The sequence below is a fragment of the Amphiura filiformis genome, chromosome 19 (genome assembly GCF_039555335.1).
Source record: "Amphiura filiformis chromosome 19, Afil_fr2py, whole genome shotgun sequence".
In the NCBI taxonomy this organism is placed as follows: domain Eukaryota; kingdom Metazoa; phylum Echinodermata; class Ophiuroidea; order Amphilepidida; family Amphiuridae; genus Amphiura; species Amphiura filiformis.
Window position 1 is genome coordinate 49,682,387 of NC_092646.1, and position 144,179 is coordinate 49,826,565.

General features: G+C 37.4%; 5 protein-coding genes and 1 long non-coding RNA gene across 13 annotated transcripts in view; 3 read left to right on the forward strand and 3 right to left on the reverse strand.

Moving 5' to 3' along the window:
* Window positions 1-2,796: 2,796 nt before the first annotated feature.
* LOC140140744 (uncharacterized) lies at window positions 2,797-5,698 on the reverse strand. Its single transcript, XR_011857277.1, has 2 exons — window positions 5,616-5,698; window positions 2,797-3,581 (listed from the first exon to the last, which is right to left on the reverse strand). It is a non-coding gene; the product is annotated as an uncharacterized lncRNA (long non-coding RNA).
* A 4,123-nt stretch (window positions 5,699-9,821) lies between these two features.
* Window positions 9,822-52,164, reverse strand: LOC140141428 (Fanconi anemia core complex-associated protein 100-like). The gene is given in 8 exon segments (XM_072163278.1): window positions 9,822-10,443; window positions 12,479-12,556; window positions 14,698-14,963; window positions 16,302-17,267; window positions 18,438-18,586; window positions 18,588-19,619; window positions 20,730-20,890; window positions 51,898-52,164. Coding segments are annotated over 8 exon segments (2,997 nt in total). The 5' UTR covers window positions 52,084-52,164; the 3' UTR covers window positions 9,822-10,284.
* Window positions 22,786-51,272, forward strand: LOC140141642 (E3 ubiquitin-protein ligase TRIM45-like). The gene is made up of 3 exons (XM_072163553.1): window positions 22,786-23,072; window positions 43,784-45,315; window positions 51,269-51,272. Exons 1-3 carry the CDS (start codon window positions 22,833-22,835, stop codon window positions 51,270-51,272), a joined length of 1,776 nt encoding a protein of 591 aa, XP_072019654.1. The 5' UTR covers window positions 22,786-22,832.
* Window positions 52,165-62,617: 10,453 nt separating the features above from the next.
* On the forward strand, window positions 62,618-86,869 carry LOC140141426 (uncharacterized). Of its 3 annotated transcripts, none has more exons than XR_011857409.1 (2): window positions 62,618-62,806; window positions 72,742-72,781. XR_011857409.1 is itself a non-coding variant. In XM_072163274.1 (2 exons), exon 2 carries the CDS (start codon window positions 85,350-85,352, stop codon window positions 86,757-86,759), a length of 1,410 nt encoding a protein of 469 aa, XP_072019375.1. In that variant the 5' UTR covers window positions 62,618-62,806; window positions 85,346-85,349; the 3' UTR covers window positions 86,760-86,869. The 3 variants fall into 3 exon arrangements, 2 of the variants coding, with proteins under 2 accessions (XP_072019375.1, XP_072019376.1); XM_072163274.1 differs by lacking the exon at window positions 72,742-72,781 and adding an exon at window positions 85,346-86,869; XM_072163275.1 differs by lacking the exons at window positions 62,618-62,806; window positions 72,742-72,781 and adding exons at window positions 78,536-78,728; window positions 85,346-86,869.
* Window positions 86,870-87,700: 831 nt separating this feature from the next.
* Window positions 87,701-101,104, forward strand: LOC140140626 (uncharacterized). The gene is given in 5 exon segments (XM_072162384.1): window positions 87,701-87,944; window positions 92,928-93,876; window positions 93,878-93,916; window positions 93,918-94,265; window positions 100,024-101,104. Coding segments are annotated over 5 exon segments (2,043 nt in total). The 5' UTR covers window positions 87,701-87,918; the 3' UTR covers window positions 100,705-101,104.
* Window positions 101,105-124,516: 23,412 nt separating this feature from the next.
* The window catches only part of LOC140141429 (ralBP1-associated Eps domain-containing protein 1-like), a 91,632-nt gene continuing 71,969 nt past the window's right edge, over window positions 124,517-144,179 (reverse strand). For 4 of the 6 annotated variants that reach the window (XM_072163281.1, XM_072163280.1, XM_072163283.1 and 1 more), the window contains 7 exons: window positions 140,514-140,583; window positions 136,555-137,297; window positions 135,312-135,376; window positions 134,423-134,644; window positions 132,004-132,096; window positions 130,792-130,919; window positions 124,517-129,711 (listed from right to left, as the gene is read on the reverse strand). In XM_072163281.1, coding sequence (XP_072019382.1) covers window positions 129,534-129,711; window positions 130,792-130,919; window positions 132,004-132,096; window positions 134,423-134,644; window positions 135,312-135,376; window positions 136,555-137,297; window positions 140,514-140,583 — 1,499 coding nt within the window. In that variant the 3' untranslated portion in view covers window positions 124,517-129,533. The remainder of the gene's footprint in view (window positions 129,712-130,791; window positions 130,920-132,003; window positions 132,097-134,422; window positions 134,645-135,311; window positions 135,377-136,554; window positions 137,298-140,513; window positions 140,584-144,179) is intronic. The other 2 variants (XM_072163282.1, XM_072163284.1) reach the window with 2 other exon arrangements.

The window sequence follows — 144,179 nt, forward strand, 5'->3', positions numbered from 1 at the left end:
TCTTACTCCGCGCCATAGCGTGATGCGATGCTATATAAACTGAAATCTGAGCCAGGTTTTTACGAGCTCAGCGGGAAAAATTCTCATTGTGCGGTGGAAATTTCGGTCCGCGATGGAGTTGGATTTTGTTCAACTTTATAGCATCGCGTTACGATATCGCAGCCGTGCACGGTTGCGATTGGCTACTGGAAAATCACGGTTGGCAGAATGACCATAAAAGGAGATGCAGAAGTGAGTGAGCAGAACCCATATGCTTTTAAAACCTCACAGCATCGCGCGATAAAATTAATTTCATCGCGGGATGCTGCGAGGTTTTAAAAGCATCGCATCGCACTGCGATGTGGAATAAGAATCGGACTTAAGGGGACTCGATCTTTTGTGCGTAATTATAGAGGGCCAGGGGATTCACTCTATCATTAAAAAAATTATTTGAAGAAGTCAAAGAGCCCTAGGAATAAAAACTAGTGTAATTCACGCCAGATACAATTTCTTTATACGACAAAATTTAATTTTTGTAATCGATCAAAAACAAACGTTTTATATCAATTTTAAATTTAGCCTGAATCCGTAAATATGGTACCTCTCGCCTTTTTTTAGGTCGAAGGCTATTTTTACCATTATGCAGTGAACCATTGTTGAAGCTATTTCACATACATGTACAAAACATTCTAGAGAAAGAATGAGGACATATAGTGTTGAAATATCTTTTGTTGATTTCGAATGATAATGTCATGAAGTCGTAAATTTTAAGGTCAAATTCCTAAAACCAAAACAAAACATTGCGACGCAGATAATTCCCGACTTACGCAATTTCATCATCACATCAGTGTCTTTATTATTTGTTTGAAACCTTTCCCAAACGTTAAATGCTATTTATGCATAAAAGCGGCTAATCTATCTTTACAAAACGTGTCTTTTTTTAGTAAACAAAAGGCTAAAGATGGCATTATGAGATTTATGGCCAAGAAATTTGTTGGTCAGATTGTACTACAATGTAGATGGTTTCATTTGGAATCCGATCCACATCCAAAGTGCAACTTTTTGAAAATGCCTTTTTTGCAGTAAAATGGTCACCATGGCAATAACTGAAGTCTCTGTTTTGACACAAATAAGGTATCAAAATGTGCAGAACATAACTATGCTTCTTTTTTTCTGTTTCAGTTTAAAATGTAATGCATAGATTTTGAGTAAATTATTATCACCTTGTGATGTGTTTGATCCGAGATTACAAGAACTTCACTGGCTTTAATCATAGACCGTGAAGACAAGGACGGTCATCTCGGCATATCCTTTGAAGCGATGATCGCCTCGCCTGAACACAAAGGCAAGATAGTCTTCAAACCTGCCATCGAATCGATTTACCGTACAAAAGGTCAATAACCCAACTCTCGTCCACTCAATTGCATTATCAGTCGCAAACCAATGGAATTTTGTGCTCGGAGCATCCGTGTAAGTGTGACGTTGAGACCAAGGCTTATATAACGCAAATTGAAACTCATTCAATGCCAGAGTAACAGGTAGTGTTAGATAAATCGAAACGGTGAATATATGTATTAATTTAATTAACTTGAAACTGCAGCTAATAAGGTTTTTTTACCGTTTCATTTCTTGTAACTATAATTGTTTTGCGACAACAGAGTTTACATTGCAGTCGTAACTGTGTCAGAGACAATGTGTGTACTTCGACTGAATGCCGCTTCTTTCAAACACGCTAATCCAACAGGTGCGAGTGAGACGTACATGGTCTCAGCATAATGTGAAATTTCTATAGAATTACGATCCAGACGACTGTCCATCTCTTCACAGTCTATGCTTTAATTAATAATAATTATTACTCCTCATTTAGTGGCATAACCTGATATAGCATTAAATTAAGTCACTCAGTGTTCTGTCAAACATTTGCTAAGGCACCAGAACCAAATTTGTTCAATCTTTAAGGGGGTACTACACCCCTGGCTAATTTTGTGCCTATTTTTGCATTTTTCTCAACAATTATAGCGCATTGGTGACAAGTAAGATATGTATATTATAGGGGCAAGAACTACAACTACTGCACTGAAAATTCAGCAACTCAAGTCAAGTAGTTATTGATTTATTGATCAAATATTGGTTTTCCTCATTTTTACTGTAACTCCACAACTGTTGTCTGTGCTGAAATAAACTTTCCAGTGCAGTAGTTGCAGTCCTTGCCCCTATAATATACATATCTTACTTGTCACCAATACGCTATAATTTTTGAGAAAAATGCAAAAATAGGCACAAAATTTGGCAGGGGTGTAGTACCCCCTTAAGATCGACCGTCGATGCTGCTTCGATGTTTGTTATTAATGAACTAACAACTAATTAATCAGAATTAATGCTAAATTTATATTGAAAATTAATACAGGCAAAGATTCATATGTTATCACAATTAACAACTGTACAGTCAATTAATTGATTTCATAAATAAAAAGGATCTACCAAGCATCGATGGTCGATCGAAATATCAAACTAATTTGTTTATATTGCCTATAACAAAATTGGATTAGGATTGAACCAATCTTAGGAAGTCAAAATCTAAAATTTTACAGACTTTTACTCTCTTGCGAGCCACGGAACAATACTGAGCAGTCCACACTGTGATAACCATTATAAGCCCCTTTAAGAACCTCCTGTACATGCACACATAAAACCTACAAATAGCAGGAAACAAGCTCCTTCCTCCAGCTCTTCTCATCTCCATGGAAACCTTGCGATACTGAATTCTCCATCTTCTATTGTTCATAGCTGTATTTTATTTTATTTTATTTATTTATAACATTCGGCCGAAGCCAGGCTAATCCCAATAGTGCTCAGAGGCTACTAAATTTAAGGGACGCCATCCGGATATGATGGGACAGGGATATGGGAAGAGGTCCGATTTTAGATGCAGGAGGAAGACCGGAGCACCCGGAGAAAAACCTGCGAGGACGAGCATGGATCGGCAACCAAACTCACATGTGGCGCCGCGGGGAATTGAACCCCGGCCACAGTGTTATCAGAGTGATTGTTTAGTTTTAATGTTCAATGAAAAGCCTGCTTCTTCCTCTTGAAATTAACAGAAGTTACAGTTGAGTGGTTTTTGATAGCATTTATCTATGAATAAGGTGGATCTTACATTGCATTTTGATGAAGCAGTGTTTTTCATAATCACTGGAAACTAATGGATACCAACATGCCTATAGCTTTGATTTAATTACAGGGAGTGCTGGCTGGACTTACAAAATGTCGACTTTTTTTGATAAAAAATCAGCTGGAATGTAAAAGTGGACTTTCACCCTCCAAATTGGAATGGAATGATATGAACTTTCCTTCAAATCTGAACCTTTTGGGTATACGCTCACAGAAAAGTGGACCTATTAGAGGATGGGGTAGCACTCCCTGGCTATGGAGCTGGATACCCATCACTTTGATACAGCATGTAATGTCATGTTACTAGTCCTCATCAGTCTATACATCTCCAGTGTGTCTTGTCCCACCTGTATGATGCTCTTCTTGTCTCCATGGAAACCATGGGATGATACCAAACTATCATCTAGTGTTTCTAGTCTTCTTTGAAGTCCCTAGAAAAAAGAGGATTTAGAATTAAAGATGACCATTACAAATATATTGAACATTAAACTATGCTATACAATTTTTCATCTCAGTGATTGAGTCAGTGACATCTTTGCATATTTTACCCATCCAACCGTCATTTTACTCCTGAAACAGGCACGATTAATAATGCCTCTGGCAGATGCTAAATTCTAAACATAATGCTTGAATAAATTCTGTAAATTCAAAACAAGACCAGATTAATATAATCCCTTGAATTTTTGTTTTGTAGCAAAAGCTACTTGAACTGACTGATCTCCCAGAAGGTGCAGAGGTCTGGTGTATGATGATTTCAGGGTCATATTTTTGACAGGGAGTTTTGATGAAAATGGCACTTATCAAATCCTAATAAGACCCTGTTAAATGAAGACACTGTGATAGTGTCACAAGCGATGACAGCTCTCTATAGTCCGAAGGTTCCCTAGTCCGATGGCTCCTTAGTCTGAAGGTTCACTAGTCCGAACACGTAATTAACCATTTGCTAGTCCGAATTCTGAAAAAGGCTCAATAGTCCGAATAGCCAATATCGGGTTCTCTAGTCCAAGTTTCGCTGGTCCAAATAATAAATAACGTTCTCTAGTCCGAATATAGAATAAGGCTTGCTAACCCTAACCCTAACACTAACCCTAACCATAACCCTTGTACTATATTCGGACGAGAGAACCTTTGGATTAGAGAACTTATATTGGTGTTTGAACTAGAGAACCTTTGGACTAGCAGCCCTCGACTAGAGAGAAGTCACAGTCACAAGCTTTGTTGCTGCTCAAAGATGCTGAAAAGCGTCATTGTTAAGTAAGAGTCAAAATGGGCTATTCATTTCACAGAGGGAGTATGTCTTTTTAAATGGAATTGGCATGGGCTAATTATTTTAAAACTCATACTCCCACTGTCTGGAGAGAGTAATTCAAAGAGAAACAGATTGTCTATTCTAGTTGAAACCCATACTCCCTCTGTGGAAAAACTTTGGCTAAATCTTCCACAGGGGGAGTGTGGGTTTCTAATCGAATAGCTGGATGGCATGTTTAACCATTGGTAAAAAAACTAAGGTCAAAAAAGATCCTGGGAAAAGTTTTTGTTTTTCTTTCAGAAATGTTGCTTTTAAATTATGATTTAAAAGGAGTGTAAAAACAGTTAGTTTACATAAATAACAAATACATTTAGGATTTATATCTAGCGCCTTTTTCCAGATCTTGAAGGATTCAAAGCGCTGTAATTTCACTGCCATTTCACAATCAGATCGTATCAACTAGGCCAGTTGCAGCCTAACCTGGCGCAAACCTATCCGCACTTAGATTGTAACATCCCCACTTTTTCTATGCAGCTCCGCAAATTCCATTGGGTGAAGGAAGATTTTTGATAACCAAACAACTAATCACCGATTTTTGAGAGCAGGAGGAAACCGGAGATCCCAGGGGAAACCTGCGAGAGCAAGCATGGAATCGGGATAAACCAAATACACATAGAGTCCTTGGGCACGACCGGGGCTTGAACCCGCGACCTCAGTGGTGCAAGGCGAGGGAGCTACCACTGCGCCAACTTGCTCCCCACTTCTAAATTGGTTCAAAACATGAAAAAGTGAGATATCCTTATTCAGATTTCATTAGTCTTAATTGGCAAGTTCAAATTATAATATTAGTTTTAACTATGAAATCTGTAAAAATAAGTTTTTCAACATACTTGCTCCTACCCCAGAAAAGTTACGGAGGACAATTAAAACAATTTTCCTTGCCCTAAACTGAGCTAATATCCACTGTGACTAATCTGGTGCTATAATTGGTTCACCTCAGGTTTGGTAGTGACATAGGTGCGTATTTTGCTCGAAGCAGAATCAAATCGCATGTGTAAAGTTCAACGCACCGAGTCTCCACGCACATGTACAGGGGCGGCTTGTCGGCACGCTTGCGGCGCAACCGCGAAAAGGCATTGATGTCACTACCGAACTTGAGGTGAACCAAATTATATATATCTAATTACATAAATAGAAATCAATCAAAATCACTTACTTGTAAATGTCTAAGTTGTTTTTGAAGCTCAGTTCTTGGTATAGTCACGTTATCTTGGGCACACCTCTTCAACACATCCTGCAATTATTACAACAATAAACATTCATGCAATTTTATGATTTTTTTTTTCAGTTGTAAGCAATTCTTACACTCTTAGATAGCAAGAACCAATCAGAGCAAATGTTAGAAAAATGCAAACCATGCATTGATTGTGTATATTATATGCACAGGCACGCATTACTCCAGCATTACTACGCACAGTAGGGTGCATCTCTTGCCCCTTATGTTACACAAATTTCTTGTCCCTAGTCTCAAAATGTTCCATTGGGCAAAATATTACCCCACACCAAATTTAAAATTATTCCGAAATCGTTTAGGGGGGCCTCCGTGACGTTGAAATTGTTGGCCAATTGCCATACCATATGCATAAGGCAGCTATTTTGTTTTGTATGATTAACATTAGAAATGACTGCTGCCATATGTATTTTGTCCATGTAGTTAGGACTATTATAAATCAAGATGTTAAAAAAGCCCATGTCCCAAAATTAAACATAAGGGAGCTATCTACAAGGACCAAGTTTATGTAAACATAAATGGCTGCCCTTTGCTGTCTTTACTGTGTAATTGTGAAATTACTTAAATATTCATAACGTTCCTGTTTCCATGCCATCTTTGATCCGTTAGGCTGATAGCTACAGACTATAGTGATCAGATCACACACTTGCATCTAGACCTTGCTGCATTTGACAACACACACAGGACTGAGGTTCTTCAAATCTTGAGATTGGATATCTCTGACTGGTACTGGCATGACCATTTACCTCATTCGGCTTTATACATTGTCTTTGATGTGGCCGTTTAAGCCAGTGCTTCTCCTGTGTTGGTACTTTGTCAATTGTCACTGCAGAGTGCAACTGCAAAGTGTACCATTTTGTTTGGTTTTACATTGCAAATTTCTTTTATGTACTATGATTTAACTGGCACTTTTTGAAATTATATGATTCACATACTTAAGTAAGCTTTGTAGGCCTATGAATATTTCCATGAGGTACCGGTACATGTAGTTCTTGGATTAGAACCTCAATTCAAGTAAGCAGATCTTTATGGGGAACAAAAGTTTTGCCATTCATCTGGCCTAGCATCTACAATGCTCTGGAATCTTAAACTTAACTTCTGAGTTTGCTCACCGCTACCTACAATAATGCAATTCACAACTTCATGCGAAATCATCTCTGCTGAGAACTCCAATCTGAAGATTTGTAGAACCTCAGCCGTCCATTCTTGTAAACGTATAACATGATGCTGTCTCAAATTGAGCAAGGTCTAAAATGTGCAAGTGTGCGATCACTCTTCTGTAGTAGTATCAGCCCAATAGGTCAAAGTTGGCACGAAAACAGGAAAGATATGTATATCTAAGCAAATTCACAATTACACAGTAAAGACAGCAAAGGGCAGCCATTTATGTTTACATAAACTTGACCTCTGTAGATAGCTCCCTGATGTTTAATTTTTTTGAGTTAGACTATTTGAACATCTTGATTCATTAATAGTCCTAACAACATGAACAAAATACATAAGGCAGCAGTCATTTCTAATGTTAACCATGCAAAACAAAATAGCTGCCTTATGCATATGGTATGGCCATTGACCAACAATTTCAACGTCACGGAGGCCCCCCTAAACGACTTTGGAATAATTTTAAATTTGGTATGGGGTAATATTTTGACCAATGGCACATTTTGAGACTAGGGACAAGAAATTTGGGTAACATGAGGGGCAAGAGATGCACCCTAACGCACAGTGCTTTCGGACGTGTTCAGTTTTCTTGCGGGTTGATGCATTTGCTGGTATTTTCCAACATTTTTAGGGACAGTGAAGTGAACCATTGTTGAAGCTATTTCACATACATGTACAAAACATTCTAGAGAAAGAATGAGGACATATAGTGTTGAAATATCTTTTGTTGATTTCGAATGATAATGTCATGAAGTCGTAAATTTTAAGGTCAAATTCCTAAAACCAAAACAAAACATTGCGATTTAGATAATTCCCGACTTCACGCAATTTCATCATCACATCAGTGTCTTTATTATTTGTTTGAAACCTTTCCCAAACGTTAGGTGCTATTTATGCATAAAACGGCTAATCTATCTTTACAAAACGTGTCTTTTTTTAGTAAACAAAAGGCTAAAGATGGCATTATGAGATTTATGGCCAAGAAATTTGTTGGTCAGATTGTACTACAATGTAGATGGTTTCATTTGGAATCCGATCCACATCCAAAGTGCAACTTTTTGAAAATGCCTTTTTTGCAGTAAAATGGTCACCATGGCAATAACTGAAGTCTCTGTTTTGACACAAATAAGGTATCAAAATGTGCAGAACATAACTATGCTTCTTTTTTTCTGTTTCAGTTTAAAATGTAATGCATAGATTTTGAGTAAATTATTATCACCTTGTGATGTGTTTGATCCGAGATTACAAGAACTTCACTGGCTTTAATCATAGACCGTGAAGACAAGGACGGTCATCTGCGGCATATCCTTTGAAGCGATGATCGTCTCGTCTGAACACAAAGGCAAGATAGTCTTCAAACCTGCCATCGAATCGATTTACCGTACAAAAGGTCAATAACCCAACTCTCGTCCACTCAATTGCATTATCAGTCGCAAACCAATGGAATTTTGTGCTCGGAGCATTGAGACGTTGAGACCAAGGCTTATATAACGCAAATTGAAACTCATTCAATGCCAGAGTAACAGGTAGTGTTAGATAAATCGAAACGGTGAATATATGTATTAATTTAATTAACTTGAAACTGCAGCTAATAAGGTTTTTTTACCGTTTCATTTCTTGTAACTATAATTGTTTTGCGACAACAGAGTTTACATTGCAGTCGTAACTGTGTCAGAGACAATGTGTGTACTTGACTGAATGCCGCTTCTTTCAAACACGCTAATCCAACAGGTGCGAGTGAGGCGTACATGGTCTCAGCATAATGTGAAATTTCTATAGAATTACGATCCAGACGACTGTCCATCTCTTCACAGTCTATGCTTTAATTAATAATAATTATTACTCCTCATTTAGTGGCATAACCTGATATAGCATTAAATTAAGTCACTCAGTGTTCTGTCAAACATTTGCTAAGGCACCAGAACCAAATTTGTTCAATCTTTAAGGGGGTACTACACCCCTGGCTAATTTTGTGCCTATTTTTGCATTTTTCTCAACAATTATAGCGCATTGGTGACAAGTAAGATATGTATATTATAGGGGCAAGAACTACAACTACTGCACTGAAAATTCAGCAACTCAAGTCAAGTAGTTATTGATTTATTGATCAAATATTGGTTTTCCCTCATTTTTTACTGTAACTCCACAACTGTTGTCTGTGCTGAAATAAACTTTCCAGTGCAGTAGTTGCAGTCCTTGCCCCTATAATATACATATCTTACTTGTCACCAATACGCTATAATTTTTGAGAAAAATGCAAAAATAGGCACAAAATTTGGCAGGGGTGTAGTACCCCCTTAAGATCGACCGTCGATGCTGCTTCGATGTTTGTTATTAATGAACTAACAACTAATTAATCAGAATTAATGCTAAATTTATATTGAAAATTAATACAGGCAAAGATTCATATGTTATCACAATTAACAACTGTACAGACAATTAATTGATTTCATAAAGAAAAAGGATCTACCAAGCATCGATGGTCGATCGAAATATCAAACTAATTTGTTTATATTGCCTATAACAAAATTGGATTAGGATTGAACCAATCTTAGGGAAGTCAAAATCTAAAATTTTACAGACTTTTACTCTCTTGCGAGCCACGGAACAATACTGAGCAGTCCACACTGTGATAACCATTATAAGCCCCTTTAAGAACCTCCTGTACATGCACACATAAAACCTACAAATAGCAGGAAACAAGCTCCTTCCTCCAGCTCTTCTCATCTCCATGGAAACCTTGCGATACTGAATTCTCCATCTTCTATTGTTCATAGCTGTATTTTATTTTATTTTATTTATTTATAACATTCGGCCGAAGCCAGGCTAATCCCAATAGTGCTCAGAGGCTACTAAATTTAAGGGACGCCATCCGAATATGATGGGACAGGGATATGGGAAGAGGTCCAATTTTAGATCTAGGAGGAAAACCGGAGCACCCGGAGAAAAACCTGCGAGGGCGAGCATGGATCGGCAACCAAACTCACATGTGGCGCCGCGGGGAATTGAACCCCGGCCACAGTGTTATCAGAGTGATTGTTTAGTTTTAATGTTCAATGAAAAGCCTGCTTCTTCCTCTTGAAATTAACAGAAGTTACAGTTGAGTGGTTTTTGATAGCATTTATCTATGAATAAGGTGGATCTTACATTGCATTTTGATGAAGCAGTGTTTTCATAATCACTGGAAACTAATGGATACCAACATGCCTATAGCTTTGATTTAATTACAGGGAGTGCTGGCTGGACTTACAAAATGTCGACTTTTTTTGATAAAAAATCAGCTGGAATGTAAAAAGTGGACTTTCACCCTCCAAATTGGAATGGAATGATATGAACTTTCCTTCAAATCTGAACCTTTTGGGTATACGCTCACAGAAAAGTGGACCTATTAGAGGATGGGGTAGCACTCCCTGGCTATGGAGCTGGATACCCATCACTTTGATACAGCATGTAATGTCATGTTACTAGTCCTCATCAGTCTATACATCTCCAGTGTGTCTTGTCCCACCTGTATGATGCTCTTCTTGTCTCCATGGAAACCATGGGATGATACCAAACTATCATCTAGTGTTTCTAGTCTTCTTTGAAGTCCCTAGAAAAAAGAGGATTTAGAATTAAAGATGACCATTACAAATATATTGAACATTAAACTATGCTATACAATTTTTCATCTCAGTGATTGAGTCAGTGACATCTTTGCATATTTTACCCATCCAACCGTCATTTTACTCCTGAAACAGGCACGATTAATAATGCCTCTGGCAGATGCTAAATTCTAAACATAATGCTTGAATAAATTCTGTAAATTCAAAACAAGACCAGATTAATATAATCCCTTGAATTTTTGTTTTGTAGCAAAAGCTACTTGAACTGACTGATCTCCCAGAAGGTGCAGAGGTCTGGTGTATGATGATTTCAGGGTCATATTTTTGACAGGGAGTTTTGATGAAAATGGCACTTATCAAATCCTAATAAGACCCTGTTAAATGAAGACACTGTGATAGTGTCTGGCGATGACAGCTCTCTATAGTCCGAAGGTTCCCTAGTCCGATGGCTCCTTAGTCTGAAGGTTCACTAGTCCGAACACGTAATTAACCATTTGCTAGTCCGAATTCTGAAAAAGGCTCAATAGTCCGAATAGCCAATATCGGGTTCTCTAGTCCGAAGTTTCGCTGGTCCAAATAATAAATAACGTTCTCTAGTCCGAATATAGAATAAGGCTTGCTAACCCTAACCCTAACACTAACCCTAACCATAACCCTTGTACTATATTCGGACTAGAGAACCTTTGGATTAGAGAACTTATATTGGTGTTTGAACTAGAGAACCTTTGGACTAGCAGCCCTCGACTAGAGAGAAGTCACAGTCACAAGCTTTGTTGCTGCTCAAAGATGCTGAAAAGCGTCATTGTTAAGTAAGAGTCAAAATGGGCTATTCATTTCACAGAGGGGGTATGTCTTTTTATTGGAATTGGCATGGGCTAATTATTTTAAAACTCATACTCCCACTGTCTGGAGAGAGTAATTCAAAGAGAAACAGATTGTCTATTCTAGTTGAAACCCATACTCCCTCTGTGGAAAAACTTTGGCTAAATCTTCCACAGGGGGAGTGTGGGTTTCTAATCGAATAGCTGGATGGCATGTTTAACCATTGGTAAAAAAAACTAAGGTCAAAAAGATCCTGGGAAAAGTTTTTGTTTTTCTTTCAGAAATGTTGCTTTTAAATTATGATTTAAAAGGAGTGTAAAAACAGTTAGTTTACATAAATAACAAATACATTTAGGATTTATATCTAGCGCCTTTTTCCAGATCTTGAAGGATTCAAAGCGCTGTAATTTCACTGCCATTTCACAATCAGATCGTATCAACTAGGCCAGTTGCAGCCTAACCTGGCGCAAACCTATCCGCACTTAGATTGTAACATCCCCCACTTTTTCTATGCAGCTCCATAGCAAATTCCATTGGGTGAAGGAAGATTTTGATAACCAAACAACTAATCACCGATTTTTGAGAGCAGGAGGAAACCGGAGATCCCAGGGGAAACCTTCGAGAGCAAGCATGGAATCGGGATAAACCAAATACACATAGAGTCCTTGGGCACGACCGGGGCTTAAACCCGCGACCTCAGTGGTGCAAGGCGAGGGAGCTACCACTGCGCCAACTTGCTCCCCACTTCTAAATTGGTTCAAAACATGAAAAAGTGAGATATCCTTATTCAGATTTCATTAGTCTTAATTGGCAAGTTCAAATTATAATATTAGTTTTAACTATGAAATCTGTAAAAATAAGTTTTTCAACATACTTGCTCCTACCCCAGAAAAGTTACGGAGGACAATTAAAACAATTTTCCTTGCCCTAAACTGAGCTAATATCCACTGTGACTAATCTGGTGCTATAATTGGTTCACCTCAGGTTTGGTAGTGACATAGGTGCGTATTTTGCTCGAAGCAGAATCAAATCGCATGTGTAAAGTTCAACGCACCGAGTCTCCACGCACATGTACAGGGGCGGCTTGTCGGCACGCTTGCGGCGCAACCGCGAAAAGGCATTGATGTCACTACCGAACTTGAGGTGAACCAAATTATATATATCTAATTACATAAATAGAAATCAATCAAAATCACTTACTTGTAAATGTCTAAGTTGTTTTTGAAGCTCAGTTCTTGGTATAGTCACGTTATCTTGGGCACACCTCTTCAACACATCCTGCAATTATTACAACAATAAACATTCATGCAATTTTATGATTTTTTTTTTTCAGTTGTAAGCAATTCTTACACTCTTAGATAGCAAGAACCAATCAGAGCAAATGTTAGAAAAATGCAAACCATGCATTGATTGTGTATATTATATGCACAGGCACGTACTCCGCGTACTACGCACAGTAGGGTGCATCTCTTGCCCCTTATGTTACACAAATTTCTTGTCCCTAGTCTCAAAATGTTCCATTGGGCAAAATATTACCCCACACCAAATTTAAAATTATTCCGAAATCGTTTAGGGGGGCCTCCGTGACGTTGAAATTGTTGGCCAATTGCCATACCATATGCATAAGGCAGCTATTTTGTTTTGTATGATTAACATTAGAAATGACTGCTGCCATATGTATTTTGTCCATGTAGTTAGGACTATTATAAATCAAGATGTTAAAAGAGCCCATGTCCCAAAATTAAACATAAGGGAGCTATCTACAAGGACCAAGTTTATGTAAACATAAATGGCTGCCCTTTGCTGTCTTTACTGTGTAATTGTGAAATTACTTAAATATTCATAACGCTCCTGTTTCCATGCCATCTTTGATCCGTTAGGCTGATAGCTACAGACTATAGTGATCAGATCACACACTTGCATCTAGACCTTGCTGCATTTGACAACACACACAGGACTGAGGTTCTTCAAATCTTGAGATTGGATATCTCTGACTGGTACTGGCATGACCATTTACCTCATTCGGCTTTATACATTGTCTTTGATGTGGCCGTTTAAGCCAGTGCTTCTCCTGTGTTGGTACTTTGTCAATTGTCACTGCAGAGTGCAACTGCAAAGTGTACCATTTTGTTTGGTTTTACATTGCAAATTTCTTTTATGTACTATGATTTAACTGGCACTTTTTGAAATTATATGATTCACATACTTAAGTAAGCTTTGTAGGCCTATGAATATTTCCATGAGGTACCGGTACATGTAGTTCTTGGATTAGAACCTCAATTCAAGTAAGCAGATCTTTATGGGGAACAAAAGTTTTGCCATTCATCTGGCCTAGCATCTACAATGCTCTGGAATCTTAAACTTAACTTCTGAGTTTGCTCACCGCTACCTACAATAATGCAATTCACAACTTCGCGAAATCATCTCTGCTGAGAACTCCAATCTGAAGATTTGAAGAACCTCAGCCGTCCATTCTTTTAAACGTATAACATGATGCTGTCTCAAATTGAGCAAGGTCTAAAATGTGCAAGTGTGCGATCACTCTTCTGTAGTAGTATCAGCCCAATAGGTCAAAGTTGGCACGAAAACAGGAAAGATATGTATATCTAAGCAAATTCACAATTACACAGTAAAGACAGCAAAGGGCAGCCATTTATGTTTACATAAACTTGACCTCTGTAGATAGCTCCCTGATGTTTAATTTTTTTGAGTTAGACTATTTGAACATCTTGATTCATTAATAGTCCTAACAACATGAACAAAATACATAAGGCAGCAGTCATTTCTAATGTTAACCATGCAAAACAAAATAGCTGCCTTATGCATATGGTATGGCCATTGACCAACAATTTCAACGTCCCGGAGGCCCCCCTAAACAACGTTGGAATAATTTTAAATTTGGTATGGGGTAATATTTTGACCAATGGCACATTTTGAGACTAGGGACAAGAAATTTGGGTAACATGAGGGGCAAGAGATGCACCCTAACGCACAGTGCTTTCGGACGTGTTCAGTTTTCTTGCGGGTTGATGCATTTGCTGGTATTTTCCAACATTTTTAGGGACAACCCCTCCAAGGCTTGTGCATTAGACACATCAACATCTCAGTACGCTTACGTTATATTGCAGAGCTGCCAACATTGGAAAATGTAAATGCAGAAGATTTCTGCGAAGTGTAAAAAAAGCTTAGCATGTGGCGTTGGCCCCTTGTGTGGGATCAGCGCCCCGAAAACTCTTGCCCCCCTCAGTAAAAACCCAAAATTACAAAAAATTCACCTTTTTGCGGTAATTTTGCGCAAAATGTGTTGATTTTGCCCCCCCCAAATTCACTTTGCCCCTCAATGCCCCCCTGAAAAAATTTCTGGCGCTGCCACTGCTTAAGACTATTTTGACAATTTCCAAACCATTCTCAGTACATACCTTCATGCCTTTATGCACTGACTCTTGTAGCTGACACATGACCTCATAGTCAGGGGCCACCATAGTCAACTCAACACAACCTTCTTTCCTTCTGCTTGACCCTTTACCTCTACCAGTAGATCCTTGATCTTTGTGAACACACACAAATGAAATCTTCTTGCCATCAGGTGTGGATGACTCTAGCTGGTTCCCAGTCACAGCGGCTAGTATAGAAGGATTGTTTCTAAAGAGCCACCTAAGAACTAGTACCTCTTGGTTGCTTGGACCTGTCAGATAAAAAATAAGCATACTGCAAAATGAATTAAAAGAGATGACACACAGAGTGGTAGGCATTTTAAAAATTGAGCTGGGAGTTTATCAACAATTCTATTTCATATTTTAACAGGCAGTATAAACATCAAAGTTATTAATTTGTATTAAGCAATATTCATTGATATACTAACACTGGTGGCTGCCATTACTGCTTGTACACAGTAAGTCTGTGACCTTCAATGCTGTGGTCTTCCTGTGCCTTTGAATAGGACTGCAGTAAGTGTGACCATATTTTCAGGTCAAAATAGGTATTACTCACTGTTTCCAGTTTTAGGACATTCTTACCCCGACCTATTCAATCAGTAGGTTATACTTCATTGCAATACACAATGTAATTGTTTCAACAGACCAGTGTGGACTTAATGGGACCAACCCTCAAATGTACCTCTGACAACCTAAAATGAAGCCCCAGTTTTGATCCTTCTAAATCATAGTCTTAGCTAACTACCAATCTGTCCACCACTTTGAACAGGGAGTTTGATCCTGGGATGTGGTAAATTAATACCTTGACATATATGCTATATATTATAATTGCTGTTGAACATCTGATTTACAAAAACAAGGCCATAGCAACACATATATCTGAAATCTTTGAATCCCAGATAAGCTATAGAAAGGTCAAATTAAGTGGGGCAATGTTATTCACATGACAGCCAAACAATTACTAGCTGAGGCACTGCAACAGCATCTGGGGTCCATTTCACTCGACTTAACGAAGCTTCGTAAGTCTCGAAATTGTTCGTAACTCACCACAAGTTGTAAGTTCCATTTCAATAAACTTACATACAAACGGTACCCTTTGTAAGTAAAAGGGATTTACTACAGGGAGTCAGGGACCCTTCGTAAAGTTACGTCTAGTATTGGGTATCCGTAACTTTATACAAACAGTTACGAAGGGTTTTAAGTTTAGTGAAATGGATCCCAGGTGTGTGAACTTCAAGCACCCTCCAAAACCCTTCAGATATATTGGGCTATTCCAGTTGAAATCCATACACCCCAATAGAAAACATGACCTTAAACTCCTACCCAGAGGGTCTAGATTTCAAATAGAGTCACCCATTCAGGTAACCAAATTTGAAATTTACACTTCCTGTGTGGGAGATTAAAGGCCATGATTTCACTAGGGGGTGTGTGGATTTCAACAGGAATAGCCCATTTTGTATGCCTGTGGGCTATTCCAGTTGAAATCCATACACCCCCTATTGAAGACATGACCTTAATCTTCCACACAGGGAGTGTGAATTTCAAATGGGGTTACCTGAATGGGTAACTCCATTTGAAATCTTATTTACCTTTGATTTCTGTCATCTCTGTCTTAATACCCTCAATAATCTCTTCTTTAAACATCACTATTGTTGACACAGGTCCATCACTGGCTAACCCCTTGTTACAGCTCTTCCTATTGGACAAAGGTTGTGTACTTGATACTGCTTCCAGAGATCCATTCAACCAATCATAACCAGTGTTATAAGTTGTTTGAACTGATTCATCATGCCCACCATGCAGCTTATTGATACTTCTTTGAGTTGGTCTTAACAACATTAGAATGTCAACTGTGCTACTCGCAAATGTGAGTACAGCACCGGACTCGTTGAGTTCTATCTTACTCTTCGGAACATGACTCACTGCACATTTTCCTAACACATGATCTGTAAAGTCACTTATACTGAAGTAAAGCTGCCATCTTATTTCTAGTGGAAATTGAAGTGGAACTTGAGCAGAATCTAGTTGAAAAACAACCGTTACACTTTTCCCGTGTTCAAAGTCTTTTAATTGCACAGTTCTTGTAACTTGATTACAAGCATCCCTCCTGACGTCATCGACGGGCCAGTCGACATTCCCTGCCATGCACAAAACAAGCGACCAACCATGTGACAAGACAAAGCCGCTCCTATTGGTCACTTTGCAATGCAGATTCACATGACACCGACTCCCGTCATCTTGAAATACGCATTGGATTTCGGTTTGAAAGACAGTTGCATCCCTGGAATCAAGATGGCCGCCTAGCAACCGTCCTGCCAGATGGCAAGCCTTACTTAGCTCTTCTATTACCCTGTCCTGGTTGCTAGATAGGATGGAAAGCTGCTGCATCTTAATGGAGACATTGTTGATGGCATGAAGCAGTTCTTTCATTCTTTGTCCTGCTGCTGCAGCTGTGGTTGGCTGAGACTGGTTGCCGTGGGAATCCATTGTCAAAGGGAAATTGATGAGAACAATTTTACCATTTGCGAGTGCAGTCATTAATTGCTTGTGAATAGCTGTGAACATAACAAACAAACAAAAAACATTGTTTTATTTTTGACAGGTTATTACAGGTTATATACGAGGGGGTATCCAAAAGTTTTTGACATCACCCAGAAGTGAAAGAGCTATACCGATTAAATTTTGTCAGTGTAATCACTGGTCCTTATGTACATTATGGTCCAAAAATGGGCTCATAAGTATGTTTACTTTCTTCACAGGTGGCGCTAGATGGGAAGTAGGCGCATAACCTTTTCATGATAAGATCCTCCACTTTCTTGAGTTTTTTCACTGTGGCCGCATCATCCGTAAGTGATGGACGTCCACTTCTTGGCTCATGTGTGAGGGACATGTGGCCAGTATGGAAATTCCTTTTTCAAAAAGCAATAGTGCCATATGATGGGCAATCATCACCGTGAGATTGCTTTCATTTCATCATAGATTTTCTGAGCATTGTAGGCCTAACCCTTCAAATGCAGGAACTTAATCACGCCATGCGTGCCTCAGTTTTCACCATCTTGCAGGTTATGCGCCTACTTCCCATCTAGCGCCACCTGTAAAGAAAGTAAACATACTTATGAGCCCATTTTTGGACCATAATGTACATAAGGACCAGTGATTACACTGACAAAATTTCATCGGTATAGCTCTTTCACTTCTGGGCGATGTCAAAACTTTTGGATACCCCTCGTACATGCACCGCTGAATAAATTACCTTTCAACACTGTTCAAATCTATATTCCTCAAAAATGCTTTCAACAGTTAAAATAAACGTTGAAAAACAAAACAACAGATACCAGAACCAATACTATAGTATTTGGCAAGGTACTTTTGCACTGCCCAACCACTCTTCCTGAATTTCTTTATCTTGTAAAAAGGACTAGGTCACACAATGCTATACAGCTTGTTCAGAAGATGAGGTGCCAATGTGATTCAATTATTTAACCAGAACCACACTTCTGTCTCTGGAGTGATCCTCCTGTGTGGAAGATTAAGGTCATGTCTTCCATGGAGGGTGTATGGATTCAACTGAATCACATCTTTTTATAGAATGTTTTTAAAGATTCTTTTTAAACACCCTTACATTCTTGGTTGCAAAGTTAAGATTTTTTACAATGCAGTAGCCGTTTATTCAGTGGATCCAGATCATGTCACATAATATTACAGAATTTTAGCAAATAACTTACCACCATTTTGTAGTGTTGATTTCAGCACACCTAAAGCACACACACGTCCAACTCCAAGTGACGATGTAACTATTGCACACTGCTCTCTCCTATCAGCTTTATCTCTTGTCTCACTACTGCACTCAATTGTCAATGCAAACACCGCCCTCTTTGTGCTATACAAAACATGCGTTGCCAGTAGAACAAGGTGATATTACAGGCCCTGAGATGCAGTGTTCATCATATTGCACTTGGCTGGTTTCAAGCTGATTATGCTTTACAGTTACCACTTTTCCTTGATAACCAAGTAAAACTAGACACTGGGAACCAGATTTCTTATCCCGGTCATCATTACAATTCAATGAAAAGATATCAACAACAGCTTCCTGAAGGTGATACAGCACATTTCCAGTTAAGCCTGACAACTCACTGGTCTTTGTCACTGATGGTTGTCCATCAACTTCTGCTAGTTGGTTCCTTAAAGACTTCAGTGCCACCTGGTATATCCTTCCATCAGGCAAACCCAGCATAACCACAGGTGAGTCTAGAAGGTTGCTATTTGCACCAAACAGGTCATTATAAAGAACGTCTTCTAAAACCAGCAACTTGTTTGGTGTAGATCCACTCCCTGGTCTCAGTTGTGTTGAACTTGATATAACACATTTCATACAATGCTTCTGATTGGTCGATTGCTCTGATAGGTTTGTGTTAAGACTATTCAAACCGCCAATCAATGTAGTTCTTTGAGTTGTATCAGTCTTAGGAAAGTATGTTCTGTATACAGGAGTCCTCTCACACACATGAACACACATCTTGTCCCCACCTTCCTGAACAGTATCTAACGAAGACAAAGTTTTCATCAAATAAACTGATAACGTCCACCCAGTTTCCAACTCTGCACATGTAACTAAACAATTATTAATGACTAGAAAATCTCTCAGGTTTTCCTCTTTAAGAATGATACTCTCTTTGCCAACCACAGTGACTTGTACAACATGGCCACTTGTACAAGATGTTCCTGCACCTGCTTCAAGACCATCTCCAGATGGATGTCCTTGGTTGCTGTTGGTAATGGTGGTCTTCTGGTTTGGATCCGCTAGAAGATCAGCAAAGATGTCCATTTCTGCTGGTACCTTCGCAGACATTGAAGGTGCGAGTGACTCAGTTGGTAATTGCCTTTCTTGATCTCTTTCCTTATGTTTGCTGTAGTTTCAAAATAATAAGAAACCAAAATAGAGAGATTGATCAATGTTAATGCTCTGCATGATGGCCCATATAGGCTTCAACATAAACATTTTTCAAGAGATATTTTCTCAAAATATCAAGAGCTATCTCAAGAGCCGCTAAACCAATGCTGGGCTTGTTTATACTCATAAAAATAAGTTTGAATTTGTTTTAAAGAAAATTTGGAACTTGTCTTCTGCAGTCGACACCTCTCATTTGACATGGGAGAAAAATGGATGCAACTTTTAAAGTATTAGTTGTAGAACAGCAATGGAAGACAGGAAATATATGGAGGGCTATCACAGTTCGAGGACACCACTCAACATAGGCAGGTAGGCAGGCAGTGTAGAACATTTTTTTATTGATTTCTTACTTTTTTCTCCTTCATTTGACACCACTCGGGGTCATACGTTTATGGCATTTCGAGATAAGTAAGTAAACAAGAAAGAAAGATACACTTCTAGCGTGTACCTGCGATCCACCAAAACGGTTTACAGTGTGAAAACCTCTTGGTCTGACCAGTGGCCAGATCCTGTACTTGTGTTCATGTTCTTCATCACAAATTCCATCATGGTTTACTATATCAAATTTTCCCTTAGGCGATGAAAAAAGAAAACTCCAGTTCTACGGGCCACGGCTACGAGTTTGAACAAATTGGGGGAAAAAAAATTTCCTGTACAAATGAATGCTGACCCAAATTTCGGAAATTTCAGGAATACACGTACAATTTCTTTTTTTTGTATTTTCTCAAATTGCAAATTATTTACAGAATTTGGTGATTTTTTGGGTCATTTTCAAAAAAAAAAAGAAGAAAAAAAAAGGATGAACATCCGACCCAGCTTGAAAGGTAGAACAGGATTTCTTTTTTTCGTCGCTTTATGGGCCATTCCAGTTGAAATCCACACACTCCTTAGGGGAGACATGACCTTAATTTTCCACACAGTGTGAATTTCAAATGGGTTTACCTGAATAGGTGAATCCATTTGGGATCTACACCCCTTGTGTGGGGGGATTAAGGTCAGGTCAGGGGGTTTGTGGATTTTAACTGGAATAACCCAATATGGAGCATTAGACCCAAGCGTAACTCACCTTTTCTTTTTCTTCTTTTTCTTCTTCTTGTCCTGATCAATTGCCTCAGCAGCTTTGTACAATGCAATGGAGCCATCAGAGAGCCCAAACAAGAAATAGCTGCCTTCTGAGTTGTTATAGGAATTACAAGTAACACATGCATCTGGTAGCTGCAGGATTGTCTGTTGATGAAAGAATAAACACAATTATTATGTTGGGCCAGGGAAGTGAGACTAACAAGAAATAGCTGCCTTCTGAGTTGTTATAGGAATTACAAGTAACACATGCGTCAGGTAGCTGTAGGATTGTCTGTTGATGAAAGAATAAACACAATTATTATATTGGGCCAGCAAGGGAAGTGAGACTTAACAAGCAGGCCCAAGTTCAAAATTTAATTTGGAGGTGCAGGACTTCCAAAAAAGTAGACTTCTTTGGAATAAAAAAAGCACTTAAGTGCATTTTTTGTGTAAAAAGTGGACTTTCCCTTTTCTGGGATTTTAAATGCCTTATCACCCCCCAAAAAGTGGACCTTTTGTCATTTTTTCCCACTCGTGGATCTTTTTATTTGAAACTAGAATTATGCAGCTCGTAATTAAGGTGGCCCCCACACAAGGTGTGTAAATAACAAAGGTTTGTTAATAAAAATAATATTGCATTGAAAAAATTACCAAAAGTGGACCCTTTGTGGATCCGCACACCCCCTGCAAATAGCTACCCCTGTAACAAATAAGAATTGTTGACTGTGTTTACAAATACACTTGGGCTATTCCATTTAAAATCCGCACTACCCCTGTGGAAGATTTTGAAAATATCTTCCACAGGGGAGAATGAATTTCAAGTGGAATGAATACATAGGCAGCTCCAATTGAATTTCATACACCCTCTGAGAAAGATTCTACCTGAATCTTTCACTGAGGGAGGGTGGGTTTCAAATGGAGCTGCCTAATGTGTTCATTCCATTTGAAATCCATACTCCCCCAGCAAAAGTTATTTCCAAAATCTTCCACAGGGGTAGTATGGATTTTAAATAGCCCATCATAATGATCTCCACACAACTTCATTTATAGATATCGATAAATATATCAATTTGTAAACACAGCCAAGGTCAAATTCAAGTGCACCATATAGATAAGTGTATTAAGGTGGTATTAACTTGACTTTACACATTATTCCTCCAATTCCCTCTAGCAGTGAGAAAAGGAATACAGAAACTACACTTCAGCCTTTGCCATTTTAGGAGAGCTAGAGGATTGCTCCCCATCACTTCCCTCAAATAAAGCTGAGGAGAGAATAAAGCCTACCTTTGGTGTAAAAATAACAACCACTGAACCACATAATACAGTACAGTAAAAATGCTCTCCTAGTGCTCTCTCGTAGCATTCAAAGAGAGCGATTAAAAGCTCCCCTGCAAATTTCAAATGCCAAAGTTTTTTTTTTTTTTTTTTAATTCAAGTTTCTGTATTTTCAACTCTACATTATTTTTTGAGAAATTGAGAATATCATAGGCGTAGCTCCGCTCCGGGGGAGGGGGTGGTATAGACCTCCCCCAATATTTTTTATGGGGGGTGGTCCATACAATAACCACCCCATGTTGGCACCTGTATGTGGGGTTCTGACCAAATTAACCTCATATTTGGCCAGTTTAGCCCCAGGCCAAAAGTGCAAATTTGTGCATGCTCCACACAAATTTATTCCACTTTTGCACCATTTTTCATCAGTTCAGCTTCAATATGGCAACATTTTTTGCACGCATTTGTACGTACCATAAACTTATTCTGTCACCAAAAGGTGCTGGATTCACTATATACTTCAAGAATTTTTTCAAACTCCACCCCCATGTCAAAAAGAAATGTGTTCATATTTTATATTTAGGCCACTTATCCCAAGACCGACTGCACTGCTCTGTGCTGATGCTGATTAAGCTGCATTTTATCATGCAGTAATAACACAAACCTGTTACCAAAAAATAATATATTAACAAATCAATCACCTTAAGCTACATGTATGTTTAAAATGATAACAAACAAGAACAAATGATTATGAAATAACGGCACTTACGAATGCACCGAATTAGAATGGTGACTTCCACCTGTCTCGACTAGTAATATCTCCAAAGAGAGATCAATGGCACGCGCATTACAAGTCAGTAAAGTAGACAAGGATTTGCGTAAATGTGGTATTTGTCTTGGGTCTCTCCGAAACCCTCGCAGATTACTTTGTCAACATTGCTTTTGTGAGGACTGTTTGGATGACTGGATAGAGCACCAGGGAAATACCGGTATTATCTGCCCATACTGTAAGAAACCAACACCAAATCCTCTGGAGGGTGTCAAAGGAATTCCGGCAGCTATTGGAATGGCAGAGGTAGGTGAAGTATAACATATGTATATAATGTAGTTGTCCACATCCAACTTCAGTCCCAGAACAACGCCAAATATGGATTAAAAGACCTTTGACCTTGGATGTACAACAGCATGTTATGATCTAATGGGAAACTGTGCACATCAACAAACACCATTTCTATCAAAAAGGCAACGGCCGATATAATTTGAAACCACATAAATTACTAGAGTTGGTTCTTCTCTTGGATTTGGACCAAGCTTTAGAATATCGAATGTTGCGTTTTGAAATAAAACAAACCAGAAATTTATCACCCATTGTAAAAGATATGGCACATGTACCGAATACATGTACATACATTGGCTGACCTTGTGGATTTCCTGGCCCAGCGACGCTAACCACATAAGGAGATTATACGATTAACCTAGTGCAGCTATTGTCATAGCAGGGTATTATTATGTAATACTCCTGATCCATATTTGGCACTCTCTTGGACTGAACTTAGTTTCATCAGCACAGACATCGTTGGACAATAAATAGCCCTGAAACACATAGATGAAGATCGTGATGGTCCCCAGTAAGTTAATCCGCACAGCATGCTTGGTGATTGGGAGCCAACATGACACGGCAAACTGCGGGAAGGTTTTTACCCACAGTAATTGAATTTGTGTGGCTGTACTTGCTATCGGGGAAATGTACACAACAAATTCCCACCGTAGCGAGATAGACACCCATATGATAAAGGCACAGGGGTTGATGTACATAGACTGCTCGATCACTTGTTCAAAAAAGTTCAAAAAAAGATAACTAAGTCGAAGCCAACCAATTTGCATGTACTATATGAACGATAATTGTACAAGGATTACTTGGCGACTTAAAAAATTGAAGAAAAAATTCGCCTTCGGCTTAAAAATCTGGTAAAACTTTTAAAAAAAATTTATGAAAATTCAGCTCAAAATCCAAGATGGCGGCCGTAAACTGAAAATTGTCAGAAGAAGAAAACTAAATCGAAGCCAAGCCATTAACATGTCTCACATGATAGGTAATTGCATACAGATTAATTGGGGACTTTAAAAAATGAAGAAAAAATTTGTCTTTGGTTTCAAAATGCACAAAATGGCAAAAATCCAAAATGGCGGATATACGAATAAATGATCAGGGCCAACACCTGTGAAGGATGCAATGATGGGATGTTTCTCACTATATAAAATGAACACATTTTATGAGACCCCCTTTGTTCACCCTGTATCAAAAGCAAAGTTTTTGACAAATTTTCTTCATCAAATTGGAAAAATTCATTTATGTACTATGAAGAAATGCATGTATATACTGTTCAATTGTTCATGTATATAGTGCCTAAAGTGTTTTACATTTATTCCCCTGGAATATCAAAATCACATGACTGTCTATATGATAATGGCACTCGGTATGACTTTTTATTTTATTTTGAGAATAGACTGGCTAAAATAGGTTGATAATCAAGAAATAAAAATAATTTACAAGATCTGGATTTGCTCGGGGGCACTTCAATTTGAAATGGATATAGGTGTAGGGCTGACACTTTCGCACTAAGGGCAGGCATGAGTCTGCACTTTCCTAAAAAAAACTGAAAAAACTGAAAATGCTGCGTGAAATTGGGCAAAAAGTACCAAAAACAGGCTGAAATTAAATAAAGTTGCGGAAATTTTGACAATAAAAAAAACTGAATTCAGTTTTAAACTCAAAATTCTCATGCCTGACTAAGGGGCATTCGGTGAGAGCAAAATGTAAAAAAATATGGGGTCATTGGGTGAGAGCATTTGGCATTTGGTAAGAGCAAAATGCAAAAAAATATGGGGTCATTGGGTGAGAACATGACCTTTTTTTAAATGGAATCTTTGGGTGAGAGCCGAAACAGCGCAACAGATACCTCGAAAATTGAATTTCTAGTTCTAAATGGCTTCAAATTTCTTTGTTTTTTCAAAATAAGTGACAAAATCAGTGATAAATGAAAGTTGCTTTTGAAATTGAACAAGTAAGGGTTTTTGGGTGACAGATCAAATGAAAAAATAGGGGGTCTTCGGGTGACAGAACATGTGTTCGTAAAAAAATATGGGGTCTTTGGGTGACAGCAACGCTCAAAAAGGGGGTCTTAACAGCCCTACATATGCGTCACCTCCAAAGTTGGATTCCCCTCCTCCCCGGTTTGCTCTACTCATTGAGGTACATTTCACCACTCAACTCATCTTTCACTACAGAACACTGAAATGGGAGAAATGCATTATGGGAAGCATCATATAACATACCTTTTTTGCTGCTTGGTGAGGGGGGTGATAGAGTTATGCAATCTAATATTTGGATATCAGTAGGTCTATATTTTTAAGTTACGCAATCTAATATTCGGATATCGGTAGGTCTATATTTTTAGAGGCGACACTCTAAATAAATGAATAGAATCTATTCAAATTTGAATAGGTAGACATGTACGCCGGGCACTTAAGAGAATCTATTCAAAATGAATAGAAAATTCTATTCAAATAAATGATCCAAATTCCATTCAAAAATGAAGAGGTCACTTGTCAGAAAATGAATAGTTTACTAGTTACAGTTGATTAGAATTAATCCATCTAATCTAATTTATTTGAATCTATTTGACTAGAATCTGGTTAAAATTCTAGTCATGTTAATTTGGGGAAATGCGTCATCTCTTGTCCGCTTCACGCTAAGAGAGGAACACTGTACGAATCAACACTGTGGTGTTAAATAGCCATCGAGTGTATTTGATAGCATGGTGACACGTATTACAGAAATTATCTATAAAATTACGGTCTTAAAAGACGATGGCAGAAAATTATAATGTATTTGCTTGAAAATATAAATTCTATGGTGTTAAATAGCGTTTGCCCTGTGTTCTTCACCCGTGGTTTTGTTTCCTATTATTTCAACTGAGATTCCAACGTACTTTTAAAACATAATGAACACAAAAATACAGATGCTAGATTAATATATCAATAAAAGTGGATTTCTTACTAGTGCCTATGTCCCCACCGTACTGTACAAATGTGTAATGGCGGCCGACCAAGAAGCAAAAGACCCCGGATACAGCAGCGTCGTGCACTTTTGACCAATGAAATCCTCATTATCGTTGACGTCATTTTGATGAGTGTGTCGATTCAAAGTTTTCTGCGATGTTGATACTAAATCGCATCAAACGATATGATTCGATTTAAAAATGATAAGGATCTATTCAAATTGATGAGTTTCTATTTAAAAAAAAATGAATAGACTTTCTATTCAAAAAAATGAATAGGCTGTCATTAGGGTGTATATTGGCATTGGTTTACCTATATACAGTAAGCCAAAAAATTAAGGTACCAGTTATGTTTACCCCTGTATATCCTAAAAGAAGACAGATTATATCATAATTGGAACCAGCAGCCAATAGCTGCTCTTTTAGCTCGAATTTAAGACAAATTGTTCAAGAAATAAAGTAACGATGATCCAAAACCCCAAGGAAGGTGCCAATTTAAAAGTTGCAGTTTCCTCCATTGCATGCGCTATTGATTTGTACACAAAGCGTTCGCGAACAAGGGAACTAGCACTGTGCTTCCATTAATTAGCACATTAAAACTAGCATCATGCTTTCATTGATTAAAACACAAAAAGTGCAACTTTTGATTTTGTCTCTTTAGTAGTTTTTAGATCACCGTTTCTTTAATTCTCAACCAATTTCAACAAATACGGTCTTGAATTGGAGCTAAAGAGTTAAAGTATTAGCAGCTTGTTTTAATTTTGACATATTTGTCTTTATTTAGGATATACAGGGTGAACACAACTGGTACCTTAATTTTTGGCTTACTTTTACCTTCATGCAATTAATTGATAAGTTTCAGGTAAAAAGAAGCTTTTTTGGCAATGCTAAATATGCTTATAGAGATTGTAATATGGGTAGTTGTGAAGAAATTCCGACCCAATGGTCATTTATTCCGTATAGGAAAAAAGACGCATGAATTTTTCTATTTTTGAGAAACTATAAAAGCTATTGTAGGACATGTTTCGATATGTGTAAAAGAATATTTGAATATTAACTGTACATCATATATAGCGATTCGTGATACCCAATCATGCTTCAGTTTATGTGGTTTAGGAAGCAGAGAATTTATTTCAATTTTATATACGCCAAAATATTTTCTGAATAATAAAAATTAACACTGAATTGATGGCCGGGGGGGGGCACTCAACTTTAGAAGTGACGGGTATGTGCCTACCGGCGTCGCGAAGTAGGGGCCTATCGGTAACAAAGCGTTATTTAAAAAAAGGGGGTCATTGGGTACAAACAAAATAAAAAAGGAGATGATTGGGTATAATATTTTGAAAAAAGGGGGTCATTGAGTATAAGATTTCAAAAAAAGGGTCAGCGGGTAGAAAATTTTGAAAAAATGGAGCAAAATTTTGAAAGTTTCGGCATAATTTTGAAAAAATGGAGCAAAATTTGAAAGTTTCGGCATTATTTTGTTGCATTTTGATGATGCTATTCTAGAAAATCTAGAAAAAAGGGGGTCATTGGGTAGCCGCAACAAAAAAAAAAGGGGGTCATCGGGTATGACTTTAAAAAAAAGGGGGTCATCGGGTATAGTCGACTTCAAAAGAGGGGGCCTATTGACAGGCACATACCGTCACTTCCAAAGTTGAGTGCCCCGGGAAATTTTACGTAAAATTTACGTAGGTCCCCACTAAAGATTACTGTTTAGTCTTTATGGGAATTTAATCTTTTAATATCTGAAAGAACTTTGGGGACCTCGTGGACTACTTAATCCAGACCGTCTTACAAGAAAAATGGTAGGCTAGGCTCCCTACCTTGCAGGGCACGTGCATGCACAAAATGAATTGTGTATGTATCATAGGCCCCTCGTATTGTTTGTATGCGCCTGAGAATTCAACAATATTAATAGGCCTAATGGTAGCTCTACACATTAATGTTTTAAGCAGATAAAATTCCAAAATATGGTACATGATGCAGTCATGTCTACAGTGGAATTCACCACGACCTTTGCAGGACTTAAACCCCATTAAAAGCTATTAAACCAAGATAACACTCATTGAAAACAGCTCAACTGATTAAATCATATCTTCTCTGGTTAAATACACACAACATATGTTTCTGCTTTACATGTACAATGGAGCAATGAGCTGGTATTATAGTTTCAGTTGGGTGAACGATTATAAAGCTTAACGCTAGAGAACATTTCTGTGTGGGCTTTTGTTTACGAAATGAGACAATACTCTGCTTATTGTTAACCAGCGTTCTTGAAAATGAGAAGCATGGTGGTTTGCAGACTTAACACGGGTTGGAAATAATTTCTTCATATTTTTTGGTGTTATCTGTCGTTTACATATCCTTCCTAAAACACCAAAGTACGAATATTTCCAAACATCTAAATTAGCTAAAAATTTAGGACATGTTACAAAACTATATTTTCTAGAATTGGCGGTTATTTTTCACACACCGGCGTTAACTAGGCAATTACCCATACTTTTAACGTCGCTATTTGTAGAGGTTACGCGTCAATGGTAAGAGCACTGTGTATTGTGTATAGGAAAATGGACAGTAACTGCAGTATGACATTTTCTGTCTTTGCTTGTCACGTGGTATGTTGAAGTAATGAAGTAATTGAAGTTCAAATGTTCAAATTTTCAAGATGGCCCCAACAAGTCAGTTGGCCGAGCGGTAAACAGGGTACAGGCGCTGGTAATATGTCGATACTGTATACATGATAGCGGTGCAGCGTGGGTTCGAGCCCCACCTCTGCCGAACTAAATTTCCTTTTTTTAAATTTCATAGTGTGATAGGGGAATGTGGCTGGGTGAATTTATGTATGACGAAGAGTGGTGTGGGTCGATAGGTTCATCCCCTGCAATGGTGATCCCCAGCCCGACTTGGGTCTCCACTCTTCATTCTAGCTTGTGCGAAGATTTTGTTTTTATAGGCCTATTTGTTTAAAACAGCATCACACTAACTCCCACAGCCCACACCCCCACACACAACGCGTGGGCATCATAGTATAGACATATGATATCCCTATTATCATTGATTAAATATTTTGAGCTCAAAATAAAGTTTTCTAACGTGAAACGATAAGAAAACAAATTTGACCCCACGCGGAAGCAATTCCGGTTCATACCGATCGGGTCTGTGTGTTCCCGGCCGGGTGTTGCCATAGCAGCGTGACAGCATCGTGTGTTGACCAATGAGAGCTGCCCTCTCGTCTGCGCTGGTCACTGTCGTGGTGTTTTGTCTTCATTACATTATTGGTTTCCAGAATGGATAGACACAAAATTTTAATTCGGCGAGTGTCCACACCCGGTGTCCACAGTGATAGACTCAATTCCTTTCATCATTGGTTTCGTCAGTAAGCTTACCATAATTAGTTTATTTAAATGGAAAAAACCAGTCTAATGAAGGAAGCTACAATAAGGCATTTAATTTATGCCGTGGACATGATTGCTGAAAAACGAATTTTTAAATCATCGGCGCAATGCAACGTCATCAGATTCAGAGCAAGCCAAGTTGCACACGGCAGAATTAATATCAAAAAATACGGCTGCCGTACCAAACAATTATGCAAACGAAAGCCATACAGCAGTTGAACAGGCGCCGACTTGATAAAATGAATTCCAACCAATTCCATTTCAACGAAAGCCTATGGAAGTTGGTGATGCATAATACATTGTGTGCATAATTCGTCCGATAAAGAATTTGTTTACAAACCAGACCAAAATGACGTCCATGGTTTCTAGATGTACGCCACAGCGAAATGCCGGGTGAGAGATTTGCTAATATCATTTCAAATATATCCAAGAAATATAAGTCATCATGCATTTAATTTCATCAATAAATTCATAAATGTGCCGGAATTTATGATTAAAAGCCATCAGAATTATTGATTCCTTTCAATTTCAAGAAGTCAATAGACATAAACATGTTGAATTGGTAAATATACCCATTGATAAAGTACTTCATTAATTATTCATGAGTTTGTGGGTTTTTCCCGGAAGACAGAAAGGTGTTCTTTGCCATAGTTTCATTTAATGTTCAAAACTTTACAAAACATGCATACGAACATTTTAACAAAATAATAATATTATGGCACTATGTTATTGTTAACCCTAGCAAAATGATGTATTAGATTCAGTGAATTGCCCATAATTAAGAAGTTTATAATAAGTTTATGAATCATAATTTAGTTAAGATTATCTCCGCCAGTTGCGAATGCAAAAACTGATTTCATATATTTATATCTCATTGATAAAAAAGGTCCAAATGTTTATTAAATTAGAGGAGCTTAAATAAAGCTCTCGCTTCAAAATATCAAACAATGTGGTTTTTATGAACAATATCACTGATATATAAAACAAAATTTTGAGTGGTAGTAAAATAATGGATTGAAATTATATTCTGGAAGGTCGAACGTTACCGCAACGTTTAGTAAGAAAGTGGAAATACGCTTGAAATTGGGACAGAAAATTATCAGGCCTGATAGCATTTTAAATATTCATTGGGTTAGACTACTGAAAAATACAGTATTAACCAAGTTTTCTTATATGTTTTCTACTCATAATTTACATTCAATTTGCAATAAATAATTCCGCCCGGATGTAAATAACACGCAAAATCTTTAAACTGTCGACATCCAAATCGGGAGCAAAACAGTAAAATATCAATGACGTATCGCTGGAGGAAAAATGTGTTTACTAGGTCACTACAGAGGTCAAAATTCTTGCCACGTCATGTCAATAACCGCGGGCGATTGGTCGGATGTCATGAGTGATGTACGAAGTCATGAATATTGTCAAGGTTAAACAACAAATAAAGATAAACAAACAAGAGTGTTCATTGTCTTGCCGACGAAATCTGAGGGAAAGAAAATGTTTGAATGATGTTAATAAATAATATGCCTGCCGGTGGAATTGCAGAACGGTATAAAAAACGAGCAGTCATGCACAGGTATCGTCCGGTGCGGCGAGGCTAGCTCATAATATCGGGGGTTAAAGTAATAATTAAAATTTATATGAGCTTCATCATCTTCGATCTATCATCTTGTGAATTGTGATTGCGTTCATCAAGTTCACGATCGAATTTTCTCAGTCATTGAGTTGTACTACCCTTTTACTAGAATGGTTATCGGAAATACTTTTAATAAATAGAGTTCTACCTCTTCCAAAAAATTATAATAAAATAAAAAAAAAAAAAAAAAAAAAAAAAAAAAAAAAAAAAAAAAAAAAAAAAAAATTATAATAATGGGAAATCTTGGGTAGGTTTGTTTTAGGTTGGGATCAGTAGAGTCATATCATTCATAGTTGCATACGCTGGAAGTAGGGAGAATTGATGCGAGCGTCCATGCCTTTGGTTGGTGGTTGGCGTGAATACCTTTTACCAGCTGTTCCACTTGAATAATTTGATATTTTATATTCAAAATTCCATGTGGCAAAAACTCCAACATTTCAAAAGACCCCTGACGTCATACGTCATTTTAATAAGAATGCTGTCCTAGCAAACTAGCAGAAGGTAGTTCATTTTAAATTAATATTGTCTAGCTAGATTAGATTGTGTTAGCTGATTCGCTAATGGTTAAAAAATATACTTTTATATTGTGGTGGCAACTTTTATATTTGGTTGATAATTGTATATTTTGGTTGATACTTTATAATTTGGTTACATAGAAAATTCGGGCGATGTGAGATTAGAGCAAAAAAAAAAAAAAAAAAAAAAAAAAAAAAAAAATTAAAAACTTGCAATATCCAAATTAATAGTTCATGAAATTGGTGAAGAATAATGGACAAAAAATAAAACAACTCCCAACAACAAAATAAGGATACATCGAAAAAAGAAGTTTAACACAGTATCAGTGGTACTATGGGGCAAGCAGCTGCTAGCGAAAAATAATTGTGGTCAGGCAATAGGTTAATGCCAATATCATTAATAAGCAGACACCGAAAATTCTCTGCCCAGTCATAGGTCGATGTATTATGTGCAAGGTATGATGTGACAAGGTATGGCGTGCAAATCGTTTTGGGTTTTGAGAGCTGGAGAATCTGTAAGGTTATTAATTATTTTAAACTGTTGTGTTTTGGTAGTTTACAGCATCTTACGAATGGTAGTGAGCTTTGTCAAAAACTGCATTGCTCAATTCATAGCGAGTGTGTAGAAGAATTAAAATATCACAGATATACTTTGATAGGTGTTGGGGTTCTTTAGTTACGTTGTAAAGAGGGCTGAAACAACAACACCTTTGTATAACGTACATAACTCATTAACAACAATAAATTAAGCAAGTTTGCAATGTATACGATTGTAGAATGAACTTTTGCAAAACATCAAGGTGTTATTTTTCAATAACATATTGATCTAGATAATGAAAATCGAATTTTAGGTTGCTTCGACCAACAATACCTCGTCTACCCTTAAGGGCGTGCAATTAGGTCACACAAACACAAATTTTATAGCAATTGATGTTGAAATCTCAGGGTCAAGCATGTTAATTACAACTATATTCCATTCAATGGAGCAATAGGCTTACATCACGTCAGTTACCATGGTTACAATGTTAAAAGAAGTAAAATTGGGTTCTCTGCTACCTCTTTAGCACCCCTTAGCAAGTGATGTTGTTGAAATTCCAGGGTCAAGCAGGTTAATTACAGGTTTTTATATGAGTTCAGTGCAATGAATGAAGTTGATTGGTAGAAATTATGAGGTAGGCCTACCAAGGGTCAAGGGTTCGAATCACAGGTCCGGCTCTTTGTGTCCTTGAGCAAGACACTTCACTCTACTTGCTCATCTACTCTAGGTTCCAGAGTAGTACAGCTTGTCTGTATGCAGTGCGACAATACTCATACATATGAGGGAGGCACTTATAAGGAAGAAGAAGAAGAACTTGAGAAATTACCATTAGGTATCTATTTGTAGTAGGTCTGAGTAGGTCACTAGGACATGGAATTCTGATTGTTAAAAACCCATGGGGTCCGACGGACATATAATTAATAATTATGATGTTCCAGGTAATCTCTGAGAATGGCGTCCTTGGCAGTTTTAAGCCTTATTTTGACATTGGAGTTGTTTGGTTGATGTTGAATTAAATTTATTGCCAATAGAAAATTGAGAAATGTAAACTGCAGGTGAAGTGGAAGTCTCAGTTTAAGTGCTATCGTTATTATAATGATGAAACAACAATTATGGCGTTGTTGCGAATTGCAGATTCATCATTTAAAACCAACAACAACAAAATAATGTACATCAAAATTTAATGCAAACAGTATTAGGGCGTAAAAAAGCTAACTAATATTAAATCTATTTATATCATTAAACACTATAAAATCAATTTATAAACTCGGCAAGCTATGAAGTGAAATACAATATAATAATTACAGAATTAAGAGCACACTAGCACAGAATTACACGACAAGAAAATAAACATAACAAATAGCACAACATTTCTAACAATACAAATTTATAAGAGTGAAATAAGGTTAGCAACAACTTTAAACTGTTGCGATTTGGTAGTGTACGGCATTTTGCGAATGGTAATGAGCTTTGGCAAAAATTGCATTGGTTGCTCATTTCATAGCGAGCTCGTTGAAGAATCTATATTCACAGATATATATTTTGTAGGTCTGTGGTTCTTGAGTTATATGTTAAAAAGGGCTGAAACAACACTTTTGTAAACGTAGATAATCCATTTAGCAGCAATAAATTAAGGAAAATTTCAAAAATTGTAGAAGGAACCTTTGCAAAAGATCAAAGTGTTATTTTTCTATAATATATTGATTTTGATAATGGAAATCGTTTAATCGTTTGTACAGACAGCAAAAGTACCTTTCACACTCCAGGTGTGATAATTAAGAACTATATACTTGCCCTACTGTTTCCTTTTCATTTTGTTCTACTTGTTACAGAAAAGATGAGCATGTGGGTAATATGGGTGCGACAGAGTATCTCGTGGAATTGTTTACTGAGCAGACGATATGTGATTCAGAGGTTGAGGACAAGACTAAATGAAGTGTAGTCACGATGTTGGGCCACCCTGACCACAATTACCATATACATGAACAATGAAATTCGTCAGAGTTAAGACAGCCCAAATATTGGGAAATTACCATATCCATAAAACGAGTGGTATAACTTTTAATGAGAATAGATAAGTGACAAGACATTTGTTTGACCATATTCTACAAAGTAAACTGAATGAAGTGTTTATGCAGATGGAGTTTATATTTTGCAAAATTCACACAAAGGCCTGGTCAACTGAGCAGAACTTTATAAAGATAAATGCATGGTCAAATGGTGAAATGGACAGACCTGTGATGAAAATTAGTCAGAGTTGAGTTTGCTTTTCTTCAGAAGCATGATTGTTTCATATGCATTATTAAAAAGTATTTCAAATTATGCGACGCTTTGGTCAGCTATGTCTTATGTTACGTAGCGGGATGGAAGGAACCAGCACCAGGTTGGCATGGGATAGCTAGACAGGGGTCAAGTACTATGTCCTCAGTTTTCTTGTTCATCAAATTCTAAAAATTAAATGTGTTCAAGTTTTATGTTGAGGTTGCGCAGCCGGCTAGTTATCACGTTGATTCTGCATTCCCCCTTTGACATCCTACATGTTTATGTACAAATGTTCACAATTCTCAGAATTTCACTTCAATAACCAGCGAAATTCAATACATTACCCTTCAGGTGCACTGAGAAGCATGCCAAAAACGTATTAATCAGCATTCAGCTCTGATTTATGGGGGGGAGGGGGGGGTTTGGCAAGTTTCTCAGTCATTCCATTCCTAATAAACTTGTGTGGAGATGTTTGTTTTCTTTTATCTTGCATCTTCCACTTATATGCACCTGTATATCTATATTTCATATTAATATCAGTTAATACTGTATGCACTAATTATATAATGAAAAACTGATAGAGTGGAAAGTTTCGGCCATTATAAAATCCCTTTGTCGGGTTATTTGTGGGCTCCACGTTCCTCAGTAATGCTTACTGTAGAATAGAAATTGGGTTGAGCTGCTTTGCTCTTATTCTGGAGTTCCCTTTGAATTTGCGATTGGGATTCATTTCCTCAGTTGGTTTACTGTCGAACAAAATTGGGTTGAGTATTTTTACTTTTATCTTGGAATCCCATCCTTTTGATTCTTCTCTTTTTGAACTTGCTTGATTTGGGATTCATGATTCCTCAGTTGGTTTACTGTCGTACAGAAATTGGGTTGAGTATTTTTACTTTTATCTTGGAATCCCATCCTTTCTGATTTCATTCCAGGGTTGTGTACAAACCCTTTGCTTGTAATGATATAATGGCTGAAATCTTTGTTTATGAAAATAAAATTATTGTCTATCCTGATGGCCAATAAGTATTACCAAAATTTGCTGTTGCCTTGTGTGTCATTGTCTCCGTCTGGGGTTAATAAAGTTTTCTAACGTGAAACGATAAGAAAACAAATTTGACCCCACGCTGAAGCAATTCAGTTCATACCGATCGGGTCTGTGTGTTCCCGGCCGGGTGTTGCCATAGCAGCGTGACAGCATCGTGTGTTGACCAATGAGAGCTGCCCTCTCGTCTGCGCTGGTCACTGTCGTGGTGTTTTGTCTTCATTACATTATTGGTTTCCAGAATGGATAGACACAAAATTTTAATTCCCACCCACCTCTCCCAATTTTAGGGGAGCCTATGTGTTTGTCAAATATGTTAATGCAAGCACATAACGTTATTTCAAGCAGATCATAAGTTGTTTTTAAAAAAAGGCAGGTACTGCTTTCCTTACATAATTAAGGAAAACAAATTAAATAGTTGCACGATTATAAAGCATGCTTTAGGCATGCTATTGGAGCACAAATAAATATATGGGTAAAGAAAATTTTTTATGGGATTTGGATTCTTCAGTCGGGTATTCACTGTAGAACAGAAATTGGGTTGAGTATTTTTACTTTTATCTTGGAATTCCATGAGGATTTGTATTAATTTTCCCCTGGATTGCTTTGGGATTCAGATTCCTCAGTAGTGTTACTGTAGAACAGAAATTGGGTTGAGCATTTTGCTTTCATCTTGGAATCTCAAATATCTTTGTTGATATAAAATAGCAAATAAATGATAAGCTCCCGACATGCACGGTCAAAATTCATTATAATGCTAATTTTTATATATAATAGCAGCATAAAATTTAACTGCAGCTTATTGCATTATTACAACATCTGTTTTCAAAAAAAAATTCTAACATAGAAAGGAGTCCTCACAGATGACAGACTTATCGATCAAGAGTTAAACATGTCATGTTTAATTACATATAATACTTAGAGGACAAGCTATAAACATGTATTATACAAGGAGATGTTTGTTTTCTTTTATCTTGCATCTTCCACTTATATGCACCTGTATATCTATATTTCATATTAATATCAGTTAATACTGTATGCACTAATTATATAATGAAAAACTGATAGAGTGGAAAGTTTCGGCCATTATAAAAATCCCTTTGTCGGGTTATTTGTGGGCTCCACGTTCCTCAGTAATGCTTACTGTAGAATAGAAATTGGGTTGAGCTGCTTTGCTCTTATTCTGGAGTTCCCCTTTGAATTTGCGATTGGGATTCATTTCCTCAGTTGGTTTACTGTCGAACAAAATTGGGTTGAGTATTTTTACTTTTATCTTGGAATCCCATCCTTTTGATTCTTCCCTTTTTGTACTTGCTTGATTTGGGATTCATGATTCCTCAGTTGGTTTACTGTCGTACAGAAATTGGGTTGAGTATTTTTACTTTTATCTTGGAATCCCATCCTTTCTGATTTCATTCCAGGGTTGTGTACAAACCCTTTGCTTGTAATGATATAATGGCTGAAATCTTTGTTTATGAAAATAAAATTATTGTCTATCCTGATGGCCAATAAGTATTACCAAAATTTGCTGTTGCCTTGTGTGTCATTGTCTCCGTCTGGGGTTAATGTAGAAATATACACTTTGAGCTCATCTTATAATAATAGCTATAACAGGGCAAGGAAAGAACTAGGTCACTTTATTATTACTTGATTCATGTCGTATTTTATTCATAGGCTACATGTCGTATGTATATACGGACGTTGAAACTTTAAAAAGTAACAGTCTTCAACGAATTTAGATATGAGCTCTTTGATGTCCACTCCCCAATCAGGGAATTCCCTTTTAACAAAGGAGCACCTGCGTAGTACAAGGTACTGCAGCAAGGTTGCACTCGTTCTACTTGAAGTGGCTTCATGTATTTATCATGCAGCCTATTATAAATATATCTATTTCATTCAAATACAGGTATGTATTTAATATAAAAACAACATTTGAGGCTTTAGGTATTTTAGTCTCAGCTCAAACCAAAGTAAGAAAGTTTGAATTCTTATGTACCGTAAACGTTCGCCTAATGGCGCACATGGCTCCTTTGCCTTGGGGTAAATTTCATGTACAAAGAGAGAGCTACCTCCTCTAAAAATCACAACAAGAATTAAGGGTGTGTGCATGCCCTTATTTGCTGGTGGGAATTTTGTGGGAGGGCGCTTTAAGTTTGTGTCTAAAATACCAGTTATATCAAAGGGGCCCATAGCGCCATTAGGCGAACTTCCATTGACAATACAACAATATTCGTGTTGTAAAGTAGGGTAAAAAGATCTAGGCCTCAAGAAAGAAAGAACAGGAATAAATAAAGAATAATTAAGGGATCTAAAATGAGCGTTTATTGCGTTTCGACAGTATTTTTTGTGGGACATGAGAGCACCTCAGACCTATCGAATTGCATTCTGAATACGAAGCATGTCTTTCTGATATCAAATAATTTTCATTTTTGAAAATCACAATATAATACAAATTTTATGACAAATTATAAAAATTATAACATATATATAACAGTCCTCGAAGTAAATTATATAAATCTAATGATATATTCTTAAAGTGTATGTAGCAGGAGGAAAAGCCGACGGTCAATTGAAAATTTTGACCTTTCATATTGAAGATATGGATTTTTCCCCAAAAGACCAAATTTTTTTGGTGTTTTGGGAAAAAATCCATATCTTCAATACGAAAGGTTAAAATTTTCAATTGATCGTCGGCTTTTCATCCCACCTACATACACTTTAAGTATAAATCATCAGATTTATAAAGTTTACTTCAAGTACTGTTAACATATGGAAACCTTTTTGGTAAAAAGGACCCTATTGAAATTGGCCAAAACGCACAAGTCATGCTTAGTGAACACAGGATCGATTGTGTCAATATTGGTCAACGAAACTCTGTGTGTTACTTTGGACGAGTCCATTGCTGAATGGGTGTAATGCGCTGGCTGTATGAAGTGCCTTTCTTAATAGAGTTCTTTCATTGAAGTAATTATAATGATATAGAGTTTAATCTTGAACTAAAAACACAAAGAAGTTGGTCAGATATTCTAGAGTTTACAATTTTGTACTTATTTATTGTCGTAAAATACCAACACAACATCACAAAACGTCACGCTCACTCCCATCACTATATGGAAAGGCCCAGTGATCATGGAGATTTCTGTATCAGTCGTAGTTTTTGTATTTCAACATAGGGCCTATGACTCGTTTATCGTTATTTTAACCACTTTATATTGCGTTTTATTGGAAACAAATACACACCTTTATTCTGTATTACTTATTTCATCATAATGTGGTTACAGAATAATATAAAATTGAAAAACTTCATTACAATTTGGCTACAAATCCGGTAGAATCTACACAGCCTTTCCGGCGAAACTTGTCCACGCTATACAATAGCTCACCCATTACCTCCTCCGCAGTTGTTTGTTTACTTCCTGGATCGATAGGCTTTGCACATTCAGTGCGCCGAAATTCGTATTCTGTGTAAACGACTAGGATGCTACATGAAGTGCCGTAGTAAATTTTGCTCTGAGTCGAGTTCACGATTTCTTCTTTCTTTAACAATTTCCGGATCTAAATCTTAAGCCACCAAAATGAATATTATATCAATAGAAAGCCCTCATTCAGAGGAAAATTCACTCATGAGAAGTAATCGATTAGATGGCGCTGTTTATTTATATGGGAAATACAGGGTCTCTTTTTTTCAACAAACGTGCATTTTACACAGAAATCTCTGCGATTTTTGACTGAAAATACAAAGTTCATCCCAAGATATCCGGAAGTAAACAAGTTCGGAGGATATTTGTTTTGATAAAAATCAAAAGATCACAGTATTAGCTCCATTTAACTAGCGCATGTAAGTTATATCATTTCAAATTACGTTTCGGTGGCAATAGATGTAAAAAAAGACCCGATTTTAGGCCGTGTTTCCATAGGAGTTCAAGCGTGAAACAGCTCTGAAAATTTTAGTTCCCCAAAGGATTCAATATGATATCAATTTTTAATGATTTGCCATAAAATGTGTATTAAATTGCGAATTTCAAAAAATCAAAATTATTTGATATCAGAATGTCATTCTTCGTATTCAGAATGCAATTCGATATGTATCATGTGCTCTAATGTCCCAAAATAAATACTGTCCAAACGTTCATACCCCAGCCCTTAAGGACATAAAGAAAGAATTTTGCCCTAATGAATTTTTAGAAAGAGCTGAAGCAAGAAACTGAGTTTCACAATACAATCCTTTTATAGTTCGAAATGTGTGCTGCCGACAGAGTATGCGTCCCTTTGTGTGGTTCAGTTCATGGACCTAAAGACCCGGTTTAACAAGAATGTTAAAATTATGTTACGCCAATCAAACATTTTTTAGGCCTAATATAGAAACTAGTAGGCCTACATACCACATATTGTTATTGAAAACCTGTAAGGAGAACAGCAACCCTTCACAAAAGAGAAGCTTAATTTTAGTGGTTACCTAGGATACCAACACCAGTAGCGTGCGCCAAAGGGGACAGGGGATGTGCCCCCCTTTGTCAAAAAAGTTCGGGAAATAATGCACCCAATCGGGGAAACTGGGGAATTAGTTATTAAATTTTAAAACAGTCAGAGAATCGAGACCCTGAAATGAACCAGACTTTGAAAACCTGCGAACGTTACTGCCAGGCCCGTGCGCAGGATTTTTTTTAGGGGTGCTGATTTTGAAAAAGTGGACTTTTTTCCAAAGGGGGGGGGGGGGCGATTTTGTGAAATGTGGACTTTTCCCCCAAATTTGGACCTTTTGACCAAAAACCATAAAAACCTGATTTTTTGCTTCAATTTTGGGACTTTTGTATACTTTTGCAAATTTGGGAGGTGCAGTCGCACCCCACCCCCCTCTTGTCACGGGCCTGGTTACTGCCAAACACACGCCTATATTAGGCCTATACATGTAAAACATCATAGATGACTTGGAATAAATGCAGATAAAGCAAATATAATGTAACCTTTACAACAATAAACATATACACGCCTAAAATAACTCTAAAAACCCTAACATGGAATTCAAGACTTTTTGGTAGTCAATTGAAAAATTCCAACTTATTTGTGTAATTTTAGATACCCTCTATAGAGGCGATGGAATTCAGATTTTTTTTTGGTAAGTCAATTGAAAATTCCAACTTTTTTTTTTATAATTTTTAAAAACCCTCTATACCCCTCCATGGAATTCCAGACTTTTTTGTTAGTCAATTGAAAAATTCCAACATTTTATTTGGGTATCTTTAGAAACCCTCTATAGAGGGCAATGGAATTCCAGATTTTTTTTGGTAAGTCAATTGAAAATTCCAACTTTTTTTTGACAATTTTTAAAAACCCTCTATACACTCCATGGATTTCCAGATTTTACATGCACTAAACAGGGCCGGAAATCCAGGTTTCTTCCTCAAGTATGCTTTGGAATTCCAGACATTTTAGAAAAAAAAAAATTTGCCCTCTATAGGGGGGGTGCATGTTTTATCTGGAATAGCCCAATGGTGATCAAGACTAAGCCTTTTTATTAATCTCATCAGCTACATTTTGCTCAGCTTAATTTTAAGATCACCGAGTATTTTGGTGTATTTGTTCACAGTAGAAAAATAAATCTGCATAGCTATATAACTTAGGTCTAAAATGCCTAACTTTTTGACATTGGCAATTTGGTCCATTTTTAGTGACAGAGTTTTTTCTTCTAAAAATGGAACATACAATGTCTATTATGATGTTGTTATCATTTAGTGATAGAAATCATATTCTACTATGAAATGAAAATTAAGCATGGGTGGTTTTGCTTTCATTTAAAAAATGGATGTCTTTTCTTTATTAGAAAAGAATAGACCTATATCTTCTTTGTCTAAAATGCCTAACTTTTTGACATTGGCAATTTGGTCTATTTTTAGTGACAGAGTTTTAAGCATGGGTGGTTTTGCTTTCATTAAAACGGATGTCTTTTCTTTATTAGAAATTAATACACACCTATGACGTCGCGCTATTGTTTTACCGCTCCATTATTTTCCACGAATGGAGCGATGATTACAATAACACGCCATTCGTAAATGCCTCTATTTTTTCCTGAAAAGCAAACACTTTTCAGGGAAAAAGTACTAGCATTTACGAATGTAATGTTAATAACAATTGCACTTTCGAAAAGCAACTATTTGCGAAAAGTGCAGTATTGTTATCATCACTTCATTCATGTAAAATAATGATACGAAAAACAACAAGACAAAAATTTTCATTTAAATACAATAAATTAAGGAAGCGGATAGCAACATTTGCACATAATTGCTATGGGACCTGAGAGCACATCAGACATATCGAATCACATGCTGAATACGAGGATTCTTTCTGATATCAAAAAATAATAATAATTTTGATTTTGAAATTCGTGATTTTATGGCAAATTATTAAAATTTCATATTTTTGAAATTTAACAGTCCTCGAAGTAAACTTTATAAATGATATGTACTTAAACTATAGGCCTATGTAGCTGGGATGAAAAGCCGAATATCAATTGAAAATTTTGACCTTTCATATTGAACATAAACATTTTTTTCCAAAAAGACGTACAATTTTTAGTGTTTTGAGGATCTATATCTTTAATAATGAAGATCAAAATTTTCATATGATGGACAGCTGTTCATCCCAACTTCATAATCTTTAGGTGCATATCGTTAGATTTATACAATTTACTTCAATGTTTAATAATTTGCCATAAAATTTGTAATGTATCGCGAATTTAATAAAAATCAAAATTATTTGATATCAGAAGGACATTGCTCGTGCTCAAAATGCAATTCGATGTGTCTGATTTGGTCAGGTTCCACAAAAAAAATATATACAGGTGTAAACATCGCTATCCGAGCCCTTAAAACATAAATTTACAATGCAATCTGTGAAAAGTAAGGCAATATCAAAACGGGCAGGTTAATTTGTTGGCTAAGTTGTACTTATTATGCAAGATGTGTTTTTACCCTCACTTTTGGAAAATGCTTAGGTTTCACTTAGTAGGCCCGTACTTTAAATTATTTGGACCTTTCTTTCGACGCTAACTGTTTTTTATAACATTTTTTGCTTCTTTATATTTTTACACTTTTTCAGTGGATTAGGCCCTTTTTTAGGCCTATGCATCTGTTTATTTTTAAATAGTTTGCTTTGGGTATGTTTAATAATGATAAAAGCCACAGTAGGTCTATTTTTTGTATAATTTTTTATTTCACTTTAGTATATACATCGGATGTTTCATCTGATGGTATTTTGGCATGTTTGAATATTTACTTACATCGATCAGTAGGCCTATCCGATACTTAAATATTATAATGTTTGTGACGCTCCAATTGATTGGGGGGGGGGACTGGTAGCCCGTGACTGGAAGTCAGGGCTTTTATTTTGCGCCGAATGCGACCAAGTTTGTTTGTTTGTTTGTTTGTTTGTTTTTGCCGCTTGAAGTTCAGGGACATAATAGGCCTAGATAAATGGGTTGTAATACATGAATAGGGCCATCCAAATAACGCAAACCTCCCACATCTAAACTTTTCGCCCCTTCCTCCCTCTTAAAGTAGAATCATGCCTGATTTAGGTCCTTCCTTCAAAACATATTATACCATGTATGCTGCGAATCAACGATATATATCCTCGGAATGATTCCATCACAAAGTTACAAAGTTACTAGTAAATAAATAGTGTCCATAATTGCATGGTTGTTCCAAAATCCAACACTCGATTCACAGAAAAGAGTATCATTGCTCAGGTGCAGCGCAGGTCTAGCTTTCTTGAGGTAATGAGCTGCAATTGACTATTTCATATGAACCTATGACCATTTTGCCAATTTCCTTATTATGCAAAATAGAGTCCTAAACACAACTACTTCAATAGTTAACACATTAGAAGTGGGCATAAAGAACTATTGATTGTCTTTATAATTCAAGAAGGTGGTTACGGATGATTTGAACTAAACACCTGGATCGTGATATGATGGGTAATTCTATAGAAATTTTACATAAAGCTGAGTCCTTGTATTTTTCACTCGCACCTAGTACGGTCATTCTATTAGTGTATTTGATAGTGTATTGTCCGGCATCAATGATCAATTGATCAATTTGTAAAGAGCAACAAATTTCAATAACACTCCATTCGTGGAAAATAATGGAGCGGCAAAACAATAGCGCGACGTCATAGACCTGTGTGTATTAAGTCGGTTAATGGCATGATTAGAGCGTTAGTGGATAAGAATGGCTTCGCGCTCAGCTGCTCAGCCATTCTTATCCACTAACGTTCTAATCCTTGGCCATTATCCTATACAGAATAGACCTATATCTTCTTTGTTGTTTTGTTATGTAGGCAAAAGAAGACTACTGCAAGAAGCTGTGCAGCAAGTGTGAGAAACCAGACAACCAAGCCATAGTCTACTGCAAAGACTGTAAGCACTACTTATGTCAATCCTGTTTTGATGTACACAAAGCATGGGATGCCATGAAACACCATAGAATAGCTACCACAGAAGACTTGATATCAGGTAAAGTCACTCTCTCTGATGTCAACGACCAGTACTGCGCTAAACACGAAGGCGAGGAAAAGAAGTTCTACTGTGAGACTTGTAAAAAACCTGTATGCAGAGACTGTATTGTATTGAAACAATGCTGTCGTGATCATGATACCGTCCCTCTCAAACAAGCTGTTGATAAGCATCTTATTCACGTCAATAAAGCCATGAAAAAGTGTAGTAAAAAGAGGCAACAGTGTCAGAAGGTCATTGACAAAGCTGAAAATGTTCAAAGGGCTCTTTCCAGTTCTGCTGATAAGGCTAAAGATGATCTTAAAAGGAAGGAAACTGCTTATGTCAAAATAATACAAAATATCTTTGGGAATTTCATATGTGACATTAAGAGGTCAGAAAAAGAAAGTAGTGAGAAACTTTGCAAAGTAAAAGATAGTCTCTCAATGGATCAAACAAAGATAGAAAGTGCACTGGTACAGGGTGAAGGGATATCAAGACCAGGGTCCCCATATGAGGTAATGAGTAGGTGTAATTCAGTGTTGAATTCTTTAAAAGAGGCGAGTAAAGTGGAGTTGGATACGGTAGATGAAACATTGGCAAATGTACCAATCCCTGACACAGCTTGGATACTAGGTCATAATTGGAAACAAAAAGGTCAAATCAAAGTACCTTGTATGAATGGGAGCGGACCTACAGGGATTGCTGTAACATCAGATGGCATAGTTGCAGTGTGTGTTGATGACAGAGTCCTAGTGCTGTCAAAGTCTGGTGATCTCATGCATACAATTGATGATGGTATTAAGCTGGGTGGAAATGGTGATGTCGGTATCACATCCACCGATGGTTTTGTTATACCTAAAGCCAATAGACGTTGTAAGGCGTATGATAGCAAGTACAAATTACTTTCTAAATTCAAGACATATGATGCAAACAATAAGCCATCTGCTGCTAGAGCAGTAACTGTAGACAAGAATGGGTGTATAATACTAGGTATGGGTGATAAGGCAATATCAATACACAATGCTGATGGGTCATTGAAATCTAGTTTTGCTATACCCGATACACCATCTAGGATTGCTGTCACATCCCATGAAAAGATTGTTGTAACAACTTATAACAACCACACCCTTCAATTATTCAACTATTCAGGCGAATGTCTCCTGACCTTTGACCCTCCTCCTGAGGTTAACACCTGGGAGCCTGTATATGTGTGTTGTAGTAAAAGAGATGAGGTGTTTGTCGTGAATTGGGGTGAGCCTGTGGCTATCTACAGATATGCTGCAAGTGGGGCGTACATGGGGTGTGTTACTACTGATATCAATAGCCCAACTGGTATTGCACTCTCCGATGATGACCACGAGCTGTATGTAGCAGAGTATCCTGATGATGATGATGAAGAAGATGAAGATGAGGATGAGGATGAGGATGAGGAGGATGAGGATGAGGATGAGGATGAGGATGAAGATGAAGATGAAGATGAAGATGAAGATGAAGAAGAAGAAGATGAAGATGAAGATGAAGATGAAGATGAAGATGAAGATGATGATGATGAAGATGAAGATGAAGATGAAGATGAAGATGAAGATGAAGATGAAGATGAAGATGAAGATGAAGATGAAGATGAAGATGATGATGATGATGATGATGAAGAAGATGAAGATGAAGATGAAGATGAAGATGATGATGAAGAAGATGAAGATGAAAACAGAGATAGAGGTGATGGTCACAGCGTGGTCAAAATATTCAAAAGACCGAAGATGAAGTGAAACGATTGCCACTTAAAGCCATTTTTTTAATTCAGGTTTTTACACGATTGTAATCTACTTTAGTAAACAAAGATTCTCTGCAAAAAACAAGACTTTAGGTGCTGTAGTTTTGTCAAAATCCGAGATTTTGAATAAACTGCCGGAACCAACGTTTTATTATTACGATAGAAATATTAGTCGAACGCATATATGCGATGTCAACATAGAACTACGTACACGGCGTGCGGGGCACACACACACGCGCCAGAGGATCGTACCATATTACAATCGCCGGAGTAACATGCATTGGCACTAGTAGTAATTTCCAATTTCCTTTGCTTTACCTCACTTGTTCGGCTCAAAATTAAAAGGGGACATATCTGACAGTAAATGCTAACATTTTATTGCAAATGAATACTAATTTATTTTTAAAGAAATGTTATAATATGGCTTTAAGCTTTAGGCAGCTGGGTACTCTCAGACATGCATGTAGTAAAAGTGCCATATTAAGTTTGTAATTATTCACGCAAGAAACATGCAAATAAAATGCTATAAATAATACTAGAAAGTTAGAATAATCCAATGGTGCAATTGATAGCAAAATAAATTAATTTCCATTGATCAGTACTTGTTAGTAAAAGGGATGTTTTTATGCTCCCGAAATGTCAGTTGTTCTAAATTTTGAATGTTGTTGTACAATGTACAAACAGTAAAACATTTATTTTCCTTGGTTGTGTACACTGCTTGAATCTTTTTTGGATCCATCGAAATTCTGGTTAAGCTTATTGGTGTCAATGTGTTGTCCAATGCATAGTTTACACACAAAGGGATGTTTTTGTACACTAAACAAATATCTAGGGAGATTTTTGATTTTCAATTTTCATCATGCATTTGAGGCCCGAAAAATTGTCCTGCACATGTTCCTTTTTCGCCCCAAAACCAAAACATTTTGACCAAAATATGGTAAAATTGTAAAATTTTGCACATGCTTCACATGCACTGGCTCTATAGCAAAATTCACCTTTATTTTGGGCTTAAATTGTCTGAAATATAAACTTTTCGCAATCCCTCCCCTGCTCAGTCGACAGAATTGTTAGATTTTTTATTGACAAAATGTACGATTTACATAAACCTTTTGGTCTATTTTAGACCAAACATGAACCCCATTTTGCTGTGTGCTTTGCGCATTTATCTCGGTAAAGTGAGTAGATTTGCGAGGCCAAAATCATAAATATGAGTGCTAAGGGCAGCTCCTCTGATTCCTGGAAAAAACATAAAACTCGTTAGCTGGATCAAAATACCGGGACAAAATTAAATGCATCTTCCTTTGGCACGATTTAATGAAACAATTGTCCTCAATTTTGGTCATTTTAGCACGTTCATGTTATAAATTGCAATTTTTTCAACCACTATGCGCGCATTTGTCCCAGTAATGTTCTCTTAATAGCAGATCAGTGGGACGATTTGGAAAATGGCCACTGACACTGTGACTCCGGTACATCCTCCTTTGAATTTTAGCACTGAACAGTGGCGTACCGTGGCCGCCCTTACCCAAGGGGGCTGAAGAAAATTCAATTATGCCGCCCCTTCCTCAACAGCCTGAAAAGGTTGACCCAAAAAAAAAGGGATTTTTTATATTTTTTATACTTTTCAAATTTTTTCAGCCCTTTTTCTTTACTAATTCTTTTTGCCGCCTTCTTCTTCCACCACCCTTCGTTTGCCGCCCGTTTTCTTCCACCGCCCTTCGTTTGGCCGCCCCTGCTTTTACCCCAGAGCTGGCGCCCAAATATGTGCAGGCTGAAGTAGCAAATTTAGTGTAAAAATTTAGAGTACCGGTACAGTCTCTTTTTGCACCCACTGTGGTACCAGTACTGTGGTGGAGGTAGCCGAACCAAACTGGCTGCAGAAAAACTATTGTAATCGCCATTTTCAAAATTGATGGCCAATTCGCACATATCATGGAGCTGCAAAAAAATAGACAAATTGCAGGGGTAGGAGTGTAACGATTGCTGATTTGGTGATGCCAGCCCGGAGTTACCGTAAGTTCATAGGAACAGGACAAGTTTATATTTAAATCTGAAAATGGTGAATTAAAGTCATTATGGTGCAATGACCGTGCGATTAAAATGTGTTATTCATAGTACTTTATTCAGAGTACTTCGTCTTACTTAACAGTATTGTTCTCATCAAAACCCGGTTGCTCTACCTATGGCACTCTAGCTGAAATATAGGATAATGTAAGATTTTGTAATTAGTGTATTTTAGCTAGAGTATCTAACTATTTCGATTTGCTAAGTGGCTGTGCAATAATTATGAGCCCGGGGGGGGGGGGGTAAGATTTCTGAACAGCCCACCAAAAATTGCTTGCCCCCCTCAGCCTGCCAAAAATCGCTTGCCCCCCTCTTGGCCCGCCAAAAAATCTTTGTCCCCCCCTTTGCACTGTATGGCAAATTTTTTGGATCCCAATTTGCAAACCATTCAGTGATCCCAGCTCAAGTGTAAAAAAATTTAAATTGTTTATAAATTGCTTAAAAGTGAAGGATAAGTCAAAGTCATTCAAATTGTCATTTGGTATTTTTGAAATAACAAATGTGGCAAAAAACAAAGAAAACAGCAGTACTGGCGAAGTTGAAGCCCCATTCAAATACATATACAGCTAATTTAGATACCGTCAGACTTATCTAAATTACAGATTTGTACAAAATGTCTTATTTTGTCTTTAATACATGGCTTTCAGCTGAACCACTCACAGGCTATGTTAGCACATCTATGACAATGACAAAGGTACCAAAATCTGAATTTTGAGGATTTTTACAATTGTCCGGATGAGCAAATCACTGAATGGGCCTTTAATAAGGTAATTAAAAATTATAGAATTTACCCCCTAATGAGTATTTGGCTAGTAAAATGCAACAAATGTACCCCTTTTGGACTCATAATTGACCAAAAATTTGAAAAGGTACCCTGAAGAAGTTGTTCAGTTTCAGAAAGCTACCCTTATTCTTGAAAATCAGTGTTTTTAGACCCTAAATGTGTCACGCATGCGTAACTTGCCTTGCCTAAAAAAACACCCCTTTTTACTTGGTCAGGCATGCGTACAGACTATTTATGTGAGTGCCCCCCCTCCCCGGTCCTGTGAAACTTGCAAGTTGCAATACATTTTCTGCATCCATCAGAAAAGCTACAAGAACGTCTCAGCCTCAGAACCCTTATAATGTTTATAAATTTGTCTCTAACGCCTGTTAGATAAACCATGTAAAAAATAAGGGCCCATCCAAAATGACTTTGTTGAGCTAGAATGAATAGACCTTTTCATATTGTGTGAATCGGCATTGGAAATGTTTGCAAAACACTCACATAAATGGATGCGAGGCTCGCGAGCATACTCCTTACACGCCAGCGTTAATTCTCCTCAACTGTGTGCATTGATGCAACACACAACTGGTGTAAGTACGCGCCCAAGAACTGCGTATGATCACTTCGGAAATCTTCTATAGTAGGAATTCCAATTGAATGAACTCAATCCAACCGTGATCGTATATAGCGTATTTCAAATGTCAATGCGAACAAATGACCTTGGATACAATGCTAACCAATCACGAGTGTGTGATTGGCATGGTTGGATTCACTTCCGCATTACTTATAGTTTAATGAACGGGTATTACTTATTGGGAGAGAAATTAGACAAAATAATGCACGCGCGCTGATGTTGATGCGTCTAATGCACGAGCCCCGAAGTTTATTTAAAATCTATTTCATACACGAGAAGAAAAAAAACATGTGATTTTTACTTTTTTTATAACAAATTATCACTAAAATGTTGGAAAACAGAACCAAATATAAATGCATCAACCCGCCCTGAAAAATGACTCAATCCTACGTGACGCGAACACGCGCGAAACACTGCGCGTAGTACGCGGAGTGCACAATATACACAATCAATGCATGTTTCGTACTTGCTTTTCTGATTGGCTGCTTTGATATAGGAGTGTATTATGAATAAGAATCACGCACAGTCGCACACACTGGCGTACATCACGCAGTGTATGCAAAAAATTGTCACGCTATTGAAAGCTGCGTTCATTCAATTGGAATTCCCACTATAGTGCGACGAGTGGCATCATGTGATGGTCGGAGAGAGCCGGCAAAACCGCGAAGCCATATGGCATTTTCCATGTCTCAGTTAGCTTTGTCACATGTTTGTGGGGTTCATTATCAAACTCTAACCAACTGCCAACGGTTTTAGCTTGTATCATGTGTATTAATTTTAAATTTATTAATAGGCCTACTTGCATGACTTGTTTGTGATATTTTAAGCGTTTTAAAATTTAAAAATAATCCCATTCAATTACACGGTCGACAACGGAAATGTACTGAATTTAGAGAATGCACGGCGCTGTGTCTGGTTCCATACATCTGGTAAGCAGGTACGAATAATTCCGTGTGAATTGAGACGTCAGAGCAGGTCAAAGTACTATTTTAGCCTGTAGACGTCCCCTATCCTATCACTCAAACAAGGAAATCTCTTCACAAATTCACTCACCTTGCGATCCTACATCATCATGTGAAACAAACATTTAAGTTTCCAAAAACAACTTTGTCATTCCTCAAAACTACAAGTAACTTCATTAATAAAAAATTGAAATCCTATTATTACCGGTTATTGAAAATTTTGTTAGATTTAAATGTCAACCAAAAGAAAGCATGAGTCGAATTCAGTTGACCAAAATGGTAGCTCCTGCCTCCTGGTCACCTCAGATATGACGTCAGTATCAAGCTGCTTATTAAATATTCATGAAACCGACCACATGGTCACAATCGGTGGATAGGTGAGATGCATATTCATGTATGAATGGCTGTAGTCCGAATAATCAGTCCCAGAACAAATTATTAATTTCTGACATGATCGTGTTCTGGGTCCATATGAAATCTTGATGGCAAATTGGACAAAAGAAGCACATGGTTCTACTTGACAGCTTTTTAATCCCTATTCATGTTACGTGAATCACGCTATTGTGGACCATCTTTCTGATACTTGTGTGTTTGGACAAGCGGAGCGGTCTTTTGTCTACCTCTCTGTTTGTAAACAGACGAGGATGTCGAAATTGACATCCTCTCCGAATAGGAAAGTCAGCGTAATAATAGTACGGCACTAGTATGGCTGCTGGCTAATCAGCGATGCGGATAATATAGTATTCATCACCGGGACTGAGAAATGCGAAATTTTCAACGATTGTACCGGGGAATTTCAGACACTGAGACTTCTACAAATTCGTCCAAAGGTAACCAAAGGGTTGGGAATCGCATTTTTAACTGATCACTAAACGTTTCGGAATTGGGGTCGGCTAAAAAGTAGACCATTTCGGGGACTGTAATTGGTGTATATGTCACATTTTGAACAGTGAGCGATAAGAGACCGATTTGGCTTTCAGCACATTTATTGGGCCTTGCTCAGTGTGGCACGTCGCCCACCACCTGGAAAACTTCGATAAAATTTTATGAAAAGGTCTATACTAGCTCGAGATACTCTAGCTAAAATACAGGTTTACATTTACTATCTTACATTATCTTGCTGTATTTCAGCTAGAGCACAATAGAGAAACCAGTTTTTATTTGGAGAACAACTACTGTTACGTAAGACGAAGAAGAAACCCGCCACGGAACCCACCCTACTCATTATTTCATTGTACTTACTAAGTAAATTGCCCTAACACATTACATAATCAACACAAAGCTTTTGTGAGGACGTAGTGAGTGGATAAGAAACTGACAGCGGAGGATACAACGACACGCCGATTGTTAGTTGTCAATCATGACTTGCCGCAATGACACGTTTTAGTAATTTACTGCATTAGTGCATGGCATTCCGCAAGCACCATGACAAATTATGACATATTTTTCCAAAGATCATCTCATATGAAGTAAGCTGAATGCGATCTGTACTTTTGTAACAACTGAGACGAAATACATTCCGATCGCTTTTGATCACTTATTTTAATTTTAATATCGGCGAATTTGCTTGAATTGAAATTTGAAAACATGTGAGTTCATGTTGATTGTTGTGTCCTGGGTGTTGTGTAAACATAGTTAGCATGGACACAAATTAAATTACGATGCAATTACTTCATCTTGGGTAGAATTGGCTCGTGTCTGATACGGGCAGGGGCGAATCAATTGGTGCATGGTGCAGGGTTGCAGAATTTTGCACCTACCTTCCGCTCAGAATTGTGGTAAACATAAACCTTCTCCGTTCCGTTAGACACGGCACAAATCACACTCTTTTCATTCCTTCCATTAGTTTCTACAACCAGTGAATATCCACCTACGATCTGATCAATTACAACGCAAGTTTGATGACTTTTGTTGCGGGACAAATTGGAGCCCATGGAGGCTGACATCTTGATTCCAGTGTTTCTAGAAATATTTCTTGTTTACTTTTTGAATGGCGTGTCAGCGTGTGCAATGGCATGTGTCTGCATGGCAGCAGCTGGGTAATAAATTTCCCGTTTTATATCCGACCCAGATCGCCCGGCCAGATCGTAAGTAGTAATTGTGTGGTGTAAAGAAGTCGGTGCTAATTAATATACATAGTTTAAAACAGGTCGTAAAGTCATCAAGTTGATAGCTTTTGTATTAAATGATGAGCATTCATGAGCATGATCATGCCCGGGGCCCGGTGGGCTCAATTAAAGGTATACTAAAAATGCAGAAAACCTTTGACGAGCGCGTATTGTAAGGATACATCGCGTATATACTGCGTTGCACGCACTTGTCTCTGATTGGCTGCTAAGGCGATATGTTGTTGCTGAGATGAAATTTATGAATGAACTGTGCGCCGTACGCGTTGTTAGCGCCGAATTTGCAACATCACGGTAGTCGCGCTCGTAAACGGTTTGCTGCATTTTAGTATAGGACGTATGACCGTTCCAGGATTTGAAAATGACCCCTATTACACGGGAAATCAAGGACATTTGCAGCAATTTTACCCCCTATTTTGCGCGAAATCAAGGAAAATTATCCCCCAAATACCTCCCCTATTTTTATCATTTTGAGGACGCATTTTCATTTCACCCCCTTATCACGAGGAATCAAGGACATTTTTCCGAAACAAATACCGTACTCCTATTTTTACCATTTCAAGGACACTTTTGAATTTGCCCCCTATTTCACGGGGAAATGAGGACAATAACGAAAACTGTAGCGGTAAAACGCGGACGAAAGTCCTAGAAATCACCCTATTTTTCATTTCAAGGACAATTTTGCTCCAAAACAAAACACTACTAATTTAAACAATCGCGAACAATTTTGTCCTCGAAAATTCCGCGGACATTTCTTGAAAAGTACCCCTAATTGGAACCATCATGCGTAGGCTACACATTGTCAGTGAAGACTGAACCCACCGGGGCCCGGGGGAACCACTTGGATCTGATTCTTGGATGCTATACCTCCAAATACTCCCTACATGTACATATAAAGTTTTAAAGGAAATCTGAACCATAAACTAATCAATGGCTCATATAGTTATAATTATATACCCCTAAATTAAACATACCAGACAGTCTATATGAATTTCGGAATATTCCTAACAAAGAAAAAGCACTTTTAATCCTTCGTTTCTGCGATTCATGCATGCATGGAAGCCGCCATGATAGCTGCTTGCGAATCCTTTCTGCCACAAGCGGTATATATAGTGTAACCTTTCACACAGACCCTCGGCTACCTTCGGCGGCGTGTGTTGCTTTATGGCATTATGACGACGCGACCCCCCCCACAGCGAATTTTGTTTTTTAGTGCTGTTTTTACACTTTTCGTTCTCAAAAGACATTGTTGATCATAAATATTAAAAATACATTTTTTTATGTTCTTCTGTATAGTTTTATGGGTAAAAATTGTCGCGTTTTCTTTTGAACGAATGTTGAATCTGAACTTTGGTAACTAGTATTCGCTTCGTGTCACCAAAGTTCACGAGGGACGAGGCTTGTGGCACGGATATCGCTGGTTTCAAAATCGGGGTACCGTTACAGCGTAATAAAAATACATCGGGTAGCAATATGGCAGCCATCATGGATTTCAAACTGACGGCTGATCGTCGTAAGGAATTAAGAATTTCTCCTTTATTTGGACGTATATAAGCGTAGGACTTTTACTGTTTGTCGTTTTTATTATTACTGCAACTATATAGCCATTGATTAGTTTATGGTACAGATTTCCTTTAACTGGAGGTGTGATTGAGAGGTCTATTTTTGGAGTCAGGGTCCTACGTCGCTACATCAGGGCAGACTTGAAAGCTGAATTTGTTTGATGAGTAATTGTGGATGCAGGCAAGTTGTTCCACTCTCTGGTCGTTCGTGGGAAAAATGAGTTGATGAAAGCGTCGGTGTTGGTCTGGTAAATTTGGTATTGGTTGTTGTGTCCTCTTCTGGTCCGTTCTGTCTTTGGGGCGATGTATTTGGTGTGGTCAATGTCCATGATACCATTCAGGATCTTGTGATTCAAGCAGGAGATTCTGTTTCTTCTGCGACGTTCTTGAAGTGGCAGCCAGTCTAAAGATGTTCAGTGCGGTGACACTTGTGTCTCTCCCATAAGTACTGGTAACAAATCTAGCTGCAGCATTCTGGACTTTTTCAAGACGAGAATAGAAATAACATGAATAAAGGAAACGCATTCACCCAGAAGAAAAGTGTTAATGGTAATCACTCCATTGTCGTTGCATCTCTGTATCGCCCAACTAACAACGACCTCCAGTACATGGAAGAGTTGAATAGCGCCATCAGCCTCCTATGCATCAGCAATCCTGGTTGCCCTATCTGGATAGCCGGCGACATCAATCTACCTGACATTGATTGGAGTACCAACAGCATCATTTCACCAGGCGCGTAGCAAGCGGGGGGACAGGGTGGACGAAGTCCATGGGCCCCGAGGGTTCAGGGGCCCCGAGCCCAAAAGCAAAAATTAAATAAGGGCTGATAATGGAGAGCAGGGCCGAATTTACCACTGGGTCAGATGGGCCCGTGTCCAGGCCCCCCCCCCAAAAAAAATTGCCCTATGCATCTTTCTTTTAACCCCAATAACAGCATGTTTTTTGGCCAAAATAGGGTAAAATTGTAAAATTGTCCGCGCTTATGCCAGATTCAAATGGCAAAATTTATGTTCAGTGATCTGGGCTAAAATAGTCTGAAATTGAATTTTTTTCGCGTGCTTTTATGCGCAAATGTCCTATTAACATCGTAACAAAATATGTAGGCCTAAACCAAAACTAGGCCACGATGCCTTCCTCGGCACGTGAGTTCGGGCCTCCGATTTTGGCCTGGCCCAGGGTCAACATAAGATAAATCCCACCCTGGTTACAAGGGCCCCGGTACTGCTCCTTGTCCATGGGCCCCTGATGCTCTTGCTACGCCTCTGCATTTCACACCAATACCGCCTTGCATTGAATGAATCCTTCTTGCAGCTCATGACCACCACTGGCACTGGCCTTGAACAGATGGTCAATTTTCCTATCAGAGGTGACAACACCCTTGACATCATCTTGACTAACAGGCCCTCGCTCACCAATACATGTGCGGGTCTTCCTGGCCTGAGTGACCACGACATCGTCTATATGGATGCTAATGTTAGAGCAAACAGAAGGAAACCAGTCCAGCGGAAAATTCTCCTGTGGAAGAAAGCTGATCTTGTGGATCTTCGTCTGAGAGCAAGCAAAGTGTCAGATAACTTTACGGCTGAATACAACACCTCAACACCTGTGGAGAAACTGGCTAGCGTGCTCCAGGAGGAATTGGACAAGATCATAGTAGACTGCGTACCATCCAAGCTTAGTAGCACCAGAGTGAATCAGCCGTGGTTCAATGCTGAAACCAAGCGAGCTCTGAGACGCAAAGGTCGCGCCTTCACAAAAGCCAGACGTACCAACAAAGAACGCGACTGGCCTCGTTACAAACGCCTTAAAGGCATTACCCAAAGGACCTGTAGGAGAGTCTACAACAAATATGTCCATGACATCATCAGTAGTGAGCCAGGCAACAGGAACAAGAAGTTGGGAGCCTTAGTGAAATCTAAGAGACAGCTTTGGCATTGCCCCCTTGAAGGATGGCGGATACTTGCATTCCGACCCCAAGACCAAGGCGAACATCCTTAACAGACAGTTCACATCTGTGTTCTCCAGAGATAACGGCGCTCCAATCCCAGACCTGGGAGACAGCCAGCATCCCTCTATGGATGACATCGATGTAAGTCTCAACGGAGTTATCAAGCTTCTAAGAAATTTGAAGCCTCACTCTGCATCCGGACCAGATGGAATTCCAAACATGCTACTGAAGGAAGCAGCTGAAGAGATCGAACCAGCAGTTACTTTGCTATTCCAGGCGTCGATCAACCAAGGTAGTGTTCCATCCAGTTGGAAGAAGGCGCATATTGTCCCCCTCTATAAGAAGGGAAGTCGTTCAGAGCCTGCTAACTATCGCCCAATCTCCTTAACGTCTGTGCTGTGCAAATTATGTGAGCACGTAATTCACTGTACCATAATCCGCCACTTTTCTGCCAACAACATCTTATCTGATGCTCAACATGGGTTTCGTCAGCAAAGATCATGCGAGACACAGCTGATTGTCACTCTAGAGGAATTAGCCAAGGGGCTGGACAACAATGGCGCAAATTGACCTAGTACTGCTCGATTATGAGAAGGCATTTGATAAAGTGTCGCATCGCCACCTTCTGAAGAAGATCGACCATTATGGTGTTAGAGGCCGGACCCTGAAGTGGATCACCAACTTCCTTCAGAATCGCACTCAATCTGTTCGTGTCGATGGCCAGAGTAGTACTGAATCCACCGTCTCATCAGGCGTGCCTCAGGGCAGCGTTCTTGGGCCCCTCCTATTTTTGGCTTACATTAATGACCTGCCTGACTGTGTCTCCTCATCAACCACCAGACTCTTTGCTGATGACAGTGTTGTTTATCGCTGCATATCTACTACAGATGACTCTGCTAGTCTACAGCAAGATCTAGATGCCCTTCAGGAATGGGAGCGTAAGTGGCTCATGAGTTTCAATGCCTCCAAGTGTCAGGTTCTACAGATCACCAATAAGCATAGACCAATCCAAGCCAATTACACCATCCATGGCCAGAATCTTGGAGTCAGTCTAGATTCTCGGTTGAGCTTCAATACCTATGTTGACACAATCACAAAAAAAGCTAACAGCACCAGAGCCTTCTTTTCAAGAAACCTTTGTCACAGCAGACACAAGGTTAAAGAAGCTGTGTACACTACCTTCATCCGCCCAACAGTCGAATATGCTGCCACCTCATGGGACCCCCACACACAGAGGAATACAAGCAAACTGGAGCAGGTCCAACGTACATTGTAGCTCAGCTCGGTATGTCATGGGTGATTACAGCAAGTACAGTAGTGTCACCGCCATGCTGAAACATCTTAGCTGGACTTCACTTCAGGAACGCCGCCGCAATAGCAGACTTCACATGATGTACAAAATCCGGTTCAACCTGGTCGACATCCTCTGGAACCTCTACATGTCTCAGCTTGCATCAACCACCAGAGGCCACAGCTCTAGGTTCTTTATTCCACGCACCGACTCTTCAACGTATGCCAGCTCGTTCTTCCCTCGCACCATCCGGGAATGGAACCGTCTACCAGTAGACCCTGCTGCATGCCCATCCCTCAACTGCTTCAAGACTGCTCTGAGGGATGTTCGTCTGAAGTAGGCGCCACCAGACTTTTTACTTGCACATGTTTATATTCGCACCTGTTTTTCAACACGTTGTGCGTTTATTCTCGACCAAATGAGAGCTGCACAGTAATGGAAGGAAGGAAGTCTCTCCCATAAGTAAGTACTGGTAATGAATCTAGCTGCAGCATTCTGGACTTTTTCAAGATCAGTAATGTTTTTGACGCTGCAGATGCGTAGTCCAAGTGTGGGCGGACAAGAGAAGTGTAGAGTTTTTCTTTGGTAGTAGTTGAGGTATGGTGGAAGTTGCTTCTAAGAAAGTTCAATACTCTGAAGGCTTTGTTTTTGGCATTGTTGACTTGGGCGTTCCATCTCAAGTCATTTTGGATGAAAATACCTAGATATTTGTTATTATTTGTCTCTTCAAGCTTGACTCCCATCATGTTGTAGGAAGTTACACCTGGATTCCTCTTCCTGGTGATGCGCATGGTAGTGCATTTCGATGGGTTGAACCTCATGCCCCATGTTTCGGCCCAGTTCACCATGGTGTTAAGATCAGACCGAAGTTGGTTTTCGTCTTCGGGGGACTTGATGGTGTTGTAAACAATTAAGACAGTCATCCGCGAAGAGTCTGGTGGTGCTGGTCACTCCACAATGGATGTTGTTTAAAAAGGAGAAAAAGTTAGGGACCAAGGACTGTCCCTTGTGGTGCTCCACTAAGAACCGGAACCCAGTCTGTAAAATTTCCATTCACCACAACTCTCTGGTGTCTTTTTGTAAGAAACGACTCAATCCACTGCTTTGTGGTACCCCGGATGCCATAGTGGTCCAGTTTAATAAGAAGACGCAGTGCGGCATCACGTCAAAAGCTTTTGACCCAATTGGCGTGTTTTTTTGTTTTGGTTCATGTTGCATTTAAAAAACTCTATAAACAAACATAAGTCAGAACTTAACACTGTCATACAGGGTTCTAACCGGGGGTACTCAAGTTTGGTTTTGGTAGGGACGTGCAGCTGAGAATTTGAAAGTGGACCCATAAATATACCAATTTTTCAAGAAATTTGGACTCATTGATATACCAAAAGTCAGAATTTTCGGCCGAATTTAACCCAATTTGTCTTAGTTTTTACAAATTTTCCCAAAATTTTGGGAAAATTTTGGGAAAATTTTGGCTAGATTAAGGAATAATTGGGCTATTTTCCGAAAAAATTTCATATACCAAAATAGGCTTTGAAAAAGGGGTCATTGATATAATACCAAAAGGCTGAAAATGCTACGCATATTGCGGCCCGCCCCCGTTTGGTTATTTTTCCTGAGTACCCCCCCCCCCCCCGGTTCTAACTTTTACCCATATTCAACATGTTCTATTTCATTTTGTTTTATTACAGAACAATGGTGAAAAGACGACCACGTGAGTGGGAGTACCTAATGCCCCACGTATGTAAATACTGCAGAAGATTCTACAACGATGTGTTTAGATATTTGTCTCATATAAGGCATCATGAAATGCAGATTCGTCCTTATTGGTATGACTTTAAGAGTGCAGTGATGTGTGAACCTATTCCCAAGATACAGAAGGCTAAAAGCAGTGCAAATAAGTTGTTAGAAAGAAAGGGGTCGTTATGGCACGAGAATAGAAATAAAGGAAACACATGCACACAGAAGAAATACCAAGATGAACAGAAAATATATAAGAGGAAAAGAAACAGTGCACGGCGTGTAAAAATGGCGATGAGATGCAGCAAAGAACTACAGAGCAAGAAAGGCACAAAGAGACACGTATCCTATGCTCAGCAAAATTCCCAACAAGTATCTCCAAATTCCAGGTGTAAGAAAGTTTCCAAATCGGGCAGTATCTCAAAGAAATCATCCACAAGTCAAGGAAGCAGCTGCTCAATGGATGAAGGAATAGAGACACAAAAGACTTGTCGATTTTGTGCTAAGAGTTTCATTACATCTAGTTATGTAAAACAGCATGAAAAGCTTCATACCAAAGAGGGACTTTTTAAGTGTAAATTTTGTGAAAAAGGTTTTACTTCGACAAGTAACTTAAAGACACATGAACGTATTCACACTGGAGAGAAACCTTTCATGTGTACATTTTGTAGCAAATGCTTTAAATTGTTGGGTGATGTGAAGAAACATGAACTTATTCACACTGGAGAGAAACCTTTCATATGCAAAGTTTGTAGCAAATGCTTTGCACGGTCGGGTCACTTGAAAGTACATGAACGTATTCATTCTTCAGAGAAGCCTTATAATGAACGTTATAAATGTAACTTTTGTGACAAGAGTTTCACAACATCAGCAATGAAGAAAGTGCATGAACGTATACATACCAAAGAGGGGCTTTTTAAGTGTAAATTTTGTGACAAAAGTTTCACTTTGCCATGTTACCTAAAGGCGCACGAACGTGTTCATACTAAAGAGAAACCTTTCATATGCTCATTTTGTAGCAAAGGCTTTACGCACTTAAGTAGCTTGAAAGTACATGAACGTATTCATACTGGAGAAAAACCTTTCATTTGCAAAGTTTGTAGCAAAGGCTTTGCACGATCGCGTGGCTTGAAAGCACATGAATTTATTCATACTGGAGAGAAACCTTTCATTTGCAAAGTTTGTAGCAAAGGCTTTATAAAGTCGCAAGACTTGAAAGTACATGAACTTATTCATACTGGAGAGAAACCTTTCATATGCAAAGTATGTAGCAAATGCTTTAGACAGTTAAGTAACTTGAAAAATCATGAACGTATTCATGGAGAGAAATCGTTTATATGCAAAGTTTGTAGTAAAGGCTTTACACTGTCACGTGAATGGAAAGCACATGAACTTATTCATACTGGAGAGAACCCTTTCAAATGTAAATTTTGTAGCAAATACTTTACACAGTCAAGTCACTTGAAAAATCATGAACGTATTCATACGGGAGAGAAGCCTTTCATATGCTCATTTTGTAGCAAAGGCTTTATACATTTAGGTAGCTTGAAGCAACATGAACGTCTTCATACTGGAGAGAAACCTTTCATATGCAAAGTTTGTAACAAATGCTTTACACGGTTGAATGACTTGAAAGCACATAAACTATTTCATACTGGAGAGAAACCTTTCATATGCAAAGTTTGTAGCAAAGGCTTTACACGGTCGGGTGGCTTGACAGCACATGAAGTTGTTCATACTGGAGAGAAACCTTTCATATGCAAAGTTTGTAACAAAGGCCTCACAACGTCAAGAAACTTGAAAGCACATGAACGCATCCATACTAAAGAGAAACCATTCATATGCAAAGTTTGTAGCATCGGCTTTACACGGTCGGGTGACTTGAAAGCACATGAACTTATTCACAATGTTTCACAAGGTCACAAACCTTGAAAACACATGAATGCATCCATACTTGGTAGAAACCTCTCACTTGTTTGTTAAGTTTGTGACAAAGGCTTTACAGATTCACGTCACTTGAAAGCACCTGAATTTATTCGTACTGGAAGAAGCCTTTCACTTGCAAATAGTGTCGCAATGCTTTACACAGTCATGAAATTACAACGTACGTAAAAGAAAAGCCTTATATAATATAAATTTTGTAACAGAGGCTTTGCACAGTCTAGTCAGGCCAATTGAATTTACATGAACGTATTCATACGAAAGATAAACATTTGAACTAAATTGTTTAACAAAAGCTTTACAGGGCACTTTTTGTTAAAAAAATGTTTACAGTGTCAATTAACTTTAAAAAAACCCTATTCATACTAAAGAGAAGCATTTTCAATTAAATATTTGTTACAAAATAATGTCTACTTCTTTAGCTTGATCAATTTGATTTTGAAGTATGAAATGAAGTCAGTTCAGTTTGTAAATAAAAGTACAACCACAAAACAAGATTGCTTTTAGTTAGGCCTATCATAATCATTTGTTTTGACATGACTGCCTTTGTTAAACGCAATTCTAGCATCATAAGCATGTACAGGGTGTCCCAGAATGATTTATACCGGGAAAGTTGTATTTTTTTTGTATGTAGGGCATTAGGGGGGGCCTACTATTGGTAGTATTGTTTTCAATTCTAAACTTGTTGGCGGGGGGCTGTTGCAAAAAATTTCATCGCGAAAATTGTTTGCCCCCCCCCCTTACAAAATTTGCAGGGCCCCATAAAAGCATATAAACTCAATTTTCCCAGGAAAGTTTGGTCATTTTTTTCAGACCCCCCTTAGGAGGGTCAAAAAAATGTCAGGGCCCCTAACAAGTATTTGTGAACGGTCCCTAAGGGGCTGTGCAATAATAATGAGCCCCGGGGGTAAAATTTCAAACAGTTCGCCAAAATCGCTTCCCCCCCTCTCGGCCCGCCAAAATTGCTCCCCCCCTCTCGGCCCGCCAAAAATCTTAGCCCCCCTTGAACATTCAAAAGCCCAATTTGCAAACCTTAAATGGTGTAGGTCTATATACATGTTGCAAGCGCAGCGAAACAGGAAAATTTGCATATTTAAGCATTTACGTAGGCCTACTGTTTTCCGAAGCCTCTTTAGAGCGTTTTATTTAAAAGGCGCCCCAAAATTGGTGCCAAAATCCTTCCCCCCCTTTTGGCTCGCCAAAATGTCTTCCCCACAACCCCCCCCCACCTTGGCCTGCCAAAGAATCTTGAGAATCTCTCTCCCTCCCACCTTTAATTCACCACCCCGGGGTACACATAAATTGCACTACCCCTTAGCATGAAATTGGTGGCGTGCGCCCTTAATTTCAGGCTTACAGACAGCTCGTAACCCAATTTAGACTTGGCGTTAAGGGCACACACCACTAAATAATCGTCCCATTGAAATACACGGGAAAATACAAGAAAGTAAGTTTGTTTTTCTACCCCATGTAACAACATTTTTAATATTTTGATCAAACCAATGTCTTAAATAAAGATTAAACTTTTATTTAAATTTAATTTTTTGGCACAAGTTAAGACAAACTTGAGAGATACGAACTCCTGAACAGCGCCATCCCGAATTTCAGCCGACACGCTCGCCTCCTAACCAGTTCCGGCCATGATATTGTTCCGAGGGCCTATTTCCCATGTACATTCGATTCGGAACATTTTCTGAACAGATTTGGAATGTTGAGCTCCTATTCTATCGTTTTTATCAAAACAACCAAGAGTCTCTCAAATTTGGTTCCCTCGGGACGCCGATATATTTCGCATAGGCGCTATTTTTTACCGGAACTATGAAAGGTTACACCAAATGCGGAAGGATTTAGTGTAGTGCACCCTTAATTTTCTTTGTGTCGACGTTTTTGTACTTGACATTTCCGACTCGGCAGTTTACATTTTAGTTTATGGTTAAACACTTACACCTAGTACCGTATTGCTCTTGTACAAACTGACTGTCATTACATGCCCCTAGTTTTTGAATTTGCCATTGAACAGTTTAACATCCATTGACCATGATGACATCCAATTAGTTACAGGTAAGGTTAAACTAGCCGTTTCCATACATCCATCGCATGTGTGTCATCGGCCCTCAGCTCATACACCCCCCCCGGGCATAGAGTTCTGCTGTAGCATGTTTTGTTGACATTTTTTTAATGTTTACCTTCATGACAGTTCTAATACCATCTTCCAGAGGATGTTTAAAGACATTCCCACAACCCAATGGGGTTTCTGACCTTGTATGTCTGGCTTTTGTACATGTGGTACAGTTGATCATACCTTGCATTGGGATTGTGTGCAAATATCTGGTGTTTTCATCCTATTATTTAACATTCAAAACATCGAGACTTAATTAGGAATAAAATTAATGCAGTGGTACAATAATTTTCCCGTAAGAAAATCAAATAGGCCTACCAGTCTCAACTATTAGCTCGTTGGCTGCAGTTTTAAAATTACCATTTTGTGTGTGTGGCAATGGGGACTTTGCCTTTAAAATTAGGTTATATTGACCAAATTTCCCAATCATAGTGCATTGTAGGAATGCCTTTAAGCCTCCTCTGACCATCTTCTCTGCATCATCTGATAAATCAAATACAAAGGATATCAGTTGCTCGAGAACTAATTTGCTCACCGATAGCTTCACATTCTAGGCTAGAGACCATTGCATTCAAAATCTAGTCGGATTTGCTGAAGCATGACACCGTGTTAGCGTGTAAAGCAATGGAAGTTCAGAAGTCATGGAAGTAAACACAGCCGATCACATCAGGCGATTGCATCAAATATGTTGCTAAAATTACACTTCAGCAAAATTTTAGACTGTCTAAAATACGCAAATCTTGCTCAAAAGATACAGTTGACTCATCGAAATAACTTTCATCCAAATTTCAACATTAACAGAATAAATAACCTCCGGTGTAAAAAATTGCACCACTGTCCGACTGAAAAACCATAGAAAAGTACTCTAGCATCGAATGCGTAACTATCGTGTGCAAATTCGAAGCTAGAGTTCTCTAGTAAGATATCAGTTGAAAATCTTAATGTTATGCAATCAAGTTTATAACACAGTCGGTCTTACAATAAGCAGAAAGTCACTGAGTCACGCCATTCAAGTATCAATATTGATTACCTCATGTGGCCTACTGCAGTAACCTGATATGACCCTGTGTGAATTCCATGATATTTTGCAATAACAAACTTGATTTTGGTATGAAATTGAGCAAATAAAATTCAATGTCTTGTCAATTTGGAGTTATTAAGGGCAACTAAAACTGATTTGAGCCTTGAGGTAAGTTTTATCTGTTTGGAATCTGTTCTGAGGGAATTACTACAATGTAAACAAACCAACTCATGGCCCATATGAACATGCTGTACTGGTTTTCACTCAGGGTGACATCCCGCTATCTCTAAGGACCGCTATCTCTATTATAAGGTTCGCTATAAGGTTCGCTATCACTAACGTGTAAAGTATATGGTTCGCTATACCTAAAAAAAGGTCCGCTACTTCTAAGGTTCGATATCACTAATTTAGAATAAGGTTCGCTAGTTCTAAGGTTCGATATCACTAATTTTAAATAAGGTTCGCTATCACTAATTTAAAATAAGGTTCGCTATCACTAATTTTGAATAAGGTCCGCTATCACTAATTTAATGAAGGTTCGCTATCGCTAAGGTTCGTTATCACTAATTGCAATAAAGGTCCGCTATACCTATAAGGTTCGCTATCACTAATTTTGTTTAGGGTTCGCTATCCCTAATTAATTAAGTTTCGCTATCTCTAAGGTTCGCTATCACTAATTTTGATTAGGGTGCGCTATACCTAAGGTTCATTATCACTAATCTTAAATAAGGTCCACTATCTCTAATTTTCAATAAGGTCCGCTATCTCTAATTTTAAAAAAGGTCCGCTATCTCTAATTTTAAAAAAGGTCCGCTATCTCTAATTTTAAATAAGGACCGATATCTCTAATTTCAAATAAGGTCCGCTATCTATACCTTATTTAAAATTAGAGATAGCGAACCTTATTTAAAATTAGAGATAGCGAACCTTATTATAAATTAGAGATAGCGAACCTTATTATAAATTAGAGATAGCGAACCTTGTTTAAAATTAGAGATAGCGGACCTTATTTGAAATTAGAGATAGTGAACCTTAGGGATACCGGGATTGTTAAAATTAGAGATAGCCGACCTTATTTTAAATTAGTGATAGCGAACCTTAGAGATAGCGAACCTTCAATAAATTAGTGATAGCGGACCTTATTTAAAATTAGAGATAGCGAACCTTATTTAAAATTAGTGATATCGAACCTTAGGAATACCTAACCTTTTTCAAAATTAGTGATATCAAACCTTAGGTATAGTGGACCTTTTTCGTAATTAGTGATAACGAACCTTAGGGATAGCGAACCTTAGAGATAGCGGTCCTTAGAGATAGCGAACCGTAACCGTTTTCAGTCAGTACCCTGTTTTCCATAGTGACTGTAGGAACCCATGGATTCGATCCATGTACCATTTCAATAACAAATTACATTTCTTTTCCATTAGCTTTTACTGTCATATACATTGGGGGCTGTGCAATAATTATGAGCCCTGGGGTGGGGGAGGGTAAAATTGGGGGGGGGGCAAGAAATTTTTGGCGAGCCGAAAGGGGGGGGCAAGCAAGCAATTTTTGGCAAGCCGAGAGGGTGGGGGCAAGCGATTTTTGGCACGCAGTCACGGTGGTGCCTTTTTAATAAAACGCTCTAAAATGGCTTTTGAAAACGGTACGGAAACGCTTAAATATGCAAATTTTCATGCTAGCTGCGCTCGCAACATACATCTAGACCATTTTTAAAAGTTTGGAATTTGGGATCCCAAAAATTTGGCATGTTCAAGGGAGGGGGGGGGGCAAAGAATTTTTGGCGGGTTGTTTTTTGGCTCATAATTATTGCACAGCCCCTTGCCAGGTGAATTCAAATTTGCCATCAAACTGCATCATTTTATATACCGGTATCAAATTAAAGCCCTTGAGTAAAGAAAGCCAAAACTGAAAACCTTTTTGTCAAAGTCTTGTCAAAGATTGACCTTCATCTAAAAGATTCAGCTAACAATTAACAGCATTTCGGTGGTGTTTCTAGATCTTAGTCTCATGATGATATCAGCTTTTCTATATGTGGAACTGCTATCAAAATCCCTCTAAAATTCCATGTGCGAGTGTCTCATCACCATAAAAAATCAATATATATTTGTGTCAAGTGAAGTATAGGCAACATATTTCCTTGACCTACCTGTTCTTTTAAATTTCTATGTAAATAAGTATTGTGTTCTAGGCGAATTTGGCTGACTAGCAAATGTATTTAGGTTTGCCTGGCATACCTATACATGGCCCCTTTTAATTTTGAACTGAACAACTGCTCGAGGTAAAGCAAGGAAAATTGGAATTTACTTCCAGCGTCGAATAACCCGCTGCTGTTGCCAATGCATTATGTAAGTATAACAGGCAAACCTACACTGAACCTAAACACATTTATTAGTCAGCCAAATTGGCCCAAATATGGACTAGCTTTTGGAAGTCCATATTTTGCCCGAAAATCAGTTCTTAATTCCCAAAGTTTGCCACTTTGCAGTTAACACACTTTACCCCCCGATGAAATAAGGCACATTTTACTCAAAAGTTTTGCTAGGCATATCCGTCAGGAGTATCTCCATTTATTTGTAATCCAGAATTGGATTTAACTTCAGCTTATCCAATAAAATACGGACCAAAAGGGTCCGTTCCAATACATCAAACAGATTTACATAACCTAACTTCTCAAGAGAAATTAACATACATTTATTGAGTCAATCCTTTAATATAAATACCTTAGAAAAGTGCATAACATTAATCCTACTTTCCTGAAGCCGGGAACATTCAGGAAAGTAATCTGGATATTTGACATAATTTCGTTCAACTTCTCATGCACTATTTCTGAAATATATTAGTAACGAAATATTACTATTTGTAAACACTTATGCAATTACCCATGGTGATCAAATTATTTTTCATATAATTGGCTTTAAGATGACATTTTGTTACTTTTTTACCGCCACCTTTTTTAACACAGTGTGCCTGCTCACCCGTAAAATACAGCCCTCTCGGGAATTTCCCGAGTCCATGCTTAAATTACTTACCCATAAGGTACGGGGCCTCTCAAGGACAAGGTGTGGCCCAACTTCTCACAGAGAAGTTAACCCAAATTAATTCCTTGTGAGATACGGGCCCTCCAGGGAATTTCCCCGAGCCCTTTAATTTACACACACACAAGTGTGGCCTAATTTTCCCTCTCGCAGAGAAGTTAACCAAAATTAAATCCTTTTAAGGTACATAAATGAATGAAATGAAGAAATAAATGATTGCATTAATAAATGAATGAAACATGAATGACCATGGTGCCCTCCAGGAAATTTCCCACAAACCCCTTTTGCCCAATTAAATCCTTGAAAGATACATAAATGAATGAAAGAAATGACTATATGAATGAATAAATGAAAAATGAATGAATGAATGAATGAATATGGGGCACACCACGAATTTAAGCGAGACCTTTTGCACACACACACTTGTGGCCCGACTTCTCGCAGAGAAGTTAACCCAAATTTATTCCTCGTAAGCTACGGGGCCCCCGGAAATTTGCTCAACCCTTTTGCACATACACAAGTGTGGCCCAACTTCTCTTTTTGCAGAGAAGTTAACCCAAATTAATTCCTCGTAAGATACGGGGCCCTCCCGGGAATTTCCCCGGCCCTATTGCACACACACAAGTGTGGTCCCACCTCTTTTCTCACAGAGAAGTTAGCCCAAATTAATTTATTGTAACTAACAGGACCTCCAGGAAATTTCAAACATGCTCAAAGTGTGGCCCAACTTCTTAAAAAGAAGTTAACAGCAATGTATTTACCGGCAAGTTACAAAGCCCTTTTCCAGGGATTTCCTGAACCCCTAGATCTGTGTACCCAAATGAGGACTCCCTCCCAAAAGAAGTTCATAACTTGTGAACTTATTGAATCCACTCCCTTGGTCAATTAACGCCCTCTCTTCCTGGCAGTTTGCCATTACCTAGAGGCTACAATTAAAAATGCATATTTCAATACACTTTTGGTATGTGATCCTCAATATCCCATGCAATATGGGGCCTCCCAGTCGACTACTGCTCCCCCGATAAAATTGAATACTGGAATATGAAAAAAAAAAAAAAAATTTGGGTGTGGTGGGTGGGACAATTTTTTCCATTACCAAATTTCAGAAACATCTTACTCCTTTCAAGACAGATATCCTTATGGCCTTATCCTGGAAAACTGGGCGGGGCAAGAATGTAATTGACCACTTCCCATTGGCCACCGCAAACAATAGATCCTAAACATCACTGGCCCTTGTATAAAGCCATTACTAGGCAACCAATCAATAAATCAATCAATTGGATTTGTACATGCACTGGCTGTGGACTAGTCTATTTCACAGGAGGTAAATCTGTTTATTGTATAGATACAATAAACTTTATTACTAAATGTTCTGTGTTCGAGGACTCAGTGCCACAAGGTCCTTTCTGCATTTCGGCCATTTTGAGAAATCAGCTTTGACAAATTTTGCCATGTTTCGAATTGATTGTAGAGTGTTCCTTGATAAGAAACAGTGTTGTAAACAGGCTTAATACCTGCCAAATTTAGTCATGAATATGATTTTTTATACGGTACCTCTTGCGAAGTGTGAGCATTACATTTTTTTAAATATTGTTTATCATTAATGTGCATGTGCAGATAGGACCTTGTGGCACTAAGCAATTTGAAGGAAATCACATTTAGGCCCATGTTGGTTTGCTTTGAATTACTGTATTCCTGTTGATAACATAGTAGTCATGGTAGTGTACTATACACACAATATTTTCATTTAAATTCGGGTACATTTGCATTATTATATTATAGTGTTGAATATTCAAATTATTTGGTACAGTAGGCCTAATCGTCAATGTAGGTAAAGGTAGTCAATGTCCAAAAATGTTTTGAGATCACAAACTTTTGCATTTTAATACACTTCAAAACATTATGCGAATCATGAAAAATGTGTGTTATGAATGAAGTAATCATTATTCAAGATTCAAATTATTTGCATACAACATAATTTAACTATGAAAACATTACAGCCAACATGCCAGTTATTAGCTCAACTGCCCAATCAAAATTTTTAATGAAAACCTGTTCGCAAGAATTATAATACAAAGATGAGAACCGAGTCACTTAATTAAACTTGGAGGTCAGTGATGGATAAAAATCAATTCAAGCCATGTCCAAAATCTTCTTATAAATGTAAGATATTATGGAAATAACTGGTGAAGTCAGTTTAAGTCACCAGGATGGTATTTCTCGCTATTCAATGTTTGAGCCACAAAGTCGTATCTGCATAATATGACACAAAATGTTTGAGCCAAAAGGTCCAATCTGACAGATAGTAATGATCGGCTGTGGTTACTTCCGGACTATGATCGCTTTAACATGGTGTCATGCTTAATCGATTTCTAGTAGATTTCGGTAGCTTTGTACTCTAGCCTTGAATGCAAAGCTACAGCTGAAGCTATCAGTGAGCAAATTCGAGGAGCTAGACTTCTTGAGCATCTCTCTGTAGGCCTACACATATCGAATCTGCATTGCTGTATATTGATAGATGTTGCAGATGGAATTTTACAGGCTACTGACTAGACTGATTATTTGGACCTAATTTAGGGGATAGGGTGAGAACATGACTTTTATTTTTAAATGTGGTCTAAGTTTTGGTGAGAGGCAAAAAGTCCCAGAAGCCTTGAACATTTAATTTCTAGTTCTAAATGGCTTTGAAATAATAATTAAGGAACAAGGTAAAGAATATGGGGTCTTTGGGTGACAGCATGTGTTTTAAACAAAATGGGTCTTATATTTTGGTGGAAAAGTTGGGTTTTTTTAAGAGGCCTGCATATGTGTCATGTCACTTTTCCAAAGTAGGAGTGCCAATTACCCCCCCGGGCTGTTGGCCATTTGATCTTGGATCTTGTCTTATATGCCTCCAAATACATCATGTAGAGGTTTAAATTGGAGTGATTGATAACTATCATTTGTAGACTGAGTTAAAGTGTTGCAATGTTTCAAAGTATTGAAAAATATATCATGTTTTCCATCCAATTATATGGTTATTCCTTCCTGTAATTTTACACGAAATTAGGGTTAGGGTTAAGGTTAGTTTAGGGTTAGGGTTGGCATTAGGGTTATGATTAGGATTATGCTTAGGGTTAGAGTTAGGATTAGATTACACGAAATAATCACATGAAGGATCGACCAATTATATAGACAACATTGAAATCATCAAATTGTCGATGTTCTTGATGTGAATAAGGAATTAAAATTTAAATCATACTTTTCTAACACATACTTTCAGATTTATACATTTTAAAGGAAACAATTGAATACATGAATACAAAACCCACCCAAGTCCAGGGGAAGTGATTTTGAGAGAAAAACCTGTGTATCATTTTAATTCCTTAAGTTAGATTTACCTGGTCAATATGATAAGTTTTACGTGCAAATGAGTGGATTAAACTGTATAAAGTATGACGATTAGCATTTCAGGGACTTTGTAGGGTTCATTTTAATTTTTGGACTTGGGTGGTTTTTTGAATCATATACACAGACAACAACGTTGGAATGAGATTACCACTAGTAAGATAATACAAAATAAAGCACACGGATATGTATAATGTTGATAAGCATTCTGTCATGTAATACAAACCACACACGTTCATTTATTAAAGCCATTTTTTTTCAAAAGTGACTCTTCAGCAATGAATGTGTTTCAAGTGGACTTTTTTACATACTGGATTTCAATCAATGTGTTACAAGACTCAAATCACGGAATTGTGTGATTCTTTCATACATGCTATTTCTCACATGCTCAATAAACACAGATGATGAATTTGAGTTGTTCTTTTATCCATATGACAGGCCTATGTATAGCAACAATTTCTCATGCTTAACTCAATTTGGCCAATGTATGGACTTGGGTGGCTTTTGTATTCATATATTCAATTTCAACCAAATATCAGTATGATTGGTACATGATTATTGATTGGTATGATTTTAATGTTTTGACGTTTAAAAAGGTATGCAATAATTATGAGCGGAGAATTGCTTCCCCTCTCTCTGCCTGCCAAAACTTCCTTGCCCCTCCTAACTCTCGGCGTGCCAAAATCCAACTTCATTATTTCATAAGTTTACATGTAATATACATAAGACTTTATTTTATGGAAAGGAAATTATGCCTTTGGGAATCCCATGGTAATATCAGTGGGTGACAACATACAAAAAAAATCAGTTTGGAAGTCTTTTGGAGCAGAACTTTTTCAGTTAGTTTTTCATAGTTTGAAGCAATACTCTGTATTTAGGCCACAATGGTCTAATAGTTCAATAGCCACCATTCATCAATAATAGCTGATATTGCTTCACTATATCCTGGCTCAGGTGTCTTCTTGACATAATGTTGAAAACTTTATGGTGAAGAGCTATAGTTTTGGACAAACATTGTAATCTGGTATTGTGGTTTTTATTGAACCATACATTTTGTACCCTAAAACAAGGATGCTGGAATCACAAAATGCTTCAATTGTAAAACATTGGATGGGATATTCTTGTTTCTGTTGTTGTGCTTGTATTCCGTTTCCTCTTGAATTGTGAATTTGATCCCCAATTGATGTGTTTCTTTATTTTAGGTGTACGATGCATAACTCAAAGGTCAGTCGGAACTTAACACTGTCATATAGACGAATCCAAGTAGCCAAGTCATGGTCAGGATTTGGTCGGACATCTTTGGGTAGCCGCTAGCACCAACTTGGTGTTTTGAGCGTCCAATTGTGCAAATAAACGCCGCCGAACACCTAGAGAAGATGCAAGGACGAGGAGGGTTAATAGAATAATAGCTAATAATATATATAATGGAGATAATCCCGTCGCATCTATTCATATACATAGTCATTTTGTTCGCAAGTACATCAATGCATAGATACTGCGTATAGTTAATCCGATTATTATGTCACGTCAACAACGAATAGACCATGCTGTGTGTTTTGTCGAAGGGAACTGTATTGTGTTATTCTTTTGTCTACCTGTGTTTTCGCGGAAGGTGTAAAACGGGTGATGGAATGCAGTTTAAAATTTCCGCCAAGGCCGAATCATTTCACATTTTGAGTGCATTGTAGCCGACGGCTACCCAACTAAAGGCTGCTAGTCAGGTGTAGGAATGCGTGTATTTGGATTCGTCTATACGCTGGCGAAGTTACGTAATAATCGGATTAACTACCATAGCAATAGAGTGTATGCAATAAACCCAAGCGGAACGAGAGTTGCTAAGTAACCGCTACCCGAACCATAAACACATGCATGATCAGACAACAAGTGTTCAATTTCCCCATAGCTTCCCACGTTGTACACATGTCAGTCGAATTTGGCGGTGTTGGTTTGTTTGTCCTCCAAGTTATAGCATTGTTCACTTTGTGTTGAACATTGTACGTGGGCCTCACTGTAATAACTCAAAGATAACTGTGATCATCATTTCAAGAGGTCACTCTCCCGATTAAGCTAAACAACCTATGTGGAGGAATTTTATGCATGAGAATCACATCAATGACATAGTAATGAATACCCTCTATAGGTGAAAACAATTTTTGAATATACCGCTCTGCACTGATACGTTCACGCGGTACCTCTGCATTGAACCATATCATGCTGATCTTATCTTTGAAAAGACCGGCATTGTATTCAATCTATGATTGCAGACATACACAGGTGATGAGTGTAACCTGCTTGTAGTGCAGCGCGATATGTTCAAAATTGTTTTCACCTATTGCTATGGCAATTAAGCTGATTAATTACGTAACTTCGCCAGCGTATACAGAGTTCGATCTACCCATATTCAAATTTACTTCAATTTGTTTCATTACAGAACAATGGCGAAAAGACGTCCACGTGAATGGGACTACTTAGGGGGCAGTCACTATTTACGCCAGAGGGGGGGATGGAGGATTGAAGGGGGGAACACGAAAAAAATTCTATTATGATTGGGGGGAACATGAATTATATTTATTCCATTTGGGGGAACATGAATTTTTCCCCAGTATATTAAAAAAAAAAAAAAACACTGTAAAACAGGAAAAGCAGAGTGACAGAGCGGTAGTACATGTTGATATTAAAGCATATGTGCATATTCACTACTTTATTTAATCTTTTGACAGCCTTGGTGGCATGACATGTTTTCTTGGATTACATGTAACATAAAATACAATGTACAAACAAGGCTGATTCACTACTGATTTTTACAGTGAAAGTCAAAATTGTTCCCAGGTTTGTGAAAGTGCAGGCTACAGGGCCTCGTTCTTTTAATGTGTAAAATGTGCAAATACTTGCAATGTACGTGCATATATGTTAGGTGCTACGCAATTATCACCATGGCCCCGCAGCCAGCACTTTCACCACAAGCTTCGAAACAAATTTGAAAGTATTTTCATTTTTGCTTTTGCTACAAATACAGATGTTATTCTACACCTACAAAACAGCACAGTACACTCTTTCAAAACCATTAAAGTACAAAATACAAAATGTATGTGCAAATCTGAAAGCAGACGGAGAAAAAAGTCTTACAGCCTGACTAACCCAGGAAAATATTAATCATATACAAAAGTATCAATGTACTAACCCACAATTCTAAACTGTTTTCTGGAATGAAAAATGTGTATTATTGATATTATCCAAAAGTAAATTGAATTTTTAACCAGTATATGAAGACAAATATAATTATTACTATTCAAATTTTAATCTTGACAAAAGGACAGATCCCACTACTTTTCTTGGCTTGTAAATTACTTTTTGCTGGGGCATGGGGTACGTCAAACCTAAATTTTGTGAAAATACAAAATGCTGTCAAGTTTTACCTTTCAAAGTTATGTACTCAAATCATACATTTTTGGAAAGGGCAAGAGTGTTAGACTCAATTTCCGTCATCAAATTTCACACAAACCAATGATTTTTCCAATTAGGCCAAATTAAAAAATGTTTGTCTCAAAGCCCCCGCGCGCATTTAGCAAATGGACACGCATTCGATATCCCACAAATCCAAGTTTTCTTTTTTATTTTCTTAATTTTATTTTACTAACATCCTGAAAATACTGAAAATTTACCCAAACGTTTTGCCTTTTGACATTAATTGAAAAACATTTGAAAAAATCTTTAAAAAAAAAATATAAAAAATAACAAAACAATAAAGTTTTTGAAAAATAGGTGGGCTTTGAGACAAACAATAGAGAGTTCCCGTGTTTTGGGTTACCCGCCATCTTGGAGGGAAACCTAAACTCCGTTTACAATTTTCAGAATACCAACACTCGCGCAATAATTAGCAAATGTTATTTTGTAGAATGTAGCACCAATAGGGTCATTGACCAAATCAAAGGAATGAGGAATACGGCGGTGCGAATCACGTTATAAACACTATTGTAGTCCGTTCCGCTTGAAAACACGGGAACTCTCTATTAATTTAAGTTGGCCTTAATAGGCCAAAAAGAAGCAAAATTTAAATTGTTTTATCAACAAATCTAAATTTAACATTGTACAAAATGTGGCCGGGGCCATGAAGGTTTATCAATAGAGTAGACTGAAAATACACAGGTCAAAATTGGCCTGCCCCTTTTTTAATTTCACCAAGTTCTTCTGCTGTAAATAATAGTATTCAGAATTTTCTCTTCAATAAACAGTGTTGGAAATAACCAGTAAAGCGTAGCAACAAGCTGCACCCTGGGTATGTACACAGCCAGAATCTTCAAAATCAACTGGCAACACAGGTATAATGTTAATCACCTTGAGTCCTACTTGTAGCACCCTCGAGTCGCTTGGTGCACATATTAAACCTGTGTTGCCAGTCACAAGAATCTGCCTGTGAATATAGTACTGTGATATTTAATACATGTACAGGCTAGAGTTCTGTGCACCTGTACTATACTTTTACCAGTAACTTAATTTTATTTTTCTGTTTATAGGCCCTATTCCATTTGTGATTTTAAAAAGGCCAAGAAAAAGAAAACATTTCTTGTACAAACTTATTAAAAAACAAGGGGTACAGTATACAGAACTCTTTCCATGATTATGAATACTCATATATTTCATTATTTTAAAAGAGAGACAATAAAAGTACAAAGTAAAAATACATGAAGACCGTAGTATTGTTTTTTGTTAGGGAGGGGGGAACCTGAATTTTTTTAACTGATCGATGGGGGGAACCTGAATTTTTTTTGAAGCCAACAGGGGGAACATGAAAAATTTGAGGGAAAAGTTGGAAAATCCTCCATCCCCCCTGGCGTAAATAGTGACCGCCCCCTTAATGCCCCACGTATGTAAATACTGCAGAAGATTCTACAACGATGTGTTTAGATATTTATCCCATATAAGGCATCATGAAATGCAGATTCGTCCTTACTGGTATGACTATAAGAGTACAGTGATGTGTGAACCTATTCCCAAGATACAGAAGACTAAAAGCAGTGCAAATAAGTTGTTAGAAAGAAAGGGGTCGTTATGGCACAAGAATAGAAATAAAGGAAACACATGCACACAGAAGAAATACCAAGATGAACAGAAAATATATAAGAGGAAAAGAAACAGTGCACGGCGTGTAAAAATGGTGATGAGATGCAGCAAAGAACTACATAGCAAGAAAGGCACAAAGAGACACGTAAAGAAATCATCCACAAGTCAAGGAAGCAGCTGTTCAATGGAGGAAGGAATAGAGACACAAAAAACTTGTCGATTTTGTGCCAAGAGTTTCAGTACATCTAGTTATGTAAAACAGCATGAAAAGCTTCATACCAAAGAGGGGCTTTTTAAGTGTCAAATTTGTGACAAAGGTTTTACTTCGACAGGTAATTTAAAGACACATGAACGTATTCACACTAAAGAGAAGCCTTTCATATGCCCATTTTGTAGCAAAGGCTTTATACAGTTAAGTGGCTTGAAGGGACATGAACGTACTCATACTGGAGAGAAACCTTGCATATGCAAAGTTTGTAGCAAATGCTTTGCATTGTTGGGTGACTTGAAGAAACATGAACGTATTCATACTGGAGAGAAACCTTTCATATGCAAAGTTTGTAGTAAAGGTTTTGCACGGTCGGGTAGCTTGAAAGCACATGAACGTATTCATTCATCAGAGAAGCCTTATAATAAAAGTTATAAATGTAACTTTTGTGACAAGAGCTACACAACATCAGCAATCAAGAAAGTGCATGAACGTATACATACCAAAGAGGGGCTTTTTAAGTGTAAATTTTGTGACAAAAGTTTTACTTTGACAGGTAACCTTAAGGTTCATGAACGTGTTCACACTAAAGAGAAGCCTTTTATATGCTCATTTTGTAGCAAAGGCTTTACGAACTTGAGTAGCTTGAAAGTACATGAACGTATTCATACTGGAGAGAAACCTTTCATATGCAAAGTTTGTAGCAAAGGTTTTCCACGATCGCGTGACTTGAAAGCACATGAATTTATTCATGCTGGAGTGAAACCTTTCATATGCAAAGTTTGTAGCAAAGGCTTTATAAGTTCGAGTGAATTGAAAGTACATGAACGTATTCATACTGGAGAGAAACCTTTCATATGCAAAGTTTGTAGCAAATGCTTCACAGCGGCAAGTAACTTGAAAGCACATGAACATATTCATGGAGAGAAACCGTTTATATGCAATTTTTGTAGTAAAGGCTTTACACAGTTACGTGAATGGAAAGCACATGAACTTATTCATACTGGAGAGAACCCTTTCAAATGTAAATTTTGTAGCAAATGCTTCACAGTTAGGTAACTTGAAAAACCATGAACGTATTCATACTGGAGAGAAGCCTTTCATATGCTCATTTTGTAGCAAAGGCTTTATACATTTAGGTAGCTTGAAGCATCATGAACGTATTCATACTGGAGAGAAACCTTTCATATGCAAAGTTTGTAGCAAATGCTTCACTTCGGCAAGTAACTTGAAAGCACATAAATTTATTCATACTGGAGAGAAACCCTTCATATGCAAAGTTTGTAGCAAAGGCTTTACACGGTCGGGTGCCTTGACAGCACATGAACTTATTCATACTGGAGAGAAACCTTTCATATGCAAAGTTTGTGACAATTAAAGGCCTCACAACGTCAAGAAACTTGAAATCACATGAACGCATCCATAAAGAGAAACCATTCATATGTAAAGTTTGTAGCAAAGGCTTTACACGGTCGGGTGACTTGAAAGCACATAAACTTATTCACAATGTTTCACAAGGTCCCAAACCTTGAAAACACATGAACGCATCCATACTTGGTAGAAACCTTTCACTTGTTTGTTAAGTTTGTGACAAAGGCTTTACACCGGGGCTTTACAGATTCAAGGCACTTGAAAGCACATGAATGTATTCGTACTGGAAGAAGCCTTTCACTTGCAAATAGTGTCACAATGCTTATACACAGTCATGAAATTACAACGTACGTAAAAGAAAAGCCTTATAATATAAATTTTGTAACAAAGGCTTTGCACAGTCTAGTCAGGCCAATTGAATTTACATGAACGTATTCATACGAAAGATAAACATTTGAACTAAATTAAAACAAAAGCTTCACAGGGCAATTTTTTGTAAAAAAAATGTTCACAGTGTCAATTAACTTTAAAATCCACCAGTAACATAAAATAAATTAACCTATTCATATTAAAGAGAAGCCTTTTCAATAAAATATTTGTTACAAAATAATGTTTACTTCTTTAGCTTGATCAATTTGATTTTGAAGTATGAAAGGAAGTCAGTTCAGTTTGTAAATAAAAGTACAACCACAAAGCAAGATTGCTTTTAGTTAGGCCTATCATAATCATTTGTTTTGACATGACTGCCTTTGTTAGACGCAATTCTAGCATCATAAGCATGTACAGGGTGTCCCAGAATGATTTATACCGGGAAAGTTGTATTTTTTTTAGGTATGAAGGGCATTACTATTGGTAGTATTGTTTTCAATTCTAAACTTGTTGGCGGGGGGCTGTTGCAAAAAATTTCATCGCGAAAATTGTTCGCCCCCCCCCCTTTCCAAAATTTGCAGGGCCCCATAAAAGCATATAAACTCAATTTTCCCAGGAAAGTTTGTGGTCATTTTTTTCAGGCCCCCCTTAGGAGGGTCAAAAAATGTCAGGGCCCCTAACAAGTATTTGTGAACGGTCCCTAAGGGGCTGTGCAATAATAATGAGCCCCCTTCCTGGGGTAAAATTTCAAACGGCTCGCCAAAATCGCTCCCCCCCCTCCCGGCCCGCCAAAAAAACTTTGCCCCCCTTGAACATTCAAAAGCCCAATTTGCAAACCTTAAATGGTGTAGGTCTATACATGTTGCTAGCGCAGCGAGCAGGAAAATTTGCATCTTTAAGCGTTTACGTAGGCCTACTGTTTTCCGAAACCTTTTTAGAGCATTTTATTTAAAAGGCGCCCCAAGAATTGGTGCCAAAATCGCTTCCCCCCCCCCCTCGGCTTGCCAAAATTGCCCCCCCTTTTTGGCTCGCCAAAAATGTCTTCCCCACCCCCCCACCTTGGCCTGCCAAAGAATCTTGAGAATCTCCCCCACCTTTAATTCACCACCCTGGGGTACACATAATTATTGCACTACCCCGTAATTAGCATGAAATTGGTGGCGTGCGCCCTTAATTTCAGGCTTACAGACAGCTCGTAACCCAATTTAGACTTCGTGTTAATTTTCTTTGTGTCGACGTTTTTGTACTTGACATTTCCGACTTAGCAGTTTACATTTTAGTTTATGGTTAAACACTTACACCTAGTACCGTATTGTTCTTGTACAAACTGACTGTCATTACATGCCCCTAGATTTTGAATTTGCCATTGAACAGTTTAACATCCATTGACCATGATGACATCCAATTAGGTAAGGTTAAACTAGCCATTTCCATACATCCATCGCATGTGTGTCATCGGCCCTCAGACACCCCGGGCATAGAGTTCTGCTGTAGCATGTTTTGTTGACATTTTTTTTTAATGTTTACCTTCATGACAGTTCTAATACCATCTTCCAGAGGATGTTTAAGGGCGTACTACACCCATATATTGGTTTGATTTGTCTAAAAAAATATTTTTTCATTTATAGCGAGGCGATATATGCACGGATCATGTGAAATAAAAAAAAAATTTAAAAAAATAAATAAAAAAGGTGCTTTTAAACCATTGTATAGTAAGTCATTTTAGCCCTATATATTTTTTTGTTTACCGTATCCTGGTAACTCAGATGCGTGTTTCATAACAAACCATAATTTATTCTTTTCAACATGTTCAAGTAGGGTACATGAATAGAATACATTAAATCCTTTGTTATACCCCGGGGTTCTTCCTGGTTGAAGGTATACGGGGATGTGCCACGGTTTTGGGGTACCTTTTCAGCGATTTTGGTATATCGATGGGTGGGGGGTGTTATACTCTCTATAGAAAATCTAGTGGTGCTTGCAAAATATATAACACTGAATAAATTAAATAAACACTTACACAATAGATGCATAGTCATTAGTCAATTTGATATTGATGTTGTTATTGATGTGTTGTTAGGAGAAGAAAAGGCTATTAGGTCACCGTATGTCAGGTTATAGGTCAATTGGTTCAGGTCAAATTTAAGCATCAATTTTGAATACACATGTGAGAGTCTGTGATACAAAATGTATCATAATGAGGAATAATTTTGATATTCTGTCTTTAACTGGATATATATCGAGAAGTGCAAGGTGGATATACTAATATACCTTGGGATGTAAATGGTGAGTACAATTTAGAATGCCTAGTTGAGATGGATTTCACAAATAAATATAAAATAGTTACCAAAATCACAAAAGTTAAGCTTTACGGAAAACTACCCAATATGGTGGTAGCCTATAGGTGACAAGAAATACAATTTTTTTCAACATTGCTGTAGAATGGTTGTTCTAACCTTTTACCTATTTCTTAATTAAGTTTCAGTGCAATAATTTCGCAAGTTAAAAATACAAAATATAGCTCAACATTGAAAATAGAAGCATTGTAACCAGTTCCTTTTTTGATAGTTGTGGAGCACCAAGTTCATGAAGTCATAAAAGAAATCAGGAACCACTTATTCCCATTTTACATATCAACTTTATTTCCCTAACGTGTTAGCAACACATATCCAAAATTTTAACGAAATCCGTTGATATTAAGCTTTCCAAAATGAAGTGAATTTAAATCATCAGTGATGTACCACCTTTTGGCTTCTACTTTTAAAAGCATGTAAGCTACGTTGATACCGATGCCACCAATAAAACGAGAAGATTTGCCCCTTCATTTTGCATACCACTTTGTCAAAAAATTTTTTGTAATTTCTTCACAAAATGCAAAAAAATGCAAAAAAAAATCAATGGGTGTAGTACCCCCTTAAAGACATTCCCACAACCCAATGGGGTTTCTGACCTTGTATGTCTGGCTTTTGTACATGTGGTACAGTTGATCATACCTTGCATTGGGATTGTGTGCAAATATCTGGTGTTTTCATCTTATTATTTAACATTCAAAACATCGAGACTTAGGAATAAAATTAATGCAGTGGTACAATATGTTTCCTGTAAGAAAATCAAATATCAGTCTCAACTATTAGCTCGTTGGCTGCAGTTTTAAAATTACCATTTTGTGTGTGTGGCAATGGGGACTTTACCTTTACAATTAGGTTATATTGACCAAATTTCCCAATCATAGTGCATTGTAGGAATGCCTTTAAGCCTCCTCTGACCATCTTCTCTGCATCAACTGATAAATCAAATACAAAGGATATCAGTTGCTCGAGAACTAATTTGCTCACCGATAGCTTCACATTCTAGGCTAGAGACCATTGCATTCAAAATCTAGTCGGATTCGCTGAAGCATGACACCGTGTAAAGCAATGGAAGTTCAGAAATCATGGAAGTAAACACAGCCGATCACGACAGGCGATTGCATCAAATATGTTGCTAAAATTACACTTCAGCAAACTGTCTAAAATACGCAAATCTTGCTCAAAACATACAGTTGACTCATCGAAATAACTTTCATCCACATTTCAACATTAACAGAATAAATAACCTCCGGTGTAAAAAATTGCACCACTGTCCGACTGAAAAACCATAGTAAAGTATTCTAGCATCGAATGCGTAACTATCGTGTGCAAATTCGAAGCTAGAGTTCTCTAGTAAGATATCAATCTTAATGTTATGCAATCAAGTTTATAACACAGTCGGTCTTACAATAAGCAGAAAGTCACTGAGTCACACCATTCAAGTATCAATATTGATTACCTCATGTGGCCTACTGCAGTAACCTGATATGACCCTGTGTGAATTCCATGATATTTTGCAATAACAAAACCATGTTTTCCTTGATTTTGGTATGAAATTGAGCAAATAAAATTCAATGTCATGTCAATTTGGAGTTATTAAGGGCAACTAAAACTGATTTGAGGTAAGTTTTATCTGTTTGGAATCTGTTCTGAGGAATTACTGCAATGTAAACAAACCAACTCATGGCCCATATGTAGGTATGCTAGGTGAATTCAAATTTGCCATCAAACTGCATCATTTTATATATCAAATTAAAGCCCTTGAGTAAACAAAGCCAAAACTGAAAACATTTTTTCATAGCACTTTCCGTAGCAAAATTACATCTTGTCAAAGATTGACTTTCATCAAAAAGTTTCAGCTAGCAAATTCCCCAAAACGGCTTTTCGGGGGTGTTTCTAGATCTAAGTCTCATTATGATAGCAGCTTTTTTTAATGGAATCCAAATCCCTCTAAAATTCCATGTGCGAGTGACTTATCACCATAAAAAATCATATATTTGGGTCAAGTGAAGTATAGAAAACATATGTATGTTTCCTTCTTCGGCCAGTTGTTTTAAATTTCTATGTAAATATGCATTGACATTGTCGGCGAATTTAGCTAACTAGCAAATGTATTAACTAAGGTTTGCCTGGGTTACCTACCATATGAACATGCTGTACTGGTTTTCAGTCAGTACCCTGTTTTCCATGGTGACTTTAGGAACCCATGGATTCGATCCATGTACCATAATTCCATAACAAATTAGCATTTCTTTTCCATTAGCTTTTACTGTCATATACATTAGCGGCTGTGCAATAATTATGAGCTCTGGGGTGGGGAGGGTAAAATTGGGGGGGCAAGCAATTTTGGCAAGCGAGGGGGGGCAAGCGATTTTTGGCATGCAGTCACAGTGGCGCCTTTTTAATAAAAACGCTCTAAAATGGCTTGGGAAAAGCGGTAGTGCGGAAGCGCTTAAATATGCAAATTTTCCTGCTCGCTGCGCTTTCATAACATACATCTAGACCATTTTAAAAGTTTAGAATTTGGGATCCCAAAAATTTGGCATGTTCAAGGGAGGGGGGCAAAGAATTTTTGGCAGGCTGTTTTTTGGCTCATAATTATTGCACAGCCCCTTAGGTATGCCAGGTGAATTAAAATTTGCCATCAAACTGCATCATTTTATATACCGGTATCAAATTAAAGCCCTTGAGTAAAGAAAGCCAAAACTGAAAACCTTTTGTCAAAGTCTTTTCAAAGATTGACTTTCATCTAAAAGATTCAGCTAACAAAACAGCATTTCGGTGGTGTTTCTAGATCTTAGTCTCATGATGATATCAGCTTTTCTATGTGGAACTGCTATCAAAATCCCTCTAAAATTCCATGTGCGAGTGTCTCATCACCATAAAAAATCAATATATATTTGGGTCAAGTGAAGTATATAGGCAGCACATATTTCCTTGACCTACCTGGTCTTTTAAATTTCTATGTAAATAAGTATTGTGTTCTAGGCGAATTTGGCTGACTAGCAAATGTGTTAATTAAGATTTGCCTGGCATACCTAATTAATACCTATACATGTCCCTTTTAATTTTGAAAAGGAAATGCAAGGAAAATTGGAATTTACTTCCAGTGCTAAATAACCCGCTGATGTTGCCAATGCATTATGTCTAGTATAACAGGCAAACCTAAACACATTTGCTAGTCAGCCAAATTGGCCCAAATATGAACTAGCCTTTGGAAGTCCATATTTTGCCCGAAAAATGTTCTGTGTTCGAGGGCTCAGAGTCACAAGGTCCTATCTGCATTTCGGCCATTTTGAGAAAATCAGCTTTGACAAATTTTGCCATGTTTTGAATTGATTGTAGAGTGTTCCTTGATAAGAAACAGTGTTGTAAACAGGCTTAATACTTCCCAAATTTAGTCATGAATATGATATTTATACCTCTTTCGAAGTGTGAGCATGACATTTTTTTAAATATTGTTTATTATTAATGTGCATGTGCAGATAGGACCTTGTGGCACTAAGCAATTTGAAGGAAACCACATTTTAGGCCCATGTTGGTTTGCTTTGAATTACTGACATTCTGTTGATAACATAGTAGTCATGGTAGTGTACTATACACACAATATTTTCATTTAAATTCGGGTACATTTGCATTATTATATTATAGTGTTGAATATTCAAATTATTTGGTACAGTAATCGTCAATGTAGGTAAAGGTAGTCAATGTCCAAAAATGTTTTGAGATCACAAACTTTTGCATTTTAATATATTTCAAAACATGCGAATCATGAAAAATGTGTGTTATGAATGTAATCATTATTCAAGATTCAAATTATTTGCATACAACATAATTTAACTTTGAAAACATTACAGCCAACATGCCAGTTAATAGCTCAACAGCCCAATCAAAAATTTAAATGAAAACCTGTTAGCAAGAATTATAATACAAAGATGAGAACCAAGTCACTTAATTAAACTTGGAGGTCAGTGATGGATAAAAAATCAATTCAAGCTATGTCCAAAATCTTCTTATAATGTAAGATATTTGAGTTACCAGGATGGTGTTTCATGCTATTCAATGTTTGAGCCACAAAGTCATATCTGCATAATATGACACAAAATGTTTGAGCCAAAAGGTCTCATCTGACAGATGGAAATGATCGGCTGTGGTTACTTCCGGACTATGATCGCTTTTACATGGTGTTATACTTAAGGGAAGGGGTATGAACGTTTGGACAGTATTTATTGTGGGACATTAGAGCACATCAGACATATCGAATTACATTCTGAATACGAAGAATGTCCTTCTGATATCAAATAATTTTGATTTTTTTTTGAAATTCGCAATGTAATACACATTTGTGACCCGGCAGCACAAACGAGCCGTAAATTCCCTAAATTGTATTCTGAGTTACGGTGTAAAATGTGTACGAATGTCGTATTCATCAGTAACTTAAGCTGGCCCGACATCCGTCTCATTTTGATAGTCAAAAACTAATCAATAATCCTATTGTTGAAGTGGATAATAAGCTTCTACCTTTTAATGGCTATAGAACTTTTACTAGCTCTGGTCTTTGTTTGCTTTTGCTAAATCCTGTTCAAGTGGTGGGTTACCAGGCATTGTATTTTGTACAGGTATGCATAACCAACAATTAACAATGAGAGAACTTTCTTAAACCTCGTTGACTTGGGGATGATTTGAAATGACCGCTAATTATGACTGTTTGATATTTATTGCCAGCAATGTGGAAAAAGAGACACATGTAAAAACGTAAAAAGCTATAATTTTGTTGAAGGAGCAAAGTTTAACAAACCATAACCCCGCTTCTGGATATCGTTTGAAGTCAAATGATATACCATTTTTAAGTTTATGATGTTTATTTTTAAACACGAAATAAAACAAAATTGACCGGGGAGGAATTTACGGCTCATTCGCCGTGAACGGTCACATTTTATGGCAAATCATTAAAATTTATATTTTTGATATTTAACAGTACTTGAAGTAAACTTTATAAATCTGATGATTTATACTTAAAGTGTATGTAGGTGGGATGAAAAGCCGACGATCAATTGAAAATTTTGACCTTTCTTATTGAAGATATGGATTTTTTTCCTAAAACACCAAAAAAAATTCGGTCTTTTTGGGAAAAAAATCTATATCTTCAATATAAAAGGTCAAAATTTTCAATTGATCATCGACTTTTCCTCCCAGCTACATACACTTTAAGAATATATCATTAGATTTATAAAATTTATTTCGAGGACTGTTATATATCAAAAATTTGAAAAATATCAAATTTTAATAATTTGTCATAAAATTTGTATTATATCGTGAATTTTCAAAAAATGAAAATTATTTGATATCAGAAAGACATGCTTCGTTTTCAGAATGCAATTCGATACGTCCCACCAAAAATACTGTCGAAACGCCATAAACGTTCATTCTAGAGCCCATAATCGATTACTAGTAGATTTCGATAGCTTTGTATTCTAGCCTTGAATACAAAGCTATCAGTGAGCAAATTCGAAGAGGAAAGGGAATAATCCGAAATAATTAGGGTGATTACGTTACTGTTGCGTGCTTGAACCACATTTTGTTCTTTGTTCTCAAAATTCAAAGGTCAGTCGGAATTTAACACTGTCATCAGGGTGCGATCTACCCATTCAAATTTACTTATATTTGTTTCATTACAGAACAATGGCGAAAAGACGTCCACGTGAATGGGACTACTTAATGCCCCACGTATGTAAATACTGCAGAAGATTCTACAACGATGTGTTTAGATATTTGTCTCATATAAGGCATCATGAAATGAAGATTCGTCCTTACTGGTATGACTATAAGAGTACAGTGATGTGTGAACCTTTTCCCATGATACAGAAGAATAAAAGGAGTGCAAATAAGAGTCAAAAGTTGTTAGAAAGGAAGAGAAAGTTATGGCAGGAGAATAGAAATAAGGACGGAAATGCATGCACACAGAAGAAACACCAAGTTGCACAAAAAACATACACGAGGAAAAGAAAAAGTGTGCGTGTAAACGTATTAAGACGCAAAATGGTGATGAGATGCAACAAAGAACTACAGAGCAAGACAGGTAAAAAGAGACACGTATCCTATGCTCAGCAGATTTGCCAACAAGTGTCTCCAAGTTCCAGTTGTAAGAAAGTTTCCAAGTCTTGCAGTTTCTCAAAGAAATCATCCACAAGTCAAGGAAGCTGCTGCTCAACGGATGAAGGAATAGAGACACAAAAAACTTGTCGATTTTGTGCCAAGAGTTTCAGTACATCTAGTTATGCTAAACAGCATGAAAAGCTTCATACCAAAGAGGGGCTTTTTAAGTGTCAATTTTGTGAAAAAGGTTTTACTTCGGCAAGTAGTTTAAAGACACATGAAAGTATTCACACTAAAGAGAAATCTTTTATATGCTCATGTTGTAGCAAAGGCTTTACACGGTTAGGTGACTTGAAAGCACATGAACTTATTCATACAGGAGAGAAACCTTTCATATGCAAAGTTTGCAGCAAAGGCTTTACACGGTCGGGTGACTTGAAAAACCATGAACGTATTCATACTGGAGAGAAACCTTTCATATGCAAAGTTTGTAACAAAAGCGTTACAAACCTGAAATCACATGAACGTATTCATACTGCAGAGAAACCTTTCATATGCAAAGTTTGTAGCAAATGCTTTAAACGGTCGGGTGAGTTGAAAGCACATGAACGTATTCATACTGGAGAGAAACCTTTCAAATGTCAAGTTTGTAGCAAAGGCTTTACACGGTCAGGTGACTTGAAATCACATGAACATATTCATACTGGAGAGAAACCTTTCATTTGCAAAGTTTGTAGCAAATGTTTTACACAGTCGGTTGACTTGAAAAGACATGAACGTCTTCATACTGGAAAGAAGCCTTTCATATGCAAAGTTTGTAACAAAGGCGTTACAAACCTGAAATCACATGAACTTATTCATACTGGAGAGAAACCTTTCATATGCAAAATTTGTAGCAAATGCTTTAAACGGTTGGGTGAGTTGATAGCACATGAACGTAAACATACCAAAGAGGGCTTTTTAAGTGTACATTTTGTGACAAAAGTTTTAATTTGACCTGTAACCTAAAGGCGCATGAACGTGTTCACACTAAAGAGAAGCCTTTCATATGCTCATTTTGTAGCAAAGGCTTTACACACTTAGGTAGCTTGAAAGGACATGAACGTATTCATACTGGAGAGAAACCTTTCATATGCAAAGTTTGTAGCAAAGGCTTTACACGGTCGGGTTACTTGAAAGCACATGAACTTATTCATACAGGAGAGAAATCTTTCATATGCTCATTTTGTAGCAAAGGCTTTACACACTTAGGTAGCTTGAAAGTACATGAACGTATTCATACTGGAGAGAAACCTTCCATATGCAAAGTTTGTAGCAGAGGCTTTACACGGTCGGATCACTTGAAAGCACATGAACTTATTCATACAGGAGAGAAACCTTTCATATGCTCATTTTGTAGCAAAGGCTTTACACACTTAGGTAGCTTGAAAGTACATGAACGTATTCATACTGGAGAGAAACCTTTCATATGCAAAGTTTGTAGCAGAGGCTTTACACGGTCGGATCACTTGAAAGCACATGAACGTATTCATACTGGAGAGAAACCTTTCATATGCAAAATTTGTAGCAAAGGCTTTACAGAGTCGGGTAACTTGAAGAGACATGAACGTATTCACACGGGAGAGAAACCTTTCAATTTGCAAAGTTTGTAACAAACTTGCATGACTTGAAAGCACATGAACGTATTCATACTGGAGAGAAACCTTTCATATGCAAAGTTTGTAGCAGAGGCTTTACACGGTTGCATGACTTGAAAGCACATGAACGTATTCATACTGGAGAGAAACCTTTCATATGCAAAGTTTGTAGCAAAGGCTTTAGACGGTCGAGTGACTTGAAAGCACATGAACGTATTCATACTGGACAGAAACCTTTCATATGCAAAGTTTGTAGCAAAGGCTTTACACGGCCTGGTCACTTGGTTGCACTACCCCTTAATTAGCATGAAATTGTACTCTATTATTTGGTGGCGTGCGCCCTTAAGTTCAGGCTTACAGACAGCTCGTAACCCAATAGACTGTGTTAATATTTTGTGGGGGTGTGTGTGTTGTCGTTTGTACTTTGTGTACTTTCAGACTCGGCAGTTTACATTGTAATTTATGGTAAACACTTTTACTTTTGGATTTGCCATTGAACAGTTTAACATCCATTGACCATGATGACATCCAAGGCATATTGCAGGTAAGCTTAAACTAGCCATTTCCATAGCAAATTTAGCATTTCTTTTCCATTTAATCGTTTACTGTCATTATACATAGGTACGGCGTATAGGACTGGCAAGCGAGTCTAACATGTCCCCTTTTAATTTTGAACCGAACAACTGCTCAAGGTAAAGCAAGGAAAATTGGAATTTACTTCCAGCGCCGAATAACACGCTGATGATGCCAATGCATAAGCTAAGGTGTCATAAAAGTGTAACACACAATTATTTTTCCAGCTCTTTTCTTTTGGTCTCCAACCAGGTTTAAATTATAGTATGTACATATATCGTTCATAATACACTAAAAGAAAGATAAGTTATAGACCATTTACTTCACAAATTTAATTTTCTAGCCCTTGCGTACGTTATATTTGACAGACACAATTTTGATGATTTTCTGCAATCAAATAAAATTTATAAAGTATTACATAAGGTATTTTGTGGTTATTTAGGTGTAGGACCTACAGCAACTGATTTTTAATTTTTTTAAACATATTGCGTATGTTACTTTTGACAGACACATACAAATCTTGCGTATGTTACTTGCGTACAAATGTTTGACAGACAACACTTAACAATGGATTGTGTCATCAAAAAAGCTTCTCCTCACAAAGTGATAGTGCCACAAAGCTAGGTGGAGATAAATGCTATGTCATGTAGCATAATTAGCGGTATCACCCTAGTTTAGCAGGAATTACAGCACCGTCTTGCGTATGTTACTATTTGACAGACATTTCAAGAAAAATTTTAAAATTGTTATATGTTCAAAAAAGATGGCAGCCACTTACAAATTGATTATAATATGGAGAAATGAAGTTATTTATAATAGATTTACCCTTTAGTTTATGCTTCAAGTCTTTGTTTATAAAAAACTGAGGGACTTCAAAATCAATCAAAAGTTTGACAGACAATAGTAACATACGCAAGGCAAACTTTTAAATCCTTTTTTTGATCTGTTAACTTATAATTCATAATGCCTCTTTCTGTTTTTTTGATTGGTTTACTGCACCATTTTGGGAAACAGGTCACATGAATTTCTATAAGGATCCGTAAAAAAAATTAAAAGCTGTTGAAAAAAGGCGTCTCTTGGCATGTTACAAATAAAAGTGTAAAAATAGGCCTTTTTACAGCTATTTTTTATTATTTTTATTATTTAGAGTGAAAGGATTTTACTTAAATTGTGTATGCTATGTCTTTACTACCTAAACTTGCCACTAAACTAGCAAATATTCCATTTCTATAATTATTATTTTTAAAAAAAAATGTCAAAATATATGGGTATAATATGACACCTTAGCATATTTTGAGCCAAAATAAAAACCTGTACATTTTTGTATAACAGGCAAACCTAAACACATATTTGATATAGGCAGCCAAATTGGCCCAAATATGGACTAGCTTTTGGAAGTCCATATTTTGCCCGAAAATCAGTTCTTAATTCCCAAAGTTTGCTGCTTTGCAGTACGTTGACGCACTGAACTAAATGTTCTGTGAGTAAGTTCGAGGGCTTAGTGCCACAAGGGAGTTTCAAATTGATTGTAGAGTGTTCCTTGATAAGAAACGGTGTTGTAAACAGGCTTAATACCTGCCAAATTTAGTCATGAATATGATTTTTATACCTCTTTCAAAGTGTGAGCACGACATTCTTTAAATATTGTTTATTATTAATGTGCACGTTCAGATAGGACAATTGTGGCACTAAGCAATTTGAAGGAATAAGTCACATTTAGGCCCATGTTGGTTTGCTTTGAATTACTGTATTTCTGTTGATAACAATATAGTAGTCATGGTAGTGTACTATACACACAATATTTTCATTTATATTTGGGTACAGTTGCATTATTATATTATAGTGTTGAATATTCAAATTATTTGGTACAGTAATCTTCAATGTAGGTAAAGGTAGTCAATGTCCAAAAATGTTTTGAGATCACAAACTTTTAATACACTTCAAAACATTATGCGAATCATGAAAAATGTGTGTTATGAATTTTATCATTATTCAAGATTCAAATTATTTGCATACAACATAATTTAACTATGAAAACATTACAGCCAACATGCCAGTTATTAGCTCAACTGCCCAATCAAAAATTTAAATGAAAACCCGTTTATAATACAAAGATGAGAACCGAGTCACTTAATTAAACTTGGAGGTCAGTGATGGATAAAAATCAATTCAAGCCATGTCCAAAATCTTCAAATAAATGTAAGATATTATAGAAGTCACCAGGATGGTATTTCATGCTATTCAATGTTTGAGCCACAAAGTCCTCTGCATACTGTATGTGACACCAACAAGAGCCATAGGCCATAACTATTTTTGGTGGTATCACGGCCAAATGGTATTTTATGCATTAATTAGTACTATTAGCTGGTTCTCAGTGTTGTAAGGATCATTTTGGTACCAAAATCTCATTTTGGCTAAAAATGCAGATATGACCTTATGGCACTACATGTATAAAGCCCTCGTGTTGATGTATAAATTTGATTGAAAGTTATGTACTTGTATGAGTCAAGTACATAACTTATACAACAAAAGTTGCCTATTAGGCGCGTGAAAGTCGATTCCGAGTTTATCGTCCCCGCCAGCGTCACTTTTTGGAAACCAAAAACACCAGCGTCAAATTTTCAAAAATGCCAAAATAATTCATTATTTTCAAAGTATCGGTGTTTTCACCAGTTTTAGCAATTGGAAACGTATATTTTTGTTTGTAAAACATATAAATTCATAACTTGGAAGCAAAACCAGGCTCTTTTCTCACTTTTCTAGTCCCTACCCATATAAAAACCTGTTTATAAATAACATGTATGAGTGTGGCTTTAAATCAACACGCATTTTATGTCAATAATGAAATCTAATGAAATAATGAAAAATGAAAAAGTCACCTCACCAACCCGGGAAAAAAGGGACGATAAACTCGGAATTGACTTTCATGGGCCTTGCATCTAAAGCTCATGTACACCAGGATTTGAAAGTTACCTGTCCAAACATTTTGATGTGTTCACCGGTAATGATCGGCTTTGGTTACTTTCAGACTATGATCGCTTTTACATGGTGTCATGCTTAATCGATTCCTAGATTTCGATAGCTTTGTACTCTAGCCTTGGGGAGCTAGACTTCTTGAGCATCTCTCTTTACACATATCGAATCTGCATTGCTGTCTATCATGCGCGTATTTTGGGGGAGCTTTGGGGCGCCAGTCCCCGGGTCAAAGTAGGGGCGGCAAAAACGTAGGGCGGCGGAAGAAGAAGGGGCGGCAAAAACGAAGGGGCGGCAAAACGAATTAGCAAAGAAAAAAGGGTGCAAAAAATTGAAAAGGCATAAAAATTTTTGAAAAATGGTTGCTTTTAGGGCGCTAGAGAGTAAAATCCTTTTTTTGTTTTTGTTTTTGCTCTTCAATTTTTCAAACGACCATGAAAAAAATTGGGTCAACCGATTTCGGGCTGTTAAGGAAGGGGTGGCAAAATTGTTTCTTCTTCAGCCCCCCGGGGTTGGGGCGGCCACGGTACGCCACTGAATTGATATGCCTATAGATGTTGCAGATGGAATTTTACAGGCTACTGACTATATAGACTGATTATTTGGACCTCCTACATTTAGGGAGATTGGGTGAGAACATGACTTTTATTTTTAAATGTGATCCTAAGTTTTGGTGAGAGCCAAAAAGTCCCATAAAAGCATTGAACATTTAATTTTAGTTCTAAATCATGGCTTTGAAATAATTATTAAGGAACAAAGTAAAGAATATGGGGTCTTTGGGTGACAGCATGTGTTAACAAAAATTAGTCTTATATTTTGGTGGAAAAGGTTGGGTTTTTTTTAAAGAGGTCTGCATATGTGTCATGTCACTTTTCCAAAGCACGAGTGCCAACTACACCCCCCCCCCCCGGCTGTTGGCCATCTGATCTTGGATCTTGTCTAATATGCCTCCAAATACACCCTGTAGAGGTTTAAATTGGAGTGATTGATGACTATCATTTGTAGACTGAGTTAAAGTGTTGCAATGTTTCAAAGTATTGAAAAATATATTATGTTTTCAATCCATTTACATAGACAACATTGAAATCATCAAATTGTTGGATGTTCTTGATGTGAAAAGGGAATTAAAATTTAAATCATACTTTTCCAACACATAACTTTAGATTTATACATTTTAAAGGAGACAATTACAACCAAATCTCAGTATAAATTGGTACATGATTATTGATTGGTATGATTTTAATGTTTTGAAGTTTTAAAAGGTCTGCAATAATTATGAGCGGAGAATTCCTTCCCCTCTCTCTGCCTGCCAAAACTTCCTTCCCCCTCCTAACTCTTGGCGTGCCAAAATCCGACTTCATTATTTCATAAGTTTGCATCTAATATACATAAGACTTTTCTCCCCCCCCCCCCCTGCCAACTCTAGGCGTGCCCAAATCTGACTTTAGTTTACATCTATATGCATAAGACTATATTTTTTGGGAAAGGAAATTATGCCTTTAGGAATCCCATGGTAATATCAGTGGTTGACAACATAAAAAAAATCCGTTTGGAGCAGAACTTTTTCAGTTAGTTTTACTCTGTATTTAGGCCACAATGGGCTAATAGTTCAATAGCTACCATTCATCAATAATAGCTCATTCACTATATCCTGGCTCTTTATGGTGAAGAGCTATAGTTTTGGACAAACATTGTAATCTGGTATTGTGATTTTTATTGAATCATACCCTAAAACAATGATACTGGAACTACGAAATGCTTCAAGTTTCATTAGTAAAACATTGGATGGGATATTCTCGTTTCTGTCATTATGCTTATAATCCGTTTCCTCTTGAATTGTGAATTGGATCCCCAATTGATGTGTTTCTTTGTTTTGGTTCATGATGCATAACTCAAAGGTCAGTCGGAACTTAATACTGTCAATCATATACAGGGTTCGATCTACCCATATTCAAATTTACTTAAATTTGTTTCATTACAGAACAATGGCGAACAGACGTCCACGTGAATGGGACTACTTAATGCCCCACGTATGTAAATACTGCAGAAGATTCTACAACGATGTGTTTAGATATTTGTCACATATAAGGCATCATGAAATGCGGATTCGTCCTTACTGGTATGACTATAAGAGTACAGTGATGTGTGAACCTATTCCCAAGATACAGAAGACTAAAAGTAGTGCAAATAAGTTGTTAGAAAGAAAGGGGTCGTTATGGCACGAGAATAGAAATAAAGGAAACACATGCACACAGAAAAAATACCAAGATGAACAGAAAATATATAAGAGGAAAAGAAACGGTGCACGGCGTGTAAAAATGGTGATGAGATGCAGCAAAGAACTACAGAGCAAGAAAGGCACAAAGAGACACGTATCCCATGCTCAGCAAAATTTCCAACAAGTATCTCCAAGTTCCATCAGTTATAAGAAAGTTTCCAAATCTTGCAGTTTCTCAAAGAAATCATCCACAGGTCAAGGAAGCAGCTGCTCAATGGGTGAAGGAATAAAAACACAAAAGACTTGTCGATTTTGTGTCAAGAGTTTCAGTAGTTCTAGTTATGCTAAACAGCATGAAACGCTTCATACCAAAGAGAGGCTTTTTAAGTGTCAATTTTGTGACAAAGGTTTTACTTCGACAGGTAACTTAAAGACACACGAACGTATTCACACTGGAGAGAAGCCTTTCATGTGTTCATTTTGTAGCAAATGCTTTACATTGTCGGGTGACTTGAATAAACATGAACGTATTCATACTGGAGAGAAACCTTTCATATGCAAAGTTTGTAGCAAAGGCTTTACACGGTCGTGTGACTTGAAAACGCATGAACGTATTCATACTGGAGAGAAACCTTTTGTATGCAAAGTTTGTAGCAAATGCTTTACACAGTCGGGTCACTTGAAAGAACATGAACGTATTCATACTGGGGAGAAAACCTTTCATATGCAAAGTTTGTAGCAAATGCTTTACACGGTCGGGGTCACTTGAAAGAACATGAACGTATTCATACTGGGGAAAAACCTTTCATATGCAAAATTTGTAGCAAATGCTTTATACAGGCAAGCAACTTGAAAAAACATGAACGTATTCATGCTGGAGAGAAACCTCTCATATGTAAAGTTTGTAGCAAAGGCTTTACACAGTCGGGTGAATTGAAAGCACATGAACGTATTCATACTGGAGAGAAACCTTTCAAATGTAAAGTTTGTTGCAAAGGCTTTACACGGTCTGGTGACTTAAAAAAACATGAACGTATTCATACTGGAGAGAAACCTTTCATATGCAAAGTTGTAACAAAGGCCTCACAGCGTCAAGAAACTTGAAAGCACATGAACACATCCATACTAAAGAGAAACCATTCATATGCAAAGTTTGTAGCAAAGGCTTTACACGGTCGGGTGACTTGAAAGCACATGAACTTGTTCATAATGTTTCAGAAGGTCACACATCTTGAAAACACATGAATGCATCTATACTTGGTAGAAACCTTTCACTTGTTTGTTAAGTTTGTGACAAGGGCTTTACAGATTCAAGTCACTTGAAAGCACATGAATATACGTACTGGGAGAAGCTTTTCACCTGCAAATATTGTCGCAATGCTTTGCTCAATCATGAAATCACATGAACGTACGTCCGGAAGAAATGCCTTATAATATAAATTTTGTAACAAAGGCTTTATACAGTCAGGCCAATTGAATATAAACACATCACAAGAAATAAGTCCCACTCAACATTTCGTCATAACATGATCGTAATATTACATTTTGTACCAATAAAACTAACTTAGAAATAATTATATGACTGTTTACTAAGTGTTGTGTGAAAATGAAAGATATCCATGGCTTCATGAGCCCAAATGGAAGACAAACACTGCCCGTTACATAAGTCACAAAGGTGACCAATGGGAAAACATGTGGTTGAGGGCAGTTTAAAATGAAAAGTGAACATTTACTGTAATGTGTAATCAATTCATGATCATTCAGCCATGCAATTGCCCTTTTTTGGTCAGTGTTGGGTCAGAGGTCAGTGTTGGGTCAGACAGCCCGGGGAACTCAGCCGAGGAAGTTGTAAGGTAGCCAGTAATTCCTTGTCCCAATATACCTTGCAATTAACAAACATAGACCTTCTTTGTGACTTTTGGAACTTAGGGCAGTTTTTATTGTCATCAATTTGTCCCCAAAGCACTCCAAAAATAGGTTGGGGGGGGGGGGAATGTGTATCTTCAATATGAAATGTCAACATTTTCAATTGATCGTCGACTTTTCATCCCAGCTACATAAGCTTATACACTCTAAATACAATATATCATTACATTTCTAAAGCTACTTCGAGGACTGTTATGTATCAAAAAAATTCGAATTTTAATATTTGCCATAAAAAAAAAGCTCATACCAGAGCCCTTAACATTGCAGTCCAATACAAAAAGTGGTATGTTACGGTGCATTTTACATTCAGACAAGTGAATAACAAAAACCAAGTTAAATAGTTACTTACATGCAGGTGGAATATGATACAATGAAACCTTAAGGGAAGGGGTATGAACGTTTAGACAGTATTTATTGTGGGACATTAGAGCACATCAGACATATCGAATTGCATTCTGAATACGAAGAATGTCATTCTGATATCAAATAAATTTGATTTTTGAAATTCGCAATGTAATACACATTTTATGGCAAATCATTAAAATTGATATTTTGATATTTAACAGTACTCGAAGTAAACTTAATATATCTGATGATTTGTACTTAACGTGTATGTAGGTGGGATGAAAAGCCGACGATCAATTGAAAATTTTGACCTTTCTTATTGAAGATATGGATTTTTTTCCCCAAAACACCAAAAAAAATTAGGTCTTTTGGGGAAAAAAATCCATATCTTCAATATGAAAGGTCAAAATTTTCAATTGATCGTCGGCTTTTCCTCCCAGCTACATACACTTTAAGAATATATCATTAGATTTATAAAATTTACTTCGAGGACTGTTATATATCAAAATTTGAAAAATATCAAATTTTTATAATTTGTCATAAAATTTGTATTATATCGTGATTTTCAAACAATGAAAATTATTTGATATCAGAAAGACATGCTTCGTATTCAAAATGCAATTCGATACGTCTGAGGTGCTCTCATGTTCCATAAAAAATACTGTCAAAACGCTCATTCCAGATCCCTTAAATAAACACCAAATTATCAGGACCTTTTTGTAGTGTATTAAAACTAGAATTTGTTTTACCATGGTTATCAGGTCATAATGCGGTTTTTCCTAGGATCAAGTTATAATCAGGTTGTTTCTTGTTAGTGTTAAAAGATTTTGTGTTTAAAACAAGGTTCCATTGTGTAAAATCCATGAGCTCCCTGAGACCATAGACCCTGTTTGTTGTGCTATTTTCAAACTCAATGGATATGTTTTATATTATGCTATCTACTGAAGATAGCATGCCATATGTGTATTGATTATAATCATGCACTACAAACTGAATATAGCACGGCACATGCATTGATTATACAATGCTATCTACTGAAGATATAACATTGTCACTCATGATAACTGTATATGGATGAATTGTTTATGCTGGGGTGGAATTTGTAACGTAAATAGAATACACCATAGTGCTCTTTTGATTGATAGACTTCACCAAGAAGTAGAATGTGATAATTAGTGATTAAAATGCAATAATTGAAAGCACTTAAAATCCAATTGCAAGACTTGTTTGATTAAGGTGTAGTAACAAAAGCCTAATTATTGTCTGTCCAATTAACTTAGACACCCAGTTTTTGTTACTTATTTGAAAAAATATACACTTTCAAAGAAAGTCATGAAAGAAAAGTGTTAACATTCGCCGAGACCTAACAGGATTTTTGTGTTTCCAAAGCATTGAGTGAGAGTTTACCAGAAATTCTATTGAAATTGGAAGGTTTTTCTCAACACTTTAAAAATAATCCGGTAGAAGTTGGGTACCATTATTTTGGAAGGTCTCATTATACAGATTTGTAGGGATGGTGATTTTGGATATTGAATGAATGAATAGTAAATTAATTATACTCCTCACCAAAAACATTTTATAAAAATGAAAAATATAATGCAGGTCATAAAATGCAGACAGTGTTTCTAATTGGCATATATTTATTCTTAGTGTATTAACTCAGTGATCCCAGCTGTCCCTCAACCAATTACAACAATTCGGCGCGGTATTTGAATCTTCTTCTGTGCATGCTTTTGGCTTGGCATGACACAATTCTAAGAAAATACAAATTGTATGCCATATGAATGTTCTGATGTTATTGGTGAGGAGTATAGTTCACAATACACTCCAGACGCATAGTAACTTACCCTATCATTTGTTATAATTAAGGCTGGCATTTTCGGTCGGGTAAACGGGTACCCGCCTGAGATTACATTACCAGGTAGAAATACCCTCCCAGGTACCCGAAATTCAAAAAAAAAAATTTTTTTTTTTTTTTTTTTTTTCGGTTTTGTAGTGTCCCTGGACCTAGACCTAAATGCTAGGATCATTCATGGTTGACCTAAAAAAAAAAATTAAAAAAAAAAAAAATCAAGATATTTTGTTATTTTTAATATGAAAATTGATAATTTGTATTCATGTCATAGTCTATTAATGATTTCAAAATGCATTCAAATTCAATACAAATTCAATAAAATTATTGATTGGCTCCAAACAAAGGATTTGAACCGGATTTATACTTAACGTGTATGTAGATGGGATGAAATGCCGACGATCAATTAAAAATTTTGACTTTTCGTATTGAAGATATGGATTTTTTTCCTCAAAAAAAAAAAAAAAAATTAGGTCTTTTTGGGAAAAAAATCTATATCTTCAATATGAAAGGTCAAAATTTTCAATTGACCGTCGGCTTTTCCTCCTGCTACATACATTTTAAAATATATCATTAGATTTATATAATTTACTTCGAGGACTGTTATATATCAAAAATTTGAAAAATATCAAATTTTTATAATTTGTCATAAAATTTGTATTATATTGTGATTTTCAAAAAATGAAAATTATTTGATGTCAGAAAGACATGCTTTGTATTCAGAATGCAATTCGATAGGTCTGAGGTGCTCTCATGTCCCTCAAAAAATACTGTCGAAACGCAATAAACGCTCATTTTAGATCCCTTAAGTAAGGAACACTGCGAATTCTCAACTATGTCCACGCCGACTGCGGCGAGGTCAAACCCTACACGCAAGTGTGTCCATGTCCTGTTAAGAAGCATGCTGTTTTCAAAGCCCCCTATCGGACTCAGAACTACGTCTACGCCGACTGCGCCAACATAAAACCAAGACCTTAAGCCCTCTATCCAATTTAGAACTACGTCTACGCCGACTGCGCCAACATAAAACCAAGAATTGCGTGCATATCCTATTTGGACATGGACGCACTTAGTTAATGGCCAATGCTGCGGACCCTTGGACGTACTGAAATAATGAGTTTTCAATTGCGTCTACGCCGAATAATACCTTCTGGCTAAATCGTCCTCTCTGTGTACAAGTGTGTTCGTTTATTTGTCCAATTACCAGAATCCAAGACATTAAGACGTGACTGTAGGGGGTTATTTGTCCAACTACTAAATAGGTGGCGCTTCGTTGAAGACCTTGAGTTTTCAACTGCGTCTAAGCCGACCAACACCGTCTGGCTGTTTTCAACCAACACGCCCTCTCTGTCTGAAATTATTTGTCCAAATACCAGAATCCAAAAAGCCATATCGTGACTGTAGGGGGATTATTTGTCCAACTACTAGATAGGTGGCGCTTCGTTGAAGACATTTGTCCAAGAACCAAAATGTAAAAGAAATTATGATGTGACTATAGGGGGATTATTTGTCAAAATACAAGAAAATATCAAATTGAGGGGGCTATTCCCTTCGAAGCAGCTCGGGGCTGTGCCCATGGTGTGGTGGGTATTGTGTAGCTAAGCCCAAGATACAAAAGACTAAAAGCAGTGCAAATAAGTTGTTAGAAAGAAAGGGGTCGTTATGGCACGAGAATAGAAATAAAGGAAACACATGCACACAGAAAAAATACCAAGATGAACAGAAAATATATAAGAGGAAAAGAAACAGCGCACGGCGTGTAAAAATGGTGATGAGATGCAGCAAAGAACTACAGAGCAAGAAAGGCACAAAGAGACACGTATCCCATGCTCAGCAAAATTTCCAACAAGTATCTCCAAGTTCCAGGTGTAAGAAAGTTTCCAAATCTTGCAGTTTCTCAAAGAAATCATCCACAAGTCAAGGAAGCAGCTGCTCAATGGATGAAGGAATAGAGACACAAAAGACTTGTCGATTTTGTGCCAAGAGTTTCATTACATCTAGTTATGTAAAACAGCATGAAAAGCTTCATACCAAAGAGGGGCTTTTTAAGTGTCAATTTTGTGACAAAGGTTTTACTTCGACAGGTAACTTAAAGAGACATGAACGTATTCACACTGGAGATAAACCTTTCATGTGTACATTTTGTAGCAAATGCTTTACATTGTTGGGTGACTTGAAGAAACATGAACGTATTCAAACTGGAGAGAAACCTTTCATATGCAAAGTTTGTAGCAAATGCTTTGCACAGTCGGGTAGCTTGAAAGCACATGAACGTATTCATTCTTCAGAGAAGCCTTATAATGAAAGTTATAAATGTAACTTTTGTGACAAGAGCTACACAACTTTAGGAAACAAGAAAATTCATGAACGTATACATACCAGAGAGGGGCTTTTTAAGTGTAAATTGTGCGACAAAAGTTTTACATGTACTTTGACAGGTAACCTAAAGGTTCATGAACGTGTTCACACTAAAGAGAAGCCTTTCATATGCTCATTTTGTAGCAAAGGCTTTACGAACTTGAGTAGCTTGAAAGTACATGAACGTATTCATACTGGAGAGAAACCTTTCATATGCAAAGTTTGTAGCAAAGGTTTTCCACGATCGCGTGACTTGAAAGCACATGAATTTATTCATGCTGGAGAGAAACCTTTCATATGCAAAGTTTGTAGCAAAGGCTTTATAACATCGGGTGAATTGAAAGTATACATGAACGTATTCATACTGGAGAGAAACCTTTCATATGCAAAGTTTGTAGCAAATGCTTCACAGCGGCAAGTAACTTGAAAGCATATGAACGTATTCATGGAGAGAAACCGTTTATATGCAATTTTTGTAGTAAAGGCTTTACACAGTTACGTGAATGGAAAGCACATGAACTTATTCATACTGGAGAGAACCCTTTCAAATGTAAATTTTGTAGCAAATGCTTTACACAGTTATGTAATTTGAAAAACCATGAACGTATTCATACTGGAGAGAAGCCTTTCATATGCTCATTTTGTAGCAAAGGCTGTATACATTTAGGTAGCTTGAAGCAACATGAACGTCTTCATACTGGAGAGAAACCTTTCATATGCAAAGTTTGTAACAAATGCTTTACACGGTCGAATGACTTGAAAGCACATAAACTTATTCATACTGGAGAGAAACCTTTCATATGCAAAGTTTGTAGCAAAGGCTTTACACGGTCGGGTGGCTTGACAGCACATGAACTTATTCATACTGGAGAGAAACCTTTCATATGCAAAGTTTGTGACAAAGGCCTCACAACGTCAAGAAACTTGAAAGCACATGAACGCATCCATACTAAAGAGAAACCATTCATATGTAAAGTTTGTAGCAAAGGCTTTACACGGTCGGGTGACTTGAAAGCACATAAACTTATTCACAATGTTTCACACGGTCACAAACCTTGAAAACACATGAACGCATCCATACTTGGTAGAAACCTTTCACTTGTTTGTTAAGTTTGTGACAAAGGCTTTACAGATTCAAGTCACTTGAAAGCACATGAATGTATTCGTACTGGAAGAAGCCTTTCACTTGCAAATAGTGTCGCAATGCTTTACACTGTCATTAAATTACAACCTACGTAAAAGAAAAGCCTTATAATATAAATTTTGTAACAAAGGCTTTGCACAGTCTAGTCAGGCCAATTGAATTTACATGAACGTATTCATACGAAAGATAAACATTTGAACTAAAAATTTTAACAAAAGCTTTACAGGGCACTTTTTGTTTAAAAAAAATGTTTACAGTGTAAATTAACTTTATAAAAAACCACCAGCAACATAAAAAAAAAACCCTATTCATACTAAAGAGAAGCCTTTTCAATTAAATATTTGTTACAAAATAATGTCTACTTCTTTAGCTTGATCAATTTGATTTTGAAGTAGGAAATGAAGTCAGTTCAGTTTGTAAATAAAAGTACAACCACAAAGCAAGATTGCTTTTAGTTAGGCCTATCATAATCATTTGTTTTGACATGACTGCCTTTGTTAAACGCAATTCTAACATCATAAGCATGTACAGGGTGTCCCAGAATGATTTATACCGGGAAAGTTGTATTTGTTTAGGTATGAAGGGCATTACTATTGGTAGTATTGTTTTCAATTCTAAACTTGTTGGCGGGGGGCTGTTGCAAAAAATTTCATCGCGAAAATTGTTTGCCCCCCCCTTTACAAAATTTGCAGGGCCCCATAAAAGCATATAAACTCAATTTTCCCAGGAAAGTTTGTGGTCATTTTTTTCAGACCCCCCCCCCTTAGGAGGGTCAAAAATGTCAGGGCCCCTAACAAGTATTTGTGAACGGTCCCTAAGGGGCTGTGCAATAATAATGAGCCCCGGAAATAAAATTTCAAACGGTTCGCCAAAAATCGCTTCCCCCCTCGGCCTCGCCCGCCAAAAATCTTAGCCCCCCCCTTGAACATTCAAAAGCCCAATTTGCAAACCTTAAATGGTGTAGGTCTATATACATATTGCAAGCGCAGCGAGCAGGAAAATTTGCATATTTAAGCGTTTACGTAGGCCTACTGTTTTCCGAAGCCTTTTTAGAGCATTTTATTTAAAAGGCGCCCCAAAAATTGGTGCCAAAATCGCTTCCCCCCCTCGGCTTGCCAAAATTGCCCCCCCTTTTAGGCTCGCCAAAAATGTCTTCCCCACAAACCCCCCCCCCCACCTTTAATTCACCACCCCGGGGTACACATAATTATGTAATTATTGCACTACCCCTTAGCATGAAATTGGTGGTGTGCGCCCTAATTTCAGGCTTACAGACAGCTCGTAACCCAATTTAGACTTCGTGTTAATTTTCGTGTCGACGTTTTTGTACTTGACATTACCGACTCGGCAGTTTACATTTTAGTTTATGGTTTTAAACACTTACACCTAGTACCGTATTGTTCTTGTACAAACTGACTGTCATTACATGCCCCTAGTTTTTGAATTTGCCATTGAACAGTTTAACATCCATTGACCATGATGACATCCAATTAGTTACAGGTAAGGTTAAATAAAGGAGTATTTCGTGATCCTAGCATCCTCTTTTTATGACATTTTTCAGTACATATCCAAAAAAAAAGCCTATTCCCAACATTTCAGTTGATTCCGATTTTGCGTTTGCGAGTTATGCATGGTTATGTGTATTACACTGCTCCATAGACAATGTGTTGTAATTTCGTTCTTGTGCACCAGAACGAAATTCAAATTTCACGATATCTTTGCTAAACGAATTAATCTGCAAGAAATATTTTGTACATACACATTATGTAGCCAGAGGTTTCCAGTGATATAAAAATCTCAACTTTTTTTGAGAAAAGTGGGGGGATGAGGCTGTGGATCACGAAATGCCCCTTTAAACTAGCCATTTCCATACATCCATCGCATGTGTGTCATCGGCCCTCAGACACCCCGGGCATAGAGTTCTGCTGTAGCATGTTTTGTTGACATTTTTTTTAATGTTTACCTTCATGACAGTTCTAATACCATCTTCCAGAGGATGTTTAAAGACATTCCCACAACCCAATGGGGTTTCTGACCTTGTAGGCTATGTCTGGCTTTTGTACATGTGGTACAGTTGATCATACCTTGCATTGGGATTGTGTGCAAATATCTGGTGTTTTCATCCTATTATATTTAACATTCAAAACATCGAGACTTAGGAATAAAATTAATGCAGTGGTACAATATGTTTCCTGTAAGAAAATCAAATATCAGTCTCAACTATTAGCTCGTTGGCTGCAGTTTTAAAATTACCATTTTGTGTGTGTGGCAATGGGGACTTTGCTTTTAAAATTAGGTTATATTGACCAAATTTCCCAATCATAGTGCATTGTAGGAATGCCTTTAAGCCTCCTCTGACCATCTTCTCTGCATCATCTGATAAATCAAATACAAAGGATATCAGTTGCTCGAGAACTAATTTGCTCATATAGCTTCACATTCTAGGCTAGAGACCATTGCATTCAAAATCTAGTCTGATTTGCTGAAGCATGACACCGTGTTAGCGTGTAAAGCAATGGAAGTTCAGAAGTCATGGAAGTAAACACAGCCGATCACATCAGGCGATTGCATCAAATACGTTGCTAAAATTACACTTCAGCAAAATTTTAGACTGTCTAAAATACGCAAATCTTGCTCAAAAGATACAGTTGACTCATCGAAATAACTTTCATTCAAATTTCAACATTAACAGAATAAATAACCTCCGGTGTAAAAAATTGCACCACTGTCCGACTGAAAAACCATAGAAAAGTACTCTAGCATCGAATGCGTAACTATTGTGTGCAAATTCGAAGCTAGAGTTCTCTAGTAAGATATCAGTTGAAAATCCTAATGTTATGCAATCAAGTTTATAACACAGTTGGTCTTACAATAAGCAGAAAGTCACTGAGTCACGCCATTCAAGTATCAATATTGATTACCTCATGTGGCCTACTGCAGTAACCTGATATGACCCTGTGTGAATTCCATGATATTTTGCAATAACAAAACCATGTTTTCCTTGATTTTGGTATGAAATTGAGCAAATAAAATTCAATGTCATGTCAATTTGGAGTTATTAAGGGCAACTAAAACTGATTTGAGGTAAGTTTTATCTGTTTGGAATCTGTTCTGAGGGAATTACTGCCGGTTCTTACATTATGCAGACTGGCAGACTGGGGCAGACTGGCAGACTGGATTGTTGCATGTTCATGAAATACTTTCCATCATTATAAAACTGTAATTTTTTACAACAGTTGCTATGTAAACAGGTCATACTTAATAATTGTATGTATTCAATTCAATTATTTAACAAAATACCCCTATTGTATTGAGTAATATATTTGGGTTGACCCTCATGCTAGGAATTCATCCTCTTGTGTTCCTAGTATTATAATGGATAATACACTAGTGTCACTAGGATCCATAACATGCTCATCTATCAGGGGCATAGTTCTTTAACCCCAATACATTTGTACATTCATTGAATGACCTTTCAAAATATGGGGATAAAAACTCATACTCTGCAACTTCAGGTCAAATTTTGCACTATGATTGTTTAATTCAGGTTATTGGGCTATGCCATTGGGATGCGGTCTTTGTGGTCCATAGAGTGTGGTGGCCTAGATTTATGATAAATAGGATGGAAAGTGGTTGTCAAATCTTAATAGTGTTAATGACCCTATCACCCTACAGACTTTTTATTCGATGTAAAATATTTGATGTAACATATCTACCGTATGTTTTTAAATCTATTCCCATTCTATTTTCAGTATTTAAAAATGTTTAGGGGCTGTGCAATAATTATGAGCCCCCAGTGTGTGTGTGTTGGGGGGGGGGGGGAAATTTCGAAACGGCTCGCCAAAAAATTGCTTGCCCCCCACTCGGCCCGCCAAAAATTCTTTGCCTCCCCCCTTGCACATCCCAATTTACAAACCTTAAATGGTCTTGATAAATGTTGCGAGCACAGCGAGCAGGAAAATTTGCATATTAAAGCGTTTCAGTACCGTCCCGTTTTCCTACGCCTTTTTAGCACGTTTTATTCAAAAGGCGCCCCATGAATGTAGGCCAAAAATCGCTTGCCCCCCTCTCGGCTTGCCAAAAATTGCTCCCCCCCCCTTGCCAAAAATTGCTCCCCCCCCTTTCGGCTCGCCAAAAATTCCCCCCTGAATTTTACCCTCACCCAGGGCTCATAATTATTGCACAGCCCCTTAAGTTCTAACGTATGTTTGATGACATAAAAACGATAATATATTTTTACCAGATATTATACGTATTCATATATCGATTTTACGTCAGACATTTGTTGTAGCTTGTTGTCTCGCTTTCCTTCACACCAATTTTTAAGAACCTTCAACAATCTGTGGCAATTTGAGCCTGTATGACCCTGACATGACCTTGAAAATTTTTGTCCACCATTAGGGGTAGTTCTAACCTGACATTACTACCGCTAGTATACCAAATGGTATATTTTGATACTAGTCTCATATTCTAACCCAGTCTGCTAGTCTGCCCCAGTCTGCCAGTCTGCCCCAGTCTGCCAGTCTGCATAATGTAAGAACCGAATTACTGCAATGTAAACAAACCAACTCATGGCCCATATGAACATGCTGTACTGGTTTTCAGTCAGTACCCCGTTTTCCATGGTGACTAGGAACCCATGGATTCGATCCATGTACCATTTCCATAACAAATTAGCATTTCTTTTCCATTAGCTTTTACTGTCATATACATTAGGGGCTGTGCAAAAATTATGAGCCCTGGGGTGGGGGGAATAAATTTTTAGCGAGCGAAGGGGGGCAAGCCGAGAGAGGGGCATAAGCGATTTTTGTACACGATCACGGTGGCGCCTTTTTAATAAAACGCTTTAAAATGGCTTGGGAAAACGGTACGGAAACGCTTAAATATGCAACTTTTCCTGCTCACTGCGCTCGCAACATACATCTAGACCATTTTTAAAAGTTTGGAATTTGGGATCCCAAACATTTGGCATGTTCAAGGGAGGGGGGGCAAAGAACTTTTAGCGGGCGAGAGTGGGGGCAAGCGTTTTTGGCTCATAATTATTGCACAGCCCCTTAGGTATGCCAGGTGAATTCAAATTTGCCATCAAACTGCATCATTTTATATACCGAGAGATTCAAATTATTTGCATACGGTACAACATAATTTAACTATGAAAGCATTACAGCCAACATGCCAGTTATTAGCTCAACTGCCCAATCAAAAATTTAAATGAAAACCTGTTAGCAAGAATTATAATACAAAGATGAAAACTGAGTCACTTAATTAAACTTGGAGGTCAGTGATGGATAAAAATCAATTCAAGCCATGTCCAAAATCTTCGTATAATGTAAGATATTATAGAAATAACTGGTGAAGTCAGTTTAGGTCACCAGGATGGTATTTCATGCTATTCAATGTTTGAGCCACAAAGTCCTCTGCATACTGTATGTGACACCAACAAGAGCCACAGGCCATAACTATTTTGGTGGTATCACGGCCAAATGGTATTTTATGCATCAATTAGTACTATTAGCTGGTTCTCAGTGTTGTAAGGATCATTTTGGTACCAAAATCTCATTTTGGCTAAAAATGCAGATATAACCTTATGGCACTACATGTATAAAGCCCTCGTGTTGATGTATAAATTTGGACGAAAGTTATGTACTTGTATGAGTCAAGTACATAACTTTTACAGCAAAAGTTGCCTATTAGGCGCGTGAAAGTCGATTCGAGTTTATCGTCCCCCGCCAGCGTCACTTTTTGGAAACCAAAAACACCTGCGTCAAATTTTCAAAAATGCCAAAATAATTCATTATTTTCAAAGTATCGGTGTTTTCACCAGTTTTAGCAATTGGAAACATATATTTTTGTTTGTAAAACATAAAATTCATAACTTGGAAGCAAAACCAGGCTCTTTTCTCACTTTTCTAGTCCCTGCCCATATAAAAACCTGTTTATAAATAACATGTATGAGTGTGGCTTTAAATCAACACACATTTTATGTCAATAATGAAATCTGATGTAATAATGAAAAATGAAAAAGTCACATCACCAACCCGGGAAAAAAAGGGACGATAAACTCGGAATTGACTTTCATGGGCCTTACATCTAATACTCATGTACACCAGGATTTGAAAGTTACCTGTCCAAACATTTTCGATGTGTTCACCGGTAATGATTGGCTGTGGTTACTTTCAGACTATGATCGCTTTTACATGGTGTCATGCTTAATCGATTCCTTGATTTCGATAGCTTTGTACTCTAGCCTTGAATGCCAAGCTATCAGTGACCAAATTCGAGGAGCTAGACTTCTTGAGCATCTCTCTTTCTGCATTGCTGTCTATCATGCTTGGCGTATTTTGGGCGCCAGCCCCCCGGGTCAAAGTAGGGGCGGCAAAAATGTAGGGCGTAGGAAGAAGAAGAAGGCGGCAAAAAGCGAAGGGGCGACAAAACGAATTAGCAAAAGAAAAAAGGCGCAAAAAATTGAAAAAGCATAACAAATTTTGAAAAATGGTTGCTTTTAGGGTGCTAGTGAGTAAAATCCTTTTTTTTTTTTTTTTTTTTTTTGCTCTTCACTTTTTCAAACGACCATGAACAAAATTGGGTCAACCTTTTCGGGCTGTTAAGGAAGGGGTGGTAAAATTGTTTCTTCTTCAGCCCCCCGGGGTTGGGGCGGCCACGGTACGCCACTGAATTGATATGCCTATAGATGTTGCAGATGGAATTTTACAGGCTACTGACTAGACTGATTATTTGGACCTCCTTAAGGGCTGGGGTATGAAAATTATTTGATATCAGAAAGACATGCTTCGTATTCAGAATGCAATTCGATAGGTCTGAGGTGCTCTCATGTCCTACAAAATATACTGTCGAAACGCAATAAACGCTCATTTTAGATCCCTTAATTTAGGGAGATTGGGTGAGAACATGACTTTTATTTTTAAATGTGATCCTAAGTTTTGGTGAGAGCCAAAAAGTCCCATAGAAGCATTGAACATTTAATTTTTAGTTCTAAATCATGGCTTTGAAATAATTATTAAGGAACAAAGTAAAGAATATGGGGTCTTTGGGTGACAGCATATGTTAACAAAAATTAGTCTTATATTTTGGTGGAAAAGGTTGGTTTTTTTTAAAGAGGTCTGCATATGTGTCATGTCACTTTTCCAAAGCACGAGTGCCAACTACCCCCCCGCTGTTGGCCACCTGATCTTGGATCTTGTCTTATATGCCTCCAAATACACCCTGTAGAGGTTTAAATTGGAGTGATTGATGACTATCATTTGTAGACTGAGTTAAAGTGTTGCAATGTTTCAAAGTATTGAAATATATTTTGTTTTCAATTTACATAGACAACATTGAAATCATCAAATTGTTGATGTTCTTCATGTGAAAAGGGAATTAAAATTTAAATCATACTTTTCCAACACATAACTTTAGATTTATACATTTTAAAGGAGACAATTAACAACCAAATCTCAGTATGATTGGTACATGATTATTGATTGGTATGATTTTAATGTTTTGAAGTTTTAAAAGGTCTGCAATAATTATGAGCGGAGAATTCCTTCCCCTCTCTCTGCCTGCCAAAACTTCCTTCCCCCTCCTAACTCTCGGCGTGCCAAAATCCGACTTCATTATTTCATAAGTTTACATCTAATATACATAAGACTTTATTTTATGAAAAGGAAATTATGCCTTTAGGAATCCCATGGTAATATCAGTGGTTGACAACATAAAAAAATCCGTTAGTTTTACTCTGTATTTAGGCCACAATGGGCTAATAGTTCAATAGCTACCATTCATCAATAATAGCTCATTCACTATATCCTGGCTCAGGTGTCTTCTTGACATATGTTGAAAACTTTATGGTGAAGAGCTATAGTTTTGGACAAACATTGTAATCTGGTATTGTGATTTTTATTGAACCATACCCTAAATTAAGATACTGGAATCATGAAAGCTTCAAGTTTCATTAGTATAACATTGAATGGGATATTCTTGTTTCTGTTGTTACGCTTTTATTTTGTTTCCTCTTGAATTGTGAATTGGATCCCGAATTGATGTGTTTCTTTGTTTTGGTTCATGATGCATAACTCAAAGGTCTGTCGGAACTTAATACTGTCAATCATATACAGGGTTCGATCTACCTATATTCAAATTTACTTAAATTTGTTTCATTACAGAACAATGGCGAAAAGACGTCCACGTGAATGGGACTACTTAATGCCCCACGTATGTAAATACTGCAGAAGATTCTACAACGATGTGTTTAGATACTTGTACCATATAAGGCATCATGAAATGCGGATTCGTCCTTACTGGTATGACTATAAGAGTGCAGTGATGTGGGAACCTATTCCCAAGATACAGAAGACTAAAAGCAGTGCAAATAAGAGACAAAAGTTGTTAGAAACGAAGGGTAAGTTCTGGCAGGAGAATAGAAATAAGGACGGAAATGCATGCACACAGAAGAAACACCAAGTTGGAGAGAAAACATACGAGGAAAAGGAAAAGTGTGCGTGTAAACATATTAAGACACAAAATGGTGATGAGATGCAGCAAAGTACTACACAACAAGATAGGCAAAAAGAGACACGTATCCTATGCTCAGCAGAATTGCCAACAAGTGTCTCCAAGTTGTAAGAAAGTTTCCAAATCTTACAGTTTCTCAAAGAAATCATCCACAAGTCAAGGAAGCAGCTGTTCAATGGATGAAGGAATACAGACACAAAAGACTTGTCGATTTTGTGCCAAGAGTTTCAGCAGATCTAGTTATGTTAAACAGCATGAAAAGCTTCATACCAAAGAGGGGCTTTTTAAGTGTAAATTTTGTGACAAAGGTTTTACTTCGACAAGTAACTTAAAGACACATGAACGTACTCACACTAAAGAGAAATCTTTTATATGCAAAGTTTGTAGCAAAGGCTTCACAACGTCTAGTAACTTGAAAGCACATGAACGTATTCACATTAAAGAGAAGTCTTTCATATGCTCATTTTGTAGCAAAGGCTTTACACTGTTATGTAACTTGAAAACACATGAACGTATACATACTGGGGAAAAACCTTTCATATGCAAAGTTTGTAGTAAAAGCTTTACACAGTTAGATAACTTGAAAGCACATGAACGTCTTCATACTGGAGAGAAATCTTTCACATGCAAAGTTTGTAGCAAATGCTTTACACTGTTCAAAGAGTTGAAAGCACATGAACGTATTCATTTCATATGTAAAGTTTGTAGCAAAGGCTTTACACGGTTGCGTTACTTGAAAACACATGAACGTATTCATACTGGAGAGAAACCTTTCATATGTAAAGTTTGTAGCAAAGGCTGTACACAGTTAAGTAACTTGAAAGCACATGAACGATATTCATACTGGAGAAAAACCTTTAAAATGTAAATTTTGCAACAAATATTTCTCAAGGTCACATACCTTGAAAACCCATAAATGCATCCATACTTAAGAGAAACCTTTCAATTTTTTGTTAAGTTTGTGACAAAGGCTTTACAAATTCAAGTCACCTGAAAGCACATGAATATGTATTTATACTGGGAGAAGTCTTTCACCCGAGAATATTGTAGCAATGCTTTACACAATCATGAAATCACATGATGTCAATTTTGTAACAAAGGCTTTACATACACAGGCCAATTTAATGTACATGAACGTATTCATACCAAAGATAAACCTATTAACTAATTTTTTTAACAGAAGCTTTACACAAGCGCGGCCCTTTTTGTAAAAAAAACTGTAAAAAAAAGTGTCAATTAGCCTTTTCAATGAAAATTTTGCAACAAAATAATGTCCACTTTAGCTTGATTATTGATTAATTTTATTTTGACGTATGAAATGAAGTACTTTTGCATGCAATTAATGGCTGTGCAATAATTATGAGCCGGGAGGGGGTGGGTAAAATGTTCAAAGGGCCTGCCAAAATTAAACGCTTGCCCCCACAATCGACATCGCCCGGTTAATAATTACACTATACAGCAAGAGACACTGAATCGATACTGCGTGGATGTGCTATGCACGATTGATATTCAGACGATAAATCTTTGGATAGCGGGTTTGAAAATACTGAATATCTCCCATAAATGATTTCGTATAAAGAAACCAGATGTGGTTCCTTGCACTTGAATATATATTTTTAACAGATATGATAGTCGCTGGCTTGCGCTATGAGATACTAGCTTGCGTCTTGAATCAAAAACTGACAATAATTTTGATTTATATGTGCCGAATTATATAGCGCAGTGTATAGGCCAATTGTGAAGGTAGTCTAAAACCATATGACCTATGGTGTACCATGCTTGACTAACACACAGTGAGGACAGTAACCGGGCTAATCGGGGCTATTGTCAGTAGCCTTAGTCAGATGTCCTTCAGCTCTTATACGACACAAAACTATTAAACAGGTCGATATAAAATGGCTATGCGTGGCGGTGGATTTAACCTACCATGGCGATTTTTGCCATGAAGATATCGGGGCGATGACACTGTGCCCCCTCGGTCTGCCAAAAAAAGCTTACCTTTTTGTCCTAAGCCTTTTAGAGCGTTTTATTTAAAAAGTACCACATGGGCTCATAATTGTTGCACAGCCCCTTAATACTAATGAACATATCAATAATTGCCTTAAAAAGATATGGACGAATTCATAGTAATATAGTATTGCAATTATAACTTTTGTGATAAGATTTTCACGTCATCAATTGTATTTATACTGAAGATTGAAACCCAGAAGTAAATTTGATAACAAATGTTTCACAGAGTCAAGAAGCGTGTAAAGACATGAACATACATGTACAGAGAAGCCTTTTAACATATAATTATTTTCTAATAAAGGCTTCACGCTGTCAGGGCAATTGAAAGTGCATCAATGTATTCAATGTAAATTTTGAGACAAGAGTTTTACAATATCAGAAAAAACGTGGAAGGTATTCATACCAAAGAGAAACCCTTTAATTGTCGGTTCACTTAAAAGTACATGAACGTATCATACTAAAGAGCAGCCTCAAGTTTGTACCAGAGGCTATGAAACGTTCAGGTGCTGTGACAATTGAATACATGAATACAAAAGCCACCTAAGTCCATAGGAAGTGATTTTGAGAGAAAAACCTGTGTATCATTTTAATTCCTTCAGTTAGATTTACCTGGTCAATATGGTAAGTTTTACGTGCAAATGAGTGGATTAACCTGTATTAGGTATGACGATTAGCATTTCAGGGACTTCGTGGGGTTCATTTTAAATTTTGGACTTAGGTGGTTTTTTGAATCATATACAAAGACAACAATGTTAGAATGAGATTACCACTAGTAAGATAATACAAAATAAAGCACACAGGTATGTATAATGTTGATAAGCATTCTGGCATGTAATATAAACCACACAATTTCCTTTATTAAACCCATTTTTTGTTCAAAAGTCACTCTCTAGCAATGAATGTGTTACAAGTGGACTTTTATACATAATGGATTTCAATCAATGTGTTACCAGACTCAAATCATGGAATTGGGTGATTCTTTCATACATGCTATTTTTCACATGCTTAATAGACACAGAGAATGAATTTGAGTTGTTCTTTCATACATATGACAGGCCTATGTATAGCAACAATTACCCATGCTTAACTCAATTTGGCCAAAGTATGGACTTAGGTGGCTTTTGTATTCATATATTCAATTGACTGCACATGAACGTGATTTATACCAAAGTGAAACCTTTACAGTGCAAATTGTGTAACAAATGTTTGACAGTGTCTGGTCACTTAAAAGTAGTAGTAGAGAAACCCATTGTAAATATGTAACACATGTTTCAAATTGTCAAAGAAGGCTTTTAAATGTAAACTTTGTAACAAATGTTTCAGTGTCAGGTCAATGCCCGGGTCAATGTTAATATCGTGACACAAGCTTTACAATGCCAGGTACAAAGATTAGCACATTGAACCTGAAGAAACCACTTTTTGTCCCCGTTGAAGTTTGGAAAGGAGACTTGTGAAACTAGCTCCGATGTCTGTGACTGTGCGAGTGTGCAGAAAATGTTAACCTTTTGCGTAAACACTGGCTTCTTTTGTTAATTTCTCCCATATGCTTTGATTTCAATGGGACTTGGTGTAATTTGTATGGAGGTTATCCACTTCACTCATGTGTGACTTCTAACAAAAGGCGCTGGTTCCCGTAGTATTCCTCACTCAAACCAATTCAATGCATGACCTCGGAGTTACCTGCATGACTTTGGTGGGTTATTGTCTGTCCAATTAACTTAGACACCCTGTTTTTGTTACTCATTTGAAAAAATATCCACTTTCAAGGAAAGTCATGAAAGAAAAGTGTTAACATTCGCTGAGACCTAACGGGATTTTGTGTTTCCAAAGCATTGAGTGAGAGTTTACCAGAAATTCTATTGAAATTGGAAGGTTTTTCTCAACACTTTAAAAATAATCCGGTAGAAGTTGGGTACCATTATTTTGGAAGGTCTCATTATACAGATTTGTAGGTATTGTGATTTTGGATAGTGAATGGATGAATAGTAAATTAATTATACTCCTCACCAAAAACATTTTATAAAAATGAAAAATATAATTCAGTTCATAAAATGCAGACAGTGTTTCTTATTGGTATATTTATTCTTAGTGTATTAACGCAGTGATCCCAGTTGTCCCTCAACCAATTACAACAATTCGGCGCGGTATTTGAATCTTGTTATGTGCATGCTTTTGGCTTGGCCCAATTCCAAGAAAATACAAATTGTATGCCCTATGAATGTTCTGATGTTATTGGTGAGGAGTACATGTATAATTCACAATACACTCCAGACGCACAGTAACTTGCCCTATCATTTGTTATAATGCACCAACTGTGAGATCTTTTGAGTTATAGAGGTTGTGCATGAAATTATTGATTGGCTCCAAACAAAGGATTTGAACCGGTGTCCTTCACCAAAATCCACAGTCTGTTCAATCAAATATTGTCATCTACCTATTTGATCGTAGTGCATTTGTTATGCATGTGAGACGACCTCTCGCGGTGATTGCAAACATGCTTGTGTTGAATGCATTTGAGTAGACCGCCATTATATTATTGTGAATTAGTAAAAGGATCAAAGAAAAAGTGTGTCATCACTGATCGATATGCATGACTACAATGTTCAAACACCCCTTACTGTAAATAGATTATCCCATCAAAAGTTTCAAGTCATTAGGAATATTCGGCTGGACCCAGATATCTTGCTGTAAATCGGTCAAAATTGAATAAAAGTAGACAAGGATCGCTTTACTAATAATTTCTGTTAGGTCTGACTGTGTTTAGCAACTTTTCTTTCATGACTTTTTGCCAAAGTGAAAACTTTTCGAAATATATCCTAAAAACCGGGTGTCTAAGTTATTTGGACAGACAATAGTTTGAAACAGTCATGGTTTCACATGCAGGCACTTCTTTTGAAAGTCCTAAACAAGGTATAGCAGTCGATGATAGGATATATGCAACTTGTAGAACACGGATACCCTCTATTTACTTTGGCCTATGCTAATTATTTGTAAATGCACACAAAACCATTTCAGCACAGGCCAAAAGTAACTGCAAATTACAATTTTGCCCTAATTTTTGATAATCAACCATGGTGATTCTAGCATTTAGGTTTTGCTTGAATGACTATCCCAATCCACAATGAAACTTATGAAAATATATAAATGGTCAATTCCAGCCAAAGCGGGCCAAAATTCTCTCTGGGGGCCATTTTGAAAATGTGTTCCTTTTCAATTCTAGACTTATCAAATGAGACGATCATGTCTAGTGAATCATCAGGTGGAAGTGCCATCGAATTGAAAAATAACTTTTCTTGCTAGACCAAATAAAGTGTTAAATGTGCATATGCATGTTACCCACGAATTCAAGCATTTTTCACCTGTTGTACGCCATAAAATTTCACTTTCTTTAATATCTTTCAATATTTTATGTGTGACTCATATACACTAGAAATCGGTGAAGACTTTGAGCGTAAAATAGAATTTTATTACATATATCTACAAAGAAATATTTTGGTTATTACAAATTTTAAAAAGAACCAGGTGTACAGTTAAGATTGTGTCAATTTTTCGAACTCTTTCCAAAGTGGCTGTCATTTAACATTACTGTATAGAGGCCGTCAGCGTGACGTCATATGCCGCCATCTTGTGGGTACACGCTATGATGGTCGTTCGATCTCCATGCGTGAACAGCAAAATCACCGCGTTGATGCGTGATAACAGCTGCGTGGCAAGCTGTGCCCTGCGCGTAGTGTCCGACGCATGAACACGCAGATCATTTGTACCCACAAGATGGCGAAAGGCTGACGGCCTCTATTATTGAGAGAATCATCCGAGAGAACCAATTATTTTTTTTTCAATTTTAATGTAAATTTGTATACAAAGTTGGGTGGGGGAAATTTTTTTTTTTTAATATCAGTGAGGCAAATTTTTTTTTTTCGTCTCACTAGTGGGCAAAGTTTTTTTTTAGGTCTCACAAGTGGGCGAAGTTTTTTTTTCAAAAACTCCCATGCCTCCCCTGAAATCTAATGGTGCGCCCTTAGACCCACATAAACAAAATTCGACATTTTATTGGAGTGCGCACGACATTGTTCTTCGCATTGCAAAAGTCTGTTTTCCGAAAAAATGTAAACCGTAACATTTTTAGCCTTACCAATTCGTCAGTTTCAGTAACTTATTATAGATAGTAAAATACCATAAACCAATAACAGCTAAATTAAGAAAGTCCATCAATTTTGCTACCAGATGGCAAACAACATAACAGTGGAGGGGGAAAACCACTGTAATTTTGCCATGGTGAATCATCCAAACCAGATCGCATCTACTAGGCATTGCGGCAGCCGAACCTGGTGCAAACCTATCCGCACTTAGATTGTAACATCCACCAAATATCTGTGTAGCTCCCCAAATTCCAAATAACCAACCAATCATCACTGATTTTTGAAATTTTAATAATTTGTCATAAAATTTGTATATCGCGTATTCAAAAAATGTATATAAAAATGATTTGATAATCAGGATATTCTTCATATTCAGAATGCAATTTGATACATACCAGAGAGCCCTTAAAACTTGGTTAAGAAAAATTTACATGTTATTTTATATGTATGATGTGCCACATACATAATTAGCTTGTTGTCATCTCTTTTTAAAATCTCTGCAAGCTCTTGTAGCTTGGAATTCCCTTCCCAACTCCGTCCGCAATATCACTTCTCTTGTTCAATACAAATGTAGTCTTAAAACTCGTTTTTTCAAACATGCTTTCCCTGAATCTTAAGGTTTTTGTGTTTCACTGTTTGTCCTTTGCTTTTTTGTTTTCCCGCTCTGGGATCTTTTTGATGATTTTTGCAAGGTATAAATATGTTCCATTATTATTATTGTTATTGTTGTTGTTGTTGTTGTTGTTGTTATTATTAATAAATCGACTGCAATAAAGCAATACAAAAGAAAAAGATTATTATAACATATAATATGTGCATGATTGTTTATTGATTACATGTACTCTCATAATTATTCTTATTAACACATAAAGCATTTGCAATCATAAAATAACATTTGAAAGGTTTTTATTATAATGTAGTAGGCCTAGTGCAGAGCAAATACAGCAGATTTATTGTTCTTCACTTGGTCAAATAATAAAATATGCATCTATCATGCCAATGAGAAACCCGCATCTGTATCATCCATTAATCTATAACGTGAATGAGACAATGGCGTAGCTAAGGGCAAGGGGGGTGAATAGCCCAACGTGTAAGAGATTAATTTAGTGATAGGTTATAGAACCTGCAATAAATTTGGACACTAATAGTGTGACAAAAGACTTGTCAAACCCAGCCTTTATTGAACAAATAAACCAGGCTGATGGGCATGGATACTTTAGACCCCATGGGCACTACCAATCCAAATATCAGCTTCTAAGAACCGTGTTCATTGGTTACAAATAGGGCTATATCATGTATTGAGCCAATCTGAGCTATGATTGGTTAGGAGAGCCAATTGGCCTGATAGGAGTAAGCTTAAAATTGCTTACATATCTCTATTTTGATTGGTTGCTCACATGATTATATCATGAAATTAACCAATCAGGGGCACTGTAAGATAGGTAGTAGTGCCTGTGGGACATGAGACATGGGATTCCAATCTGTAATACCCTGCTATGAAAAACAACACATGGGCTGCTTCTTGAAATAATACAAATTCTTCCACTTCACAAAATAACCAAACATTATATGCGGTAGGGTAGGGTACTGTACTAAAAGAGGGCCGGTGTTTAAAATAATATCACATTTAATGTTATAGCACCAGGAAGCCAACATTACAACAACAACAAATTAACCAATGTCATGGCAACTCTTCATATCCCTCTGACAGGTCAAAGGTCAACAAACGACCTTGAAAGTTCAAAGGTTATCCAAGTATCAATGACATCAGTTTCAACATCAGGCATGTGCTTCATCACTAACACTTGTCTCCACTGCAGTCTTGAGCAAATGCATTGCTAATTATTATCACATCATAAGACTGTGATATAATTAACATGTTAGTCTATTCTACAGACTTCCGTCCATGATCTAAATCAAGTATTTCAAGACTGTGTTGGAGATTGATAAGTACACCTTGCATCTGAATTAATTATAACCAGATAATAAAATATTCATAACTCACTTTTTTTTTCTCAAAATATATATGCAAAAATAGTACAACGAAAGCAAGGAAAGGCTACATTGTATACAAGCTGCTTAGCAATACTGTACTGTACCCATTTTGTTCATTGATAAAATATCTTAAGATAAATTTTACTGGAATCAATGGTTGTCATACAAAGAGCTAATCCAGTTGAAATCCATACACCCCCTATGGAAAACATATGGCCTTAATCTTCCACATAGGGGGTATAAATTTCAAATGGTATCAGCCATTCAGGTAACCCCATTTGAAATTCACACTCCCTGTGTGGACGATTAAGGTCATGTCTTTCTTAAGGGGCGTATGGATTTCAGATGGACTAGCCCAAACCACTTGCCAAATCAGTCAATAACCTCAATTAAACAACCATAGTGCAAACTTTGACCTCAAGCTCCTGAGTATGAGTACTCTAAACTTTTAAAGGTTATTTAATGTATGTGCAAATGTATTGGGGTTAAAGAAATGTGCCTTGATAGATGAGCATGTTGTAGATCCTAGTGTTGAAATCCTGATCTGGGAGTTATCTGCAGGTGGTCGTGTTTTGCATAATCCCTTCCAGCGTTTGATCACCCAATTTTCCAATCATCCCCCTCCTCTTTCCCAACAATTGCAACCAGTGAATAAATTTTAATCTTTACCCAGAGCAGCCAGCACACATAAACATTGAAAAAAAAACCCAAAACAGTGCATCAACGTTTGGCTGCTCTGGGTAAAAGCAATTTTTGACGGAGAAGTCAGAAAACTGATTGCAACTATCCGACAATTTCAATTGACCTTTTCGGTAAATCCCATAACCCTTTGCGAGCACACCTGAGAACTTCGTCATTTTACGTCACGCCGACTTGCAATGCGCAGTAACGATGTTCGATAAACGATATGCGCATCGGGCGCAGAGCGGCGTGACGCCAGAATGAGCGAGTTCTTAGGTGTACTCGCAAAGGCTTATGGGATTTACCGAAAAAATCAATGAAAGATGAAAACCAGCAACCATTATTATGCAATATTCTTTTACTTTCCGACTATGAAGAGAAGTACATTGGACATATTCCATGCAGAAATTCATTTTGGAACAAAATGTTCCCTGATGGGATAAGTTAATTTCTTTAACCCCATGAGAACTACCTGCCGATTGGTCAAAAAGAATTTTTCATTATCAATTGGTTCAATCAGCAATATGTTAGAATAATTTCACCACGCAAAAAAATTGGAGTGAATTATTTGCAAAGCTCCATTCTGATTGGGGATTAAAATGAAGATATCATGTAATTGACCAATCAGAGGCAATATTAAATCGGCAGGTAGTGTTCAGGGGGTTAAAAAAACAATGCACATAATAAAACCAATTAATTGTACTTGCATTTGTTTGCATGTTACATGTGTATTAAAGTTCATTGACCTCAAAATGTGATGTCTTATTGAGCACGGTAGTCGACAACTGCTACACACTTGTTTGACGTACATATAACTATATAACGGGCTCACAAGTACCCCCAGACTTCATTAAATAATTTAAAATAAGTTTGTTGCCAAATAAAAAAAAATATTTAAGATATTAGTAGCCATTTTCTTTTACACACCTGGTTCAAATTATAACGTCATGCAAGAAAAGATGCAATTTGAAAGTTGCATTTTCATTTTTCAGCCATTAAAGACAAAGAATGGGGTATTCCATTTAAAAACCACAATCCTATGTGGAAGATTTGTTAAATATCTTCCACTGGGGGAGTACAAATTTCAAATAGAATGACCCTATAAGGCAGCTCCATTTCAATTTCATACACCCTCTGAGAAATATTTAACCTGAATTTTCAACAGAGGGAGGGTGAGTTTCAAATGGAGCAGTCTAAAGTGTTCATTCCATCTGAAATTCATACTCCCCCTGTGGAAGATATTTCCCAAATCTTCCACTAAATGGAAAAGCCCAATGCAGCTAAACCTTGTATGTACTTTTGGCCCTTGAACATGGATAACACCTTGTAGGTGTAGACTTTATATTGAATGGCTTGCTTCATCCATGTTCAAGGGCAAAAAGTACATGAGGTTTTTCCCACCCAGTGACGTAATGTAATCTACAGGTTAGAATATTTTCATGCTGTATTGAAGTTGAACAGACAAAAGAATCAACTTTCAAAACAGCATCTTTTATTACAATCCATTATGAGCCATTGTGCCAGAATGCGCTGACAAATTTTTAATTTCATCAACAAGGTTTTGATTTCAGGGGGTAACTTGTGAACCTTTATTTATTTATTCTTTAAGTTACCTGTATGACAATATTTGTAATAATTTATTGATGATTGCTTATTATATTTACGATAGTACTCTTTGCCAGTTTTTGTCTAAGTTAGGAGTTTCTTGAGTGATTAAATTTTGTGTTTCCCATTTCAGACATTTTTTATGCAACAAATTCCAAACTTTGGAATTATTTATTTCAACTTTGAGCATATTTCATTGGATATCAACTGGAATTACATGGACCAACATATCGTGATAATTTTTATAAAATGATACTCAAATTAATTAAATTTAATACCATTTTTATACCATTTTGAAAAGCAAACATGATATTTACGTTGTTCAGATAAGTTGGCAGTCCAACAGTTTTGGTATTATCATGTTCACTCAAACCATAATGAGGCTGCAAGTGCTGGTACCAGTCCTGTATGAATGTACAATGGCCAGCGCACACCATTGTTTTTAATAAGGAAGACATTTTTGAAAATCTGCAATTCAACTGAACAGATAAAAAACTGAAATGACATAACCCTTTTCTTTAAATGATGCTATTTAAAGGCCCATTCAGTGATTTGCTCATCCGGACGATCGTAAAAATCATCAAAATTCAGATTTTGGTACCTTTGTCTTGTCATAGATCTGTGCTAACATAGCCTGCGAGTGGTTCAGTCGAAAGCCATGTATTTAAGACAAAATAAGACATTTTACACGAATCTGTAATTTAGATACTGACAGTATATAAATTAGTTACATGTATTTGAATGGGGCTGGAACTTCGTCTGTACTGCTGTTTTCTTCGTTTTTTTGCCAAATTTGTCATTTCAAAAATACCAAATGACAATTTGAATGAGTTATCCTTCATTTTCAAGCAATTTATAAACAATTTTATTTTGTTTACACTTACGCTGGGATCACTGAATGGGTCTTTAATAGTATTTGAAATTTACAGAAAGATACCTTAATATTACTATTAATGGAAATGTTGAATTTCATGAGCAGATTATACAATATGGTTTGGCATGGCCATAACCCAAACCGTCATAAAATGTAAACTGGGTGCAAGATTGAAAGTTCTGACAAGTTTTCGTTAGATCCAGGGATGTGAGAGGCCACACACTAAAAAAGTGGAAATTTGCTCAACGCTGAAAAACAACATAAAAATCGGGGTAAAAACACCAAATATGGGCTGAAAATAAACAGATCAAATGAGATTGTTTAATTTTTTTCACAAATCAATGGGTACTAGAATACATTAAGAATTACAAACCTGACGCATATTTTGGAATTTTTTCGCCTTCCTAACGACAAACTGTTCGAAATACCAGACAGAAGCTTTAACTTATACCAAGTATCCTACCCAAGGACCTAGACCAATGCCCTCGGAACCCAGAACGTTGACGACTGAGAAACGTCCACACAAACTTTGTGTCGGACTCGGACTCTGGTGGAGGAATGGTTCTGCAAGGTTAAGTTCAAGTTAATATTTAACAGCATTGTTTTTGCTTCTTCCAGCTGAAATCCATACACCCCTCTGAAGCCTGAATCGTCCACACAGGGTGTAGATTTCAAATGGAGTCACCCATTCAGGTAACCCCATTTGAAATTAACACTCCCTGTGTGTCAGATTAAGCTCATGTCTTCCACAGGTGTATGGATTTTAACTGGAATAGCCCATTGCGTCTGCAATGAACAGTTTTACAAACAAAAAGTTTCTGGTCATCACAAAATGTTAAAATCTGAGTTACCGATTTAGCTACTCCCATTTTAAATTCACACTCTGTGTGGGATATCAAGATCATGTTTTCCATAAGGGGTGTATGGATTTCAACAGGAATAGCCCAATTCTCTTACTTACTACCTGAAACTTTTCTAGACATTTTCAAGTTTGCCTCGCTTAAAACAGTTTTCATCAGAAAGAACTCAAAGTATATTTGAATGTTGTATTTTTCAATCCCTGTAAATCCTGGAATGGAAGTGCACAATCACCATGGAACCTGATTTCATGAAGATTTTTCCCTTTAAGCTTGGAGCACCACCTGCTTATACTAATTCCTAATTGTATATTTTCAAGTCACTCATCTATAGATCTATGGCTAGCAAATAGTAATATTCATGTTTCAAAGCAAACAGTTGTTTAATCACCCACTCTCACTTTCTATCATCAAAATACAAACCAATAAGCAAAGTAGTCTAATATTCTTTTGGCAAACATGAGTAACTGAGAAGCATTTTTCATAACGTTCAATTTTCTCAGTTACAAAAAATATAAACTGCAATGGAATTACCCGTTTTCAAAAAGAGGACAATTTAAATCATAATTCGGCCTTTGTCTGTCGACTTTAATCTGGCCAATGAAACTTGTTTCTTGTTACATTACTTTGAGCGAGAAAGTGTGCGTTTTGTTCCCTCAATTGTTTTTGAGGGCTGCAGATTTATCCCCTGGCTACACCCTTGCACACATAACAATGGTCTGACATAAAAATGACAACAAAATAGAGCACAAGTAATATTACTTTTATTTGAGAGGTTGCCAGTTCTTACACCAAGGCTGCACGTATGGGCTCTGCAATTTAAAATCCACACTTCCCCTGTGTTAGAATTTGGAAATATCTTCCACAGGGGGAGTATAAATTTCAAATAGAAATTCCATTTGAATTTCATAAAAGATTCAACCTAAATCTTCCACAGATGAGGGTGAGTTTCAAAAGAATTGGTTAATATGCTAATTCCATTTGAAATTCACACTCCCCCTGTGGAAGATATTTCCAAAATCTTCCACAGGGGTAGTGTGGATTTCAAATGGAATAGCCCAATCCAGTTCAATTAATTCATATCACTCTACTGTGACTGCTTAGGTGATCCAAAGGTCCCAGGTTCAAATCTTGAATGATCAGTGATTTTTTTTCACTGGCTGTCTTTTATGCATGTGGAGACTAGTGTTAAAAACATTTCTCATAATGCTTTTAACCCAATTTACCTGTGTACGCATAAAAGCATGTATTAACGTAATAAATTGCAACCTCTCACTGGGCTCTTCCACTTGAAATTCACACTACCCCTGTGGAAGATTTTGGAAATATCTTCCACAGGTGGAGTATGTTTTTCAAATGTAACTGGTCAGGGTTAATCAGTTTGAAACCCATACTCCCCCTGTATTATGGCTTTACCCACATCTTCCACAACTGGAGCGAGTATTTCAAATGGAAATTACCCAATGGTCTATTATATTCAAAACTCAATTCAATACTCCCTCTGTGGAACACTTTAGCTAAATCTTTCACAGATGTAGTGTGAATTTTAAATGGAATAGCCCTATGAAGGAGTGATGGAAGTCTGGGATATTCAAAGACTATATCAAACACAATAATATTCTCTCTGGTGGCACATATAACCAATCTCTGTATTGAGGAATTTCGCTCTGTATTCTTTGGAGATGAGGTTAAATTTAACAAATAACACAATAGGTGCAAAGTTCACAGACATTTTGTAAGTTACTGAACTGAAGTCTCGGTTTATCCTTTGTGTAAAAGAGCATGGAATGGGCTATTCCAATTAAATTCAACACTATCTGTGTGGCAGATTTTGGAAATATCTTCCACAGGGGGAGTATCAATTTCAAATGGAAGTAGCACATTAACACATTGAATTTCATACCCCCTATGAGAAATATTCAACCTGAATCTTCCACAGAGGGAGGGTGAGTTTCAAATGGAGCTACCTAATGTGCTACTTCCATTTGAAATTCATACTCCCTCTGGAAGATATTTCCAAAATCTTCCACAAGGGTAGTGTGGATTTTAAATGGAATAGCCTAATTAGCCTAGCACAGAAATGTTTTCTTGAAGGATTTCACAGCTTTATTCTGTAAGCTGCTTAATTCCACAATGGAGTCTTTACACTAGGCACCGGAGTTTCGCGCGATTTAAAACGGCAAAATGCGCGGCCGTTTTTTTATAAAGCGCAAAAATGCGCGAAAATTCAAGTCAAAAAGCGAAAATCGTTTTCCACCACTTTTGTATCCATTGATGAAGTCACACGCAATTCGAAGTAAATCAAGTATGCCGAATTCTGCACCTATTTCACACGTGCTAGTCCAATGTTTTTCTCTCCATGAAGTTGATACATTATGTGAAGAATGCAAATTTTATGTGAAAAGCTACTACTGTACTGTACAATAAACATTTTAATGCATAACTGTACTTTTTTGGCGTCCAAATATTGTTTTTGTCATGAACTGATTCGTATCTCGCGTGCGCTCTGTGACTTATATCCTACCCTTCTTCGCTCAATCAATTATGCATATGATTAATGACGTCACTCATCGATGTAAAGAATTAACTACCACACATGGTAACACGTCATGGAAAAAATCGGACATTTGCATATCACGGAAGGGCTTCCGGGGAGGATATTGTGCTGGTCTGGACTCACGTAAACAGGCACTGGGCCTGCATCAAATGGAATATTGGTGAATTTACATTGAAAAGTAGTGTGTTTGGCAAAATTCTCAAAATTCACGATGGACCACCAAAATCGCGATGGACCCCCAAAATCGTGATTTTTTGCGCGAAACTCCGGTGCCTACTTTACACTAGTCCAACTCATGAATTCATATCTTACACCAAGGATACGCCTTACATATTATATGAGCAGGTAGGTTTTGAAAATTACAATTGGGCTATTCCATTTAAAATCCACACTACCCTGTGGAAGATTTTGGAAATATCTTCCACAGGGGAGTATAATTTCAAATGGAATGAACACATAGCAGCTCCATTTGAAACTCACTCTCCTCAGGGAAGATTCAAGTTGAATCTTTCTCAGAGGGTGTATGAAATTCAAATGGAGTTGCCTAATGCGCTCATTCCATTTGAAATTCATACTCCCCTTGTGGCAGATATTTCCAAAATCTTGCACAGGGTGAGTGTGGATTTTAAATGGAATAGCCTGTTACTGAAATGTCAAGTAGTAATACGACAGAAAGAAGGGTAGAATAAAATATATAACCATTTTCCTATAAATAAAATCAATTTACTTTAGTTATTGATACAAACATTACAAAGATCGGGTAGAACATACATGAACATCTTCCTCTGTGACTACCAGGTATTGCTGCCAACCCCAGCAGTACACTGCTGCCCATCTACTTTGTGGCTACTCTGTAGTGCCAGTGTCATACCAATCACTGTGTGTACTGTACACATGCTTTCGTTGTGTGTACCAGGCATGGAAACTGGTCTTGGAAAAAAAACACTGAAAACCTTTTTTTTTTTACCATTTTCTGTGAATTTGACTCAACAATAGGCTGAAAAATGCTGAAATCAACGGAAACGCTGACAACTTTCATGGCTGGTGAACCCCGAGGTAGGCAGCAGTGTAACTCTTGGTGCGGCAACTGGAATCTGGTGTTTTAATAAGTGACACAGTTGTAAAGTGGTCGCAGTATTAAATCATGTACATTTTTCAAATATTCTTCAGTGCACATACACCCCTTCCCTTGCATACATTCATGGTAGACTAGTCAATCATCATGCATTAGGCTTGAGTCGGGACCTCTGCAACATTTTTGCAAGATTTCCACTTGGCAACCAAAATATCCAGATTTTTGTGTCCACTTTTTTTTCTAACCAGAGAAAACTTACTTTTCATGGCAGAATTTGTAAACAAAGAAAAACATCCTATGCTTAAATGTTGAATTAGCTGTATAGAGATACCCACAGCAGCTGAAGGGAGTATCCCATTATGGTTTGCGGTACCATTATAGAACTGATTGTGCCATAGAAAATGTAGACAAAATCCCACACTTCAACTTTCAATTACTCTCTTAAATCAGGGAAGCTTAAACTTTTGTTTGAAAAAATATCACCCATAGAGTATTGTGAATCTATCAATAGCTCTCAATATCTAAGCGGCTCTTGTTTATATTTTGTATACATTTGCTATGGAGCAAGCTGATATACTGCAATGCATGATGGGATACTCCTTTCAGCTGCTGTGATAGATACCCATATTTGACACCTGCATTGGGCTATTCCAGTTGAAATCCATACACCCACCAGCACTGTAATCTTCCACGGGGGAGTGTGGATTTAAAATGGAACAGCCTTATGGGATTAGTTGATTCAACAAAGATTTGCAATGTAAACACATATTCCAACACCACATAATTATGAGCACAGTTACTGACACTTATAACTTTATTTGAGCCCTGCACTTAAATTAGTTCTCTCTCTTAATTTTGCACCCACAACAGATAATCTTGTCATCCCATTACAATGATTCAGTCTTTATAAAAGGAGGACAAACCTGTGTTCACAGGCTAGATGCAGGCCTTGCCGTTTGAGGCGAGCGATCGCTCTCGCTCGCCACCGCTCGCCCAATCTCTATTTCTAGTGAGCGATTTTCCACTCGCCATAGACACTACATATCACTCGCTGCGAATCTCCCAAAATCAGCCATTTCAGTATTTAATCGAGTCTGTGCCCCCTACAAGCGTAAAATGTCAAGATTTTTAGCGTGCTTCGCGCGCATTTCAACATAGATACCGTTCTTTAACCAAAGCTCTACCTGATTATACCCAAATAAGTGATATTTGTGAAAATTCGACCATTCGCCTAGAATCATGCTAGCGAGTGATTAACCGCTCGCCTTTAAAATCTAGACGGCAAGGCCTGCTAGATGCCCATCTCAAAAGTGATTGGGCCAGACTCCGCTGCCAAGTAATGTTGCTGCGATTGGATCAATACACCTCATCTACAGCGAGCCAATGTTACCTTCCTGGCATTGAATATAAAAGCTGATACCCATTTGTACACCTAGGCAGGGAGAAGCAATATAGGTGAAGAGCCTTGCCCAGGTGCACAACATGTTGATGCTGCAGGGATTGGAACCCATGACCTACAGTTGCCTCCCGATTATGAGTTAAAGTAAATTTCTTGCAAACCACCATGGGGAGACAAGATTTTCTGCTGAATTTTGCACCACTGGGCTACTCTAGTTGAAATCCATACACCCTCTGTACAAGATGCAACCTTAATTTCCCACACAGGGGGTGTAGATTCCAAATGGAACCACCCATTCTGGTAACCCCATTTAAAATAATCACACTCCCTGTGTAGGAAATTCAGGTATTGTCTTTCAGAGGGGCATGGATTTCACCTGGAATAGCTGATTATAATATCTACCTTTCAAGAGGAGGTTTAAGCTGGGAACATAGTTGTGCCAAAGCGATATATTGCGGTGAAAAAAATCCAAATACATAATAATTATGGTCGTACATGTTATAGTAGTGAACCTTTCACCATATTTTTACGTAATTTTTTTTAAATATATTTCAATCAGTTTCTTAGATTAAATTTGTTTTTGAATTTGAGATATTGTTCTATATGAGTACATTGTTTTGTTTTCTCGTCTTGATACGGTATAGTGACAAATTTTCGCATGGGTTTAATTTTCGTGGTCGAACAGGCAGCCGTGAATTTTTAACCCCGGCAGCCGTGAATTTTTAACCCCGCAAAAATATTTATTACACATAGTACTAAATGTGAATATAACTGGAATTGCGAATTAAACACCCACTAAACTGTCCGGACTTTGATAAAATCGCAAAAAAATAACCCAGCAAAAATATCCCACTTTGCAGTACTATGCATTTAGGGTCAGACATTTGCGCGATTTATGACAGCACAAAACACACCAGTATTTTCTAAAAAAAATGCACAAACTGTGATAAGCTTCAAAATAGGCTAAAAAAATGTGATATTCATCTCACTTCTCGCTCGTTCATTTACAAATTTTGACTGACTTTTTGGTTCAATTCCCATGTGAACTTCAAAATGGCCACGGCCATTATACAGCGTATTGTCATGATTTGTAAAAACGGGATGAAACTGCCTGTTGTAGATTTTGATGCAAATGTTTGGTATCGGTATTTTAAATGTATGATTTATTTAGTTTTTTAAATAACAACCCAAAAGTGAGACAAATTATCCAATATCCATGATTTTCAGCTGTTATTAAGCTTACTTCAGACTTTTTTGAAAGGTGTATTGAAGATAAAAAAAATGCAATATTGATCACGCAAAAATCGGACCCTTATCTATGCACTGGTCGATATTTAATTTAACCGCTTGTGAAAAAAATACCAACAATTTTATGACATCAAAATTGTAATGATAATAATAATTATTAATAATAATATTATATACTTTATTTTTTGCCACATGATCTACAACGCAATCAAACTTATTGATTTCAGGAAATTCCATTACACATATTTTTAAAAGGCTTAGCTAGCACCCCTTGAATATCAGCAACAAACAAGCTTACTGGGCTATTCCAGTTAAAATCCATATTCCCCTATGGAAGATATGACTTTAACCTTCCACATAAGGGGTGTAGATTTCAAATGTAGTCACCCATTCGGGTAACCCCATTGGAAATTCATACTCACTGTGTGAAAGATTATAGTCATATCTTCCTTACGGGATGTATATATTTCAACTGGCATAGCGCATTGTTCTATCATGCCTCGATTGGATGTAGGCCATGTATTTTGGGTAATGCCCTTGCATTGTAGGTAATGCCATTGCATTGTGGGTAATGTTGTTGCATTGTGGGTATAGGTTTGCAGGTTCTGCATGCAGCCCTCAGTAGCATGAAAAACACTGGCAGTGAAGGTTGTCTCTCTATAATGGTTAATGCTGGTTATATGTGCCTCTATCCACACTGCCACTGACTAAATGTGTTAGTATAGGCTCCGAGAAGATATTTTACCCTTCCCAGAACCCTTTGCAACATAATACATCATCTCATTATACCTGATATTACTTTGTACAGGTTCCCTTTGTTTTCATGTTGAAAATGGACAGGCTAAACATGGGTCAATAACCAAGAAATAAAAACCTTTTGCAACCTGTGCTCTGTTCATTGAGGTACTTTTTGTCACTATCGACCGATTTTGCGCTAGATGGCAAATCAGTGAAAAAAAATTGAAATTGAAGAAATGCATTGTGGGAAGTGCAAGATATCTTCTCTGGTATGGGCTACTGATACCAGGTGCCTAATAGAAGGTCACAGACATTAAACCCAAAGAGTAGCAACACGGCATGTTTTGCCCTCCATGAGTGATACAAAAACATGGTGCAGTTGGTACTCTTTGGATTTGATTTCTTTGAATAAGTAGATTTTTTTTACCCTGGTTCATACATCTTGCATGGGTCTGGTCTGCGGATTTTCCGCAATGTCAAGTACTGGAAAAGTGGATTTCTTTGTGCGGAACTTTCATTTTCATGCTTTTCAAGCTCAACACATATATCATGAAAATAAAAATGCGCCAATATGATATTTATGAATAGATCTATCTATGTAAGAAAACTCAAAATTGCAAATTTAAAAACAAGCAGAATAGTCCAAAATCGACTTAGAGTGAACAAATTTCACACACAAAAATCACCAACTTTTAAACAAATGCATTGAAACACCGGCACTATTGCTATAATCATCCAATACATAAGTTTTCCAAACTTAGAGAATCATGTGACCCAACCGGCGACTATACAAACCAAGGTGCGCTTTCGTGATAGAAAGGACGTAAAACAGCACCATTTTGAAACAGCAGCCCATACCTATACCCCTAGTCAGTAGGCACTTGCAGCAGTCAACCAGCGTATCTATGGCTAGGCTTTATCCATCTAGATGCATGCGGTATATAGCAATATGATAACAATAATACAGACGAGAACGCCGTCCATCCATTGCGATGCGTTACATTACCCAATAAAGTTCAGTACCCGAATCCCTGTGTGCTACAAAGCGCCCCCTAGCTTGTTGATGAGAAAGGCCTTAGTCGTTCTAGTTGTGTTTCTAATTGGATTCTGTCTTCCATCATTTGTTTGAGCTCTTGTTGTAATTCGCTGTTGAGCCGTGATAGTTTTGTGTTTTCTTCTTTCGCTCGTCTGATGGCCGCTTGTATTGATTTTCTATCGTAGTCTGCTTCTCTGGTTTGGCAGAAAAAGATGTAAAACGAAACAAAATAGTTAGGTAATGAAAATTAGGATGATAGATATGTTTACAACAAGCATTCTCAAATAGCGGCGCACGCCACTTGTGGACCGTGCACGGCTGGGTTCCTAGCGGCGTGCACCCTCCTTTTAAAAAATTAATAAAAAACAAAAGTTTTAATACAATTTAATTCTCTCTGCAACCAATAAAATACCTGTAATGTTATGATTTATCGGGGACACAAGTATAATTATGACTCTTTAAATTTCAAAACTTGTACAAAACATGCCCAGAGAGCCCCTCCCAGGGCTTTCCATAAAGTTAAAATCCAAAAGCGTCTGGGGGCTCTGCCCCCTACACCACCAGGGGTCTTCCTTAATATGGGCGTCTACACACACTGCGCTTGCTCGCATTGGTATAGTGGCACTTCCGAGTTCATTTCATTTCAGACAGTGGTACTTCAGAATATCCATTTTGAGAATGGTTTACAATGTCTAACAAAACGCAACAGAAACACCACCAGAAACACTAAAACAACTTTTTGAAATCTGCCCATTATGACTGCTTTTCAAAGATTTTGCACACTCCTCTTGGTGATGACAGCAAAGCAACTTGTCAACTGAGGGTTTTGGAATAAATTTACAGACAACACTGGCAGTCTTATTATCACTAGAAATACACTTTGGCAGCTTGCCAAAGCTTCCTGCAAGTATTATGCATTGAACAACTACAGAACCAGTAATGTTCGTAACAGAGCTTCATGTGGGTTATAAGGTCATTCCTCTTTTATGTGTGATCTGCACATATCCCAGCAAATATCTATATTTCCCTCTATTGCCCAACATGGTTGAGGTGCATAGCATTTCTCTCTCCATTTCTAAGTGACAGTAAACACAGAAAAGTTTTCTCTTTTTAAAAAAAGAAAACTTAACTATGTACAATTCTGCACAAAGTTTCTGAAGAGTGAGGGCTATGGCCCTTACGAAACAGTTCTGTAAAACTAATGTAGCAGGGTCATCTAAGTTTTATCATGTATGTACAATTAGCTCATAAAATAGATCTATTTTTCGACTTACTGTGTACTTGATACTGGGTCTGGTGCCGAGGCATGCCGTATTCTCTCGTGAGCAAAGTACTCTCGTTTGATTCCCGCCTCCAACTCATCGCCTGATTTGTGACGTTCTTTGCTGGCAAGAAATGACGACTGCAATAAAACACATTATACTATATAGTTACGAATTATAATTACAGTGTCATGCTGATAGACAGCTTAGGCAAAGTGGGCATTTCATGGGCCGTAGCTTCACATCACTAGCGTTCGCTCAAAACGCTGGCGTACATACACAAATGCTTGGAGACTCCGTATAGATGAGAGTGTGAAACAGCGGTGCCGTCACTGCCACATCTGGGTGAAAAATTGGTATAAATATGAGAGAGGGTATTGTGATCGCACTGCTGCGTCCAGATGGTAGCAGATGGACCACCATTTAGTGATCTTATGCAAATTTAAATTCCATGGCTAGGAAGCTTCACCCAAACCAACCATGCATAATGGGACAGACCAACTTGATTGATAGCTGCAACGTTATATTCAATAAATGGTATAAAATGCGACAACATAATCAATCATTCATATTCCAGCGCCACCAAATCTCATGGGTATTTTCTATACATTTCACCTGGGTTCACCAGATGAACATAGGTGGTGCTACAAGCTGATCGTTCTCAATCATATTTTCTCCTGGGCCACAGAGGGCCAAAATTGTTTCAAATATATGTGCTCGAGGCCAAATACACCTTATTTAATGCACTTTTCAAAGCGGTTCAAGGGTCAACTGTAATTGGTCAGCAGGCCAAATCTGATCAACAAGACCCCTGACCTGGCAGGTGAAGATGAGTAGCAACATGGGAGGAAATATTGCCGGAACTGACACTGACAAGAGACATGCTATGAGCCTGCTACGAGGTACAGATTAAAGTGCAGATGGCGGAGAGAGATTAGTACATAGGGACTGACGGCAAGGTGTTTGTTATAATGGCTCATATCTTACCTTACAATATGATCTATCTGTAGATGAGTTTTTAATGTTTGTTGTCTAGGGCATGGCAGAAAAGAAGTATTATGTTTCATTCAGGGACTGACAGCAATGTGTTTGTTATAGCTCATCTTACCTTATCATATGATCTATCTGTAAATGAATCTTCTAATGTTTGTTGTCTAGGAGTTGATGGAGTATTATATTACCTAGGGACTGACAGCAAGGTGTTTGTTATGACTCATAGCTTACCTTATCATATGATCTATCTGTACATGAGTCTTCTAATGTTTGTTGTCTAGGAGGCGGCGGAGGAGGAGGTGATAATCTGGGAGTACTATCAACCTAGCAGGTTAGAAGAAAATTAGTAGACACACTAAATCAACTTCAAACAAATCACTGCAGCAACAGAGTTCTTATATATACAACAGGGCTATACCAGTTCAAATCTATACATCCACTATGGAAGACATGACCTTAAAGCCATATCATACTGAGCAATCACTTGGAACGTAGCGCTTATGTGACGTTGCTTATCGGAAAGGTGTTTGCTGATATCTAACCGATAGCGGTATGCAGTTGAGTTAAAATCAACTTGGTCGCTATGTCTCTACCCACAACTGGACGCTGGTATTGAGTGTGTAAACGCTACCAGTGTTTGATCACTGTGTAAACGCTACCAGTGTTTGATCACTAATGGTTTTCCAATCGCATGGTATGACTACTAGTATGATATGGCCTTTCTTCTCTCACACAGGGGATGTAGATTTCAAGTGGAGAGGCCCATTCAGGTAACCGTATTTGAAATTCACACTCCCTGTGTGGAAGATTAAGGTCATGTCTTCCATAGGGGTTTATGGATTCAAATAGAATAGCCCAATGATTCAATAGGGTTTTGCGTGTGAGAAAACAAATGCAAGATTGGGTTCAAGACACAGATATTAACACAAGGTAATTATAAGCAGGGTTTAGTGTTACAGGATTTTTGTTATTAGTCAAACATTGTATTAACAATATCTATTATTATTATATATTACGAAGCTTTTAGCTATACCACAAATTTTTAATACTACACGGTAACACCGTGCAAGATATTTTGATACTGAACGGGCGCGCACATTTTGCGTTGCCGCTCGCAACTCGTAGGTGTTGCGCAGCAAACCTCGCGTGTGGATAGACCAAAGCAGGCCTAATTGATTGAGTTACGCAGTTTGTTGTTTTGTACCGCCGGCAAACATGATGAAAATGATTACACTTATTCCAAATGGCACCAGCATGTTTAGTTTGTTGCTTTGGTAATCAAAACACATAGAAAAAGCTTCATATTATATAACAATAATAATATTGGATGGCTTTATTTCGGTTACCGCTCGTTGAATATCATTCATGGCGCGCGCAGTATATTCTCATACAATCCAAATAAAGCCATCCAATATTATATATCAGACTGACGCGAGTATATAGTCCCACCTCGCTTTTGGGTGAACATTTTTCAAAATTGGGGGTGGGACTATACTCAATTTATTGGTTTTGTAGTGTCCCTAGACCTAAATGCTAGGATCATTCATGGTTGACCTAAAAAAAAAATAATAATAATTTGTATTCATGTCATAGTCTATTAATGATTTCAAAATGCATTGAATTTGAATGCATTTTGAAATCATTAATAGATTATGACATGAATACCAAGTATCAATTTTCATATTAAAAATACAAAACATATAATTTCTGAAATTTTTCGAAAATTTGGGGGTGGGACTTTACTCGAAGGTGGGACTATACTCGCGTCAGTACGGTAATTATTATACTCGTATTTAAGTTTGCTGACATGAGAAATTAATAAAGTACCGGCTTTGATGGATGACACAAAGGCAATTTTTCATTTATTTATTATTTATTCACTTTGTTTTTGTCTTTCTGCTTTTCAAGAGCAAGTTTTATTTATGACATTGCTCTAGATCTGTACTTTGATCAACTTATAATTGGCAAAGAAATCAAGACCTACATACCTTGAACATTGTGTTATGCATGACGGGCACATGCTACTAATGTGAATTAAAACAAGTTTAAGTTGGGACTTCAATAATGTGCAAAAATGACAAAAAAACAATTAATTTTCGCCAATTATAAGCCAAACAAAGTATGAATGAATTAAGGTTTTGAGAAATTCTGCAATCCTCACATTTCTGCTGAAAATGACCATTTCAACAATCAAAAAACAATAAGCAATCAATACAAACAAATAAACCACCACCAAGCAGGGCATTAGTTAAAAAACAAGCACACACCAAGCAGGGCGGTAGCTAGATATTTGAAATAAGATAACTAGTCTAATGGGAGCTCCAAAGAGTTCAAATATGTGTTGCTATTGCCTTGTTTTAGAACTCTGATCTAAGTTCTGCTGTATAATTATACATGTAATTTACTAAGCTCAGTGGTTAGAGCATCGAATGGACTATCCGTAGGTCTGAGGTTCAAGTCCGCAGGTAATTCTCAAGTTTTTCTCTAGCTTATCTGCCTATGTATGTTATGTTTGCAGTGCAATTTCCTGTTAATATGTTCTAGATGCGATGTGAGGTCCTTCTCTCCATAAAAGGCAGAAGGGTGGCTAGCACTGCAACCAAACATACCCCCAATCTATTCACATCCCCCAACACACACACAAACTTACCGGTGTATATTGTGCACCAGCAACCCTGTTCTGACTACTTTCTGGAGTTGGTGAATCCGCCGTCATCGATTCAAATTTACTAAAGTCGGCAAAATCTGTTGTGTGGTTATGTTCATCGTCGTCATCTTCAGCTGAGGAGGAATGGCTGCTGCTGTCGCTGACGGATGACGATCTTGATGATGATTGCACTGAGGAACTTTTACTTGTTTGGGTAGGGTACGTCTGTAATGTAAACGGTTGAGTCAGTAATTACGGGTTAGCGAGTGTAAATTCCATTAAGGGGTACTACACCTGTGGTAAATTTGTGACTATTTTTGCATTTTCTCAAAAATAATAACACACTGGTAACAAAAGTTATGTATATTATTGGGGCAAGAATCCAATTACTACACTGCAATTTCAGTGACTCAAGACAAGCTGTTCAGTATATATGATAGGAAACGAGGTACATCTTAGCGGTACCTTATTTCTTATCATAAATAACAAACCGCTTGTCTTGGGTCACTGAAATTCCAGTGTAGTAATTGATTCCTTGCCCCTATAATATACGTAACTTTTGTTACCACTGTTTTTAGTTTTTGAGAAAAATGCAAAAATAGACACAAATTTAACGAGGGGTGTAGTACCCCCTTAACAAAGAAAGTTCACTATATGTCATGCCATGCATGCATCGTCCAGGCGTGTGCACACCACATGTTTATGCCTAGCTCGGGGCGGCTCGGTCCCATCGCAAAAGCATCCTGGCTGCGGGCCCAGCATGTGTCATATGTCCAAAATATCCTGTGTAGATTCATACCCCCAAGTTTTCAGCTAGCAACAACATTTGGGGTCATGACTCATGGTTGGGAATCCCTGACCTAATTACTAATAGATAAGATAACTCACTCACCTTTTGAGCACCAGGCCTAGGAGGGATACTTGGTCTTAAATGTTGACCCAACTCACTATTTCTTTCTGTTTTAGGAAAAAACCAATACACATTTGCATATAAATATTTGTAAGCACAGAAACAAGCTACACCTTACTGTATATATATTTGTCAATTCAATTTCATTCTCGTGTATTTGAAGAAGACATACAGAAACATATAGTTTAACAATCAAGTTTCAATTTTTTATATTATTTTCAGGACTGATTTTGTATTTCCGTGGCAACAAATGGAGTGGCAACAATTGTACGCAGCGTCTTCCATGTAGAAGACGTTGATAAGCTGAACAAAGCCACATTTTGAGCAGGAAAAACAGAAGTTAACTACGATCACCTGAAAATTGCTGCAGAAAACCAAAAACAAAATGTCTGTCGCAATGCAAAATTGCCCAGGAAAAATGTCGGCCAGTACACTGGCCTTTACAGGTGAAAAAAATATGACAAAAAGTCTCTTACAAAAAATGTGAGAATTACGATGTCAAAATATTATGCGTATAATAACCGACAAAGCAACACACTGTATCACTGAATTGATTACTATAACATTTCAAACAGCATTATTATTCCAGTTGAAATCCATACACCCCTATGGAAGACATGCCCTTAATCTCTCTCACAGGGAGTGTGAATTTCAAATGGGGTTACCTGGATGGGTGATTCCATTTGAAATTTATACACCGTATGTGGGATATTATGGTCATATCTTCCATAGGGGTTGTATGGAACTCAACTGGAATAGTTTGTTTTAATTTACAGTGCTAAGGGTTCAGTTCCTACCTGGGATCAACAGAGAAAGCATTACTGGAGAAAACATTGCAATTGTAACAAACAAAACATGATGAAAATCATTACAATTGTGTACAATTTCTGAACCAATTACGCATTTACACAGTCAAATATCTCGCTCTCAAAAACACACTTCTCAATCTTCACATACTTCACAACACATTCTTTGTGGTTTTTTTTCTAAATCTATAGCTTACAAAATATTGGGGGAACCTCAATAACTTATGTTTTCAGAGCCTCACCAAAAGACACTAAACTTATTCAACAAACATGTTCCATTTCTCATACCTTTTTCAATTTTAGCATTTTGGTGTATGGTTCTGAAGTCATAATCATGGAAATTGCAAAACGTTTCAAGCTTTTCTACAAAAGGGCAAAAAGCACAGAATGCATCATGCTCTTCCTCTAAGTGATCTTACCCCTACTGAAGATCTTGTAGTCAAGTGAGGCCGATCTAGCTCTGATGTCCTCAATACCTGGTGGTGGGGCAATAGGTGGGAATGAAGGCAAATCTTTTTTAGCACCATTTTGATCTCTGACTGATTGAGCGACGCTCAAATCCTCTCTGGACTTCTTCGCTGTTTCCGTCTCCGATTCGGAGAGAGTGAGCTCTTTTGCAGACAAGCGCACACGAGACCTTACAACTCGACTGTCCAGTGAAGCAGAGCGCCACCGCAGCGGTGGAGGTGGGGCACTCATGGGAGGTGTATTTACTAATGGAGGGGGAGGTGCAAGAGGAGGGGGCACATCGGGAGTGGAAGACTGTTCCACGTCAACATCACCACTTTCGCGCGGAATGACTAACTTCTGTTCACCTCTTTCTTGCACTACCTCAGTCCCGTTTACACCTGATTTTGGACTAACTTGATAAGGTTTGCTTTCGTAAATCGTCTCACTCAAAGTCCGTTCTCTGCCCAAATTTTTCTGAGGTACCCAACGAAATTGCGAACGATAAACACTGCTATCGAGAGAAGACGCCCTCAGGCGACTCTCATATTGAGTGGATGGGGAATCCCCAAGGTGTTTTGTGTATAGCTCAGATGCACCCTTACTGTCCCCGTCACCCCCTTTTTCTGCTGCGGATTCAACCAGCGAGCTCTGCTTTGGTGCGCTTATGGAAAGCGCCCCCTGTTGATGGTGGGCTAACTTGGCTGAGCATGATCTAGATTAGAATAGAATGATGGAAATGATTTATGATGACATGTATACAATACACAAGCATAACAGTGTTATATGGATTATTACATTCTCTGTTACAATGCATTTTAACTATTGATTCGAGAACAATTTTAATATGAATACATTTGAGATTTAATTCAATAAAGTTCTGTCAAGATACCAACTAATTCTGATATGTATTTGATACCTGCCTTCATCAATTCATGCAGGCAATCAATCATTCAATCACTGACAATAGAGCGCCAAAACACAAAAAGGTAAACTTTTGAACAGGGAAAGCCGGATTGGGCAATTCAGGTCGAAATCATACACCTTATGGAAGACATAACCTTAATTTCCCAGAGGAGGTGTATATTTGAAATGGAGTCACCCTTTAAGGTATCACTGTGAGGGAGATTAAGGTCATATCTTTCAGGGTTTATGGATTTCAACTGGAATAGCCCAGTTATACCCCACCTATACTAATTTTCTAAAAGACAGTTACTTTTTTTTTTTAATTTGAAGTTTGAAATTATGAAAGACATTCACCGTACCGTATAAAAGATTCATCTAATGGCACACATGGGCTCCTTTGCCTTTAGGGTAGACTTCACATACAAATAGAGATCTCTGTCCTCTGAATGTTGCCACAAAAATTGATATGGGAGGGGACTTTTAGTTTGTGCCTAAAAAAAGGTGAATCTTTATGGTATAACATACATGAAATATTTTGACAGAACTTTACTGGAGCATACTGTACAACTACTTAGTGTCACAGGGATTTTATTTCACAAGCTACAAACCACAAACTTTTTCAGAGGGATTCATTTCTTGAATCTAGAAATTAAATTGAATTAGACCGTCCGTATTTAATTTTGCAAACCTGGGCTCTCACAGAAGATCATTTCTCTCACAGAGGATGATTTCTCCCATACTCTAGCAGTAAGGCAGGCATTTCCGGGCAAATTTTGTATACCCAGTACCCATCACATTTTTCGGGTAATCAGGTATGGTACCCGAAATAACACAAATTAGCAGTATGCATATTAAAAACACTAACAATTTTTAATTTTTTTTTTGTAGGTCAACCATGAATGATTGTAGCATTTAGCTCTAGGTCCAGGGACACTCCAACTCCCCCCAAAAAAAAAAAAAAATTTAAATTTTTTTTATTTTATCGGTAACCGGATGCTGACTCTTACATGGGTAGTGAAATCTTGGTCGGGTACGCCAAATCCCAACCAAAATTGCCTGCCTTCCTCGACAGGAATTTCCCACCTGCACATGTAGCTTTAAAATAGGATTTGCAGAGCTTCCAAGTGGGAGCTTAAATATAAAAAACACCTTGTGAAATAGAGTAGTTTTACAGTATATAATATATTGCCATCTGAATGTTAACTAATCTAGGTACAGCCTGCAGATAATTAATTATATAGATCAAAGCTTACATACTCGCAGGATGGCTTGTTACATATCAATATAAAAGTATACCTGCCATTTTATTTTGCCTATGATATATTCCTTTCATGCTAAGAGCACATTAGCAGTTGAGGCCATTAACATCTAGTTATGTGCTTCTACAATTCATAAAATACTAAAAAATGTATTTCAGTTATTCTGATCAAAATATTGTGCTTTCAGTGACCTAACTGCAATTTATTAGACATATAAAACACCGTACGCACCTAAACCTATTGTTATGTCCTACTGTATCATTATACATTTCAAAATTTCAAAATGGTTTTATTGAAAATAGGAATTTGACATAAACTGCACACATACCAGAATGAATTTGAAACAGAAACATTTAGGCAAAAAAGATATTGTTGTACTGGAGTAACGGGCCATTGCAAAAAGGCTGGTGAATTTTTTTTCTTTGTTTTTCCTTTTTTTTTTTTTTTTTTGCTTTTTTTTCTTGCTTTTCCACTTCCTGTACTACATTGAATTATACACTATACTTATCTCGCAGTCAAATAAATCACAAAATGACAAAACAACTTTTACAAACTACGAAAAGTGCTTTCATTTTGTGTTCTGCGGTTTTTTGAGGGGTTTGGGGTTACTCCAATATGACTTTTTTTTTACCTAATACAATGAATTCTCTCCAAAGGGTTGTAAATTTGTTTCATCAAAGTTAATATGAATTTATATAATCATACATAATTATGCAAGGACAGGAGCATGGTCCTGTGACTTATATGATGATGTCATGGTATGCCAAACTCACAACAAGACACTTCTTTTAAGAGGGCTTTGGTAAATTGGTAATATGAGTGATATCACTTGGAAGTCATTTGAAATTGAAATTTGTTAGTTTTGAAGCCCGACTACTTGTCTTTCTATTTGGGCCAGAAGTTTCTGCAATTGCATCATTTTCACTATGATTCAGGACACACCATACATGTATCTTCTCTCTAAAAATATACATTTATGCTGGAGACGCTCAGTTTTGCCCTCTCCAATTTCATTGTCTTTACACATCACTAAAAACATCCAGCTAGATTAGACTCAAATCCACCATGTTTGTGTGTCATCTGTGGAGGGCAAAATAATGAACATTTACCTCTGGCAGGGCTCAAAATAAGGCGGGTGCGAGGGGGCCCATTTGTGAAGACCAAAATAAATTTAAGAGCAAGGGCCAGAATGACCCTCAAATTAGGGCTAATTTTGAGGCCTGGAGTATACAATTCTATAGCTTGTTGAGGATTATCTATTCAAGCCTTCAAATATGTGTGAGGGCCTCTGAAATTGAAGGGGCCATTTTAAAGGCCCTCAGAAATTCTGGCTCATTTCGAGGCCTGACCTCCGGATTATTTCGCCTTGCACCCTGTAAACTTTGATTTAATTGTGTGCTTGATTGCCTACTGTATGTCATGCATGACTATAAAAGTGGAAATTTTTGTGGCTTTTTGCATTCCAAGCTGCTACCGCGAAAATAACAATGCATGGATATATTCAAATTTAAAAACAAGGGAAACAGTTCAAAATAGGCAAAGTGCAAAAAATTAATCGCGCGAAATACATGATAAGCACTAAAAGAGTTTATCTGATAAATGCCGGATTGTACCCATGGGTTACAATTCAATGTGAGTCCGGAGTCTCTAAACTCTTTGACAGTATTGCATCACATCATCAATAAGCTACACGACCATTCAAAATACAAATCATTGATGAACAACCATTATTATCCCTCATGTTCTTCTTAATCCAACAATATTACCTGGACCGTGGTCTTGGCAAGGCAGCAGAAGTCTCTACCCCTGTGCTATACGGCGAGGCCAGGGCATGCTCTGTTTGCATACCGGTAGCAGCGAAGGACCAGGCAGGCAGGACAGGTGATTATGTGAGTGCAGAGTCACGATAGATATATGATGACGAGAAAGTACAACAACAATCAAGCATGATATAGAAATAACAGGCATATAATAAATGTGTGTAGATTGAGTAGCAATAAATATATAAGATTAATCAGAAACTACTTAAATATGAGGCTATTCCAGTTAATCCACACACCCCCTATGGAAGACATGACCTTAATCGCCCACACAGGGGGTGTAGATTTCAAATGGAGTCACCCATTGAGGTAACTTCATTTGAAATTCACACTCCCTGTGTGGGAGATTAAGGTCATGTCTTCCATAGGGGTATATAGATTTCAACTAGAATAGACCATATACACTGATTAAGATAACACACATTGCACATAATTATTTTCCTTTCATTTCCCTCGTCGTGAAAGTGAAAATAATTTTCCACTTCCGAAAGGTTTTGGTTCTGACAGTCCATGCACTATATTTTATTATGTCATATTCACACCAGTAACTTGTATCCCGCAAAACTGGCTAAAGAAATAAGACCAACAATTAAAGTGTTGTTTAACTTCTCTAAAAAGCAGTGAAAACTTTTACCCTGCATATAGGCCACTGGTCTACACATCAGTTTATAATGATGCAAATTGGGCATTTTTAGAGGACAGGCAGTGTAGCTGATAATCTGGTGTTAACCTGTTCAGAATTGACTGGTAACAGGGTCTTTATCATGGGTCATCTGCCTCGCCTTTTCAAAATGAGCCACTGGGAGGCAAGATGGGGACAGAATTGATATTTCTTGTATTACATTGGCAATATAATCTAAGCATGCTATACATTCTCACTGAAAATTACATCAGCAATATTAGCCGCAACCTATGCCTGTGGTCAAAGGCAGTAGTGTAAGGGGGTAGGGCAAGGTAACTTTCAAGATGGGAACTTTGATGAAAATGGTCAAAAATGGACTAAAAATGGACTAAAAATCTGATTTCTTAGGAGGCCAGCATTCCACAGGGGGAGGGGAGGCTTCACACAGGGGGAACACCTGCCCCCTGGGTATGCCACTGGTCAAGGGGAAGATGCAGAGAGCCTAACGGAACAGGTAACTGCAGCTGACATTATAAAAATACAAAATGTTTTGGGAATGTTCCGAGACTGGTTAATAACAAAAAGGCCCCGCTTTCCATTTCCAACTAAAGAAGTTCCTGTTCTTTGACTACCATGCACAAGGAAGAAACAATTTATGTGCAATGTGTATCAAGAGTAAAATATATATATAGGTATATAATAATATTGAATAGTGTCAAGAATGCGAGACAGTGTTCAAACAATGAGAATGAGAATTAGACAATATAGTGTATACAACATTTAACATTAACCTATAAAGAACACAAAATTAATGACTGATAGTGATACTTGTATGTAGGGGTGCATGTACATGTAGGGGTGTGTAGGGGGTGTGTACAAACTTTTGTATAGGTGTGAAGATGCTCACTGGAAAATATGAAACTTTACATTCCAAGCGTGAACATTACAGTAACAAGGGACCGTTCCTGTTCAGCTGACATGTAAAATTGACAGCCTAAAAATGCATTAGAGAGTGCAGCCTCTATTGTTGATATAAAATAAGTTCATTCACTATTGTATAATTTGTGTAAAAAGGGTCAACATCCCCAGGTAAGTGCAGAAAATCAGAAAAAAAACCATCTGCATTCACTGGTCCAGTACACAGTCCCCAGTTGCTGGTGAATGCATGTATGACATACATTTTCTCATGATACTTCAGGTCATCAGGTTGCTGAGTGAAGTTAAGTGGGGGTGTGTGTGTGGTGTGGGTATGTGGTGTGGGTGTCTGAGAGAGGGAGGGTAATGTGTATGCATGCACATGATATGTATTGTATTGTTATATGGGGATGTAGATATGGGATATGCAGATGTATCATTTTGTTACATAAATCCACATAAAATACAGTATGATAATGGCATAATGAAATTCAAAGTAAGAAATAACTTTGATATATGATTATAAATATAAATATATATATATAGACCACCGTGACATGCATACATTCAGAGACAAACATATATTCAGTATCTTCCATACAGTGAGAGCCAATGGATTAATTCAACACTTAATCAGTGCATGAGATAATTGAAAATTGCAAGAAAGAAATAGAAATTGCAACATGCCAAAAGCCAAAAGGAAAAATTTAGTTGCCGGTAATACGAACGCCCAAGCACCTTCCTTCCCTCATTATATCAATTTTGATGCTTGATTGAAAAATTATCATACTCAGGCAAACACCTGCATGATTGTTAGCTACGAATTTCACTTCATGAAGCACGAACCAAATATGTCCCCAAATCAAATTCACTCGCAAACAGATTATAAAATCCCATTAGGTTAAGCTGCTTCTTTTTTCCCTAATCAGTAGTGGTCCTAGAGACAATATAATTGGAAAAAAAAATGCACACGCTTCCAGAGAGGAACAGATCTTGTTTACCTTTTGAGCGCGTACACAGCATAAACACAGAAATGGGGTTGTATCGATTGGCTAATTCAACTGTCTCACAATCATAACAACAAACCTGTAATCTGATTGCATTGGCATTGGTAAATTAAAGTTCTCAAATCCAATAGAAAACTACTCACTGAGACAGTTTCGTCTCCCTGGTCGGGAGACTTCTTCAGTAATGCGATGATCCACCGGTTTTCCCACAAGACTTCTCATCCCTAGGGTGCACCGTTCTTAGCAGCGGATCATATATGTGATTTAGAGAATATACACCTTCATCGCGATTTAGCGTCTCCTGCCCCCTCTTTCTGATCCATAGTGCCTCGCGTATCGGTGGATCATCGCATTGCTGAAGAAGTCTCCAGACCAGGGAGACGAAACTGTCCGAGGGAGTAGTTTCTATTGGATTTGACCACATAATTGATAACTTAAAGTAGCCCTGCATTCGGCACTCATTAAGGTCACAAAGGGGACACAAAACCCGCCAATGTTGTTCATTAACAAGGCGTGCGCGTCGGTCAGAACAAGAGAGACCAGTTCTTCTCTAAAAGCTAGTGTATGTGACAGTAACAGTTTCATTTGATTGAACGCAGCGTACACAAGCTGCATCACATGGAAGTGAATCCAGCTCACTCCTGATTAATTGGTATTTCCATGTCTTTTGATTGGTTTGATAATCATTTTCACACCGCCTACTTTTTCCCCTTTGATATACGATTGTGTACTGCATGTTCATTCAAATGGAATTCTTACTGTATAGATACATCCTATACAGCGTCCCATGACAAAAGGGCATTATTGAAGTACACATTGGTTATTTAAGATAGTTGACAAAACTATGCAAATGACTTTAGACTTTCTCAAAAATCAAGCTTTGAGCTCTTATTTTTAGATAACTCGGGTGCTTTTACTATAATTGGTTTGTATAATATATCATTGAGCACATTTTTGTAATAATTTCATTTTGACAATAATCTCAATTATGTCCTTTTGTCAGGTGGCAGAGCATTTTAGTCCTATTTAAATATCATTAGTTATATACATATTAAGAAACAAAGCAAC

Coding starts and splice junctions, on each gene's coding strand:
- LOC140141426 (XM_072163274.1), top strand. CDS start 85,350: ATGGCGAAAAGACGTCCACGTGAATGGGACTACTTAATGCCCCACGTA.
- LOC140141642 (XM_072163553.1), top strand. CDS start 22,833: ATGGCACGCGCATTACAAGTCAGTAAAGTAGACAAGGATTTGCGTAAA. Junction 23,073..43,783: donor CAGCTATTGGAATGGCAGAG/GTAGGTGAAGTA, acceptor TTTGTTATGTAG/GCAAAAGAAGACTACTGCAA.